This window comes from Lutra lutra, chromosome 2 (assembly GCF_902655055.1).
Source record: "Lutra lutra chromosome 2, mLutLut1.2, whole genome shotgun sequence".
NCBI lineage: Eukaryota > Metazoa > Chordata > Mammalia > Carnivora > Mustelidae > Lutra > Lutra lutra.
Window position 1 is genome coordinate 210,107,211 of NC_062279.1, and position 144,179 is coordinate 210,251,389.

At 40.9% G+C, this 144,179-nt stretch overlaps 4 protein-coding genes and 1 pseudogene across 16 annotated transcripts in view; 2 read left to right on the top strand and 3 right to left on the bottom strand.

Moving 5' to 3' along the window:
• Nucleotides 1-6,830: 6,830 nt before the first annotated feature.
• LIN54 (lin-54 DREAM MuvB core complex component) lies at nt 6,831-75,478 on the bottom strand. Of its 10 annotated transcripts, none has more exons than XM_047719715.1 (13): nt 75,307-75,478; nt 60,797-61,512; nt 56,002-56,125; nt 48,208-48,350; nt 24,241-24,457; nt 19,426-19,499; nt 19,062-19,259; nt 17,821-17,912; nt 16,887-16,958; nt 15,965-16,067; nt 15,675-15,812; nt 11,735-11,937; nt 6,831-8,862 (listed from the first exon to the last, which is right to left on the bottom strand). In XM_047719715.1, the coding sequence occupies exons 2-13, from the start codon at nt 61,478-61,480 to the stop codon at nt 8,661-8,663; spliced, it is 2,250 nt and encodes a 749-aa protein (XP_047575671.1). In that variant the 5' UTR covers nt 61,481-61,512; nt 75,307-75,478; the 3' UTR covers nt 6,831-8,660. The 10 variants fall into 10 exon arrangements, with proteins under 10 accessions (XP_047575671.1, XP_047575678.1, XP_047575679.1 ...); XM_047719722.1 differs by having other exon boundaries at nt 61,460-61,512; nt 75,307-75,477; XM_047719723.1 differs by lacking the exon at nt 75,307-75,478 and adding an exon at nt 74,740-74,893 and having other exon boundaries at nt 61,460-61,512.
• Nucleotides 72,720-75,299, top strand: LOC125094211 (basic proline-rich protein-like). Its single transcript, XM_047719879.1, has 4 exons — nt 72,720-73,253; nt 73,347-73,536; nt 73,828-74,070; nt 74,191-75,299. The coding sequence occupies exons 1-4, from the start codon at nt 72,720-72,722 to the stop codon at nt 75,297-75,299; spliced, it is 2,076 nt and encodes a 691-aa protein (XP_047575835.1).
• A 15,510-nt stretch (nt 75,479-90,988) lies between the features above and the next one.
• Nucleotides 90,989-128,325, top strand: COPS4 (COP9 signalosome subunit 4). 4 transcript variants are annotated; one of them, XM_047719725.1, is made up of 10 exons: nt 90,989-91,126; nt 107,069-107,148; nt 109,279-109,430; nt 109,987-110,090; nt 112,655-112,808; nt 112,961-113,111; nt 114,153-114,362; nt 121,090-121,205; nt 123,515-123,599; nt 127,816-128,325. In XM_047719725.1, exons 1-10 carry the CDS (start codon nt 91,053-91,055, stop codon nt 127,947-127,949), a joined length of 1,260 nt encoding a protein of 419 aa, XP_047575681.1. In that variant the 5' UTR covers nt 90,989-91,052; the 3' UTR covers nt 127,950-128,325. The 4 variants fall into 4 exon arrangements, with proteins under 4 accessions (XP_047575681.1, XP_047575682.1, XP_047575684.1 ...); XM_047719726.1 differs by having other exon boundaries at nt 114,153-114,323; XM_047719728.1 differs by lacking the exon at nt 123,515-123,599 and having other exon boundaries at nt 114,153-114,323.
• Nucleotides 98,645-99,491, bottom strand: LOC125093890 (60S acidic ribosomal protein P1-like; annotated as a pseudogene).
• A 5,798-nt stretch (nt 128,326-134,123) lies between the features above and the next one.
• PLAC8 (placenta associated 8) overlaps nt 134,124-144,179 on the bottom strand; it is a 24,627-nt gene continuing 14,571 nt past the window's right edge. The window contains exons 3-5 of the mRNA XM_047719730.1: nt 142,563-142,687; nt 137,959-138,072; nt 134,124-134,393 (exon numbers count right to left, since the gene is read on the bottom strand). Coding sequence (XP_047575686.1) covers nt 137,968-138,072; nt 142,563-142,687 — 230 coding nt within the window. The 3' untranslated portion in view covers nt 134,124-134,393; nt 137,959-137,967. The remainder of the gene's footprint in view (nt 134,394-137,958; nt 138,073-142,562; nt 142,688-144,179) is intronic.

Below are 144,179 nucleotides of genomic sequence, written 5' to 3' on the forward strand. Positions count from 1 at the left end.
TGCCTGAGACTTACAGTAAAATTAATCGTGTGCTGATCGAAGCCAAGACTATCTTTGTGACGTTATCTGATGCTAGCAACAGTCAAATAATTAAAGGTAAGCGAAAACTAGGCTTCCTGGGATTTTTACTTAATGCTGAGAGCTTAAAGTGGCTCTACCAGAATTATGTTTTCCCTAAGGTCATGCCTTTTCCCTATCTTCTGACTTACAAATTCAGTCAAGACCATCTGGAATTATTTTTGAAGATGCTTAGGCAGGTATTAGTAACCAGTTCTGCCCCTACCTGTATGGCATTCCAGGCGGCTTACCATAGTTTGGAGACCAGATACAGATTACAGGACGAAGTTTTTCTAAGTGAAGTAAGCATCCTTGACATTTCACTTGCTCGAAGGACAGACTTGGCCCTGTGGACAGTTCAGCGTCAGTATGGTGTCAGCGTTGTAAAGAGTCTTTTTCACAAAGAGGATATTTGCCAAGAGTGGTCTGATTGTTCTCTAAGTGAGGCATTACTCGATCTGTCTGATCACAGGCGAAAACTCACCTGTTGTGCCGGTTATATTGCAAACAAGTTATCGGCTCTTTTAACTTGTGAGGACTGCATCAGTGCCCTGTATGCTTCCGATCTCAAAGTTGCGAAAATTGGGTCACTGTTGTGTGTTAAAAAGAAGAATGGTTTGCATTTCCCTTCAGAAAGTCTGTGTCAAGTCATAAATACTTGCGAGCGGATTGTGAGAACCCACTCAAGGATGGCAGTCTGTGAACTGCTTCCTAAACAGAGAGACTTGTTTCTGCAGCAGAAAATTTTATGTGAGCTTTCCGGGCATCTTTATCTTTTTGTAGATTTAGATGAGCATCTCTTCGATGGAGAAGTGTGCGCCGTCAATCACTTTGTAAAGTTACTAAAGGATATCATAGTCTGTTTCTTAAAGATCAGAGCTAACGATGCAGCGCAGTACCCTTGGAAACACCATTCAGAAAGACCCGAAATGAAAACTTTCTCAAGGAAACGCTGGTCATCTTTACAGGATTACAGATGTTCGGGTTTCGCTAATACCAATAAATTCAGGCATTTGTTGAGTAATGACGGATATCCGTTCAAATGAGGGACCTAAGATATGTCCAGGTTTTTGTGAAGAATAATTGGTCAGCATTTTGTGTAGTTGAACTTACTGTATTTTATAAATTGACCATTCTGCACAGTTGACAAGTTTGTAATTCTGACTGACTAGAATTTCGAATTTTGCGTATTATAAAATCTCGTACTTTGGTTGGCAGCATTTCAGTTACTTGGAACGTAGAAAGCTGTAGGTCAGCGGGACGGACTAGCTGACAGACGCTGCCTTTGAATACACTACTTCGACTGGGCAATGGGACCGGACATACTTTTAACCTGTTCCGTCTATTTTAAAGCGAGAGAATAACAACAACTGAGAGTCATTAAAACATTGACTCTTACAAATAGGCTACCTTCCCTAAAAGCGCTTTGGTTTACAGCTGCTAAGAGTGTTAACAGAAAAATTTTAAAAAAAGAAGGAATGTTGACAGAATACCTATAAAACCTTGGATATAATTTTTCCCTTACATATGAAAATTAGGATGTGGTTTGAAAATTAGGTTAACTTTAAATCTCAAATACCACAAAGTCCCTTTGCCAAGGTACCCTAAGAGAGAAAGGGGCTGCAACAAAGCTGAGGAATGTAGTCCAAGAAGCAGGTGAGGCCATTTTCACAGTCCATTGTCCTTGGACTTCAAAATACTACTTTTGAGTAATAGAGTGGGTACTTATGACCACCGGAAGACCCCGATGCCCATCAGAGGATGAGAAGAAGCTTATTTTGGCTTCTCCTTCTGACGTCTCCTCGCCTTTGCCGGGAGGCTGAAGTAAACTTACTTTCAGTGTCGAGTCAGTAATGAGATGTATGTCGTGCGACTAATAAACTAGAAAAAGATGGTCATTTGGTTATGAAAATATTTGTCTTAATTATATAATAAGTTTTTTTCAGAAATTTAGAGGAGCTTAAGTCATCTCAAGATGAAAATCTACAAAGAACAAATTTTCTCCATTCTCTCACACCTAAACTTGAAAAGATGAATAGAAAAACATTTAGGTACGTGTACTTTCACATACGGGGAGCGTTTTAAATAAAAGAAACAAGCACAATTCATCTCTGTGTGTAAAACATTTACTCTTGTCATTGACTGAATATTCACAAAGTATAGTTAATATGAAACTTGCAGAAGATTAATGACCAGGTAAAGTTGAGTTTTATTAACTGAAATTCTCCTTAAATTGTATATTTTGATATATTTGTTTGTTCTACCTCAAAGGCTTAAATTTTGAGTTGTAACCAGAATTGTACTACATTTTATACAGGAGCTGTTGCCGAGAAGTCTAGATGTTACGGTTTTTGTTTGTGATGGAATGAGTTTAGATGCACCGGATAATCTTATTTAAAAGAAGCCTATTTGTAAATCACCACCTTTTAATTTATTGTTTATATAAATCCAGGTTTTGTCCTGAACTTTACTTAAAACTAGGTTCATGTCTGTAGGTGTCTGTTCTTTGCTGTTGCATTTTATAACTTTACTAATACATATTGTACTTTAAGAAATTAGTGTTTTGCATTATTTCTTTAAGTGCTGGATAAATTGGACAAACATGGAAGACAAAAAAAAATATTTCCTTCACTGCCTTTAACTGTTACTTGCTCTCGTCTCGTCTTAGTGAAAGGGTTTCAAGTCTGATACCAGGTTTACTTCACATGATACGCTTTACAGCGAATTTTTAAAATTATTCATATTTGATTAGGGTAATTTAGTTTATATTTTCCACTTAGCACCTTTGTCCTTTTTTCTTCAGAGAAAACAAACATTCTCTTCAGAAATTTATCCTTTCTACTTTTCAACAAATAGTGGTGGAACAACTGGATGTCCACATGCAGAAGTATTAATTCCGCGTGGGTCAAAGACCTATATGTAAAGGGTAAAACTATAAAACTCCACGAAGAAAATCAAGTAGATCCTTGGTACTTTGATTAGGCAATAGTTTCTTAAATATGACACCAAAAACATAACAAAAAGTAAATTGGACTTCACCAAAAATAAAAACTTGTGTTTCAAAGGACACCATCAAGAAAGAGACAACCCACAGAATGGGAGAAAATTTTTACTAATATATCTGATAAAGGACTTGTATCCAGGGCGCCTGGGTGGCTCAGTGGGTTAAGCCGCTGCCTTCGGCTCAGGTCATGATCTCAGGGTCCTGGGATCGAGTCCCACATCGGGCTCTCTGCTCAGCAGGGAAGCCTGCTTCCCTCTCTCTCTTTCTCTCTGCCTGCCTCTCCATCTGCTTGTGATCTCTCTCTGTCAAATAAATAAATAAAATCTTTAAAAAAAAAATAAAAATAAAAAAAAATTTTAAAAAAGGACTTGTATCCAGAATATACCAAGAACTCTTATAACTCAATAATGAAAGACCAATAACCCAGTTTGAAAAATGGGTGAAGAATATCAATAGACATTCTTCGAAGGAGATCTACACATGGCCTGTAAACACATGAAAATATACCCAACACCATAAACTAGCCGGGAAATGCAAATGAAAACCACAATGAGGTAACACTTCACACCCACCGGGGTAGCTGTAAGACAGGTAATAAGTGTTGACAAGGGGAGAAATTGAAACCCTCACACTGACCATATCTCCCAGCAGTCTCCTGACAGGCACATACCCAAGAGAAATGAAGACATGTCCATGTACAAACTTGTACACACATTTCATAGCATTATTATAGCTAAAAAGTGAAAAAGCCTAGATGTCCAGTTGATGAATGGTTGAATAGAAACGTGCTGTATCCACGCCGTGGGTGATGTGGGGCGGGTTTGTAGCACTGCCAGAACCTTTATGGAACGACTGTACCACATACCTGCACTCCAGTCAGGAATGTACAAAATTTCAATTGCTCTCCTTTCTCCCCAGTATCTGGTAGTGCTCGGTTTTTGCTTGGAATTACCCAGTTTAATAGGCGCGCAGCGACACTTCACTGTGGCATTCATTTCCATTTTCCTCAGCGTCTTTTCATAGGGTTATTTGCCAGCCACATAATCTTAGGTGAAATGTCTGTTCAAGTCCTTTGCCCATATTTTGGAAGGTTGATTTTTGTTAATTATATATTCTGGATGTAAGTACACTATCTGCTGTATTTTGCAAATTTTCTGACAGTCTGTGGCTTATTAGTGTGTTTTGAAGAGCAGACACTAATTTTGCGAAGTCCAATTGAACTTTTTTTTTTCCTTTGAGGGATCATAGTTTCATATCTAAGAAATCTTTCCTAACCCAAGGCTACAGAGATTTTTCTTCTTAGGTTTTCTTCTAGATATTTTGTAGCTTTAGGTTTTACATTTAGGTTATGATCCATTTTCAGTTAATTTTGGTCTGTGGTATAAGTTAAGTTTCATATTTTTATATGTGGATATCCCAGCACTGTTAAAAAAGATTATTCTTTCTTCCTGAATGACCTTTGCAACCTTGTAAAAAATTGACCACATATACATGGGTCTGCTTCTGGGTTCTCTGTTCTGTTCCATTGATCCACAGGTCTAACGCTTCACCTGTACCACAGTGTCCTGATTAGCCTTCTAGGAGTCTTGAAGCTAGGTGGGAGTCCTGAAGCTCTATTCTTTATTCAGAAATGTTTGGCTATTCTAATTGTACTTTTCTATATAAACTTTATAACAAAGTTTATAAAACTTGATTTTTTACAAAACTTCCTGCTGGGATTTTGAGTGTTTTGTGGAAACTAAAGATCAGTTTGGGAAGAAATGAGATGTTAATATTGAATGTTTCACTTCACGAACATGGTATATCTTTCTTAAAGTCTTCTCTAAGTTTATTAATGTTTCTACATTTCACCTACAGATCTTGTATATATTTGTTACATTTCATGTTTTGTGGTGCTATTGTAAATAACTAAAAATTTTCTAAATGTTCATTGCTACTATGTAAAAATATAATTTTGTATATTGACTGCTTGAACTCACTTATTAGTTCTAGTAGCCTTTTTTTTTAAAAAGATTGCTATGACTTTCCTATATAGGCAGTCATGTTATCCACCAGTAGATACTGTCTTACTCATTTCCAGTCTGTGCCTTCTCCCCCCACCCCGCTACCCCCACCCTCAACCTTATTGTACAGTGACCTGCAACACAGTGTTGACTAAGAGTGCCTTGTTCCCAGTCTTTGAGGGGGAAACCTTCAGCCTTTCATCACTCATATGATGTTAGCTGTAGACTTCTTGGTAGATGGTCTTTTCAGGTTGATAATCCCTTCTCTTCCTGGTTTGCCGAAGAGTGTGTGTATGTGTGTTTAAATCATAAATGGGTCTTGAATTTTGTCAATTTTTCTGCACCTTTTAATTTTTTTTTTGAAAAACAGTTGACTATAATTCAGATACTGTAATATTTGCCTTTTAAAGCATATAATTCAGTTTTTAGTATATTTAAAAGGTTTCCTGCAACTTCTGAGATGATCATATAGTTTTACTTCTTTTGTATGTTGATACAGTGAATTACATTGATTATTTTTTAATGTTGAGTCAACCTTTTATTACTGGGATAAAACCCAACTGGGTCATGATGCATTCTTTTTATCTACCGCCAGATTTCATTTGATAATATAATCACAGAGTTGAAGTCTGTGGCATTATAGTAAATATTACTCTGAACATATTTATTTTCTTACTGCTTTTGAGTAAAAACTAAGCATGCCTTAAATGCTTTCATAAAACCTACAGGCCTTTATACATTTCATTTTATAAAATCACTTGGATCATAAAGAGCTCACATGTGGTCTATAATGACAACATCTGCATTAAAGAAACCCTCACATACACACACACCAAGTCCTAAGTAACTGACATAAGAGAAAATAATTCCAATAGTGAAGGCTTTCTAGCCTTCCTCTCCTTTGGATTGCTGCTGTGGAATTTCTACATAAAATGCTGAAAAAGGATGCAACATGATGCTGGAGGTCCTGGTTTGAATCTGCATTTACATAACAAGTATTTTCTTAGCTACTTGTGTTACAGACCAATAAAAGTGGAAAACTTTTCTAAAGTTATTTTTATTCACATTTTACATAAGACTAAGAAAATGTCAGTTGTCCCTATGAAGGAATAGGGAAGCTAAGGCAGTGGTCTCCCCCTACAGTTGCTGCTCCGCTGGTTTGATTGCCTGCAGCTTTTAAAGTTCTGTTTCCAGAGAAGCCAGAGATAAGACCTACAGATTAGATTGCTTTTAGTTTCTTGAGAGAAAAGGAAACTAAGAAGGTGCTCACCATAAAAACTTCAGACATTAAAAGAAAGGAAAAAGTAGACCAAGTTTCTGCCCTTTTGCAGCAGGAGGAAAAGAGAAGCCATACTCTCATTTCAAAGCAATTTAGCTTAATCATAATTGGGCAAAATGACAGACTTATTTTTTAGTTGTGTGCTTTCAGAAGTCAAACTTACTTAAAATCAGATTTTAAAAGTTTCTTGTAACATGGTTAAAAGTGTTTTTAAAGAAAACAAAACCCTTTTTTTTACAGAATAGTATAAATGTTTATTTTCTGTATGATTTACTTTGCTGTCCTGTTTTTACAATATAGAAAAGTGTATTCTTTGAATAGCTCTAGTAAATATAAATTTAATCTTTCTACTTTGGGATGTAAATAGAGCTAAAAAAATTATATACCCAGCCCTCCCCAAATAGTCTTTTAAAATTGTTGAATTACTGTGGATATTAATCTTGTTCAGCAATTTGATGCAAATGCCTAAATACAAAAAGTTGCTTAGTAAGCACGACACAGGAAGGAAAAGTCTTAATACTTTAGATAGCTTCTTGAAAATCAGAAAAACTAGTAGCATTTGATTGCACCTTCAAGTTTTTACAAGCAAAACATTCTCAAGCAATGCCGTCATACATAATCTACAATTGTAATCCAAATTTCACAAACATTTTCTGCACACTGTATATAAATACACATCACAAAGGTGCAATTAGAATTAAACACAGAATATGTACAAAATGAACAAAGTTTAGGTTTAGACCAAAAAGGTATTGTAATCTTTGAAAAATAACTTGATATTTTATCCTCTTATACTGATTTACATTTATACAAATTTTAATTAAACATACTAGCTTGAGGTGCTAAGAACGTTTGCACTATCTACATTTAAAGTTTCTACTGAACTATAATTTTATAAATCCAGATTTCAAAAGGAAGATACTTCAATGAATAACGGAATCTTTTTTTGGATTACTTAATTTCTATTGCCTATATCTTGCGTGTTCATATGAACATATATACACACTTAATACATACAACTATAGATTCCTTGTAGGAAATGTAATAATCATATACTAATAATTACTGAGGATTAAGGTACCTAACAAAATGCCTGAATTCCAACATGGTTTTTTTCTTGTCATTAAAATCCGAGTCCTATTACTGGCTCTAAAATTCATAAAGCTTTCGAATTTTGAATTAGCGAAAATGATTTAGGTTATTTTAATAATAAGAAAACACTCATACCTTCGGCTTATCAAATCACTGGCTAAAAAGAATGCCATATTAAGCTTCCCTTATAAAAAGAAATCCCACTATGATTTTGAAAGTTTTGTTAGGAGGCCCTTTCAGTAAATCAAGTAAAAGACTCATACATTGGACTGAGACCTCTTAGTTCAAAAGTCTATAAAGAGAATTGTATAGATGAAAAATCCTTCCCTAAATTCATCTATTGGAGTTTCAATGTTCTTCATTTCTCCATCCAAGCCAAATTTTATACCTGATAATTATGTAAGGTTCTATTATCATCACTACATAATAATATTAAGTTCTATTCATATGCACCTCTCACTTTTAATAGTACCCAGTAATCACTCTGACAATTTATCATTTCAAATGCACACCACCTCCTTCAAAGAAAATGGAAACACCCTAGAGCACTTCTTAGTCACTCCTCAGAGAAATACATTGCCTATTAAGAACTATTTACTGTCCCTTAACACTTTGGGTTTTTTTTTTTAACTTTTTTATTTTAAAAGTGTGCCTATGGATTACTTCCCCCTTCTGACATTTCCAAAGTGACAGGATATTATTCCAGAATCTGTGCTAAAAAGCTGTTTTTTCTTAAAAAGAGAGCTTTTCTAAACGCAAAATGTCATTTGAATACGTTTCATAAGAATTTGTTTGTGTGGACATTCTATCTGCTTGGGTCTAGTGCCAAAGAATGACTGGATAATACCAATGGTGGTTTGGCTTTTTCTACTGGAACAAAGTCATACAACACCAAACGTTATAAATTATAGTAATTTATAAATGTCCTTTGTCAATAGAATCAGAAGGACAAAACATCTAATTCTTAAGAAACTCATGCAAATTAAAAATCCATGTAATACAATAAAGAAAAACTGAATTTAGAAGGGACATAAACAGATTTAGCTAAGATTTAAAATGTACTAATTTCCTCATTTAAAATTTCTTCTCTTTCAATATTATAATTTCAGGTCTCACAAGGACTGAATTAACAATACAGTAATTGTTAAACTATCTTCAGAAAATCAAGTGTCCCTGCACCTTCAATTTTCTGTACAGTTCCACTTATCAGTCTTTTGTGCAAGAGTTAGCAATTCATGGCACAAGGGTCACTTTTTGCTTTCCCTGCAGAGTTGATGACACTCATCAAACACCGTCCGAATTCCTCAAGTATCATCCGTTCGGCTGCTGCCTTTGATTTTCCCTTCTTGTCTGCCTGCTCCGCCTGGGCAAGAAGGCAGTTACACGTGGCTTCGGCTACTTCCTTAGTTACAAACGTGAACGGCAACCTGGAACGACGTGTGAGAGAGAGAGACATGATGGTGTTGGATCACAACTGAAGTGAATGACATTATATCGAGTGAGAATCTGTTGGCACCTTCATGATTCACCGGCACACTGAGCACTATAATTTTTGCACAGAGCACAAGCACGTCCTGGAGAGCTTTAAAAAGTTAGACCTGGTTTTATTATTGAGATTATTTTTTAAAGACTGTTCAGAAAGCATAATTTTAGCAAAATATACATAGACAATGTTATCTGGGTAACTAAAAGATGTTAATTCTACATGTTGACCAGAGAATTCTTTTTTTTTAAAAACTGTTTTTAAAAGATTTTATTTATTTGTCAGAGAGAGGGAGAAGGAGTGAGTGAGCACAAGCGGGGAGAGCAGCGGACAGAGGGAGAAGCAGGCTCCCTGCTGAGCTGGGAGCCCGATGTAGGACGATGTGGGACTTGATCCCAGGACCCTGGGATCATGACCTGAGCCAAAAGCAGACCCTTAGTGACCGAGCCACCCAGGTGTCCCCCAGATAATTCTATAAAAACGTACTCCTAATTCATGAATGTTAGTTTCTAGAGTGCAATCTTTGTTTTATTGAGTACGATTTCTTCATGGGCTACAACACTGCCTGACACATAGAGGCACTCCATGAATATTTGCTGAATGAAGAAAAGTGGGAATTGAAAGTACTATCTCCTGGGACGCCTGGGTGGCTCAGTCGGTTGAGCATCTGCCTTCAGCTCAGGTCGGCTCAGGTCATGATCCCAGGGTCCTGGGATGGAGCCCCGCACTGGGATCCCTGCTCGGCAGGGAGCCTAGTTCTCCTTCTCCCATTCCCCCTGCTTGTGTTCCCTCGCTGTGTCTCTGTCAAATAAGTAAATAAAATCTTAAATAAAAATAAAAATAAAGCACTGTCCATAGTCCCATATGTATTGTTCATTAGAAATAAGAAAGCACACCAAAATTTTACATTGTTCCATCACAACAAACAAAACACGGGAAAACCAAACGCTGTTCTATACATGGAGTTTCTTTCATAAAGTATTAAACTATCAGGTATTAAGAGCAATCCATCTTGAGGCTTGCTGTACGTAGCTAATTCTTGAAGCCCTCAGAGACAAAATCAGGCAGCCGGATGTAACCACTAACACTGAAGGAAACGACAAAACGAATGAAGTCTGAAATTAGGGTCTGCTACGACAAGAGGAAGTTACCAAGGCTTTGGGCTGCGATACAGCTGTAGAGAAAACTGTAAAATACAAAACACTTTATATTACAAAATACTATGTTAATATTGTATAATTCATAGCACTATAATAGTAGTGCTCATTATATAATATTTGGAAACCACAGAAAAGCGAGAGGAAGGAAAAAAATTCAAATTTTTGCCACTCAGCAGTGTATTAACATGACAGTAAAAAATTTTTAATTTTTAGTTTTGATTATAGTGTATAATTTTGTGCTTTTACACTCTATAATATTTTTCCCAGGTTGAAAGTCAGTTGTAAATATTTTAGTGTAGCAGTATCTTTAATCTCCACACGGAGATTTAGACTTAATAATCTAAAGGGTTACTGAAAGCAGATGACCAGAAAGGATCCCTTGTTATAACCCTTACTGAGGTGTCTGCCTGTTTCCAATCTATTCAGTTACTAACCATTTGCTGATTATATTCCAGTTACAAGAATTCTTCAGAATTACCACCTGCAATATTCTGAACAAAAAGAAGCATTTCTAGGGGCTCCTGGGTGGCTCAGTTGGCTAAGCATCTGACTCTTGGTGTCAGCTCAGGTGATCTCATGGTTGTGAGATCAAGCCCTGAGTCGGGCTCTGCGCTCAGCCAAGTCTGCCTGGAATTCTCTTTCCCTCTCCCTCTGCCCTTCCCACTCATGCCCTCTCTCTCTCTCTCTAAAACAAATAACATTTTTTTAAAAGAAGCATCTCTCTTTTTTTCCTTTTAAGATTTTATTTGTTTGAGAGAGAGAGACAGGGGAAGGGGCAGAGGGAGAGGGGGAAGCAGACTCTCCGCTGAGTTGGGAGCCTGACGTGGGCTCAATTCCGGGACCCCAAGATCATGACCCAAGCCGAAGGCAGATGCTCAACCACCTAAGCCACCCAGGTGCCCCTAAAGCAGCATTTCTATAAGCATTAAAGACAACTTCAACTTATGCATTTTAAATACTATATCCCATTGGCAAGGCTCAGTGCATTTAATAATTCCTCAAATTTTAACTGCTACCAAACTCTACTCCAAATCCGTATGAGCAAGTTCGGCTGCATAAGGCCCTGCCAAGCGCTGGGCTAGAGATGCTTTGTTCTTCGTAGCCACCTGGTAAGGACGATGGGAAGGATTAAGAACGCCGAGACTCAGAGGGAGTACCTGTCGAACTCTCAAACTACGACAGGCGCAGACGGTATTTAAACTCAACTCGGCCACACTTTATAGCTGGGGTCTTCCTACTCCAGAGTTCAGTGGTCTAGTGAAGTGCGGGGTGGGAAAGGTGCTCCAAAAAGACAGGGAAGGTGCTACAAGGGCTGGGAAAAGCAAGAGAAGGTAAAAATGTGCCAAATTATGAGTGATAATACTACCAGGAACAGCTATAAAATTTGGTTTTCTTAGGGGTTTGTCAAATTACATAATTACATAATGACCTCATCTTAGTGGGGACAAATTCAATTACGTACAGTGAATTAATGCGTTACTGTGCACTATATCTGACACAGTTCTCCTGTTACCTCCAAATTCCTTTACAAGTAACTGAAGTAGAAAGTGCGAAGAGATGCGCAGCGATCAAAATACGAACTTCATTTCGCCCAAAAAGAAGGAGCTGTACCAAAGTAATCATTTATACTATGAAGACATGAAAATGCGGACTCACTTTCCTCCCCCACTATTCAAAGCGGGCGTGGGCCTAGTAAGCAAGTCCGAAATCTGAGACGATAACTTCGTCTTCGCGGCTGTTTGCTGCTGCACCCTGACTTCGGCCGCGTCCGCCAAGTGCATCAGGGTCTTTCTTTCTGGGCTTTCTTCAAAATTCTTGCAGCCAACACATTTGCATATTGAGGAACACATTATTTTTGCCTAAAAGATTTACAAAAGAAAAGTTTCCAAATGGAACCCAAAAAGCATTAAGTAGACTCTGTGATCAGATCAGTCGGAACACAGTTAACTAGCCGACTGACGCCACCCGCGAGGGAAACCTCTCTTCCGGCCAAACCCTAAGTGGCCTAAGTGGCTGACCACACGTATGGGCAGGTCGGACGTTCAGACCGAGAGCGGCTCTGCACAGTGTATGTCTCTGAGCCCTTCCGTGTCAGTTTTTCCCCCGATATGAATAACTTACGTTCTTTATAAAGAATATGAGTGATACAATATTTAAAAAGAGCAGTTAGCCAGAATCCAACCACCTCAATCAATCAAATCACCATTAACATGTTGGTGACTTCCCACTTAGGTAAAACCACAATTATCACATTAAAGGAATTTTATAGATGCTATTTTCGTTATGGATCATCATCTCCATCATCTCCCTCCCCGAATCCCCTTCTCCAGATTCCCCAAACCCTTCAACAGCCCATATTAAACTAGTGTGTCCTTGCATGTAAAACTATGGAAAGCACGTATTTCTAGGAAAAATGCAGCCCTCAAGTGCAAGGAGCTATCTTAACTAACAAATACATCAGTCTTCCTTTTTTTATGGTTGGTTTACAAAATTACACGCTCCCTTTCTGCAGCTTCCTCTGTTCACACCACACTTCGTGGGATCATCTGCCCTGCCCCACCCCCGTCAGCCAGCATGGACTGAATTCATTCCACTTGGTGGCTGGGCTGCAGCCCCTGGTACGGGGGCGGCACCACTGATGTGCGCATTCACTTGCCTGTCGCTGGGTATTATTCGTTTCCAGCTCTTGAGTACCGCAAATAATGCGGAAAAAGATTTTTTTATATATTATTATGCTTTTATTTCTATGAGCTAGATTTCTAGAATTGGGCTCACTGGTACATGTATTTTAATAGATGTGGCCAGACTTTTTTCAAAAGGTTCTAACCCCTCACATCTCATGAGCAATGTATAACAGCCTTTCCTCTATCCCCACAGTGTACACTGTTTTTAACGTTTAGCAATCTGATGGGGGGGGGGGGGGCAGATAAAGTGAGATCACATTGTTCTTTCATTTACATTTCCCACACCTCGTAAATTTGAATCTCTTTTGTTGGCTTCATTTTCTTCAGTGAACCCACATCAATTTAAAGAAACATACCTACTGCCCTTTCTACAGCACCTGGCAAGATCAACAAATCATATTCTGATGAACATATTTACCCTGCTCCTTTCTTACAATACACAAATAAATTCTCTTTACCAAGGGAAAAGAATGAATATACACTTTGAGTTCATTGGTTTACTATGAGCCGGTCAGAGAACCTCAATAAAGTAGTACTTCATACGTATCTAATGATGAAGAGAGAAAATCTCTGATGTCAAGGAGGAAAATGACACGCCACTAATGGTAATTTGGATTAAGTATGAAGAACTCTAGGAAAGGCACTGATAATCTAACAGGAACTCGGGAAGGAGAAATTAAAATGACAGGGTAGTCACTTAGCTTTGTTAATTTAACTTTCTTTATGGTCAAAAAAAAAAGGGGGAGGAAGCAAGGTTACAAGGCAGAGCCATTGAAATAATGTGGACGGTCACTCATCAACTCAACAAGCCCTGAAAAGTGCGTGAAAGGAACAGGAATGTGTCATCCAGATGCAGACCAACTGGGTCAAAAAAGCCAGTTCAATGAAAAGACCAACAAGTGTACACGAACTGTCAGACGGCACAGCCAGTCCGCGGCGGGCGGTCAGCTACCGCTAGTCACCGTTTAGTGTACTCCAAGTTTTCCCATTTCTTGGTCTTTCAGAATGACAATGAGTTATTAGACACCATGTGTCTGGAATGTCAATGATTTTATTATAACAGGGCAGCTTTTTCTCTTCTAACGGATCTCAACCAGCACTGCCTTTTCTACTTCTATTAATGCTCAGATTCAATTAAATTACTGGCTCTTGTGTGTTGGCACTTCAAATGCCTCGCATGTACTGACTGTCCAGTGCCGTATGCACGGAAGGGCTGCTTTGCCCTTCTGACCCAGCTTTCCATCAATTTCCATTTTCTCCCTTTTTGCAGATTTAGTTTTATAACTTACATTTTTTACATACTCAGGACAAATTCTGTACAATACAGTTCATGAGCAGAAACCACCTATTTCGTCAGGAGCTCAAACAAAAATGTCCACCTTTTACAACACAGAATAAAAAACTGATTATTGGGGGCGCCTGGGTGGCTCAGCGGGTTAAGCCTCTGCCTTCGGCTCAGGTCATGATCTCAGGGTCATGGGATCAAGCCCCGCATCGGGCTCTCTGCTCAGCGGGGAGCCTGCTTCCCCACCTCTCTCTGCCTGCCTCTCTGCCTACTTGTGATATGTCAAATAAATAAATAAAAAATTAAAAAAAAAAAAAAACAACAAAAACTGATTACTGGACTGTAGACATTATTTAAGAGACTTTCAAAGTATTCTTGATTATATGCAATTTTCATTCATAGTGACTTTAGGACTAACAAGAGGTTACCTTCCTACCCTTCTTAAGAGAGGTATCTGACTTCTAAAGTACGTGAATTCAGAACGCATGATGCAGAACATGCCGTGCACGAAATCCTCACTGGGACACGTGTGTACGGAAAGGGGCACTGAATGGCAGGAGCGAACCCGAAGCAGAGCACACCCTGCGAGGCACGAACACCAGGAGCACTTGGTGTCACTTTACCAGAAGCGCCAGGCTATGGCTTCTGCCCAAACTAAAAATAAGTTACCCTCTGAACAGGAAGTTTGAAAGCCTGAAAATATAATCGTGAGAAGGGCCAACTCAGTGTAGGAAGGACCCAACTCAAAAGGCTGTCAGGAAAGCGTTTCAGAAACACTGAGAAAGCAGTACAGTAGCGTCGGATTAATCTCGGGCATCAACAGACTACGTTTAAGCTCTGAAAGCAGAAATAATAAACCAGATAGTACTTTGTCTACAGCAAGAAGGGGATGGTTTGAACAGCACCTAAACATGAACAGTGTCTGTCCAGGCGGAGCTCTGACCACCTGCCCCGGAAAGACGCCTGAGCAGCGAGCGAAACCGCCGGTGGAGCCGTCTGGTAATGGCGCAGATGGGTGCGGTCACTTCAGATGACCGGTGACCTCAGCCAGCGACATTCCATGTGTCTCCCTTCCTATTCTTAGACTCAGAGAGCAAACTTGTTAACATGATTCAGTTCTTCAAGGAGCAGTGCTCTTTAGGAGGACAACAGGCACTTGGGGCAAGAGGAATCTTTACCTTCAGGACTGTGCCCTGGAGTGCAGGGGACCGCGTATCCGCACGCATTTTCAGAAAGCCCGTGGAGGCCAGTGGTCATACTCCCCCCTCAGTGGAGGCCCATTGCTGGAGTTTCCAATCCACTTTGAGGTTATTTTTACTAAAAATGAATAAACTGGGGCTCTGAACGTGCGTACTTCCCGGTACTATGATTAAGAAGTATGAACGGATCGATCAGGTGATGAGACCCCGAGCATTATATAATGACGAAACCAAGGTATCGTTCCTGGGAGGCCCTGCTTGGGAGGCCAGAAGGTCTTCCTCAGACGAGGCCCCTTGCCCCAACTGTGCTTATTTTCACACTGCAAGCGCAGAGTACCTCCCCAATTTTCAGGCAGATTTTTACAATACACCCTCGCGAAGTTATCTGCAAAGAATGGTTAGATCATGTTCCCCAACCAGCATCTCACCTCATAGCATTCACAGTAGTTTTTAAGACATCCTGATCGTTTGCAATTACACCCTTTGCTGTGACGTCGATCTGATTCTCCCTCCTTTCCTTTCCCTATCTTCGGCTTGAAAGCTTCTGGATTTCTGTCAAGGCAAGCCTATCAAAACAGACCAAACATCAAGTGAAGTTCAATCACACTACACTAAAAACTGCAAAAGGAATTAATTTTCATTGTAAGACAACTGAGTTCTACAAAAATCAGGTAAAACTGGAAATTCTGGTCAGTTAAATAAAATAAAAAGTAATCACCTTTATTGCTTTTTGCCTTTCATTTTCATGTTCCAAATTATTATAACAATTAGTACAATTGCAGTTGTTGCAAAATTCACCATTTGCAAAGCAATCACAGTATCTGGAATATAAAAATCAGTGCAGGTCACATAAAAAAGTCATTGTTCAAATAAACAAAACTAGAAGTCATCTGATTGAAAGCAGTTAGAATGTACTCGGAGCCACCCAGTCAGAGAGTTAAGCTGACAGTCAACCACGTGATCAGGCTCAAAGGTCAAGTCACACAGGCTCCTAGAATTTTGGTTCAGAAACTTAGTTCCAAGATTACCTGTTGTCAACACAAAAGCTACATGATTTTATATGCCTCCAAAGTAAGTTATCTCAAAATCCAAAAAAAGGTAAAACATGGGCTAGCTACCTTCCAGTAGTGGAATCGGCTCCCGTGAACTCCAGTCATGCTTCTTGGGACTCTAAATCCCTTATATGACCAATGCTTTTCACTTAATTATTTCAGGCCAAATCTCTTGGTTCAGAACTAATAAGCAAATTAATCATCCAACAATTTTAAAAGCTACTCAAAGTATCACCTCATTTAGGAGGCCAAATATGAAGGTCATAAATAAAGTCAAATTTATGATTATTGAAGATGGAGGCTATGTCTGTCTCACGCTGCTGTGTCCCGAAACACCCTCCACCAGTGTCTCGTCTATGGTAAAGACTATGGTAAAGTCACCAGTGCCTCGTCTATGGTAAAGACATTCCTTCTGAATGAATGAGAGAGAACTTTTACACCGTCACACGTGATCAGACATTCACATGCATGTTTATTTAAATTACTTAGACTTATGAAATTGGTCTGTTAAGACTTTTAGTTAACTCTATTTGCTTTTAAAAGAATTTTCAGCTATATTAAATATGAAACAGGAGCAAAAAGACTTACAATTTCAAACACAGCGATTTTGTACAATTACAGGGTTTTCTGGGCCTACTGGCAGACTCTGATGGGATTATGCTACACGGATACAAAAAGAGATACACATTTTGATCAATTAAAGATAGCTATTAAAAACTAGAAAAGTCTCTGTAAATTCCTCCTAAAATAAAGCTTTAACACATGTAACCATCTCCAATAAAACTTTGCTATATCGTTCCCTTCGCGTCAAGTTCAAAAGCGAGCTGTAACATGGAGAGAGGCAGAGCCAAGATAGGGTTTGGGCGCAGGGAGCGGTGGGGGGGGGGGGGGGGCAGTTAAAAAGGAAGTCATCGATAGCTTCTAAAGAACACGCCACAAAAAATATTCTTCTTTCTGAGAGAACTAAAGCTGAAATCCGCTCAAAACGTGTGGGATTCAGTTACAAAGAGCGGCGAGGAGAAAGCAGTGTGTGTGGCTGGAACTGGTGCCAGGCAGACGGGCCCCACGCAGTTAACTCAGCACCGTGTCACAGACAATACCGCAAAGGAACAGAGTCCCAGATGAAAAAACAGAGTAACGACAACAAAAAAAGGCAAGGACCTAACACAGTAATTTAAAAACTAGTTAATATCAATTTTAAAACATATTCAGGATGAGGGAGAGAGAGAGAGAAATAGACAAGAACATGTGGCAAAATTGATTAATCGAAGTGAAAGATATTTGGGGCTTCTTTGACAGCTCCCTTAACTTCTTCTCAAAGTAAAAAGTCCTACAGAGGCATGCTCATATGGCTTTAAGGAAAAAATATAAATGTAAAAAAATATATACCCATTTAGTAAAAAAAAAAATTTATATATATATGTTTATATACATAAATACAAATGTATTTTGAAATATATTTAGTTAATGCTGCACTGAACCTGATCCAACAAGTGAACTTACATGTTTTCTGAACACTCACCCGTTGAATGGAAGCCTTGCCTGGGTCTGGATACCAGGTGTCCCAGTGAAGCTCGAGTTGCTCGCTATGGACACATACGAGGACTGCTGCAGCTACAATGAAGAAAGGCAACTGTAGACCATACACACAAACATTCACAATACTTTCAGACATCACGATCAGGAAGAAACAAATCCATCTACTAAAATGGGAAAAACAATATGGAGAGTTTCCTACAGACACAGGACTTCATGGAGCTCTTCGAAAGGCCCAAACTAACACTAGAGGGTGAAGACAAAGTGAACATTTTAGAGAGCCACACGGTACAAATACAAGAAGGTATTCACAGAGCTGCAGGCCCATCAGGATCAGGAAGCTCGGGATTATGCTCTGACAGTACAGGTAGTAAATTGTGCTGCTGCGAACAATGCGGCGCGTCTACTTCTATGCGGTCGCTCATCCCATCACGAGCGAGGTACAGAGAGTGAGAATTACATGGGCAACCATTTCTATTTTACACTGATTTCCACACAAGAAAAGAGATGCTGATGACAAAAACACTCAACACTCATTTTCTAATCAACACATTAATCTAATTAATCTAATCTAATTAGTCTAATCACATTAAACATACTCCAAAGTACACTTTGTTAGAGAAACCAGGTTTCTGCTTCTCTCTCGTAAAACCTGAGGAGATCAATTCAACGGTTTAGAACACGGTGCTAATTTGCTGGATTCTCACATGAAAAACAAAACTTCTATCTGCTTCCGGGAAGCAGCACTCCTAATCCTCGCCAGCCAGTGGATGATATGCGACTTTGACTCTAAAGACAACCAGATGAGAGCGTCTGGGCAGGTCAGGACAGGTCACTACAGGTGCGTGGTGACGGTCAGCTCTCCGGGAGCAAGTCCACGGCACCCTCATCATCGTGAGAAGAGCTGGATGACAGCCACAGCGCTCTCTACACGCACTTGGACTCTGCCGACGTCAGCTTCAACGCCCCCTCTTCTATCTACACAGTCTTGTCCTCTTGCCAAACTGCTCTCAGTTCCCAAGTGTCTGATTGTGTATACGACTTGTGCAAATGCTAGAGGTACCTCAAAACAGATTCAGAAGTTTTTGTTAGCATCTTAAGATTCTGGAAACAGCCATTTTAATGCTGAGTACAAGGTTTTTCAGTAGTTTGAGACTTTGATGGGGCTGTACATCTTTGACCAAATTATCCCTTTTGAAATGCAGTGACTCCATTTCCTCCTCTTACCTGGGTCACGTACTGAGCTGGAAGCACCGCGTAGCCCACGTTGCCTGTTCCTGGCGCCGGGGCCAGCACAGTGCCTGGTGGCAGGTTGGTGAGATTGGGCTGGATCTGCGGCAGTGGGGCGGCGGGCATGATGAGCCGCTGCTGGGGCTGGCTGCTGGCGACCATCTGCGGAGTGGGATTGATGGGTTTGGGAACAACCTTAAAAAGCAAAACAAAACAAAACAAACACGCATATCCACGATTACAGAAATACCCTTTACAGCTTTCCCATTCAGGATGAATCTCTTGCATGTGAATCTCAACTTTCAATTTGAAAAGTGAACTGCTTGGGAGAGGCTGAGGAAAGAAGTCCTGGGACACTCACCTGTTTGACAGTCTGCGCCGAGACGAGAGGAACTGACATCCGCACGGGAGTGGTGTTAACAACCACTGGCTTTGCTTTTTAAAAAAGGGGAGGAAAGGACAATTTATTTACAGGAAACAGTGCTTGAAACATTGAAGATGCTTAGTTCTCTCAAGCTATCCTCATAAAAGAGCTTAAAGAATTCTACTGGTTTCCTGTTTGGAGCAATCTGTAATCAGGATAGTTACCTTTTAAAATTCCGTGACCATCTACCAGGAAACTTGGAGCTAAGGGAGCAGCTACAGTCTATCTGCCTGACAAGGGGACGTTTGTCATTTAAGACAGCCTACTGAAAATACTTCCGTCTGTATCTGGATGATTTAAACACTCCCTACTAAATCCAGTCAGTTGAAATGTTCCTTAAATAAAAAGACTGCTGTTCAGGAGCTTGAGTAACAATGCTGTTCTATACTCTTTCTAATTGCCACGTTTGTGTGAAAACCAGAGAAAACATCATTCTTGTATAAGTCATTTTTTACAGAGCACCTACTAAAAGGCAGCACAGATAGCATGAAGGTTAGGAATATGGTCTCTAAGTCATAACATCCTGGAGACTCCAATCCTAATTCTGCTGCTTTCTAGCTCTCTTTGCCTATATCCCCATCTATGACGTGGGGATAGCACCTCCCTCACAGGGTGTAAGGATTAAATATGTTAATCCATGAAAATTTATTGGAACAGTGTCCAAAAAACAGTGTCTCAATAAATGTTAGCTGTCATTAATGTCATTGTCACTATTATAACCATTAGTACTACATAAATGGCATTATGGACTGTGTTCCAGGGAAATTAAACTACAAGACACTTGCTCAAAGAGATTACACTCAAGTAGAGCAGATTAGACACGTACCAAATAAAATACACACAGTTAAAAAGAAAAAGTGCCGCAGACTCCAAGGGAGACTGGCAGAGGACGAGAATACAAAGAACGCGGGAGGGCTTAGTGTCAGAGATGGGTCCTGATCAACGGTCGGGCTGTGAAGGAGGCACACAGACTGGGGCGGGCCATTCCATGCAGAGGCAGGAGCATGAGAAGTGGAGGCCTGATGCTGGAAAGCAGCAAAACGTTTCCCAAAATGTTGGTGAACAGACCAGTCTGGTTGGAAGCTAGGGTTAAAGGAGGTAAGCCCAAGTCTTGAATGTCAGGGTTGAAATCTATATATTTAATCTGCATTTTTTAATTCGGTAGGCAATGAGAAGTTCCTGAGGATTTCAAAGTACAGAAGTACGACGAGAACAGCTTAAAAGGAAACTATTTGGTAGCAGCGTGCAAAACAGAACAGAGCTGCACGGAACAAGCGAAGTTAGAAGACTGTGCACACTGAGGGTCTACTTGGGCTGACAGAACTGGGGATGGACAGGAGAGCAGCTGCAAGAGACAGGGTAGAGTTGAAAGGAACATGAACTATCACCCAAGTGGATGGCAGAAGCTGCACGTATAAGGGAAGAAAACTAAGTCATCGTGAAGCCTTCAAACGACCCAGAAAATGACAGCTACCAGAACAAAAACCTCCAGGCTGAGCTGAGCTGAAGGGAAGATGAACCCTGACGTGGAGAAAAGCTATGATGAAAGTCAGAAGAGAGGCTGGCATGAGACCAAAAGAAGTACCGTTTTTAATAGGGCCTACTACAACTTCCACAGTCTAAAAAAAGGGACTTAAAAAGATAGGAAGGAGAGCCCTTCCAGTTTTATTTATGCAAAAAGACCTGGAGCCTGGTCTGAAAGAGAGAGGCTGAGATAATGGGATCTAACTGCTCTGAACAAAGAACAGACTTTCTTAGACAAAAAAGCTTGGGAGGGTTAGGAGAGTCCTGGAAGAACGTCAGACAGGATTCCGACCTACAAGGGAGTGGGTCCCTGCAGCACGCGGACAGAGTGGAAAGGGGGAAATAGGGAAACCTCCAGAAAGTGGTTTAGTGGTGACGACTGCATCTCGCTCGATACACTAAAAAACCACTAAACTGTATGCTCAACAAGGGTAAATTTTATAGTAGACACAAAGTATATCTCAATAAAGCTGTTATACAAAAAGGAGTGTAGGACCATAATTACAGCAGCAGAGACATCTGATACGGGATTTAAAAGTATTTCCTGTTCTGATTCTCTTCAGTTGCTTTAGCTTTAATTTATAATAACCACCGTAAACTGGTCTCAGCAATACTAAAAAGAATTTATAGGTGAATTGAAAGGAATTAAAAGCCTGAATTTCTGCTTGGAATCTGAAGAACAGACCCCCTACACCATTTGCTCCTTGGACAGGAGGCGCTGGTCATGGTCCACGAGCACACTAAGCAGCGCTTCTAAAGTGGCTCGGACAACCAGAGAAGGTGAGAACTTCTGGTGGTCTCTGCAACAGGAAGGAGTGTGTGGCCTGCCCTTAGTCACATGAAATGACAAATGCAGATGGTTTTTATTTGGATAATAAAGAAAGGGTGACTGTCTCTGTGCACGTGGGCACACATGTGTGCGCGCACAGGCACACAGCGTGAAAGTTTGGGAACTCCAGGTTTACATTAGCTGTATGCTGAGTTCTCACGAAAACCTGGGAAATAAAGGAAATATAAAATGAAGTGGCCCAATTACCTACGGAAAGGGGGACATATTGGTGTTACGTAACTACATCAACGGTCTGTATTTCTCCTCCTCCTCAACTTTTGAGCGTAGTTCCACATGACTACTACTGCTATTTTCACAGAAGCTGGAATACTCTTCTTTTTTAGTCCTGAACAGAAATTCTGAACAATCCTTTTAGAACCGCCTTCCAAATTTTAGAAACCATACATCCAAGTGTTTAAGGCTTTCTAACTTCTTAAATTGACTTCCTTATCAAGATGGTAGGAGATTATATTCTAAAGAGATTAACCATGAACTCTTCTGGATCTTCTACTATGCTGCCTGCTATCCAGCCAGCAGTGAACATAGTGGAGCCTTTGAATACCGGTTTTGTAGGGCTTTGGTGGGAAATGTATAAGATGAGCCCAACTCCCTTTGGCATAAGGAAATCCCTTATTGGAAATTAAGCCCCTCGAAAGAGATACTAGTACATTCGATGAACTACAGCAACTATTTTTGTAAATCTCTACTAAAAATTATAAATTCATTACTCCTGTGAAATAATATATATTATGTATACCTAGGTCTCTTACAGGGTAGGAGAGCAAACAGAGAAAACTACGGGTGGACGTAGGGCAATCACATAGGTGGCTGTGTACAGAACAGGCGGGAAGAGGGCAGACACAGAGGAACTGAAGAGCTGGAGAGACAGAGGGGAGGACAGAGAAGGAAAGCTAGAGGTGGAAAGCAGAAAACAAAGAAGCAGGAAAAAGAAGGACGTGTGTATGTGAGGGAATTCCAGGAAGGAAAGAGCATATAGAGGTAAGAGAGAAGCAGGAAGACAGATACAAACTCGGAGAAGAAGGTACCGATAAATACGCTAGAATTAGGAACCGTCCAACCTATTCCTCCACTCCTCCTGGGTCTTCAGCAACTTTTCTACCTCCACCAAAGGCTCATTATCGACAAGCAACTGCGCGTTAACATTACACTGGAAACGGGTCTCAGCACATGGTCCACATATAAACGTACGCACAGAAGACATAACCTGTTGCACCAACAGCTGCTTTACATCACCAGGACCTCCAGAGTCAACCACACCTGCAGCACCTTTTTTAAAGGTCTGCTAAGTTTAAGCACCGAGAGAAGAGAAAACGGGGCTCCCTTAGTTGGCAATGCGCAAGTTTCATTCTCCTTTCATTAAGAACAACGTAATAAAAGATTTTCTCCCAAAATCAGTTTAAAGAGGGATTAGAAAATATAATTACTTAATAGGTCTAATTTCAATACAATACATACTACAATACTGTTTCCCTCACGTATCCTCCAGGTTCTCTCACTGGTAATTTAAAAAATAATACGTTTTCTCTTCCACAGTTTCCCTCAGGTGAACTAGCTCTCAGCAGCAGACAGCTCCAGCCATCTGATCCCTTAATAAAAATGATAAAGCAAACAAGTGGTCTTTAATTCTTCTATTTACATCCAGTAAATAATAAGTCATTTACTTGCCACCAACTGCTTTTTGACGTCGATGAGATATGCAGCAGTCTTCTGAGACAAAAAAATTGAGCCCTAAACTATAAGCTGTTCTGATCCTTTCACACCATTCAACTTCTAACAAGTGGATAAACACGGAGAGTGCTCGTATGTGTGCCTGTGTCTATGCATCAGGTGACAGGAAGGGTTCGACACAGACAGAAAATGGAAGGATTACAAATAGGAATTCCTCCACGAAAAGGAGAACTAAGCAAAATAACAGAATATTTTAATTGCTTTTTATTAGCAATTACAGATTCAAAATAAGTAAAGGATGAAAGTAGTATCAAGTTCTTGTACCTTGCCTATTAGTCATTTCAACTGATCCAAACCCTACTAAGCAGCTTCACAGTTTAGAATAGAACATAAAAAATTGGGTTCATCTAAATTTGTCCCATTAGCATAAATGACAGGCTTATAAAACAGCAACATAATGGCTACCCCAAACTGAGGAATAATTCTGATGGGCCGATGGTCCAGCGGGTACAGTGTGCACCGGCTTCCAGCAGAGCGAAACACCATGTTTATACAGAAGACGGTTCCATTTTGCTGTCCTCTGCAATAGTGGCTCGTTCACACTCCCAGCTGAAATGCCATACTTAATCAGGACTTCAGCAAGAAAAGGACCAAAGTTCTTTCATAATGTTCAAAGAAGTCATTACTGTGTTTAAGAAATGGTTACTAACCTTGCTGGAGAGGTTGAGTGTTTGTACTGGGATTCTGACTAACTGGCTGGCTCGAGCTACTGGCTGTTGTGGCAGTAACAAGGCGGACATAATGAAACTTGCTTCCAGGCACTTGAATCTGCTGGACATTGGGAGCAGTTGCCAGAGGAATAATTGTCTTAAACTGTGATGTGCTCACGCCTCCAACAGTGATGGTCTGCACAGCTGATTTCACTGCCTAGTAAACAATACAACACGGCTATCGTTAATCTGGGATTTAACTTCCCTACCCTTTTAACTTATGACAATCGCTCAAGTAAAAAAGTATGTTCCTGTATTTCATCAAAAGCTGTTGCAAGGAACAACCTGTTCAAAGAGAAATGAAAAGAATAGTAATGAATATAGGAGTGAAACCAAAATTAACGAGTTCTACCTTCTATCTCTAGTAGTTACTTCCTTGAGAATCCAGGTCAGATGACTTGCTATGAAGAAATTATTACTTAAGTTATAAGAACTTATTCGGTTTTGTTATTATTTATGAGACAAGAATTACTTTAAAACTCCCAGAATTAAGCCTCATATTCAACACAGAGAAGATGCAGACACTTGGCTTTACTGCTACCCACCCAATTACCTAGGACAAATTTCATTTTTACATCTTCTAAAAAAGAAAGAAATCCAAAAGAAAGGCGCATCTTACACCCTCATTAAGTCAAGTCAATCCAACTGTATCCACAGATACAAATGCACCCACTAACATATGGGTCTTTAAGGGGCCAAATTCGGCCCAAAATTACCCCAATTTTGGTTGTGCAGGATAACTAATTTTGGGAGATTCAAGTTGAGTCAATATAATCATTTTAATAATTTTTAATCCTTTCCTTTATTCTGATAAACAGCAATGTGACTTCCCAAAAAGCTAAATGAAACATCAGGGGCAGAACTGAAGTCTTTCAAGACGTTTTCAGTTGACGTTTAACCAATATGCGACAGATTCTTCTCCAAAGCAAAGGTCCAGACCAGATCTCAGGGGGTTCTATGGTATCATTTCATAAAGAATTACATCCCCTCCTAGTCTTCAAAGAGCCCTCATGCTAACGACACCTGACATGATGGAGGAAATCTATATTATGTGCAAAATAATTTATGAAAGAATAATTCTTAAGAATTTGAACATTTTCATAAAAGCTCAGGAAAAAAAGAGAAAAGAATATCATTTGTATGGAAGCTCTATAGGCAACAGTCAAAGGAGGTTACTTCAGCATAAAATGATTCACATATTATCCCCGGGCAGAGGCACCACAAAGCAGTTCTAAAACGAAGATAAGAGACAAGAGCCACAACAGTCATGGGTTAAATGGAAACATAAAGTTTAAGAAAAGGGATAAAATGTTTACATATGGAAGCTATTGACAAATCAAGCAAGCATGAGACAAATACATGCAGTGGAGCAGGAGGCACAGCCCTTCCTATCTCAGCTCCTGGAAGAAACTACTGCCCTCAACAAGGTGCCTCCAGCATTAGTCAATTTCTCAGGAACTTCCTATGTCTGAGGGATACGCGTCCAAAGCGAAGAAAGGTGATGGGATTTAGACCCAGCAGCCACATCGTGAGCGAGGTCCAGCACGGCACGAGTACAGTGGCCGCTTCAGTTAAGTCTGCACAGCACACCTTTTTTCCTCTACTTTCAACTTTTCTGCATCCTAAGCTTCAAACTACAACGCTTACAAGATATATATAATCGGGCCTTTGAAATAAAAATAAGATCTGACTGCATTTTAAGTCAGTGTATGTCTAACATAGCTATTTAAAGATCTGGATTTCAGTCCACCACTGTACTGTTTCCTATTTGAACCACCTGTCCTCTTCCATTCCTTTTTTCTCTCCTTTCTTACGTTCTTTTGGGTTAAATATTTTATCATTTCATTCTCCCTCCCAGTATTAGCTTTTTCTTTATGCATTATGTTACTAATCTTTTACTGGTCACCCTAGAGATGATGATGTATAATGTAGGAACTGAATTAGTACTTTACATGTCACCCAAGAAACGAAAGACCATAGAACACTAACACCATTTATTCTCACCCCATCTTTGTGCTATCGCTAAGTATTCTAATTCTACATATGATTTTACCTCCACAAAAAATTATCTACATACACCCACAAATTTACCCTTCCTGTCCTTCCTGTATCTTCCTGCTTCAAAGCACCAATGATTTAGGATTTTTCTTCTGCCTAAAGAACTCACTTGAGGATTTCCTTAAATGTGGGTTTACTGACAAGGAATTCTGTTTTATGTCTCCAAAAATGCCCACTCTTTTATCTGTATCTACTTTGTTGATAAACTCATCTATTAAATTCTTAATCACTGTTTTAGGTTTCCAGTTTGAAAATATGCACCTGATTTTTTTTTTCTCAATTGAAGCATACTTGATCCACGATGTTATATTAGTTCCCTGTTCACTGGATTCCTTCTTTAAGTCTCTAACTCTCTGCTGAAATCCTCCATTTTGTTAAATAAATTCCTGGATATACTAATCTTAGTTACTTTAAAAGACTAAATCTGATAACTCTATTGCCTGTATTTCTTGGTTTTGAAAAATTTGGCTTGGTTACCTCATGCACCTGATGATTTCTGATTAAATGCCAGGCATTATTTATGAAAAACTGAGCATAATTTCAGGTTCTGAATGATGTTATATTCCTCCAGAGAAAATTCACTTTCGTTCCTGGCAGGTAGTTCAAAGTAGGGACAGATTCTTCTAAACCAATCACAAATTGAGCTGCTTTGAAGCAGAGCTGGACTCTCCCAGTGGTCTTGTCTATTTCCATCTCACTCTTCTCCTATATAGTGGCCCCAACTAGGAACTCAGTGTTTATAGGCTTCCTTTGAACTTGAATCCAAACTTTTGTTCATGAGATGTGTAAGACTGACAGATCCACTCAACTCCTTAACTCTTCTGTAACTACTTTCTGCCCATCATCTCGGTCTTTCAACCACAATTTACAAATCAGCAAATGCCCTAGAAAGTGTCACAGTGAACATGAGGCTGACTTCTCTAGGCTTCCCTTTACTTCATGAATGTGGCCTCTGGTGTTCTGGTTCCCTTACTAGGTTTCTGATGACTTCAAATAGATTTTTAAAACATTTTCTTCTGCTTTTTAGTTGTTTTTGCTGAGACAGTTGGTCCACAACGCACTAATTCTGTATAGTCAAAAACAGAAAATACCGGGGCGCCTGGGTGGCTCAGTGGGTTGGGCCTCTGCCTTCGGCTCAGGTCATGATCCCAGGGTCCTGGGATCGAGCCCCACATCGGGCTCTCTGCTCAGCAGGGAGCCTGCTTCCCCCTCTCTCTCTGCCTGCCTCTCTGTCTACTTGTGATCTCTGTCTGTCAAATAAATAAATAAAATCTTTAAAAACAAAACAAAACAAAAACAGAAAATACCAACTGCCAGGGTTTTAATCTAGGCTACAGCATTCCTTGTTGTATGACCTTGGGCAAATAAGTAAACTTCTCTGTGCCTAAGTTTTCTCAATGTGAGAATGTGAAAATGTGAGAATGTGAGAATGTGAAAATAATATCCTTCTTATAGGATTATTATAAGGATTAAATGACCTAAATTATATGAAGTATAAATAATAACTTACCACACATTATAATGTTCAATAAAGGTGAACTGCTGTATGTATCATCATTATGCCCGTTATGGACGGGAGAAACTGAAGCTCAGAAAGAATAAGAAACCTTCTCAAGGTCACAAAGCTAAAAAATAGCAGAGCCAGGATTTGAACCAGACCCAACTCCAAAGCCCATTCTTTTAAGTAGGACATTATAATGCTTCCAGCTGTAGATGCTTGATGAATAGTTATTAAATGACTAAATAAAAGGAAATAGTATCCAGTCCTCAAGAACTGTTAAGAACTAAAGATGCGCATTTGCCTCTAAGAAACATTGAAAGCATTTTTTTTTAAGATTTTATTTATTTATTTGACAGAGAGAGATCACAAGTAGACGGAGAGGCAGGCAGAGAGAGAGAGGGGGAAGCAGGCTCCCCGCTGAGCAGAGAGCCCGATGTGGGACTCGATCCCAGGACCCTGAGATCATGACCTGAGCTGAAGGCAGTGGCCTAACCCACCGAGCCACCCAGGCGCCCGACATTGAAAGCATTTTGTAATCAGTATGCTGAATAGAAATATAAACACATTATTTAAATGTTTTTTTTTTTTTTAGAAAAAATTTTTTTAAAGATTTATTTATTTATTTATTTGACAGAGACAGAGAGAGAGAGAGAGACAAAGATCACAAGTAGGCAGAGAGGCAGACAGAGAGAGAGGGGGAAGCAGGCTCACCACTGAGCAGAGAGCCCGATGCGGGACTTGATCCCAGGACCACGAGATCATGACCTGAGCTGAAGGCAGAGGCTTAACCCACTGAGCCACCAAGGCGCCCCTAAATGTTTTAATTTTAAAACAATTTTAGACTCACAAGAAGTTACAGAACTAATACAGAGTTCCCATGTACACTCTCCTCAAAGGAAGAACATCTTACATAACCATAAAACATTATTAAGACCAGGAACTGGTACAATACTGTTAACTACAAACAGAACGTACTCAGACGTCCTGGTTTTATATGCAATTTGGGGGGATGTTTACTAAAGATCATATAGATTCATGTAATCAAATTACCATCAAGATACAAAACTGTCCCATCCCCCACAAAGGAACTCTCTTGCACTACCCTTTATAGTCACAGCTTCCCCCACCAACCCTAACTCTTGACAATCACTGACTAAACCGCATTTCCCCAACACCTGAAATGCTAGGTAACATAAAACAGTTCATGTTTTTGCAAAAGACAGAGGCATTAGAATACCCTTAATTTCCTGGAGAATTCACAAGTTGGTCCCTTCCTTGAAGTACAGTCGTCTGAGAAACTCCGTATGAATGCCTCTCAGACTATACCACATCACCAGAAAAGCAGCCAATATGCATTCAATAAAAATCTTTAGGTCATCTCTTGGGGCACCTGGCTGGCTCTTTGGTTACATGCCTGACTCTTGATTTCAGCTCAGATCATGATCTCAGGGTTGTGGGATCATCTGGGGCTCCGTGCTGGGCGTGGAACCTGCTTGAGATTCTCTCTCCCTTTCCCTCTGCCCTGACACCCGCCCCTGACACAACACATACTCTCTCAAAATAACAACAACAATAATAATACTTTTTAATTAAAAAAATCTTCAGGTATCTCTATTTCCTGATTAACATCCTTGACAGCTGGTTAAAAACCAACTATCTTAATTGAAATTCAAAATAGCAACATTTAACATGCATAAGGACTCCCCTCAAATACATGGATTTGAAAGATTCTATTTGTACTATTTCCTAAGCTATTACTTTTTTTTTTTTAAGATTTTATTTATTTGAGAGTAGGAAAGAGCATGAGATGGGGGAGGGTCAGAGGGAGAAGCCAACTCCCCGCTGAGTGGGGAGCCTGATGTGTGACATGTCCCAGTACTCCAGGAGCATGACCTAAGCTAAAGGCAGACTTAAAAAACTGACTGAGCCACCCAGGAGGCCCTTTCCTAAGCTATTTCTATTTACAGGTTAATATCATAATTATATTTTAAAAATAAATTTCTTTGAACATTATTTTCCAATTACCAAATGGCAAAGTCCTTGCTTAAGTGAAGTTTACCTAAAAGGAAAGAAATAAACCACCTCTGCACATGAGGATTCTTATTCTACTTGGTGAAGCTGGAGAGAGGGAGTGAAGGAGGAAGGGGGAGAGAGAGGGAGGGAGAGGGAGAGGGAGAAGGGGTGAGGAGAGAAAGAGAGAGAAAAAACTCAACCAATATCAAAAACAATGAGTTTGTAAGGTCTATATTTGGTTCTGTCTGTAAATACTGATTAGAAATCATTGTTTGGACCATACAGGCTTTTGGTTCCAGTTAGTCTCAATCATGTGTGTATTCAAGCAACCCAATGCTTCTCTATATCTTTTTTTTTTAAGATTTTATTTATTTATTTGACAGAGAGAGACACAGCGAGAGGGAACACAAGCAGGCTGAGTGGGAGAGGGAGAAGCAGGCTCTCCACTGAGCAGAGTCCGATGCGGGACTCGATCCCAGGACCCTGGGATCATGACCTGAGCTGAAAGCAGACGCTTAACAACTGAGCCGCCCAGGTGCCCCTGCTTCTTTATATCTTTGTTTCTCTGTTGTACGAGGGAGAACATTACCACTAAATGAAATCTACATAGCACTCTGAGACCCCTGCATAAATGGTGCTGTTTCAAACAAAAATTAAGATGGCCTCTATTTAATCTACTGCAGAATCAGAACAGTATTTTCCTTAATGCTAACTGGGCAGTGTTTACTGAAGTGTGTTTTTTCATTGAACATTAGCTCTTTAGGATTAGATAGGACATGAAACAGCCTACACTGTCAAATTAATGTAAGAAACCGCTAAGGTCGGATTGCATGGAGCACTGGGTGTGGTGCAAAAATAATGAATACTGTTATGCTGAAAAAAATAAAAAAAATAAAAAAAAAGAAACCGCTAAGGTAAACAAAGCCAAACAAAACCCTTCGCTGAGCCCTTACTGTATGCTGATGGCCACTATGCATTTCCTAGATGGATGTGGTGCAAAGTGTTTCTCAAACTTACTTAACAGTAGCATTTGAGGGGGTGGGAATTCTTCTACAAAAATATATCACTGCCAAGAGAAAGGCAGACAGCATCATGTAAAGACAACCTACGGGAAAGAGCTTTTCACAAGAAGTTGTAATAAAGAGTGATAGAGCAGCTGCACCATAAACATTTGTGAAATCTCTTAAAATAGCAATTCATATGTATTTCTACATAGAACATGACTTAAGACTCATTCTGAATCTAGGTAAATGGCAGCTAATTTTGGCATAATTTTAAGAGGAAAGAGCTTGTGTTTTTCTTTTTTATTGAAATATAACTGACATATTACATTAGTTTTTAGGTCTATAGAATCATTTCACATATACGTGTGTGTGTGTGTGTGTGTGTGTGTGTGTATATATATATGAAAAAGTATATATATATTTTAAAGATTTTATTTGACAGAGAGAGAGCACAAGCAGAGAGAGCAGCAGGATGAGGAAGAAGCAGGCTCCCCTCTAAGCAGGAAACCGGATGCAGGACTCAAACCTGAGCTATAGGCAGACACTTAACTGAAAGAGCCACCCAGGTGCTCCCATATATGTATATATTGTAAACTGGTTACCACAGAAGTTAGCATCCACTACCAGACATAACGAAGTGTTTCTTGTGATGAGAACTTTTGAGATCTATTCTCTTAGCAGCTTTCAAATGCACACTATAATACTGTTAACTGAAGTCATCGTGCTGTACCTTACATTTCCAGAACTTATAACTGACTGGAACTCTGTCCATTTTTATCACCTTCACCCACTTCACCCACCACCAACCCCACCCCACAGCAAACACCAATCTGTTCTCTGTTATCTAGGAGTTCATTTTTTTTCTTTCTTAAGATTCCACTTGTAAGTGGGGGCACACAGTATTTGTCTTTCTGTGTCTGACTTACTTCACTTAGCGTAATGCCTGCAAGGTTCTTCCATGTTGTGGCAAATGGCAGGATTTTATTCTTTTTTTTTTAATGGCCAAATACTATTCTATTTTGTGTGTGTGTGTGTCACATCTTTTTAATCCATTCATCTGTCAATGGATACTTAGGTTATTTTCATGTCTTGGCTCTCATACATAATGCTGAAAAAAACATGAGCAGACATGTTTTCAAGATGGTGATCTTATTTCCCTCAGATAAATACCCACAAGTGGAACTGCTGGATTTTATGGTGGAGTTCTATTTTTAATTTTGGGGGGACCCTCTATATTGTTTTCCATAGTGGCTACGCCGATTCATAGAACCATCAACACCGCACTAGTGCTGTCTTTGACATCCTCACCAACAATTCCTTGTCTTTGCTAACAGCCACACAAACACGTGTGAGGTGACATCTCGTTGTGGTTTTAATCTGCATGTCCCAGGTGATTAGTTATGCTGAGGTCCTTCTCATGTGCCTGTCGGCCATTCGTATGACTTCTCTGGAAAAACGTCTATTTAGTTTCTCTGCCTATTTTTTTTTCACTGCCTATTTTTTATTAATTGGATTGTTTGGTTTTTCTCAATTGAGCTGAGTTCTTTGTATGTTTTCAGTATTACCCTTTTTCAGCTATATGATTTGCAAATCTTTTCTTCCATTCCATAGGTCACTTTTCCACTTGATGGTTTTTATTGTGCTTTTTAGTTTGATGTAATTCCACTTACTTATTTTTGTTGCCTTTGCTTTTGGTGTCGGATCCAAAAAAATCATTGCCAAAACTGATGTCAAAGACCCCTATTATTTTCTTTTAGGAGTTCTGTGGTTTCAGGATTTATGTTCAAAGTTTTAACCAATCTGAGTTTATTTTTGTGTATGATGCAAAATAATAGTAGTTTCATTCTTTTGTATGTGGCTCTCCAGTTTTCCTAACACCATTTACTAAATAAAGTATCCTTTCCCCATTCTATATTCCCTCTGTCATAAATTAATTGACCAGGGGCAGCTGGGTGGCTCAGTGGGTTAAAGCCTCTGCCTTCAGCTCAGGTCATGATCGCAGGGTCCTGGGATCGAGCCCCACATTGGGCTCTCTGCTCAGCAGGGAGCCTGTTTCCCCCTCTCTTTCTCCCTGCCTGCCTACCTACTTGTGATCTCTGTCAAATAAATAAATATTTTTAAAGAATAAATGAAACAAGATGGGATTGGGAGGGAGACAAACCATAAGCGGCTCTTAATCTCACAAAACAAACTGAGGGTTGCTGGGGGAGGGGGGGTTGGGAGAAGGGGGGTGGGGTTATGGACATTGGGGAGGGTATGTGCTATGGTGAGTGCTGTGAAGTGTGTAAACCTGGCGATTCACAGACCTGTACCCCTGGGGATAAAAATATGTTCATTAAAAAATTAATTAATTAATTAATTAACCATACATGTGTGGGTTTATTTCTAAGCTCTCTATTCTGTGCCACTGATCTGTGTATCTGTGTTTATGCCAATACTATACTGTTTTGATTACTATGGTTTTGCAATATAGCTTGAAGTCAGGAATTTGTAGGGTTCCATATTAATATGGTTTTTTGTAAAGATTTATTTATTTATTTTAGAGAGAGATGGAGAAAGAAAGAGCTCATGCACACATGAGTTGGGGGAGGGGCAGAAGGAGAGAATCTTCAAGCAAACTCCCTGCTGAGCGCAGAGCCCAATATGGGGCTCAATCCCACAACCCATGAGATGGTCATCTGAGATGAAACCAAGAGTCAGATCTTCAAGTGACTGAGCCACCCAGGCACCCCCATAGTAATATGGTCTGTAAAAAAAAAATTTTTTTTTTAAGATTTTATTTACTTATTTGACAGAGAGAGACACAGTAAGAGAGGGAACACAAGCAAAGAGAGAGGGAGAAGCAGGCTTCCTGCCAAGTAGACAGCCTGACGTGGGGCTCCATCCCAGGACCCTGGGATCATGACCTGAGTTTAAGGCAGATGCTTAACGACTGAGCCACCCAGGTGCTCAAAAATTTGTGACAGAATGTTTATTGAGCCTATCATCAAGGAAAAACTATGTTTACATTATCCTAATTACCAAACTTCAGGTTATTAAAATAAACCTATCAAGAAACAAATTTGCAAGCTTTAAAATGATTCTAACTAAGAGACAAATGAGAAAATAAGAAGAGATAAATATTATATATATTTTATGACTAATGAGAGTCAAACCTTGAGATGAATACCAGAATTTTCAGCACTGTTTTACTGACTGTTGAAATATCATGAAATAGCTATAAGGCATTCTTTTGCTATTTTTTCATGGATATTAACCCAACTTATGTTTTATTTATAGTTATGAATTACAGTGACAAGGATGAGTAACTGAAATATATTAGTATCCATGGAAGCATTCAAAGAAAGGGTCAAGTGACTATCACAGGCAAAATGAGACAACCTGCTTTAAAAGCATCAGCCTTAAAGAAACCAGAAACCAGAAACCAGCCCTACTGAAGATTAAGCATTATCAACATAGGATAAATAAAATAGTATGGGGCTGGCCTAGGAGCAGAGTACTAACGATCAAGAGATTAGAAAGGTTCTATAACAAACTAATGAACAAAGGAAAAAGAGCAAAAACCACTCTTAAATACAGAGAACAAATTGGTGGTTGCCAGAGGGAGGTGGGTGGGAAGACACGTGAAAACAAGAGGATTAAGAACATCAACGGTGATGAGCTGCTGAATAGCACGTACAATTGTTGTGTCATTATAGTACACCCCTTAACTAATAGCACACTGGTTGTTAATTATACGTCAATAACAAAAAGGGGGGGGAAGGAAAAAATTGCAGACCAATGAAAATTAACTACAGCTATAGATTAAGACACAGGTGAATCTTAGACATTATGTTATAAAGCAAATTTCAAATTATTAAATTTGCTATTATAACAAAAATAATTTTGAAATAAACTTTTAGGAGAATTAAAGAAGAACCTATATTAGAATAATTCATGATAGGGGAGCCTGGGTGGCTCAGTAGTTAAGCGTCTTCCTTCGACTCAGGTCATGATCCCAGAGTCCCACTTACTTATTTTTGTTGCCTTTGCAACAAAGGCTCCCTGCTCGGTGGGAAGCCTGTTTCTCCCTCTTCCACTTCCCCTACTTGTATTCCCTCTCTCACTGCCCCTCTCTGTCAAATAAATAAATAAATAAATCTTAAAAAAAAAAAAAAAAAAAAAATAGTTCATGATAAAAGTTGGCATCCCAAATCAACAGAGAATGGTGAGCTATTCAACAAATGAATTAGCCCTTTGGTCTGAAGAAAAAAAAGCTGGATCCCTATAACTCATTCTGTGTAATAAATTTCAAATAGATCAAAGATTTAATCTAAAAACAAAACAAAACAAAAACCCAAAAACCCCAAAACCAAAAACCAATACTGGCATAAAGCCAGACACACAGACCAATGAAACAACAATGGAGTCCACAAAGAAACCTGCACATATATGGTCAAATGATTTTTAACCACGGTCCCAAGACCGTTCAATGCAGAGAAGACACATGATGCCAGGAAAACTGGATATCCACCATGCAAGAAAGAAGTTGAATCCGTTCCCAATGTCAGATACAAAAATTAACTCAAAAGGGATCCGTGATCTAAATATAAGGTCAATACTAAAAAACTCTTACAAGAAAACACAGGGCATCAGAGTTCACAGAAGAGGAGTGCAGAAGACACAAAGAAACGAATAATTTTTAAAAATACAAATCTATGTGAGATCTTTAATCAATTAGATTGGTGAAGACTAAAAACGGGTGATTAAACGGGAAAGCACAGAAATAGACTCACATAAATATGATCAACTGATCTATAACAAAGGAGCAAAAATAGTTCAACTGATAGTTTTTTCAGTCAACGGTGCTAGAATAGGACATACACATACAAAACAGTGTCTCTCAACACAGCTTTCATATGGACTCAGCCCTAAAACCATTTAACTATGAAACAAACAGTACAACTCCCGGAAGACAACACAGGAGAAATTTTAGTTTACCTTGGGTTTGGTGATGACTTTTTAGATATAATACCAAAAGAACATTCCGTGAAAGAAAAAACTATAAGTCAACCTTCATTAATATTACAAATTTCTGCTCCACAAAAGGTACTGCTAGGAGTATAAAAGATAAGCCACACACTGGGAGAAAGTACCTGTAAAACACATGTAAAGTCTAAAGATACAGAGCCATCTGGGTTCCATTCCAGAAATTACTGAAACTAAACAGCACCGCAGGAATACAACCAGTCTATGAAAAACTATAGGATATAACAACCCAATTTTTTTTAAAGGGCAAGCGAAAAAAAGGAAGATAAAAAAAAAACTGAGAGAAATATCAATCATTCATAAACTTATCTGATCCCAAATTCAAATATTGTGTAAAATAAATATGATGATTAGGGACATGCAAATTAACTAGGTATTTAATGGCATTAAAGGAACACGGGTAAGTTAAAAAGAAGTGTCCCTATCTTTTACAGACATAAAGAAGTATCCGGGAAATGACATGATTTACTTAAAAAACAAGTTGGAAGAGGTTACAGATGAAAACAAGGTAAAGCTGATAATTCTAAAGTTGGATAATGGAGGTTAATTATACTTTTTGTACATGGAGGTTAATTATACTATCCTAATTTTTTAATATTTTTAGACTTTTAGTATTTACTTTTAGGGGCGCTGGGTGGCACAGTCAGCTAAGTGTCTGACTCTTGTTTTAGCTCAGCTTCTTAGGGTCCTGAGATCAAGCCCTGTGTGGGCTTCCCATGCTTAGCAGAGTTGGCTTAAGATTCTCTCTCCCTCTGGCCCTCCCCCCTAGCTCACTCATGCTCTCTCTCTCTCTCTAAAGTAAATAAATAAATTTCTTTAAATTTATTTGACACAGAGAGAGAGATCACAAGAAGGCAGAGAGGCAGGCAGAGAGAGAAGGGGAAGCAGGCTCCCCACTGAGCAGAGAGCCTGATGCAGGGCTCAATCCCAGGACCCTGGGATCATGACCTGAGACAAAGGCAGAGGCTTAACCCACTGAGCCACCCAGGCGCCCCATAAATAAATTTTTTTTTAATTAATTTTAAGTTTCTATAGTAAAAGGTGTTAATAATATGGCCATAGGACCCCATAAGTATTCAATCACCATAATTATAAAAGCATAAAACAAAACCAATATAACAGAAAAGAGAATAAATTCTTAGTCATTTATTCCTTCTGCCCCTATCCCTGGCTAATGGGTACTGGTATGAGGAGCTATAAATAAAATAAAGCTTTAGGCAACAGAATCCCAATGGAGCCTATAATCTGTAATCATCTCAACTCCAACTCTTATTAATCGTACAGCAATCTATGTCAAAGTTTATCATGAAAAGACACCCTTCACTTCACATTGTACTCATTACCACCATCATCATCTCCAACTCAAATATGTGAGAGCTTCACAGCAAAAGTAAAAGCTATCAACCTCTGAAATCTCTGTCCCCAAATGGTTCTAACTCAACTTTTGATATTGTCATTGCTCATATCACTTCCTGCCTGGATATTTGCAAAACAAATTCAATCATCTTTTTGACCAGCCTCCACCTGCCACGAGAGACATTGCTGATTTTTTTTGCAAACTTCACATTAATTCTTTAGCTCTTGCTGCCTTAGAAACATTCCATGAATCTCCATTTAAGGACAAAATTAAGCCTAAATTGCTTTGTTTTGAAAATTATCCATAATCTGGGGGTGCCCGGGTAGCTCAGTCATTAAGCGTCTGCCTGCAGCTCCGGACATGATCCCAGGGCTCCCTGCTCTGCGGGAGGCCTGCTTCTCCCTCTCCCACCGGCCCTGTTTGTGTTCCCTCTCTCGCGGTCTCTGTCAAATAAATAAAATCTAAAAAAAAAAAAAAAAAAAAAAGAAAAGAAAATTATCCATAAACTAATCTTATCTTATCTTTTTATGCTCTCCATTCCCTCCAAAGCATTACTAATTCTGATCAGAGTCGCTGTCTCAGTGCCCCACACGCACACTCTAATTTCAGCTGTAGCCCTACACTCTTGGGGCTGACACCCACTCTAATTCATACCCATACGAAACCTTAGCTCCGGGATGCCTCTGTAATCATCCTAATTGTGGGTCACCCTCCTCACAGAGGATCTCATGCCATCAGGAGTCTGTTCATGGTTTTGCAATTTTGTATGTTTGTATAATTATTTGGTTCATTTCTGTCATATTTCCTCCCACATCCTGCACAGGCTTTAGGGTCCACGCTTCTATTTTTGCTCTCTTCTGTTCCCTAGCACAGCCCCTAACCCACAGTAGGCAAGATTAAGTATTTGTCTAAGTGGTGAATGAAGGACTACCAGGACTTACTCTCTTCAGTTTTGAACCATCTTGTCTATACCACACAACTAAGCACCTATTTCATTATTCATTATTGTTTAATGCGCATTCAGTTTTGTCTGCCCAACCATCACCATAAGCTCTTCTGTAGTTCCCACAGTCTCAGCACAGGGGACACACTGACCTCAATGAATACCGATTGCCACTGACAAACACAGAACAGAAGAGTCTCTAACAGAAACCTTCATTATTGTTCAGGTTCCCAGTGTCCTGGCTAATGTCAATTCCCTATGTCAGTGTAGCACTCTTGTGCTACATGTGGATGATTATGCTAGAGACTGCCTTCTTCCTAAGCATACAGCCGATTATATTTCCTAGCCTCCCTTGTTAAGGTGAGGCCATGCGCCTCAGTTTTATTTTAGCTAGTGAAGTGAACGGACGCATATTTCCAGGTCTAGCCCATAAAAGCCTCCCATGTGTGCTTTTCCATGTCTTTTCCCTTCCAGCAGGCTAGAAGGGAGATAACCTATGGAGGGACTAATAACATCATTCAGTTCATTGTAATTTCAAGCCTATTATAAATATTAGTAAAATTAAAATAAACCTGTCACATGACTTTTTATAATGTATTCCAGGGAATCAAGTCAACACAATTATTTGATACTCACTAGCATCTATTACATTTTTTAAAATACAAATAAACCATTCTTCAGCAGTCAGAAATTTACATTATTCTCTTTACTCTGTGAACTGTATTTAATTTCATAAATAAACCCTAAAAATTTTATTCTAGTATAACATTTTTATGCTTGGGATTCTTTTATAATCCTCCGAAACTAAAAGATAGTATATAAATTGAAAATTTAGGGGCCCCTGGGTGGCTCAGTCATTAAGCCTCTACCTTTGGCTCAGGTCACGATCCCAGGGTCTTGGGACTGAGCCCCACATCAGGGTTCATTATTTATTATTTCCAAAAAATAAATAAATAAGTAAATAATAAAAACATTTCCCATTACCCTAACATAAAGTTCTAAGTATTACATAAGTTTGTCTGGATTGAGTTAATTACTATATAGACTTAATCAAAGCAATATAAAATATTACAAATTGTCATTATTACAAATAAAAGAAGATTTTATGGGAATGCATCTCTTAATTAGACGGATGATGGTACTCATTTTTAAAGATTATTTCCCATACTCACAGCTGAGTATTACATATTGCAAGAGTGAAAGTTCAGTACCAATTCTATTCTTACTTTTCTTATAAATACTAAAAACATTTGCACAAGTAAACAGAATATTTATTGTAATAATATACATTAATATTCTGAACAATTCCTGAGTTTTATACCCAAACTTACATTGTATTCTACCACTAAAAATTATTTCTAATGATCTAAAAATTCACTTAGTTCCTCCTTTAATTTAATGGAGAGAAAAAAACCTGGAACCTATCTGAACTACAAGCAAGAAGTTTTAATAATCTGCAGTTAGTTGTTTCTCAATTTCTAGGACATGTCAAAAATGTTTTTTTACCTAAACCTGTCCAATGATAGGTGCCCTCTTTATCCAGATACATTCAAAAATAATTAGGAATTTTTTTTTTCCCCAAAGATTTTATTTATTTATTTGACAGAGTGAGATCACAAGTAGGCAGAGAGGCAGGCGGGCGGGGGGGAGCAGCCTCCCTGCTGAGCAGAGAGCCGACGCGGGGCTCTGAGACCATGACCTGAGCCGAAGGCAGAGGCTTAACCCACTGAGCCACCCAGATGCCCCAGGAGAAACGTTTTTTAGCTTTCTACAGTGATAACAATGTTTTTATCGTAACAGAGGTTTGGGTTACATAGATATATGTATTGTATCTAAACTCATCTAACGGTACCTTTAAAATCTGCGTATTTCAGCATACATAAATTTCACCTCAAATGAAAAGCCTCTAAACAAATAGTGAATTCTAGTTAATGGTTGCTTAATGAAGTATTTGGGGCAAAGTATACTGGACATGTACAACTTACTCTGAAATGAATTTTTAAAACAAGGTGATTAATGGATACAGGGACAGAAAGATAAATGACAAAGCAACTATAGGAAACTGTTGAATCTAGAATTTAATTATAAAAGCTTCATAGAATTCTTCCAAGCTAGAAGAGCCAGAAATAGGAAGAATTCAAGAAGTTATACTGGTCACAGAAATCAGAGAAGAAACTTTACTTTTTTTGTTTTAAGATTTTCTTAAACCGTCCATGCGTAGCTGGTGCTCTGAAATCCCTCACATGGCAGTCTGCGTTCTGAATGGCTAAGTGATGGTTCAGTTACTTACCACAGGATGGGCAAACAGGGCCGATTTATTTACCAAATAAAAGCAAAAAATGAGAAAAGCACTCCCCTGGGTTGAAGAGCAAAACTGACAAGACGTATATGTAAGGTGTATTCAAAGATATCAAGGAAAATTTGCATAAACTCTCAAAAGAAGAGTAAGATATTTTGAAGATGCATTCATGTTCATCATATAGACGTTAAGGGGAAAAAAGACAATCATTAACATTACATAAAGTATCATGAGGCCTTAGATTTTAGGAATATTTACTTAAGACTTAATTGGTGGGAAAGAAAGGGTTTCAAAGTTTCTAACCTCGTTTCTTTGATCCAATTTTCTTCCTTTTTTTTTTTTAAGATTTATTTATTTGTGAGAGAAGAGTGTGTGAGAGAGCACAAGTATGGGGAGCAGCAGAGGGAGAGGGAGAAGCAGGCAGAGGAGCAGGGAGCCTGATGCGGGGCTCAATTCCAGGACTCCCAGATCATTACCTGAGCAAAGGGCAGATGCTTAACTGGCGGAACCACCCAGGAGCCCCTCTTGGACTCAAGTTTCCAGAACACAAGGTCTGGAAACCTTTACCTTTCTTGAGTTCATTTATCTAAAAGTTCACTGTCCTGAAATCTCTCTGATCACATTTGAAATGAATCAACAGCCCGGCTTCACTGTGTTCTAAGTCACCTGCTTTTAACAGAATATGGTTTCCCTACCCTAGATGTTTACGTTTTAAATACAATTTTTTTTAAATGGTCCAGACAGCCATTCCAGCGATGAAAGGAAGACTAAGATGACCGTCAGATAAGAACTTTAAAATAAATATGGTTAATGTATTAGTCGACTCAGCAGGAAGGTAAGACTGTACGCAATGAACCGCGGGGTAACAGCAGCAGAGAGATGGAAACTGGAAGAAAGAGTCAAAAGGAAATGTTAGAAATTTTAAAAATACAGCTATCAGTGATGAAGAAGTCCTTCAATGGACCCAGTCAGTAAACTCCACACAAATGAGGAAGGAATCAAATCATTTGAAAACGTCAACAGAAATACCCTAACCAAAAGAAAAAGAAAACGAAGTAGGAGAGGAAAAACAGAAGACAGTATCTAAAACACTGGAATTAAATCAGTCTAACGTTTTTGAAAATAGAGTTCTAGAATGAGAAGAGAGAAAGAACAAGGTAGAAGAAATATTTGAGAGATAATAGTCAAAAGTTTAAAAAAAAAGACAATAAATTATATACCCAAGACAGTTTAAAATCAAGATAAATATATATTTTAAAAAGAAAATAATAACACAGCACAGAGCTGGATACATTAACAGTCAAAACACAGAACTCCAGATATAAAGAGGAAATCTTGAAAGCAGTCAGGGGAAGAAAAGATACATTACATATATAAAAGAAGAAAAGACAAAAATTACAGCATTATTTCTTGCCAAAAATTATGCAAACTAGAAGTCAATGGGGTGACTTTTTGAAAGCTCTGGGGAAAACTGACAACCCAGGATTTTTTACCCAATGAAAATACCTTTCAAAAGTAATGCTGGGGAGGGGGGGTTGGGGAGGGTGGGGTTATGGACATTGGGGAGGGTATGTGCTACCGTGAGTGCTGTGAAATGTGTAAACCTGGCGATTCACATACCTATACCCCTGGGGATAAAAATATATTATATGTTTATAAAAAAAAAAAAAAGTAATGCTGAAAAGTAAGACTTTTTCATGCAATACAAAAGCTGACAGAATCTTGCCAGCAGAATTTTCCCTAAAAGAAAGTTTAATTTTAAAGAAAGGGCTTTTTATTTATTTTTTTATTTTTTTATTTTTTTTTAAGAAAGGGCTTTTTAAAAAGATTTATTTATTTGAGAGAGAGAGAATGCAAGTGGGGGAGGAGCAGAGGGAGAGGGACAAGCAGATTCCCACTGAGTGCAGAGCCCCAGGTAGGGCGTGATGTCAAGACCCAAGCCGAAACCAAGAGGTGGATGCTCAATGGACTGAGCCACCCAGGCACCCCTCCCCTAAGGAAAGTTCTTTAGGGAGGAGTTTTATACTAAACTAAGATTGGGGCCTATAGAAAGAAAGGAAGTGTGTAAGATAAAGCTAAAATGAAAATAAAGGACTTACTTTTCTTATTTTTAATTATTTTAAAAGGTAATTTTGTGTAAAGCAAAAACAAAAAATGTACTATGAAGTTCATAACATATAAAAGTAAAATATATAAAAATGACAGCATAAAGGATAGGAGAAAAGAACTGGAAATACTCAGTTGTAAGGTTCTTCCACAACATGAAGTGATATAAATATAAAGGTAGACTAAAATAAGTTAAAAATGTATTATTTGACTCTAGAACAACCAATAAATTTTTTAAAAGTTTAAACTATAATAAGCCAATAGTGGAGATATAACAGAATCACAAAAACTATTCAATTCACCCAAAAGAAGGCAGAAAAAGTTAAAAAAAAAAAAAAAAGGAAGAGATGAGACAAAGAAAAAATAACTAGTAAGATGCAAGATTTAAATCCAATCATATGAACCATTATATTAAATATAAATGGTTTGGAAATACTTTTTACATTGTCTATGTACCTCATCATCTTATTAATATACTTCTAATAGTTCAAGAGCAGATTCTTAAATTTTACATGTATGTGATAATATAATATGTAATTTGTGACTTTTTTTACTTTCTTCTGAAACTCTGTGCCATCTGTTTCTTTTTCTTGCAATACTGCATTAAATGCAGACCTTCAGTAGAACTGAGCAAGTGTGGAAAGTGGATATGCTTGTTCAACAGTGCACCATAACATGAAGTTAGATGCATTTTCTCCCCTTCCTAATTATGAAATTATCCTTTTATTTTTATTATTTGAAGTTTTTTTAACCAAAATGGAGGCTGGCTACCATCAGGATTTTTCTACATGTATTAAGATGTACTATATATATTCGTAAAATTATTCTTTTTCCTATTAATGTTGTGAATTCGATGGATAGGTTTCTGCATGTTAAATCACACTGCATTTCTGAAATAAATCGAAATATGCCATGAAAAAAAAAAAACCAGTACTTAAAGGTAAGAATAAGATTATAAGACAAAAGACATTAGGGACGCCTGGGTGGCTCAGTTGGTTGGACGACTGCCTTTGGCTCAGGTCATGATCCTGGAGTCCCGGGATCGAGTCCCGCATCGGGCTCCCGGCTCCGCGGGGAGTCCGCTTCTCTCTCTGACCTTCTCCTCGCTCATGCTCTCTCTCACTGTCTCTCTCTCACATAAATAAATAAAATCTTTAAAAAAAAAAAAAAAAAGACAAAAGACATTAAATGTCAGAAAGTAGAGAACAGCACTGCTAAAATCCAAAGCAAGAAGAAAGTAAACCAAGTAGAATCATATCTTCATTGGCTTACTGCTCATTTACATACCTAATAAACACTTTAGAGAACTGAGTATTACTTTAGAAAATAAACAGAACGGAAGAAATACATCCTATAATATGAGATAACTATAGTATCAAGTAAATTGAGAAAACATTGGACATGCCTGACTTCCAAAATAAGCCTGATAACATCAGTTTCAAAGATGGAGAAGAAAGTGAGAATGGTCTGCAGAATGTTATGAGAAGAAGCACGGAAGACACGCGGTCCCACCCCCTCCATTGCAGGCTCAATGGCCTAAGGACTAAAGGAGAAAAAAAAATGGGCATCATTTAAGAGATCTGCTGGAAAAGCAAGTATCTTAGGGGAGAGTTGGGTATCTGTTAAAACAAGAACGTAAAAGAAACACTCAGTAAAGAGGTTGAAGATTAAGGTATTATTGTGATTATGAACTCCAGGAAGGGCACAGTGGAGGGAGTTCAAGAGGATGGGATAGGTCAGAACAGGGATAGAAGACACTAACAGCCTTAAGGAGATTAGATGTGAGAGAGAAAAGGTGATGTAGGAATCTGGGCATCTGGATGGTACCCTATATAAACAGGGAGAAATAATGGGAGAATTCCTGTTTATTCAAGGCAGATGGTCAGAGTGTGAGTGTTGGCAGGCAGGAAAAGGTGGGTACTTGGAGTTTCCTTTTGACCACTTTTGATCAATGAGCCAAATCCTTACTTTTCAGTCTTTTTTTTAACTGACTTTCCTGATATTTGAGATTGTAGCCCAATATAATTCTTGAAGTCATCTCCCCTTCCATTTTTTTTAGTTTCTCTTACAACATCTCTTAACATTCCTTCCTTTCCACTGATTCCTTCTCTTCAACTACGCTTAATATTTCTGTGGTTTGGTCCTGCTTTCTTCTCTCTACACACAACCTCATGCCCCCTGGTTGATTTCATCTATATGCATAGTTTTAGTCACTGCCTATATTCAGCTTTCTAATGGACATCTTCCTTTAGATAATCAGTGGGTAGGTACTTCAATGACCAACATCTCAAGAACTAAATAGTATCTTTTTGCTCAAATCAGCTATTCTATATTCCCTCTCTAAACGATTACGTGATTTTTTTTCTACTATCTCAAATTTAGCTGAAATGAGGCCTCCAAGGCTGAGAACTACAAATGATAAAGCCCCACACTCTAAAAAGAAGACATGACATCCACGGAAGACTTACTGAAAGAGAACATCCCTATCATCCACTTCCTGCCTATTGAAAATGAAACAAAACAGATTAGAATTAGAAATTAATTCATAAACAGAAAATGTTAAGGCTTTATACCTCAGTAAGAACAAAGGCAGGGGCTCTCCAAGAAAATCTCTGGGACAGACCGGGTGATAACTATAAGAAAGGAAAATGGACATCTTAATTTTTGGCTGGCAACAGACTCTGATAAAAAAAAAGTGTGTGTGTGTGTTAGTGTTAGTGTTAAACTCTTAAGCCTATCTTGGTCTACCCACACCAGAAATGAACAGTGAGAGAGTTCGTGGGAGAACCTGACACATACCCCCAGTTTACGACATAGGTGATCACAGAAACTGGTCCCAACCTGGAGAACTGTGACAGTAAGAAGTTGGATGAAGCTATCAAAATGGCAGAGCAAGAACATGGAGGAAAGCAGTTAGTCAAGGGGCACTTCTATCACTGGGTTCCACAGGCTTCCTATTAGCCAAACTGATGCTGCAGAAGGGCTACAGCGTCCTGAGGGGCCAAAGACATATGCCTCTGCTGTAAGGATGTTCTGAAGTAAAAGGCTGTAGGGTAGACTACAGGAGGCAAGACACAGGAGAAAACCGCCCAAGATTGCCTGGGTGTGTACCACACTCTTGACAGAGAACTGGGCAATGTGGACATATCCACAGGGGTCTCCAAAAACTTTCCTAAATACACCTCTGTAAAAGTCCACACTTGGGACACCTGCCACACTGGCCACTAGATTACAATAGTTCCAGCACATAAAACTTTGTCCTTTCTCTTCTAATCATCCTTCCAATCAGTAGCCAAAAGCAGAAAGGGGGGAGGGTAGAAGAGGGGAAGAAACAGATTACACTCCTCTTCACTACATGGTCCCTGAGCCATGATTAGGCCTGAGTTGAGAGAGAAGCTTTCAACCAGATTTAAGGTTTTGACTAGACTTTTCATACTTGTGAATTTAGTCACCAAAATAAGGCTTGTTCTTATACTGAAAAATAGCCTCTTGTTGAGAGGTAGGGAAGGAAGATCCAAGATCTCATGGCTAAAGTCAAGGATGAGAGAAAAACAAAGCTGGTTCCTATCTGTATGCCATCAAGGATAGGCCATGGACCAGTCATACTGGTCGGTGGTGCCCCCACCTACTCTGTTGTTCAAGTCAGGAATCTAGGAGTCATCCTAGAGTCTTCCCTTCCCTAGGACCCTGACATCCAGCCTTATGTCTTAAAAGTTCTTTTAATACATCTCTTCTTCCCAAGCCCCTTAGCTACCAGTCTAGCTCAAACATAACGTACTATAATAATCTAACTTGGTGATTTCCCACCCTGGCCCACACTTTAGAGTTATAAAATATTAAAATACCTAGACCCCAGCCTTAGAGACTCTCATTTAAATGGAGTCAGGGTAGGACCCAGCCATTAGTGTTTTCAAGGGGTTCCAGGGGGCTTCAAAAGTTCACCCAAGGTTGGGAATCAGTAACCTAACTAGTCTCTCAGATACTGTCACAAGAACCCTCTTTTTCAAAGTGCAAATCTCATATTATGCTAGAGTAGTGGTTTCCAATTTAGGGTACCCATTAAAATCACTTAGCTTTTAAAAATCCCGATACCAGGCCAAACTCCAGATCAATTAAAACCATCTCTGGGGGTAGAAACCAGGCATTCCCCAGGTGATCCCCATATGCAGATAAGGACACCGCTGTGCTAGAATCAACGGAAAGCCACAGAAAGTCTTCAAGAACAATACAGTGCAAACTCCCCTAAAGATAATAAAACCTTCCATTTAACCTTAGCACCCTCAGCTCTCACACTACCAAAGCAAAGTAGTTCCCTCAGGGGCCACACACTTTTCCACTTCTGTGTAAAGTATTACTTCAATCCAGAAAGCCTCCTCTGCTTACCCACAGCTAAGACCCAAACACCTTTAAGGTTAAGAGCTTTCAAGAACGCCTTTGTATAAAGCTTCCCTGATACACGGCTGAGCTCATCAACCCACTTGTAACCGCCATGATTCTGTAGAGCAATACTTAATGTTTAGGTCTAACTTCCTTGTTGAAATGAAAAACTTGTCTTATTCGTGCTTTTATCCCCAGGGCCTATCACTATGCATAGCACATAGTAAGCACTCAAATATCTGTTGAATTCACCTCATTTAAGTAAATTACTATTTTCTTTTATTATGTAGGTAGAATCCCATTTTAATGAACTATAAGAGACATACTTATACATTATATTCAAGTCTCACTAAGACAGAAACCAACAGTTATACTTTTTAAAAAATGTAAAACAAATGTTTAACATTTGTTCTATTAATGAATAATAGTAAGTTAAGGAAAAAGGTGATATAAAGGGTAGTAAGTTTCCAGAATCACAAAGGCAGCATTTTACGGAAAAATGATGCTTAGCTTTCCACCTGAATATGTCCTTTAAAACATACCTTTTCAAAATGTTATGCTGGTATAATCACTCTGTATGTTTTAGGAAAGTGAGCAAAGACTACTTACTTGACCTAAGAGTAAAATGATAGCTACCTTAAGATGAAAACAAATTATGAAAAGCTTTTGAATGCTCTGAATGATCTATACTTAAGTCTAAAGACTCTGAGAATCTGGTTACCAGCATTCGATGACAATTTCTAGTACTCTAGGTACTCTGTTTCCCAGCAAAAGCTCAGATCTCCATGAAAACAGGACAGTTTAAACAGAAAACAGAGTATTTTATCAAAATAATAATAATATAATAAAGTTACATTTAATGTTTTAAATTCATATAGTCACTACATATGTGACTTCCCAAAGACAATAATTTTGCACAAATATTAACTGAAGAACTAAACACATCATGTACCTCATTCAAGGAGCTTTGTTGTACCCACATTCATATGGGCCATGGAAATTATCTTCGCATGCCACATGTTACTAGGTTTCTATGTGTTTAGAGTAAGTTTTGTTTTTTTTCTGCCATATAACCTTGATTACTAAATTAATCTAGTATTTGATGAACCCTTATTGCTTGTTCGGGAATATATTAAAACTGAAGTATCTAAAGTGACTAGTAAGAACATAAAAGCATTAACCACAACACTTGGCATTTGTGGCTAATTTTTTTTTTTTTACCTTATTTGGCGATTTCAAAGGTGAGATGGCTATTTTATTTGGTGTCTGTGTTGTAGAATTTAAAGTTGATCCAATAACACCACTTTCAGATATTGTTATGGTCTTTGATGGAGTCCCGGGAGTAGACTGTGAAAGAACCCTACCTGCAAATGAGAGGCAGCACATCAGTTCGACTTTTTTCAATAATAATATAAAAATGTATGTGTTGATGATCTACACCCACAAGGACTGTAGTACCTATGTTCACTGTTTCATTGTATCCAGGCATGAACTTAAAGTACTCAAGTGAGTCCTGAGCGAACTAAGTTGAAACTAGTCAGAAGGAAACAAAACGATGCTTCTTAGTAACACTTAGTATCTTAATACCACTTAAGGTAAAGCCCATGAAAACACATGTGTGCTCACATTCTCATCAATCCTACTAAATTCCATCTATCGGAATTAGAAAATAGGCTCAGGACAACAACCAACAGGCCCTGTATCACGCAGCTCCTGAAAGTCAGGCCCTGAATCAATCTCAAAACTTAATCTCTGTACTATACTGCAGGTGTCTTACTCTGAACTTAAACCATTCAGAACACAATTTAAAGCCACCTCAATGAAAGTTATCAGACCAACTTGAACACTGGTTTAATACTACCTGATTTCAGACTGCTGAAAGGAAAAGAAAAACTTCCAACAGGAATTCAGGAATACTGTATTCCCTTCTGGACAACACCCATCAGGAAAAACACGGGAAAACTGTAGGGTGTCTGGATGGCTTAAGAAATTGGGAATCATATCACAATGAGTTGAAATATTGGGAATTTTTAACCTAGTCAAGAGAGGAGTACAAAGACATGAAACATCTCCAAATTCTTAAAAGAGAGGCATGTGTGACGGCAGTTCACCAAGTACTCTGGTTCTCTCCCATTCTGGGCTCGAGAAGAGAACCGCCCTTCTGACCCGCCCCACACCCTGGGATTAGGTTAGGGACACGTGACAAGTTCTACCTGGTTAACTGAGAGTAGAGGTGATATGTGTCACTCTGGGCCAGAGCATTTACTGCCTATGCAAGACCTTTCAAAGCTCTCTTTCGCTCCGCCACATCTGAGATGACCGTCCCTCTGTCAGCCTGAGTCCTTGAGAGATCATGATAAGAAGAGCCCCCTTTCTAATCCACAGTGGACATGTAGATAATCTAATCAAGTACGAACAAAAAGTACAATTTTTTTAAACTTCTGAGACTCAGATTGTTGATTAGGGCAGGAAAGCCAAGATGACCCTGAGTGACGCAGGCTGTCAAGTGGAAGGATTAGAGCCACTCTGTAACACATCAGATGCACCACACGCACAGAAACAGAAGTTTCAGCTCAGCTCTAGGAAAGAACTTCTAACAAAAACTTCCAACTGAAATGACTATTTCTCACAAGTGAGTTTTCAGTCACTGAAGGTGTTCCAAGCAGATGCTGTATAATCAAATCCACTGGCTAAAGAGGGAATTCAAGCACCCAAGAAAGAGAAAAGGTAGATAACTACATTACCTCTAAAATCCCCTCTTAGATGCTATGATTTAATTCATAGATATATCCAGAGATGAAAGAGAGAGGGAGAGGGGAAAGCAAGAGAAAAGAAAAAAAAGAAAGGACTTTCTCTTTAGACAAAAATCAATAACTAGCACTTAAGAGCTTCTGGATTATTTTTCTGATAACAGTGCCACAGTACACTGTTTCTTTTTAAAATCAGGTTATCTGAACTTTAAGAATTTTAAAAATATTTTAACTACTATTTTTTCAATTTCTTTGTAGTACATGGTTACATTTAATTTCATTGATAATACTCATTAATGAATTTCAGTTGAGATTTTTTTTTTTAAACCTGAATTACATCGCAACTAAGTAAGTCAATTCTACATAAACTAAATGAAATTTACATCAAATATTTTTAGGCCATCCTAAAGTGTTGAACCTGTCTGAAGTAAAACATTTGCCTGTTCTAGTTTCTAAAACTAATACCTGTGGGATAAACCTGAAGCCCCAAGAACCATTACATTTTTAAGAAAATTATCAATAAAGACAAAGTTCCATAAAATGCTCATTTATGGTTATTACTATAATTTCTTATTTATTTGCCATTACACAGATTCAGAAAAAAGTTTATGAACAAGTTAATACAGAAAATTCTCAATTCCTGAAAATAATTGATCCAGATAAAGGCCACTTAAAAATGAATTCATTTAAAACAGGGACAAAAATTTAAAATAACAAAGAAAACTAAAAGTAAAACTTTCACTTTTGGGGGGAGCTTATACTTAACAAAAATCCAATCTATAATTAAAACTACACTAACTCTTAGAACGAACTGGTAAGTGTGGGGGAAAGGATTTTTCTGAAAATGTGTATGTCAGCAAAATGACAGATTCTGTTTGATGGGCATAACATGATCATATATAAGGTCATCTCTGCCAATATATTTCAGGGTTTCATCAATTTTCCCAAGAACCCTCTATACCTCTTTAAAATTCAAGTTATTCTTTTTTTTAGGGGCTGGCTTATTTTTCATCCAGGTAGCATCGCTCCTGATTATCTACTCTCCAAATCTCTATTTATCCTTAGCTCTGCAGACAGATTCAAGCAAGTATACAAGTTACCCAATTTCCCCTTGAAGTCAATTTCCAAGGTATTTACACTCTATTGTTGGTTGTTCTCCAAGAATCAAGAGACTTACTCCAAAAGACGGGGATTGGAGGGGCAGGTAGGGAGTTTGCTTATCTAAGGGAGGACTAATTCTGTAAGAGATTAATTTATCAGTGAATATTTTCACATTGATGAAGCTTGCTCCACTGTAGCAACCCTGTACTTTGGGAGCTCCAAGAATGTGGAACTCTGTATCTCATTTAACCATCTCCAAAGCTTTCTGAAGTGTTGGGTATCAACATCTTATAGAAATAAGATGAATCGGGGGTGCCTGGGTGGCTCAGTGGGTTAAAGCCTCTGCCTTCGGCTCAGGTCACGGTCTCAGGGTCCTGGAATTGAGCCCCATATCAGGCTCCCTGCTCAGTGGAGAGCCTGCTTCCCCCTCTCTCTGCCTGCCTCTCTGCCTACTTGTGATCTCTGTCAAATAAATAAATAAAATCTTAAGAAAAAAAAAAAAGAAAGAAGATGAATCGATATTTACCCAAGATCACAGACAAAACCAATAGAAGAGCCGTGACTAAAACCCAAGTTTCACAGTAGCTCTTCCCACACACCACACCACTTCCACAACACACACATTCATTCAAAAATACACATTCAACGAACCACATCTATGTGCCAGAAACTGTGCCAAGTCCAGAAGGATAAACAAGATAAAAGAGCTACCATTAATGTGGTACATATATACAATGGAGTATTATTCACCTAAAAAAGGAATTCTTACATGCTACAACATAGATGAACTATGAGGACATTATGCTGAGTGAAATAAGCCAATTACAAAAGAACATATACTGTATAATTCCATTTATATGAGATACGTAGACTAATCAAATTGACAGAGACAAAAAGTCTCTGTTAGGAGTTGGGGGGGTGGGAGGAAGGAAAGGGGAGTTATCGTCTAATAAGGATAAGGGTTCTCTTTTGCAAGATGAGAAAAGTTCTGGAGATGGATGGTGGTGATGGTGTTACAACAGTGTGAACATATTTAATGCCACTGAACAGTCCACTTGAAAATTATTAAAATGATATATATATTATACCACAATTTATGTACATATATCTTATCATAATTTTTAAAATATAAATAATTTTTCTTTTTTTTTTTTTAAGATTTTATTCATTTTATTTGACAGACAGAGATTACAAGTAGGCAGAGAGGCAGGCAGAGAGAGAGAGGAGGAAGCAGACTCCCTGCTGAACAGAGTCCGATGCGGGGCTCGATCCCAGGACCCTGGGATCATGACCTGAGCCGAAGGCAGAGGCTTTAACCCACTGAGCCACCCAGGTGCCCCAAATTTTTCTTAATTAGATGATAGAACAAAGCAAAAAAATTGTCACTACAAAAAATTATAAATACAGTAGGGGAGACAGACAAGAAAACCAAGAATTATAATACAGTGACTAACGGAAATATTAAAAACCAATATGAAATTAAGTTTTTATTGTTAATTAGGGATGAAAATACTTTATTTCCACCAGTATGAAATGTAAAGAAGTCTGGTTAAGAATTTTTTTTTTAAATATTAATTTATCCACCCTAGAAAACACTGTGGTATTCCTCAGAAAGTTGAAAATAGAGCTGCCCTACCTTCCAGCAATCACACTACTGGGTATTTACCCTAAAGATACAAATGTATCTTTATTGCTTATTTTTCATGCAGGTAGCATCCCTCCTGATTATCTACTCTCCAAATCCCTATTTATCCTTAGCTCTGCAGACAGATTCAAGCAAGTATACAAGTTATACAATTTCCCCTTGAAGTCAATTTCCAAGGTATTTACACTCCATTGTTGGTTGTTCTCCAAGAATCAAGAGACTTACTCCAAAAGATGGGGGTTGGGGGGGCAGGCAATGATCCGAAGGGGCATGTACACCTGAATGTTTATAGCAGCTATTGTGGAATAGTCAAACTATGGAAAGAGCTTAGATGTCCATCAACAGATGAATGGATAAAGATGTGGTATATATATACATACATATATACACAATGGAATTCTGTGCAGCCATCAAAAAACCCTGAAATCTTGCCATTTGCAACGACGTGGATGGAACTAGAGGGTATTATGCTGAGTGAAATAAGTCAATCAGAGAAAGAAAATTATCATATGATCTCTCTGATAAGAGGAATTTGAGAGGCAGGGTGGCGGGTCATGGTGGGTAGGAAGGGAAAAAATGAAACAAGATGGGACTGGGGAGGGAGACAAACCATAAGAGACTCTTAATCTCAGGAAACAAACTGTGGGTTGCTGGGGGGTGGCGGGGAGGGATAGGGTGGCTGGGTGATGGACACTGGGGAGGGTATGTGCTGCGGTGAGAGGTGTGAAGTGTGTAAGACTGATGACTCACAGACCTTTACCTTGGGGCAAATAATACATTGTATGTTAATTTTTAAAAGATTTATTTATTTATTTGACAGAGAGAGAGACAGTGAGAGAGGGAACACAAGCAGGGGGAGTGAGAGAGGGAGAAGCAGGCAGCCAGATGCGGAAACTGATCCCAGGACCCAGGATCATGACCTGACCTGACCTGAAGGCCGACGCTTAACGAACGACTGAGCCACCCAGGCACCCCTAAAATTAAGAATTTGGCAGGTATAGTTAAGTTCTATGGGAACACATGAGACAATCAGGGGAAGAGTAGAGCAAAGAAAGGCATTTTAAGTAAAAGGAACAATGCTAAGTCCTAAGAGAACATGGTCCATTTGGTAATCTCTTAAAATAAGTTAAATCAGTAAGTATGGAACTAATAAGAGGTAAAAATGAAAAAAGTATGTATTAAATCAGCAATGCCTTTAATGTTAAGAAAGCACTGCAACTTGAATTCAAATCTGACAGAATGAAGCCAAGAAAGAGATGAGAAATGGATACAGCCTAGGAAAACTTTAGCAAGGGTGTGTCAAGATCAGATTTGCATTTTAGAAAAATCACATATATAAACGTAAGTTTATCTTGACTACAAGACAGAAAAAGATATCTATCTTCAATGAGAAGCCCAAAAGTCATTTAAAAACAATCTAAATGTACTTTGAAAAATCAATAGCACAATATAAAGATAAAACCTTCTTGTGATAAAGAGAATTCAATAGGAAAGCTACTTCAGTGGTTTAACATTTGTCTCAAATGAATTAAAAAGGCTATATAAGGTATCAGTTGACAGTAGAAATTCTCTCTCCTGCTGAACTTAATGCTAACAATTCTAATAAAGTTTAACAGAGGCCTACCTACGCCTTTTGGTAGAGCCAATAAGTCTGCCTATAATTAAAAGATGAAGTTATGATTAGTGTGTAAACACATTATATAAATGATCCAAAGACCCAGCAATGACATCATTATAGTCAAATGTAAAAGAGGTGAAATCTTGGCATTTACCAAATACTCATTCAGACACTTCTGTAAATACCACAATTACTTAGTATATAATTTTCCCACCTAATTAAAAAAATTAAGGAACTCTCTCAAACTCAAAACGAGTTAAAAACAAAACAAAAAACACTGCACTGAGACATTCCTCTTGGTTAACCCTCTCCACCAAAACCTCCCAAAACCTCCCTGAGGACTGGTTGGGGCCCCTTTTTCATCAACATATCCAAAGCCTTCCTTACTTTCAGCCAACTGAAGCCCACTTCCTGAACCAGCTCCAAATTCAAACCCGTTCCAGTCTTTCTTCAGGCGCCATACCTGCCCCCCATGACAGTCCTCAAGACACCAGCCTCCTTTAACATCACACATCTCTGCTGAGGGCCAGAAGAGAAAATTCATTCACCAACACTACCCTCAAATTACAATCTCTCCATGCCTCCTCTCACTGAACTAAAATGAGAAGCTTCCCTAGATACGATTCAAAGCCTCAGGAAAATGACAAATCACTGCCACTGACTTCACAGTTGTCTAGTGGGTGGTTTTAGTATATATCCCCTCCCACTTTACCCTCCCCCATGGTTAGTTAATTTACCCTCATCAAGAAGAATACACTTTCTAGTAATGGGTAATTAGCATTTGAAAGTCTCTAGTCAAATCTGCCACCCAGAGGTACTTCCATAAACCCTTAACCACAATGGAAATTAGAAATAAGCTCCTAACTGGTAAAAAGAGTCATGTTAGTATACCTCTGAATTAAAGACCAGTCACCATAGCTGTGTTTCTAGAAGTACTGAGCAGCTGACCAGGCAAGAAGAAGAGAGCTGGATATATAGGAGAAAGAGAAAAGAGTACCAGTGGTGTTTGCTTGGGAGTGATAACCATGGGTCATGGGCTCCATGTTGACTAAGGAAGACTCTGAGGATAGCAAGTGGGTGATTACTAACGAGAAAACAAAAGGGTTAATGGATTAGAGATCTCAAAGAACTGCTAGATTGGGAATCCAAAGGCAGAAAAACTATGAAGAAAATGAAATACTTGAGGTCAAGATTTGAGGTGTTACAGTTACTGGCGAGGACAAATTTTAAAGTATGTAATAAAAGAGAACTGGGCCACACTAAGGAACTTGCTGGAAAATATAGTTAAAATTCTGTTACCACTTAAGTAATTACTATCATTGTGATAATCTTCTGTTCATAGAAAACTGCATATAAAGCATATTAACACACTGAAACCAAAAATTCAAACAGAAACCACGAAATACTACTCTCTCGTGGGTATTAATTTAAATCTATTAAATTAACTACATGTCCTCTAGAGACAAACTGCCTGGGTTCAAATCCCAATTCAACCATTTACGAGCTGAGTGCCTCCATTTCCACACAGGCGAAATGGGGCTGTTATTAATACCTACCTCACAGGATTCCCCAAGGACTATTTAAGTCACTATGTAAAGAGCTAAGAATAGTGCGAGGCACATAGAAAACACTAGACAAATGTTAGCTAGTATCACTGGAGTTTAAGACTTCACTACTTTCATGATAAAAAAAAAACTAAGGAGACTAAAGTAATGGACTGATTTTGAGATAAGGCATTTTGCTCGAAGCATACATTTAGTAAGTGTCACACTTCTTATTAGTTTGGTTTATAATAATAACCCTACTTGTTGCACTAAAACATTTCAAGATGGCAGAACAGCCCTTTTTAAACCTAAAAAGGAGGTAAATAAATAGCTTAATAAACTATAAAGAAATATAACCTGCAATGACTGGTGGTGATACTTGAGTTGTCTGTCCTGTAACTGCTTTACTATTAATTGGTTTTGCAAAGATCAGCTTCGTGATTACTGGACCAGAGGTTGGTGTTCGAGGCTTCTTAGCAATCTGAAATATATAAATAACTATGAAGATGATCTGTTTTTGTAAAACACCTATTCAATCAAAATTACACAGAAGATTGATATACAGAAGTACACATGAAACCAGCTCAATTGACAGAGTTTATCTAAGTAATCGTGTTAAAAACACCTAAAATGCAGCCATTCATCAAAATACTGTGATCCCATCCTTAAGCCAACATATAGCAATACCTTTGCATTTTTATTGTAAACTCTTATCTTAGTCTGTAGGATAGTATGCATATGATGAAAAACAATGAGTATTTTGACATGTTTAATAATAGTGCTTATTAATGATAATACTAAAACACTACAACACAGCAATATTCGTTCTCAAAATAACAAATTATTCAATAATAGAAAGACAGAGTCAATTAAGAAAACATAATGTAAATGATGAAGCCACCTGTAAATGCAATTACACTGGCCCCTGGAAGCAAAATATAATTACACAATAAAGACAGGCTTATGACTAGATCTTCAGCTTTAGATATATATTTTTAGATATATATACTTATATATATAGACCAGGGGTAGATATACAAAGAACTGAACAAGTCAATGCCCTAGGATACAAAGAGCAAGTTTGGAAAACAAAGACTACTCTAAAGACAAGGGGCTAGAAACGTTATTTGCTAAAATACTGTTTACTAGACTATCAATTCTTTGAAGGTTGGGTTTATACTCATCCTTGATCTTATTATATCAGCACATGGTTGAACTGAACTAAAATTCTCCACAAGTCAAGGAGGGTAGAGTTATCAATATTTTAATACTGAAATTATCAATGTATGCTAACATATAGATAGCTTCTTCTAAAAGTTAGACGCAGAAATTTAGCTATGATAGGGAAGACATTAAATATTAATTTTATTTTTGGTCAGATATGAAAATTGAGGACCTAAAAGTACTAATATTGGAAATAATGACTTAAAATGAATTAACATGACCAATTTGAATGACAGAAATATACCAGAAGCTGCAATGGATCTCAGAACTACATAAATATCAGTTTTGTGCTCAAATTATAAATTAAACTAAATAACACATTACTTTATACCTAGAATATTTTATTTTCTTATACTCAGAACATGTGACTGACAAAACAAAATATAAATGAAACACAAATTGCTTTAAAAAAAAAAAAAAAAAAGGCAAGGAGACCCATTACCATACTAAGAAAAAAAAATATCCAGCTTGCAAAACTGGTATGTCTAAATAAATGCATGACTATACTTAAAGACACTGATGCAGTTTGGGAGACATAAAGGGAATATATTTCCCAACTGTGTTTATAGGCCTAAAATTCTAAGATATCAGAATATATCATCTATTGACTTAGTACTAATAATCTGAAAAGGAAAAGGTATTGATGTTCTTAGAAACCCATGTCTTGTAATAAATATTCTTTTTGGGGGGGAATATTCTTAACTATAAAGATTAGGAGCTTAGAGTATTTCCCTATTTTTAATTGATTTTCACAATCATATGACTATATGAATACTTACCAATCAGAAAAACAATCTAAACAATACGACCAAAAGCACATTATTTAAATGAATTATTTAAATGAACAATTCCAATTTGCCCTTGTTGTTATGTTTCTTTAGAGGCACACTGTTGAAAATAATGATTTATCGTTCCTTCAAAGAACCAAACTTTTGCATTATTAAATTCTAAGCTACTCTAAAACAAAATTACTTTATCAAGTAAAACAAAGCATGAAGTATCACTTTTAACAAATTTACGTAATCACCAGATAAAGACAAAGATGATTCAAACAAGTAATTTTACAAGTAAAATAGGCAAATATATGATCAAATAATATACGCAGGTAAATACTGGCACTGTAGTGTATCAGTTCAGGAGCTAATAAGGAGTTACGTTGTTCCAGACTGTTTGCAGTTAATTACTCTTATATTACAGATATATAAACACTTCCCCATGTTTCTTGTGCATAATATATAAGATTATGCACAAGAAACATGGGGAAGTGTTTATATATCTGTAATTAAGTGTAACGATACCTCTTTGTTACTGCCTCTGGACTCAACTGTCACCTCTTTCTTTGGTTTTTCAAGATAGGTCTCCTTCTTTCACCCTTACCTGCTGTATGTACCCTAACAGTTTCAATGCTCTGATTAAACCTAACACAACACTAGGGGTGCCTGGGTGGTTCAGTGGGTTAAAAGCCTCTGCCTTTGGCTCAGGTCATGATCCCAGGACCCTGGGATCGAGCCCACATCGGGCTCTCTGCTGGGTGGGGAGCCTGCTTCCCCCTCTCTCTGCCTGTCTCTCTGCCTACTTGTGATCTCTTTGTCAAATAAATAAATAAAATCTTTAAAAATAAATAAATAAATAAATAAACTTAACACAACACTGAGGATTGTCTAGGAAAAATATTTTGGTGCCTAAAGAGGAAACATAAATGTGTAGCTTCTTGTTTATTTTTTCCTGTGCTTTAGAGCTTTGTAGGTTACTTTGGAGTTTCAAAGATTTGAGCTGCCTAAAAACTGGACAAGTGGAACAATATTCTAAATGGGGTTTCTTTCATTTTTGTTTGCTTTTATATAAAAGTTCTTTTTTTGGGGTGCCTTGGTAGCTCAGTTAAGTGTCTGCCTCACTTCAAGTCATAATCCCAAGATTCTGGGATCGAGCCCCACATCGAGCTCCCTGCTCAACAGGCAGTCTGCTTCTCCATCTCCCTCTCCTGACAGGTGCTCTCTCTCTCTCACAAATAAATTTTTTTAAAAAGTTCTTTTTAATAAATAGAATCAGCTTTCATAAAAGTTAACAATAATAAAAGGAGTTATAAGAATTAGACCCCAGTCTTTGCTGTCGTTGTCAATACTTAGGGGATTATAGTAGAAAACTTGTGGATACAAGTAAACTGGTCATTAAATCGCATGTATACAATGTCCTAGTAAATGAAAAAAAAAATGCCATTCTGGTTTTCATTATCAGTTTATTGTGAACATGGTTATGATCCATATCCCCAAAGCCAGGTAAACTCTCACAAACTAATAAAAACAAGTTTTAAAACTGATTTAAAAAAATCAATCTGAGGACAAGATGCTTGATGATGACAGTGTATCTCATTCAAGAGACTCTGACCAAACGAAGTAAAAGGAACTCAGAGATAAGTGAGAGATGATAATAAACAAGAAAGAAGGGCATCTGGGTGGCTCCATTGGTTAAGCATCTGCCTTTGGCTCAGATCATAATTCTAGGGTCCCAGGATCAAGAGCCCCATGGTGGCTCCCTGCTCAACGGAAAGTCTGCTTCTCCCTCTGCCTCTGCTCCTCTCCCTTGCTCATGCTCTCTCTTTCTCTCTCTCTCTCCCCCTCTCATATAAATAACATCTTTTTTTAAAAAGTTTTTAAAAAGCATTAAATATTTAATAGTGGCAGGAGGGACATGAGCAAATTACAAGGTTTGAAAAATCAAACAAAGTGCTTAAATAAAAAGCCCATGAGGGGCCCCTGGTTGGGCTCAGATGAAGAATGTGCAACTCTTGATCTTGGGGTTGTGAGTTCAAGCCCTACATTGGGTATAGAGATCACTTAAAAACAAAAGCTTAAAGAAAAAAAGCCGATGAAAAATAAATTTCTCATTATTATGCCAACATAATAACCAAAACATCATAACTTCTAACATCAGCTGAGCATGGATAGTTTCCCATATCTTCCTTTTCCTTATAAACCTGCATCAGTTCTCTAAGTCATGTCTGTTCCTTTTTCTGAGCAGTGAATCTTTCAAGCAGGGAATATATTTGTGTTTCCTGATCCTAAGTGGATCATTTTATTTTAAGAGCAGTGATGACCTAAAAAGGCCTATGTGAGCATGAAAAACTGGGAACCGTTTAATATATGTTCTATTAAACTTTTATCTTAGGATCCTATTCATACTAATAATAGGCACCATTTTCAAGGGTCCTCAAACTTTTGAGAACCACATCAAGTACTATCTTTTATTAAGTATTTCATCATGATCAAAGAGCCATCTTCCAGCTAAATTAAAAAACTCAGAAAAGATAAGTAACCAATCCAAAGTTCCACAGGTGGCAGGGCAGCACAGAGGTGACTCAAATCCAGCTGGTCCACTTCTAAAGCCAATGTGTTACCTTCCATTACGTGACACTGTCTTTTCCACACAGCAAATACGAGTGATGGCAATGGACAGGAAACTGCAAAGAGGTGGCACACACAGGCTAGTATGCACTTTGCTGGCTCCAAGGATTGCTCAGAGCAGCAAGTTTTCCTAGACTTTGGCCATCTGTTAACTGAAAAAAATTATGCCTGTATGATATTTTGACCCCCAGCAGCAACTCTGCCATCTTTATACCAGCAGAGCGTACTTGCAATCAAACTACTACTAAGAATAAAATGCACTTAAAAAATGAGTAAAGAGCTATAAATGCACTAAGTTGGAATTGAACAAAAATTAAGTTTGCTCTAAGTTCTCTAGCAAACACTGTCAAAGCATTAGACATCAAACTTTACGAAAAAGAAATCACACAATTACTAAAAGCAACATTCAAAAGAATTCAGTAACAACTATGCATTTAATCACCCTACAAACACAACTATCAATCAATTTAATTTTTAACATGCATTTGAATTAATAAGCCCCCTTTTTTTTTTTTTTTTTTTTTTACCTGTACTGTTTTTAACTGTTGGGTCTGTAACACAGAGGGCTGAGTTGTAGTATTAATCAGTTGACTTCCTGGGGTCAATGCTGAGACACCAATGACAGGTTTCACCTCTGGCCTCCCTCCAATGGTAACTACTTTAATTTGCTGCGGTGGTAACTTAGCATCTCCTGACTGGGCCTGAGTTGTAACTTTCTGAGCCTGGGGTAGTTGGCTATGGGGTAGTGCTAAAACAATTGGTGAACCAGACTTGCCCAAAGTTGTTAAAATTAACTTCTGTCCATCTGGTTTAAGGGTCTGATTGCCAAGTTTAAGATCTGATGTCTGTGATACTTTGTTTAAAATAATCTGATTGGCTGATATAGTCACAGGAGTCTGAGCACCAAGTTTTTGAAGGCCACTTGGAAAAGCTGGTTTCACTGTGGTATTAGAATCTGCTTTAGTAACTGTGGTATTCACTGCAACTTGGTTAGTGTGGTTACTGTACACTGTGATTGGTTCCGTGGAAATGGGCGTGGCTGTAGAGTCCCCAGCAGAATTTATGTTGACAATTTCTTCCAGTTCTGTCTCCATGGGAATTGGGGACGACACAATAACGGCCTCAACACTATCATCCTCCACTAAAGTTACACCAGTGTCCATTATCTCCTCTGGAAGCAAACTATTCACCTCGGCTGGCACCACCTCCATGGTCGTTCTCCTGCCGGAAGGTGGATCAGGCGCTGTAAGAAAAGTTGAAAATAATAAATTATTAGTTTTCAAAACAGATTTAGGAATAAAATTATTCAAAAGAAATGCTAGCGACAAAATAATCATTTGTTGCTGATGTACAACTGAATGAAGGATATTCCTGATACCTATTTGGCTTACATCACTTCAACATACTCTCAACCTTCAGGGATCTGAAATACAAGTCACATGGGACACAAAACTAGAAGCAAATATTCTCATGCGCCATGTCTCAATCCAGTAGTATACTGCATTCGGGACACTCTTTTCCAATGCCCACTCATAAAACTTTTTAGTCTTTGGCATGTCTGATAACCTTATTTCTTGCCAGTTATTTTTTTTTCCTATTGACAGACCTGAAAACTGCTGACTCACATAAAGATTTAAATGTAAACAAATATTGGAAAATATCTTCAAATCTCCAGGGAGCTAGGTTCTAAGAGGAGGATAGTTTGCCATCTACAAAAATCCATTAAATATTCAAATTAACGTTAAAGGAGTTCTAGAGTAATCCATCTCGGCACGTGCAGATTAAATGACTTATTTGGCTCAAGTTTGATCAATCAGCTCCAGACCAAAAACAAAAACAAAAACAAAAAAACCTTTACTTGGGAAGAAGATTCTCAAATCCTCCTTAGCCGTTTAAACGTCAAAAAGGAAACCAATGAAAAGGGTGTAAAAGCCAGTCCCATTACAAAAAAAGTGGTAATAATAATAATAATAAAGCAAATTAGGAACAAGTCAGAACTGTGATGCTTTTAGCCAAAGTTTATGTAGAACTTCCAATGAAGATATCAGTACCATTATCTTCACATATTAAAGAGAGTACATCATGTTCCGGACTAAATAATAACGTTATTTGCCCATACAATATTAAAGATGAATACAAACCTAGTCAGCAATTCTGTTTCGTCTTCCCTCTTTTAAAAATACAAAACTGCAATACCCATTCTGAGATTAAGAGTAACACACATGGGCACCAAATTATAATTATTATCATTGACAAATACTAATAGTACCAAAATTAATCATTATTGAATGCTTGCTATATGCCAATGATGGCATAATTAATCCTCACAATTCTGTGATAGTATCATTACCACTCCCATATTACAGCTGAAGAAACTTAGATTAAATAATCTGCCCAAGGTCACATAACTAGTAACTGATAGAGCCCAGACTCAAAATCAGGATATGTTTTACACCAAAGTTCACAATTTTAATCACAAAATTACACTGCCTTAAATTTTTACCACTGGTATTTTTTTTAAGATTTTTTATTTATTTGACAGAGAGAGATCATGTAGGCAGAAAGGCAGGCGGCAGGGTGGGGGGGGGTGGCTCCCCACTGAGCCTGATGCGGGGCTCTATCCCAGGAACCTGGGAACCTGAGGTTCCTGAGCCGAAGGCAGAGGCTCAACCCACTGAGCCCCCCAGGCGCCCCACCACTGGTATTTTTAAATGAAGAAAAAACATGTCTACTCCTTTACAGTCAATCCCCTACCCTAGAAATCCCACCCTGCACAACCACTGTTCTGCTCTATCACTATAGGTTTGACTTTTTGCCCACTCTAGAACTTCACATAAATGGAATAATAAAAATGAGCTTTTTCCCTGAGTATGTTGAGATTTGCCTTTATTCCTTCACTTACTATGAGTTCTGTTCCTTTTTATTGCTGAGTAATATTCCATCATACAAATCTACCATGATTTGTTTATCCATTCACCTGTGAATGGATACTTGGAAATTGTTTCCAATTTGGGACTCCTAAATAACACTGCTATGAACATTCAAGTTTAAGTTTGTTATGGATACATACCTTCATATTTTCTGAATAAATACCAAGAAGTAGATTTGCTGTGTCATGAGGTAAATTTATCTTTAACTTTCCATGAAACTGCCAAGCTATTTCACACTGTACACACCCACCAACAATGCGCAAGAGGACCAGCTGTCCCACATCCTCAGTAACAACTGGCATTGTCAGCCATTCTAATGGGTGTGAAGTGGCATCTCATTGTAGTTTTCACTTGCAATGCCCAGATGACTAACAATGCTGAGCATTTTTTCATATATGCAGTGTATTTGTGTATCTTCTTTTGAAAAGTACCTGTTAAAGTCTTTTCCCTTTTTAAAAAAAGACTTCTTACTGAGTTGGGTAAGTTCTTTATATACACTATAAAATTACCACTCATGGAGCACCTGGGTGGCTCAGTGCCATTAAGCATCTGCCTTCAGGTCAGGTCATGATCTCAGGGTCCTGGGATGGATTCCCACATGCATCGGGCTGTCTGCTCAGCAGGGGGCCTGCTTCCTCCTCCCCCTCTGCCTGCCTCACTGCCTACTTGTGATCTCTCTCTCTCTCTGTCAAATAAGTAAATAAAATCTTTAAAAAAATAAATAAAATCACCCGTCACGGTAACTTGCAGCTCAAATGAATTACTAGCGTTTTGAGATCCCAAAGTCTTGCACTTCTCTACATGCAGCTCTTTCTGATCAGGAGAATCCTCTCTGACATTTATGGGAATTTAAAGTAGGCATGCAAAAACACCACACCAATCATACCTTCAGCAATGGAAACAGTACCAAACAACAAAGGGCCTAACCCACAATGTCACATTAGCATCCTTTCCCTACTGCATACCTTGTCCACGCCCCATCCATAGCATCTAGCGCACTCCATCCCCTGCAGAACAAGGTAGGATGATGACTCGGTTGCCAGTATCCAACACAACCACAGAAGTGACTCTGCTCTCCCTGAAGTTCTTCCAGCATATCTGGACATGTGGGTATAGCCTTTGGTACCCTCTTAAGGACAGGGAGATCTCTGCCCAACCTCTATTCATCTTCCTCCTTCAAGCACCTGAAGTCAAGGCGCAGGAGGGAGAAGTCGAGTCACAGGAGACGGTGGTCTGGCAGTGCATTTACTTTCAGTTTCAAGCACTCACCATTACAACTCAACTAAACAACCTTCTAATGCACCTGAAATTCTATAGCCTCCGACACTCTTTCTGGCCTATTTCTGACCGTTATTTCAGCTCTGGGGCCTCCTTGACTCAGCGGTTATTATAGTCACACCACCTCTCAGGTGGGGCTATGGAGCTGGCCAACAACCAAAGCACCATTTGGGCTCTCAGTGCAATCCCTAAATATCCATTAAGAGGTACAACACAGGAAGACATTGCCCCTGCCCCTGCCACCCGTCTACCACACGACTTGAGAGCATTCACCACCAGGTGCCAGAGTCTTCATATCCCCTAACCTAACCCACAAGGCTGTCACCTTCCTCTTTCAGGAAGCTAGGTCTCTATCAGCACCCCATTTGCATGGCCCAAACTGCCAAGAACTGTGAGGGATCTGAGATTTTAGACCCTCTTTGTAAGCGAACAAAGTATCCTGTTACCATTTCACAGATACAAGCAGACCACACTGTAGTCTTAGGGAGAGACACAGGACTTATTACAGCACAGCAAGGAACACCAGCATCACATGCATGTGAGTTCTTCTGGCTGCCCACAAGTTCCCCATGGTAGACACGGAGAGGCCCAGGTAGATGTTGCGCAGGCAGGGGGTTTGTATCACAACTCATAACCCTGAGCTCAGTCAATCTGGCTCATTTATAATGGGCTGAAGCACACCTGCCCTTCTGCCCACAGGAAGAGATTACCTTTATTGTACTGCGCAACAAGCCAATCTGCCCTTGGCTACAGCAGGAATCGCTGTATCTATATGCTATACAAACATCCTAGAAATAATTATTTAAAAGGACAGTCACTCCCTCACTTGCAAAGACCAATAGAAAACGTATCTCCCAACTGATATCTCTCTATTTATCTCAGCAAAGTTTTATAACTCAAGTATACGGCTCTTGCATATAAATTGATCCCTAAGCATTACATGTTTTTTGATGCATTGCAAATAGTCTTCCATTTTCCAATTGTTTGCTGCTAGTATATACAAATACAGCTGGGTTTTTTTTTTTTTTTCCATATTGTCCATGTAGCCTACAACTTAGGTAAATTCATTTATTGATTTTTAGTAGCTTTTTTTTTTAAAGATTTTTATTTATTTATTTGACAGAGAGAGAGATCACAAGTAGGCAGAGAGGCAGGCAGAGAGAGAGGAGGAAGCAGGCTTCCCGCTGAGCAGAGAGCCTGATGAAGGGCTCCATCCCAGGACCCTGGGACCATGACCTGAGCCGAAGGCAGAGGCTTAACCCACTGAGCCACCCAAGCGCCCCTTTAGTAGCTTTTTGCTGTAAGTTCCTTATGATTTTTTACAAACACAATCCACACTGTCTGAATGTAACATCTCTATTTCTTCTTTTCCAATTAGCATGCCTTTTATTTCTTTTTTCTTTCTTTACTACACTTGCTAGGACCTCCAGTAAAATGTTGAATGAAAGTGGTAAGAGCAGACAACTTTTCCTTGTTCCCAATCTTACTTGAGCTGTGGGTTTTTTGTAAATTCCCTTTAACAGGCCAAGGAAGCTTACTTATATTCTAGTTTGCAAAGTTGGGTGGGTTTTTTCCCCCAATCATAAGCGGCTATTTCTATCATATGCTTTTTCTCCAACTACTGAGATAATCACACGGCTTTTCTCTTTTAACCTTTGAATTATATTGATTTTTTATTATTAAGCCAATTTTGCATTCCTGAAACAAGCCCTACTCAGTCCTGACGTATGTACTTTGTATATATTCCTGAATTCTATTTCCTAATAGTTTGTTAAGCATTTTTGTCTACATTCATGAAGGATATTGGTGTGTAGTCCTTTTTCTTATAGTGGCTGTCTGGGGACAGTCCTAGCCTAATAAAATGTGTTAGGGCATGTTGCCTCCTCTTCAATTTTCAGGAAAAGTCAGTATAAAATTGTTACTATTTCTTCCTGAAATGTTTGTCAGAATTCACCAATGAAGCCATCTAGATATAAAGTTTTCTTGTTTTTAACTATAAATTCGATTTCTTTAATAGATGTGGAGTTGTTTGGGTTATTCAGTGACCTTTGATATTTGACAATTTGGTCCTCCAAGGAATTTGTCTATTTCCTCTAAGTTGTCAAATTTATTAGCATTAAGTTATACATATATTCTTTTATATTAATGTCTATAGAAATGTCAACTCTTCACCTTCATTTTGGTAATTTGTTTTCTCCTTTTTTCATCAGTCTGCCTGGAGATTTATCAATTTTATTGATTTTTTCAAAGAACCACTTTGGCTTCACTGATTTTCTCAATTCTTTCTCAATTTTTTAATTTAATTGACTCTTATCTTTATCTCCTTCCTTCTGCTTGCTTTAGGTTTAATTTGTTCTTCTAGAAGCTTAAGATAGAAACACAGATCAGAGTTCAGTAAACTATAGTCCACAGACCAAATCAGGCCCATAGTATGTTTACTGCTCTCCAGCTAAGAATGGTTTTTACATTTTTAAATAGCTGAGGGGGGAAAAAAAGTATATACATAAACATATACCAGATTTACATGGCCTCCAAAGCCTAAAATTATTTGCTATCTGGCTCTTCCCAGAAAAAAGTATGTCTAAAACCCTCAGATTTCTTCTTCCCTAAAATAAATACTTAACATTAAAAATTTGCCCCAAACCTCTAGCTGCATTCTACTCATGTTACTTTGTTTTCAATTTTATTATCATTCATTTCAAATGTTTTCTAATATTCCTTGCGATTTTGTCTTTTACACACAGAAAAATAAAGAAGTGTGCTATTTGGGGATTTTCTATATTACTGATTCCTAATTTACTCCTGTTATTGCCAAAGAATGTAATATTCTACAACATTTCCATCATTTGAAATTTGAGACTTGTTTCATCGTTTAGTATATGCTCTACCTTGGTGAACACTGCACGTGCACCTGAAAAGAACATGTATTCTACAGCTGCTGAGAGCAGTACTGTACACGTCAATTACAGCAGGCTGGCTGATAGTGTAGTTCGCATCTTCTATATTGTTACCTTTTCTTCTTCTATCAATTACTGAGAAAGGCTATTAAAAATTCCTAAATATGATTATGGATTTGTCTATTTCTCCCCATCTGTGCGGTTTTTTTTTTGCTTCAAATATTTTGAAGCTTGCTTTTCAGAATAACATGTCTTTTTACTTATCCTGTTAAAAAGACTAGGAAATGGGGTACATTGGTGGCTCAGTCGTTAAGCATTTGCCTTCAGCTCAGGTATTGATCCAGGAACCCTGGGATCAAGTCCCACATCGGGCTCCCTGTTCAGCGGGAAGCCTGTGTTTCTCCCTCTCCCACTCCTCCTGCTTGTGTTCCATCTCTCCCTGTCTCGCTCTCTGTCAAATAAATAAAACCTTAAAAAAAAAAAAAAAAAAGACTAGGAATTATAGAACTAGAGTCTCCCCTGAACTAGGAGTAAAGTTCAAACTTCGAAGAAGAAAAGATTTGATTGGTTTGGCCAGTCTCTATGTAGTGTCAGGCTGTGCAGAATTCTGAACCAGCACACCTCAAAGCCACTAAGCAGACTATGAAAATTGCTTTATGATTAGATATCCATATCTGTTTCAATCAGGGTCACACGCAAGGCATGGCAGCTTGTGCTAAAAGCAACTCTCAAACGGAGCTGTGGGCGTGGCGGAAAGGGTTTGGCCACGCAGCTACATGAATCATCACTCTAATTTTATCCCTTAGGAATGGGAGATATGTGCTAAGCACATGCAACCTCATCATCACTGTGTTGAGGACCACTGCAAGAAAAGAGAGAATTTTCACAAGCCAGTAGGACTGAAGAGCTTTACTTCACCTCATTTTTGCCAGGGTTACCTGGTAGGAAAGAAGACAGAACATACAATGTACTCCCCATGCCTCCAGTATTTTTTGCTCATACAACAAAATTCTAAAGGCAAAGCATGATTCTGGAAATCAATACACTGAGTTTTCCTCCTCACAGTTGAACATGGTTGAATGGTTTAAGTCTATTGAGTGTCAAAGATTAACTGATTTCAGAAAATCTAATGATTTCTGTATTTGTCTCGACTGTATGATGTTTCAAGATCTAGCTAAAGTAGCACCCCCACTCTCATCTCCACTGCCCTAAGCATTCTATCACATTACCCTGGTACTTCTATGATAGCATCTATCACAATCAGAAAATATCTTTGTTTATAGTCTCAGTCTTCCTGCCCTACTTCTTTAGAATGCAAACTCCACAAGGACTGGAACTTGTCTGTCTTTAATCACTAGATTCCCTATCTCCGATGCCTAGAACAGGGCTGCCAAATAGTAACCTCCAATACAAACTCGAAGAATGAATAATTAATTATGGGGAAGGGATATCATCTAAAATTCTAGCATTATTTAGCAATCCAAGCATTATTTACCGAGATAACTTTGGTTTGTCTATTTGAGTAAGACAGGTTTAAATAACACTCTGAGACTTCACAACACGTCAAATAAAATAAACGCACAAGGAACAAACTGAGAAACTCCTTTTCAAGTAAGTTTTCAAATACTCAAAATTAGCTTTTAACCTATACTCTGTGCAATTACATTCCATCTTAAGCTGACAAGGTTCTCTTAATTTTTAACTAATTTATGGTTTTTATCAGTCATTTAATTAACAAATATTTATTACTTCCCAACTCTGTGAAGGGCATTATGGGTAATTAACCAAAGACCTTGCCCTGACATAGCTTAGAAATCAATAGAAGAATGGCATGATCACAGTTATACTTTGGGAGGACTAACTTCATCTCAGTGTTTTATTTGACTGGAGGCAGAGAGACTGGTTAGAAGGCTATTCGGTAATTAGCTCAAAACAAAGATAAATGGAGGGTCTGAATTGGGACAGTGATTAAAATAAATCAATAAATATAAAATAAAAAATAATGTAAGATAGAAATGGCAAATGCTCTATGCTTTTAAATCTCTTAAGAGTTCCACATGGAGGGGGCGCCTGGGTGGCTCAGTGGGTTAAGCCGCTGCGTTGGGCTCAGGTCATGATCTCAGGGTCCTGGGATCGAGTCCCACATCGGGCTCTCTGCTCAGCAAGAAGCCTGCTTCCCTCTCTCTCTCTCTCTCTGCCTGCCTCTCCGTCTACTTGTGATCTCTCTCTGTCAAATAAATAAATAAAATCTTTTTTAAAAAAAAGAGTTCCACATGGAATATTATCAGTGCTAAAACACTTACTTTATTAATTACAGGTGAAGGACAACCAGGGAGAACAAAATGTTTTCATTCTTTTTTTTTTTTTTTCAAATGTTTCATTCTTGCATATAACATTATGAAGTGGTCACCTATCACCATATTACAGATGAGTAATTTGTCAGATTAGACAAAAATATCTGAGTGTTTAAGAACTATACTTTTGTACCTAGAGCTTACCACCAGACTAACTAGTTAACTACACCTTTTGGATTTTAGCTCTGATTTCTAAAATCAAACGTTGACAACTCAAAAACTTAGTACATAACTACATTTCTCAGACTAAACTGGGAGCACTGGACTATAAGCCATGAGTCCTGAGGAAGATTTGAAAAATTTATATTTTCATTTTGATAATATGTTTTAAAGTGTATTCTGGATCATCTGAACAACTACCTCGTATGCACAATCAATGGTTAGAACAAGAGTGGGTTTAAAAAAAAAAAGGCACAGAAGGGTCTTATAAGGTAAATGATATATATATTTTTTTAATTTTATTTATTTATTTGACAGAGAGAGATCTCAAGTAGGCAGAGAGGCAGGCAGAGAGAGAGGGGGAAGCAGGCTCCCTGCTGAGCAGAGAGCCGGATGTGGGGCTCGATCCCAGGACCCTGGGATCATGACCTGAGCCGAAAGCAGAGGCTTTAACCCACTGAGCCACCCAGGCGCCCCGGTAAATGATATATTTATGCCAAGTGAAAGCCAAACCATCTGTGAGTTAAGGAGGAAAGCTTTGCAGCATTCAAATGCACAACAGTGGTGTAGAAACTGGATTATCACAGGATATATAGTATATAAAAAAACTGCACCTTGCCAAAGCAGGCAATAGTGTATTTACTATGCAAAGAGTTTGTTTCAGCAAAGCATTATCCATTATCCTAAATTTAATTTGTTTTACTGGCTTTATAGTTTTGTTTATATTTCATTTACAAGTCTACTTGTGTTTTATATTTACATAAAAGCAACAGACATAAGCAATTTATACTATATACATCCAAAAATTAAATATTTCAATAAAACTATTTAGGCCAATATAAGGACCCATAATATTTTTTTCCCTTTAAAAGGGGGTACTTATATATTACTCATGCTTAAGACTACCATGGTGGACAGGGGTGCCTGGGTGGCTCCATGGGGTAAGCCATTGAACCAGGTAAGGTAAGGTAAGGTAAGCCTTAGGCATTTCATCGGGCTCTCTGCTCAGAGGGGAGCCTACTCCCCCCCCAACTTGTGATCTCTGTCAAATAAATAAATAAAATCTTAAAAAAAAAAAAAAAGACTAACATGGTGGACAAAACATGGGGATTCAAATCAGATCCATTTCTAAATGTTGGCTCTTCTAGTTGTTTAACATGGAACCCTAAACAGTAATCTCACCAAGCCACCATTTGCTTGCAAGGCTACTATGAAAAATAGTTATGTTGTACACTAGAACTCAAATGAAAATTATTTTCCTCTTTCTCCATCTAAACTGAATTAGCTTTTTATGACATTAGATAGTCTATCAAACAATAGGGCTTAAGATCTTGTCATCTTCAATGTCTCTCCATGGAACTATTAATCTGGCATATACCATGCAGATACACCTTCACAATGTCTCCTTCTCACTACAACCAAGAATGTCTGAATCTCCAAAGTCTAAAACCTGGTGTGGTACTGCTACCTCCATCTCCTCTAACCTACAACACATTCTTCATAAAAGCCACAGAATTTAACCCCCTTGAGTACATCTCTGAGGCTGTCACTCTCTTATTTTGAACATTTTCTGTAACTCTCAAGGCCTTCTGCATTAAAGCTCTATCCAACCCATCCTTCCAACTTTACCTCCCAACTCCTAAACTGAAAGTTTCCTGAGGCAATGATACTGAGGTATGTCCTATCCCTAGCACAGTACATGACACATAAGAAATACCCAACAGTAACACTTAAATAATTAAAATCTGTAATGCTCCTCTTCCCCAAAAAAAGACGTTATATTGTCTCTGCTGGCATAACTCTTCCTTCATTTCTTTCTAACAACTTCTAATTATTAACAGACAATTGTAACCATAACAATCTGAAAAATGGCCTTTAAAGATAATCACAAAGAATCACCAAAAAAGACAACAGTCCTTTGTGATTAAAAAAAAAAAAAAAAAAAGCCAAGGAAACATTTTACTCTCCTTTATGTTAATTACTTTTTAAATTTTGAGTTTTACCACTAACTTAGAAGCCACTTGGCATGTACCAAATAATTGCACCATAAAAGCTGTAAGAAAAAAAACAACCGTCTGATCTCGGAAGCTAAGCAGGGTCGGACCTGGTTAGTACTTGGATGGGAAAAAAAACAGAACCAAATCCCTACTGGATAAGACAAGAACATCAGAGAAATGTTTAACAAAATCTTCATTAACTGAAGCTTCTGAGTACCTCTGCAGTTACCTCCCCTAAAATTTTTTTGGTTCCTTATTCTCCTAACGAGTGAAATCCAAATGTCCAAGCTACACACACAGTTTCTCCTCTGAACACGCAACGCACGATACCGCACGTCACCCCGGACACCACGTCTTTGCGGGAAACGTGGAAGAGGGCAATCGTGCTCATCACAAACATTCCAGCGGGCACTTCTAAATCCTCACCTCTCCGGCCAGCCTCACGCTCAGCGTCAGCGATCGAACCTTCCGCTGCGAAGCTGGGAAAACCCGACGGCCCTGCCGCACGCGCACCTTCCCGCGGCACCGCGGGGTGAGCCAGCGGCCAGGCTGCTGCGGGATCTGCCGCACAATCTAAAACACACTCGGGTCTTCAGGGAACCCAACGACATTAAACTATGGCCATAATCTACGGTCGAAGAGTCAGTCAGTCCTACGCTTCAGCTCTTGAACAAAGAACACGACAGAGGCCACAACTCCTCTCTGCCAACCGGCGCCCTCACAACTCGCCGCACAATGACGGCGACACCTGGGAGCCCAAACCGCGGCCGGTCGTTCGGGCCCTGGAGTCTGCACACGGCAGCACGTGACACGACTCAGTCTCCAAATCCACGAAATGGGTGTGTGTGGGGATAAGACGCGACTGACAGTGCTCGGTTGTCGTCTGCTGAACGCGGGGGGCCAACGGGTCCCTCTACGGACGACGGGGCAACAGAAAAAGAAAACATTTTCGATGGTGACAACACCGGCGCACACGCTTCCAAAGGCGAGCGCCCGCACGGTCTACGGCGCGGGGCTTAAATGCGGGGAGAAGCCGGTGCCCCGCGTCTCGAAGGCAACACACGGCCCCGCGCGGCCGACACCTCCCCGCCAGCCGCCGCCGCCGTCGGGGGGGGAAACGCCAAGTCAGGAAACCGGGTCAGAGCCGGCAGCTCCTCTAGGCCTCGGCGGCCGCCTCGGGTCCACTCGAGCCCTCGGCACCCGGAGTCGCGTCGGCGTCAGGACGAGGCTACGGATCCCCCGCGCTACGGACGAGGCGCTCCCCTCCCCGCCGCCCCAGCATGAAAGGGACTCGCTGCGGAGAAGCCTCCGGACGCCCCCTTCTCCTCTACCTCCAGCGGCCGCCGCTTCCTCCTCCCTCCGCTCCGAGGTGGGGGCTCCCGGAGGTCCCGGGCGACTCTGAGCCCGGCGGGGCTGGCTCTGCCCGCGCTCCGGAGCCCCGGCCGCCCGCGTCGCTCCCCAGCTCGCCCGGGCTGGAGCGCTACGGGGGCCCGGGGCCGCGGAGGGAGCCCGGGCGGCGCCGCCGCCGCCGCCGCCACCGGTACGTCAGGGGCCGGGATTGTATTTCGAAAGATCCGCCATTTTCACCTCGTCATCACCATCACACTCAGCAGCTTCCCCGACCGCCCAGCCCGGCCGCCGCCGCCGCCGCTGCGAGCCGCCCCGCCCTCCCCGCCCCTCCACGGCATCCCCTCCCTCCGCCGCCCTCCCAGCCGCAGAGGCGCCCGCCCACAGACCCGGGGAAGCTGCCCGCCCGGCCCGCCAACCTTCAAACGCGCGGGGAGGCCCACGCGCGCTCGCCCAGACCGCCCGCCCCGCGGCGGAGGGGGTGCTTCTGCGGGCCCGCGGCGGCCGCAGGGAGGTCGAGTCCCGGGTCCGGCGCGTTTCTGAGCAGCAGAGCCACACCGAAGGACAATGAAGAACCCGAAGTCCCTCGTTCTCAGACAAGCAACTTGAGGCGAGGACGACGGAGCGCACGGCTCCCCGCGGTGCGGAGAGCGCGGCGGACCCTCGGCGCCCCGGCAGGACCCCGGCGTCCCCCCGCGGCCGCCCTGCCCCCAGACCCAGTCCGCGGTCGCGGGCCCGGGCGCTCGTGCTGACAACGCGGCCCAAACCCGCCGCGGTCCGGTTTCGAAAGCGGATTCTGAGCCATGTTGCTGTCCCTGCGTCTCAGGTCCCTCCTGTCCGTGAGCCTGCGGCTTCCCCTCTGTCGCCGCTCGGAGATGGGGACGCGCGCTGAAGAGTGAACGGCGGCTAAAGCGCGGAAAAGGCGCCTCTGCCCTAAATCACTTGCCGGGCGTCCCAAGGTCCGTCGGAGGACGGGACCGGAGCCCGCAAGACGCGTCCGCTGGGGCAGAGCGAGTGGCCCCGCACGAGGGCTCGCAGAGCGTCCCCCGGCTCCGCCCGCCGCGCTGTGGCCCCTGAAGGGCACCAGGGTGCTCATCGTCCCAGGAAGCCCCACGACGCGCGACCAGACGTGCGACAGGACCCGAGTCGGTCCTGTCTGTTGGGTGTGGGAAGCTCTGGCCACGCCGAACCCCCCGCGTTACAGCCCAGGCCCGCCAGCCCGCCCGCGACCGCCGCGCGGGGTTTCACGGCCGAGCACAGGCCTCCACGGTCCTCTGGGCCGGCCGGTGTCCGCGGGGCGAGGTGGCCGCCGGACAGGCCGCCCCACCCCCTCCCCCTCCGGAGCGACGAGCTCGTCCGGGAGCCGGCTGCCGCCCGCCGCCCCCGGCCGCTCCGACCCGCCGGGCCGCTCCCCCCGAGTCCCGCGTCCCGAGGCCCGCGGTCCCCCAGTCTCCAAACTTCACTCCGCCCCCGCCAGCCCGCCCCTCCGCACCCCGACTGCTGTTTACCGTTGCTCGGCCAAGCTCAGGCCGGCCCGCCGCCGGCCCCCGTGCACCTCGGGGACATTACGACACTGAGCCGGGGGCTTCGCGAGGAAAACGGACGCACACGAAGACGGGATCATACAAAGGGCGGAGGAAGAAGGGGCGGCGGGCAGCGAGGGAAGCAGGCGCTGGAACGAAATGACACAGCAGCAGAACCGGTTCCCAGAAACCCGGGGCGACAGTCGGCTTCGCGGGCCACGCAAGGTGCGTGTCAACAGCCGCCGGAACCCTTCCTCCCGCCGGCCGCGAGGGGCGGACGGCCGGGTCAGGGCCGGCCCTGCCGGGTGACAGCCGCCCACCCGGGCGCCGGCGGGAAGAGGCCGGGCCGGGAGGCTCCCCCCGCCCCCTGCGGCCCGAGGAGGCGGCGCGGCGGCCCCCAGCCCGCAGGTTCCCGCTCTTCCCCGCGCCCCGCCGGCCCGGGCTCCCGCAGGGGCGGTCCGGCGCCCTCCGCCCGCGCCACCACCCGCAGCGGGGGGCCGGCGTCCCCTTCCCGCCCGCCCAGAGGTCCCCACCCCCAGGGCTGACGCTCACCAAAGCCGCCGGCGGCGCCGCCGCCTGCTCCTCGCGCCGCGCTCCCTAGGCTCCCAGCAGCAGCGGCGGCGGCGGCGCCTCCGAGACACAGACCCGGGTTTGTTCAAAATCACGCGCCCAGCGCCATTCCACCGCCGCATCCCATAATACGCCGGGCCCTCCCCGCCCGCGCGCCCCTCTCCGCCCGCCCCTCTCCTCCGCCGGCCCCGCCCCCCGGCCCGCTTCCTTCGCCCCGCCCCTTCCGCGGCGCCTCGGCCCTCCCCGTGGCAACCCGAGCCTCGCGTCAGGGCGCAGGGCGCGGGAGCACGCTGCGGCCCCACGTGACGCGCGGCGGGCGCTCCGTCGGAGGCGTAGCCGGGAAGTTCCACCGGCCGAGCTGCGGGGGGAGCCGGCCGCGCCCCGCCTCTGGCCCTCCCGCCGGGACGTTCGCGCCGCGGCTGAGCTTCCCGCAGCCCCGCCGGGCGGCTGTGCTGGTGGCATCGGGCGCGCGAACGCCCTCCCTCCCTCTCTCGGTTTTGCGGGATCTCTGGGAGCCGGGAGGCCGCGCAGAGTTACACCCACTCCGGAAGGGACTTTCTGCGGTTTGCAGCTGAGACTCACGCGGTTAGCGTTATTGGCGCTTAGTCACCTTTTCCTCCTCTGGTTTTCCCCGCTGTCCCTGCTGCAGAGTAAGAGGCGACGCGGAACGCGAGTCGGAGCAGCGGGCGCCCGGGTAGCGACCGCGGTGCGGGACGGGCGACCGGACGGAGCACAGAGTGCAGAGGCCGGCGGTGTCGAAGCGCGTCGCGCGGCCTGCGGTTGCCGACGTGCGGGACTAAGCCCGGGGCCGCGGTGGACCAGGCCAGACTTCGTTATCGTGGGGGCACTTGCTTTGGGGTCAGGCAGTCCAGGTTTCAGATTCCGGCACCTCGCGCATGGGCGCAGAGCCGTTTACCAAGGTCCTTGTCCCGGCTGCGGAGTAGAAACCCCGGGATCCTGAGGGCGACAAGATTGACAGGTGTCGAGCAGCTCCACCGTTCCCACCTGCAATGTCAGTTCTGTTCTGCGAAAATCGCCGCCACGCGTGTGTCCCGTGCAAACTCGGTGGCAGGGCAAGTGGCATGGAACTCGAACAGGCCTGGAAGCCAGACGCTCTGCGGCCGGTGCAGAGAAAGGGAGGAAATGGAAAGGTGCCCAGGCTTTGTTGGGGATCAGTAGGTGAGTCCAGTTCATGAGGAGCCTTGAGAGCGTGTGGCCACTGCTGGTACCATGGACACCTCCAGGAGAAGAAGGGAGTTGAGATGGGGTGTCAAACCCTGGCTGGATTCTAGGGAAACTGTCCCAAGAGGGAGAACATTTCTTGGTTTATTCCACAAGGCTAGCATAACCCTAATATCAAAACTCAGGACAAACAATACCCAAAGAAGGAGAGGAATTCTTCTCTTATGACTTTGTTGCAAGGAAAATTAAGTTAAAATATCAAAAACAGTGGTGTGGTACTAAAAAGAATTCATACCACGACAATGTATGGTTTACTTCAGGAAGGATGGTTTAACACTAAGAAATCTCAAGTAATTTATTGAAGGACAAAAGCCAAATGATACTCTCTAGGGATGCATTGTATAGTATTCAACAGCCATTTCTGAAATTTAAAAATTCATAGTAAACTAGAAATAAAAGAATATTTCTTTTTTTTTTTTAAGATTTTTATTTATTTATTTGACAGACAGAGATCACAAGTAGGCAGAGAGGCAGGCAGAGAGAGAGGAGGAAGTAGCTCCCCGCTGAGCAGAGAGCCCAATGCGGGGCTTGATCCCAGGACCCTGGGATCATGACCTGAGCTGAAGGCAGAGGCTTTAACCCACTGAGCCACCCAGGCGCCCCAAAAGAATATTTCTTTAAACGGATCATGATTATCATCAGAAAACAACAGTAACATCATACCTTAGAGTGAAATGAGGGAAGCGCTCACATTAAAGTCATGGACCCAACAAAGATGCAGGGCTATAGCAGTGATTATTTAATATTTTCTAGGGTGTGCTAGCTAAATGTAATTAAATAAGGAAAAAGAAAACAGAGGTTTGAAGACTGGAAAGAAGAAAATAAATGGTTTTTATTAAAAATAATCATAAAGGGACAGCTGGGTGGCTCAGTTGGTTAAGCAGCTGTCTGGCTCAGATCATGATCCCAGTGTCCTGGGATGGAGCCCTACTTGGCCTCCCTCTCCCTTCTCAGCTGGGAGTCTGTGTCTCCCTCTCCCTCTGCCCATCCCTCCCACTCCTAAGCACACACACTCTCTCTCTCTCTCTCTCAAATAAATAAAATCTTTTAAAAAGTCATCAAGAGGGGTGCTTGGATGGCTCATTCGGTTAAGCATCTGACTCTTGATTTTGGCTCAGGTCTCGATCTCAGGGTTGTGAGAATGAGCCCTACCTGGCTCCCTGGTTAAGATTCTCTTTCTCCCTCTCCCCCTCCCACCCCACCCACATTTCCCTCCTTAAAAAAATAAATAAATAAATCACAAAGAGCTCAGTGTTGGGGTTAATTGCTTAGCCTCTGGAATCAGACTACCTGGGTCCAAATTCTGGCCCTGCCACTTAGTAGCTACATGATCTTGGGCAAGTTACTTTCCATCTCTGCCTCAGTTTCCTTATCTGTAAATTGAGAATAGTGTAGGTATCATAAGGTTGTTGCGAAGATTACTGAGAAAATATACATAAAACAATTTGAACAGTGCCTGGCATTTGGTAAATGCTCAATGACCAATAACCATTAATAAAGCTATAATACAGAATAAATTATAAACTAATTTTTTACCTTTTCAAGGATGTGGAGAAAGGGGAACCCTCCTACACTGTTGGTGGGAATACAAGCTGGTGCATCCACTCTGGAAGACAGCATGGAGGTTCCTCAAAAAGTTGAAAATAGAACTACCCTATGACCCAGCAATCACACTACTGAGTATTTACCCCAAAGATACAAATGTAGTGATCTGAAGGGGCACATGCACCCAAATGTTTATAGCAGCAATGTCCACAATAGCCAAACTATGGAAAGAACCTAGATGTCCATCAACATGAATGGATGAAGAAGATGTGGTATATATATATATAAGGAATACTACTCAGCCATCAAAAAATGAAATTTTGCCATTCTCAACAAAGTGGTTGGAACTAGAGGATATTACGCTAAGCAAAATAAGTCAATCAGAGAAAGGCAATTATACAATCTCACTGATAGGAGGAATTTAAGAAACAAGGCAGAGGATCATAGGGGAAGAGAGGAAAAAATAAAACAATATGAACCAGAGAGGGAAACAAACCATAAAAGACTCTTAATCTCAGGAAACAAACTGAGGGTTGCTGGGGATAGGGGAGGGAAGGGGTGGCTGGGTGATGGACACGGGGGAGGGTATGTGCTATGGAGAGCATTGTGTATTGTATAAGACTGAGGAATCACAGACCTGTATCCCTGAAACAAATAATACATTATATGTTAATAATAAAAAGATAAAGATTCTAAACTTTTAAAAAAAGGCATTTTAGCTCCTAAGAGTAAATGCTATTCAAACATTTCTAGTTCAAAAAAGAATCTTTGCTTTATATTTGCCTGAAGGCTTTTATAGATAAACTGAAAACATTAACTCAGCAAGTATTTGTTGATTATCTAGTGGATCCCAAGCACTGTGGAAGGTACTGGGAATAGCTTAGAATAGCTTAGTAGCCAAAAGATTAACCACAGGCTCATGAGTCCATTTGTCCTAAGTCCAGATGTCTCTATACAAGAAACCAATTTATGCATCTATACACATAATTACCACAGATCTATTATCCCTTATCAACAGTTTCAAAATCCAAAATTTTTGAAAACTAAAGGGTTTCATGAAGCTTATGACAAACGCAGCAGACAAACTTGGCCCAATATGACATAAGGTATCTATATTCTTTACACCATTTAGTGTGAATATCCTTATATACCAGTGCAGAAATTCGATGTGTTTGATTATGGGGCTTGATTATGGCCAAAGGGGTTGAAAGAAACTTTCTAGAGTGATGGGATACTTTTGACTTTGATTGTGGGGCATAAGGGCACGCAACTGCCTAAACTCACAGGGTATTCTTAAAGTGGATGTGTTTTGTTATATGTCAATTATACTTCATTAAAGTTGTTTTTTTTTAAAGATTTTATTTATTTATTTGGCAGAGATCACAAGTAGGCAGAGAGGCAGGCAGAGAGAGAGGGGGAAGCAGGCTCCCTGCTGAGCAGAGCCCTCCCCACCCCATGCAAGGCTCTATCCCAGGATGCTGGGATCATGACCTGAGCTGAAAGCAGAGGCTTTAACCCACTGAGCCACCCAGATGCCCCTAAAGTTGGTTTTAAAAGAAAAAGGTTTTTAAAATTATTTATCCTCAATTCCAAAATACACTGATATTCAGTGGTTTATAATAAGGGAATGTAGATCAGTGTCACTTTCAACATATCCTAAATAATGTCAAACCACCTAAAAATTAAAATCAACCACTAAAATCATCTGCTGGTGGTAGGCAGGGTTCAGTTACTTTTCCTCTGGCAACAAGATTTATTTGCCTCTATAATAGTTATTTGTTTTTGTAATTAAAAGGTTAGAAGTAGGAGCGCCTGCATGGCTCAGTCTATTAAGGATCTAACTTGATTTCAGTTCAGGTTGTGGTCTCAGGGTTGTGAGATGGAGCCTACTGTCAGGCACTGTGCTCTACAGGGAGTCTACTCGAAATTATCTCCTTCTCCCTCAGTCCCTTCCTCTGCTCGCACAAGTTCACGTGCCCACGTGCTCTCTAAAATAAATAAATCTTTAAACAAAAAAAGAAGTGGAGGGTTCTCTATAACGCTCTGATCTATAGTGTCTCTTCCCCAACCCCCCATCTGTGGTTTCATTTTCTGAGGTTTTATTATTTTTTTTAATTTAAAAAAGATTTTATTTATTTATTTGTCAGAGAGAGAGAGAGAGAGAGAGCACAAGCAGACAGAGTGGCAGGCAGAAGCAGAGGGAGCTGAGCAAGGAGCCCAATTCTGGACTCGATCCCAGGACCGTGGGATCATGACCCGAGCCAAAGACAGACGCTTAACTGACTGAGCCACCCAGATGCCCCACTTTCTGAGTTTTTAGTTACCTACAGTCAACTCTGGTCCAGAAGCAGATCCTCCCTGACATGTCATCAGAAAGTCAGCAGTAGCTTAATCCTAACACTAAATTCCAATGTCTGTGTCACTCACCTCACTTTATCACATTATGTAGGCATTTTACCATCTCTCATCATCCCAAGAAGGTGAGTGCAGTGTGATATCCTGAGTGACCACATTCATACAACTTCATATATATCATAGTACGTTGCTATAATTGTTCTATTTTATTATTAGTTATTGCTGTTGATATCTTACTGTGACTAATTTATAAATTAAACTTTATCATAGGTTTGTATGTACAACCCTATAGAATGTATAGGGTTCGGTACTATCTACAGTTTCAGCCATCCAACTAGACGGATTAGAATACATTCCCTGTGGATAAGAGGGGATTTGTCTTGCTAGGGGTGTAACCATCCCTATAGTTAGGAGAGGGCTTTACCCTTGAAGGAAGTTATTTCCAGTGTCAGCCATCCTGAAAAAGGCACATCTTCAGAGAGGATATGGGAACTTGAAAGAAGGGCTCAGAGAGGGAAGTGCTTCCCCTCTCTCGGCCTTGCTCATTTGGACCTGGGCCCAGACTTTAACGTGTTTGAAGGAATGTGCTCATCTTCCACGTAACAGAAGACTTCTGCCTCTAGAGAGACTAGGAACCAGGAAAAGCTTTGTTTTCCCTTTTAATTACAAAACACCTTCCCTGGAGAAGAGCCAGCGAGTAGAAAAAAATTCCCCTTATCGTTGTGGTTTCCATGGGGTTCCATGAGCATGCAAAGCCATACTCAATCTTCAGCAATTTATTTAAACATTCAGCAGAATTCTTTGCTGTTTGAATGGCTGCTTCATCTTCCTTCACTGCTGTGCCACAGATGACTCAGTGCTTACCTCTCACCTGTGTTTACAAGCAGCTTGTCTTTCCTTGGATTCAGGCTAGTCAGTTGTCCTGTGACCTCAGCTTTCTGATTGGCTCAATAAAAGTTGTGATTTTTGTAGCTTGTCTAGCTTATTGTTGTGATGGTGGAAACAGTGCTCTTTTCAGCCTTCAGGTATTATTTTGTTAAGAGGGTCTAGGGGTATCTATTGTTGGACCACAGTGCTCAATAGTTTTTACCCTAGACCTTCTACTTATTCTTTTTTTATATAAAGATTTTACTTATTTATTTGTCAGAGGGAGAGAAAGAGCACAAGCAGGAGGAACTGCAGAGGGCAAAGCAGACTCCCTGCTGAGCAAAGAGCCCAACACAGGACTTGATCCCAGGACTCTGGGATCATGACCTGAGCCGAAGGCAGACACTTAACCAAATCAGTCATCCAGGCATCCCTCTACTTACTCTCTTAACTCATCCCTTCATTGTCTTTCTAGGTCTCAGAGCTCTTGCTTTACAACCCAGATTTCACTGTTTGCTTCTGGTGTTCCTAGTTGGTGGCAGAGTTGGACTATCTTCTCTACCTCACTAACACTAGTTTCTACCCAACCTTTGGATTTTATGTTCCTGATTTTAGTGCCATCTCCAGAGAAGGGAAATTTAGATGGAAACATCACATTCAATGATGCTGGGATTAAGTAGGTCTACTTACTTACTCAAGTATGTTCTTTACTCAGTGTAACAAATATTTTTTTTTGATTGCTTACTAAATACAAGGCACAAAGTTTTGGGTACCAGCTCATTTATCAAAATCAATCAGACCATCACATACCTTTCACCCTTCTCTCCCGTTTCCAATTTATATGAACCAAATTGAAACATGAATGTTTTGGAATGAGCAGACAGAGTGGGCACTAGAGGACATGAATGAAGCCTCAAGTTATAGTGGGTCTAGAGATAGAAGGGGAAGATCATCAGAACATATTGGATAATGGACAGAGTATAGCCTGAGAAGAGCCATGGTCTTTCAAGTGGGAGAAGAATACTTGCCCTGGCACTGTTCTTAAGAGGACTTTCTGAGACACACAAATGGCCAACAGACACATGAAAAGATGCACATCATCACTAATCATCGGGAAAATGCAAATCAAAACCACAGTGAGATACCACCTTATACCTGTCAAGATGGCTAAAATAAAAGATAAGAAATATCAAGTGTTCGTAAGGATGTGGAGAAAAAGGAATCCTCATGCACTGTTAATGGGAATGCAACTTGGTGTAGCCACTGTGAAAAATAGTGTTGATGTTCCTCAAAAAATTAAAAAATATAATTACCATATGCTCTAGTAATTCCATTACTTGGTATTTACCCAAAGAAAACAAAAATGCTAATTCAAAAAGATAAATTTATTTCTATGTTTATTGCAGCATTACTTAAAATAGATAACATATGAAAGAAGCCCAAGTGTTCACTGATAGAGGAATAGATAAAGATGTGGAATATCTATCTATCTATGTAGAAACATATCTATCTAGTAAGATCTACCTAGTAAGATATCTATCTATCTATCTATATCTATCTATCCATCTTACTCAGCCATAAAAAAGAATGAGATCTTGCCATTTGCAACAACATGAATGGACCTAGAGGGGTAATGCTAAGTGAAAGCGGTCAGACAGAGAGAGATAAATAGCATATGACTTCATTCATATGTGAAATTTAAGAAACAAAACAAAGAAAAAAGAGACAAACTAAAGACTTAAATACAGAGGACAACCACGTGGTTGCTACAGGGCAGGTGGTCGGAGGATGGGTGAAATAGGTGATGGGGTTTAAGAGTACACTTACCATGATTAGCACTGAGTAATGTGTAGAATTGTTGAATCACTATATTGTACACCTGAACCTAATATAATGCCATATGTTAGTTATACGTCAATTAAAAATATAATGAGATAAATTGTCAAGAAAAAATTAAAAGGACTTGCTGGTCATCGAGACAGAGAGGAGCTTTAAGGAAGCAGAACAGTTACATTGAAACTTCTCTTCATTTGAAGGTGACAGGGCACCAGCTTTTGACACTGTTAGAGAAGACAGAAGGCTTATTAAACCATAAATAAATATATATATAAATACATAAATAAAAGCCCTTAAGATAACTAAATTCAATACACACACAAGACTACCAAACAAAAAGCATTTTATTCCTTTTATTTTTATTTTTTAAAAAAGATTTATTTGACAGAGATCACAAGTAGGCAGAGAGGCAGGCAGGGGTCAGGGGGAAGCAGGCTCCCTGCAGAGCAGAGAGCCTGATGTGGGGCTCGATCCCAGGACCCTGGGATCATGACCTGAGCTGAAGGCAGAGAGGCTTCACACACTGAGCCACCCAGGCGCCCCTTTATTCCCTTTTTAAATTGAGATTTTACATTCAATAAAATGCACAGATCTTAAGTATACAGTATGATGAAACTTGATAAAGAGTAGCATACCACTCTTATAACTCATACCTCTGTAAACATATAGAATATTTTCATCACCTCTTGGTACTTCCTAGTAAATTACCAACCTTCTGCATTTTCCCCTCCCTAAGTAATTTCTGATTTTCTGTCTCCATAGATTAGTTTTGTTTGACTTAGAACTTCAGGTACGTAAAATCTTATTACATGTATTTTTTTTTTAAGATTTTATTTATTTATTTGACAGAGAGAGATCACAAGCAGGCAGAGAGGCAGGCAGAGAGAGAGGAGGAAGCAGGCTCCCTGCTGAGCAGAGAGCCCGATGCGGGGCTTGATCCCAGGACCCTGAGATCATGACCTGAGCCGAAGGCAGCGGCTTAACCCACTGAGCCACCCAGGCACCCCTACATGTATTTTTTTAATGTCTAATTTCTTTCACTCAGTATAATATTTTGAGATTCATTCATATTCTTGCATATATCTGTAGTTTTTTTTTCCCTTTTTAATGCTGAGTAGTATTCCATTGAATACATATACCACAGTGTCTCCATTCCCTTTCCTTATAATGGACATTGGTTTGTATTCATTTGAAGCTATTATAAATAAAACAGGTATAAGATTTTCACACAAGTAAACAAATGGAAATCATGATTTTAAAAACACAACACTGATGAAACATTGAAAGAGAACGACTGAATCCTGCTAAGTGGCCTGAAAAGTGGAAAAGATATCTCAAAACACAGAGCAAGACAATATAAAGAGAGAAATTACAATGAAAAGGGCACATAGAGGGTGCTGGGGTGGCTCAGTTGGATGGGCAGCTGCCTCAGCTCAGGTCGTGATCCCAGGGTCCTAGGATGGAGTCCCGTGTCAGGCTCCTTGCTCAGCAGAGAGTCTGCTTCTCCCTCTCCCTCTGTGCTCTTGCTCTCTCTCAAGTAAATAAAATCTTAAAAAAGAAAGGAAGGAAGGAAGAAAGAGGCACATCATTTTGAAGATACATCCAAAAGACTTGACATGACTGTTGGGAGTTCTCCAAGGAGAGGAAGGAACATCTAAAAGAGAAGTAATAATTAAACAAATAATAGAAAATTTCCGTGACCTAAAGACAGACCTCCATCTGCAAGTCAAAGGGGTCACTGAGGTCCATGTAGTATCAATGGGAAAAGACACACCTAGGCATATGTGAGGGAAATTCCTTTAAAGAGAAGATCTTTAAGGACTTTCCCATGGAAAGAACAAGTTACTTACAAAAAGAAGAAAAACAAGAAGAACAAAGAAGACTACAGGGGTGGGAGAGGAGGAGTGAGGAGAAAGAAAAGGAGGAGGAGGAGGAGGAACAAAAAGAACAAGAGAGGGAGAAGAGGGGAAGAAGAAAGGTGCAGAAATAAAGCCAAATAAGGACAAGCAAAGGCTATTTACTTAGAGCTTTTCTATAGCAAGGGATCTGGGCCATCATCATTTTTGTCTGACAGATACTCAGAGACAGGCAGAGGAATGGAAAGCTTTATAGTGGAAAAAGGGAACTCAGGTATGCCCTGATTGGAGGTTGCTGGCACAGGGAAGCTGTCTGCGGCCACCCAGAAGTGGGGTAGCCTATGTAATTGGTTGGTGGCCCAGGGTAGGGGGAGGAAGGCGGGGGGAGGCTTTAGCATTTGGCTTTCCTGGTTGGGGCAAAAATTAGGGAAGCTGTCTGTGATTGACCAAGTGCTGGCCATTTTGGGGCTGATAACCACAGGAATCGTTAGGCTTTCTGGGATGGTTGCTGCAGATGGGGAGTGGACTAGTTGCTAAAGACTTGGGTCAGTTTTGTTTTTACATATGGTCTTGTCATTGTTTGTTTGCATATTCAGTCTCTCAAAGAGAATGAAAAGAGAGAGAATGAAGAAAAGAGGGAGGGAGGGAAGAAGGATGGAAGGTAGGAGGGAGGGTAAGAGAGTGAGAGAAATCACAGGCATTGGACTCCTCGTTTGAAATCCTGGGAGCTGAAAGACTGTGGAGTAACATTTTATAGGTCACTGAGGGGGAAAAAGACAGCAGCTCAGCGCAAACCCCATTTAACCACCAAGATGATGGGAAGATATTTGTGAATTTATGCGCAGATTCACCAACGCTCTACCTGTGCACAGCCTCTAAGGCGTCTCTTAAGAGTGAACACTACCAAATAACGAGACACTCAGAAGAAAGACCTCGTGTCAACACAGGGAACATGAAGAGAAGGGGAATTTATGATGAATTAGTTTAGTCTGAATTTATATAGCAAGTGAATAACGACAACGAAACTGGGAATTATAGCCCAAGTGTTAACTGAAGGGTTCCTAAATAGAAGAGACATACTGCAAAGGAAAAGCAAATATTGAAATGGAACAAAGTACCAACCTATCTCAGTGAGCCAAGGATGGAGGGGGCAGAGGTCAGTATATCCTCCAGGTCTCAAATCGAAGTGAAGGATGTGGAAGTGAAAATATTCTGTGAGTCTCATTTATCGAGGTATGATACAGAGGCAATGGGGGACTAAAGTGTCCAGAAGCGAGGAAAGGGCTGAAACTTGTCATCACATATTCTTAAAGGAAAAGTGATACTGAATGTCAGTAAAGGAAAGGTAATCACCAGTTAAATTGAAAAGAAGATGAGCCTTGATACACTTTTCACACTAGTTAAATTGAAAATTATACAGGACATGACAGAGAAATATAATAAGAAATAGAAACATCAAGAATGAGTGGCAGAACTCAGGTAGGAATTAGAAATAAAAACATCATTTTAGGAATGAAGACGCGACAAGAAGGAGACTAGGAGTAAATAAAAGTGTCAGATAATGCCTTAAGAGAAAATGATTGAAAATTAAATTAAAAATGTGAAAAAAATTAAAAAGATTTTGAGGGACGGTGACTAATATTAAGAAAAAGAAGATCTAACACAAAGACAATAGTAGTTACTGAGGAAAGAAACCAAAGGAATAGAGCAAGAACAAAAATGATAAAGATATTATTGAAAAAAACGGAAACTGTCTATTGAAAGAGCACGCTCTATACCTAAGAATGACCAACACCAGCATGTGGTCTAGTAAAATTTCTTGAGGTTAAAGGGAAAAAAATTGGGAGGTATCTAGGCAAAAAGACGATGTGAGCTATAAGGAAAAGAAAATTAGACTCTCACAAGATATTTTTCAGCAATGCTTTAGGTCATAAGAAAATGGAGCACCACACTTCAGGCTCTCAAGAAAAGTAAGTCAGGGATTATTATATCTAACAAAACTGATTTCCAAACATAAAAGGCACAGATGTTTCCAACACTCAAGAACATTCAAAATTATGTTTTCCAGGAGTTCTTCCTGAGAACTATTAAAGAACTAGCATTAGCCAACTAAAATGACTAAGCGGTCTCCGTATAAGAGCCGATGGTGAGCATTAAATATGTACTGCTTATGGAACAAGACCAAAGGAGGATTAGGAGGAAGAAAGTATAGTTTGTCACAGCTGAACGTGCTCACGATATAGGTAGAGAACAGAGGAAATGGGAGAGTAGTAGTAGGAAAATGTTGAATTCTTCAGCAATCACATTGGGGATGGTAGTATTTAAATTGTGTGTACAACATAGGATAAGTGAAATGAATAATTTTGGAATATTTTGCTCCCCTACTCTCCTCTATACTTGTGAACCAGGATTCTGGATGTGGAAGTAAGGAGATGCAGATGTGATACAGAAAAAGTTAAGTAAGATCACCTATATTGGAATTTTTTGAAGTATCAGAATGAACTCACGACTTATTTTATCCTTAAAATATGTATTCTTTAGCTCAGTCCTATGAAAAGGTCCCAAAATGACCAAGACAGTAGCAATGAACATCCTTAGCACTCAGATTGTTTTCTGTAAATATCATTCCTAAAAGGAACTAAAGGAACAAGGGCTTATTCTGGGTCTAGACTAGGAAACACACACAATGACCCTAGAATAATTTTGTCACACAACACTGGCAACATGTGGAATGAATGCAGGGTAAGGATTGGTGCTCAGAAAACAGAATATATGCAATCACCTAGGCCCTTTTTAATTTCCATAGCAAGGCATATTTGAGCTGGGTACATGGGACAGAGTGGACAATGCACCAGGAAAAGGACCTGGACGACTTCCTCTGCATATTTGTAGGGAAATTCTGAGGGGTTAGAGACCAGCTTTTACATCTGATTATATAAAAATGGGAATTTCCTGGCCAGAAAAATGGCTAATAGGCAAGAGTTTAGTGAGAACAACTCATCTAGTTGTGTGGACATCTAAGCTAGAGCAGTGCTACCCAAACTTTAATGTGCAAGACTTACTAGATGGATTTTGCTAATATGACAGTTTGACTCAGGAAGTAGGGGCTTGGACCTAAGATTTTACCTAGTAAAACAGAATTAGGATTTCTGAATTCAAAGAAGCCTAGCTAACTTTTTGCTGCTAAGCAACTAAAAAGAGAGAACAAGTGTCCAGTACCATGCTTGTTTGTTTTTCCACCCTTCTGTAAGTAAAACCTAAAAATATGTGGTTGGGTAGGATACCCCTGAGCAGTCTGGAAAAGGGAGGCCTTGTCATGTTAAAAAGTTTAGTCAAATTGCTGATTACAATCATCAGGAAGGTAGACAATTTCCCTACCTAACTTGTAGCCCTAGTGGAAGTTTATAGAAAGAGACAGTTAGTGTGTTTGGTTGCTTCTTTTGCTTTCAGCAAGGTATTACAAATAAAGCTCAAAGTCAGGGTGAAAAGCAAAACAGAACATCTGGTAATTCCTGGGCTTCACTAAGTTGAAAAAGCCAACTGCTTACATACCCCTAAATAGCAGAAGAGATTTGCCTTAGAGATTTCTCATAGCCCGTTAAAAGACTTTTTGGCAAACACAAATGGGCAAAAAAGCAACAGAAAACAAAGATAAACTGAAGCAAAAATCAAATTAATGGAGTTCCCTTCTCACTTAAGCCTGTTGTTTCAGATAACCTCAAGACTGTCATCATTAAAAAGATATTAAGAAAGGTGTTAGCGTGGAAAACAGGAAATAGGTCACATTTAACAACTATTTCTAGAAACAACTGTGGGGTGTAGTTATGGGAACCTGAAACTGTCTGGAAGCAGTTTACTATTCAATGAAAACAACAACAACACTGAAAAACCTGGCCTACAAAAGCTCTTGATCCAAGTCCAAAAGCTTCCTTTCAAAGAGGGAATATTCTTCAACATCCAGGTAACTTGTATTCTTAGGGCAAAACTGGGGCTCAGAGTATAAGGGGTAATTGAGATCCTCTCAAAGAGCAGAACAAGAGTCTAACCAAAAAACTTACTCCCTACAAGGGTACGGGTATTTCTCGTTCCTTCCCCCCGATTCCACCATTGCTTTGGAGAGGCTATGTGTTTCACATTCCACTTTTGTTGAGTTTGAAGTGTGCTTATCCTGCTCCTGTTCCACCCGTTCTGTACTACACTACTGTACTACACTACACTTGTAGGCATGAGGCAGATAATTTGTTTACAGTGTGTGTGACCCTGGGCCATGAAAAGACATGTTCCAGTCTGATGGAGAGGGCTGTGCATCATCAGACAGCCTGCTTTTTGAGTTGGCATAGAAACTGAATAGGGAATTGATCGCTTTTTTTTTTTTTTTTAAGATTTTACTTATTTATTTGACAGAGAAACACGGTTAGAGAGAGCGAACACAAGCAGGGGGAAAGGGAGAAGCAGGCTTCCCACGGAGCAGGGAGCCCGACGTGGGGCTCGATCCCAGGATCCTGGGATCCTGACCTGAGCGGAAGGAGACACCTAACGAGCGAGGCACCCAGGAGCCCCGATCTCTCTTCTGGAGGGGTAGGCGCGTTCCACCGTAAGAAGGGCTCACACAGATACTGAGGTGATCGGAGGGACAGACTGAGTAGATACGGACTGTCGCTTTCAACCCAACCTCTTCTTTTCCTTGGGCAAAGGGTTGCCCGCCTGGAAACCAAATCTCCAGGCTCACGGCTGCTAAGCCTGGTCATGTGACAGGTTCTTGCCAAGGGACTGGTATCAGAACTGGTACCAGAACTGACGCAGGCAATCTCCACTTTACTTTCTTCTTCTTTTTTTCATTTGACACAGAGACAGAGATCACAAGCAGGCAGAGAGGCAGGCGGGGGGGTGGGGAGAGCAGGCTCCCCGCTGAGCAGAGAGCCCAACGCGGGACTCGATCCCAGGACCCCGGGATCACGACGCGAGCCGCAGGCAGAGGCTCAGCCACCGACCCCCCGGCGCCCCCACATTACTTTCTTAAGGCATTTCCTTGTGCTCGTCTTGCGGCCGCTCCCTTCCGACAGAGGGAACCTCCATTCACCGCACACCGGGAGGGCAACTCCAAGTCTGAAAGCCGCGGCGGGCAAGGCCAGAAGACCGAGCGTCGCTGAGAGGCTGGTGCCTGCAGCACCGGCGACCGATGACCAACATGAAGCGCCCGGCTGGACGCCCGAGCGGCCCGCGGCCGTCCCGCCGCAATACTCCGCAGCGGAAGAGGGCGGCGAGGAAGCGCTGCGGCCGTGCGCGGCCCGATCTCCGCTCAGCGAACGAGAGCGAGGGGAACGGCGACACGGGGTGTCGTCTTCCGCGAGCGCCAGGAGGGGCGACAGTTTGCACGTACGTGCAGACGGCGTCCCGTGAGGACCCGTGAGGGAGCGGCGCCGTCCGCGCGCCCGCGGGACGCTCGGTGTCCCCGCCACAGCGGCCGCTTCGCGGGGGGAAGGGACTGCCGCGGACAAGCTCGCCCAGACCACGCCCGCGGAGGCCCGTCGCGACAAACCGGCTACACCGCCAGCGCAGAAACACGCGCATCCGCACCGTGTCTAGACAGCGCCGCCTCGGGGAACGCGACGCGGGAACAGCTCGTCGCGGCAACGCGCGCCGCTCCAGCGCTGCCTCACAGAGCGGGCGGCCGCCGTCCACGCCCGAGCCACACGCGGAACTGGGCGACGACGGGAGGGGGTTCCAGTCCCCGGCGCTTCCTCGAGTCGCACAAGCAACACGCCCTGGACCTCCTCCGCCAATCCCAAGTCGGGGCGCGCAGACCTGAGCCCGCGGGAGGCTCCTGGGCGGGCCTGGGACGCGCACGGAGCCTCCGTCACGCGGCTCTGCGGACGGGCCTGCGCGGGCTCATACGCCCGGCGCTCTGGCCCACACAGTCGCTACTCTATGGCATCTCGGGTTCCCTCTAGCTGCAGGCTGGAGGACTGCAACTCGTTTCTCGGCGGCGGCGCGAGGCCCGGCAGCCTCTGCTGAGCTGGAAGAAAGATGGCGGCAGCCGTGCGGCAGGACTTAGCCCAGCTCATGAATTCGAGCGGCTCTCACAAAGATCTGGCGGGCAAGTGAGTGTCTCCCGGGGACCTGGGCGGTCGGGAGGGAAGCCGTGGACCGGTTCGCGGGGTGACGGCTGCTTCGGGATGTGGTGCGGCCTGACGATTAAGGGGGCGGGCCTGAGGTCGTCTGCAGACGCCCAGACGGGAGCAGAGAGCCGGCGGGGACCTTACGCCGGGAACCCCGGGGGCGGCCGACGCGGGGCTGTCGTCAGCTTGTTCTGCTTTGGGGAGCACCCTGACCTGCTTGTGGAGACTCTGGAAGCACGGCCCGAGGGGCGACTGCCCCCATGGCCTTCTTTGCCGGCCCTGGTGCCTCTGCATCGCTGCGGGCCCTCACACCGAATCTGCTCGCTCTTCGGACTTTTTTTTTTTTTTTTTTAATTGGGGGAAATGTGTCTTCTGGGACCTCGATGTAGAGCTTCCCGGGAGATGGCTTTTCGAGCCCGCGGGGCGGAGGAGGTATGGCCGCTCCCGTCTGCGGCCAGAGCCGCCCGGACCGTCTTCTGCGAGTCCTTGTGTGTGGGCTTCTCTCCGCCGCCGACTCTGAGGAAGGGCGCCTCCGCCGAACGCCCTCGCGACGTGAGTCAGGGAGCCTCGGGTATGGGGCGTTCGCAGGAACCCGAGTTGTGTAGGAATTCTGCGGAGTTTGTGTGGAAGGCTTAGACCCGTTCCACGTTAAAACAGTGACATGTGCCTGTCACGCAGGCGGTCCCAGTCGTGTTCGCCGAGGTAGTGGGCAGGTGGGTCAGCGACGGTCCGATTCTCCTCGTACGTCATGCGGCACCGTCTGTGGTAGCGGGTGAGAGGGCGCGTCCAGTGTGACGGCGCCGACGGTGCGGGTCTGCATGAGCGGATACGCCTGCCCTCACCTCGGCCGTGTTCTGTGGAAACTCTGCTGCCTTTCCTCTGGTGGCAGATGTCTGGCTCTCGCAGGGGAAGTCTAGCTGTGTCCCGTGGGTTTAGCTGTTGTGTACTGCAGTTTCCTTCTCAGGAAAATGGGGGTAACAGGACGTACTCTCGTCTGAGGACCAACGAGTGAGTGTGTGTGTCCAGCCAGACCACACGTGTCACTTACAACAGTACCTGAGGCTCCGTGCCGCAGAATTGTCTTTGTTACTATTGTTGTTAGAAAGCGGCTAGTCGGTTCGTGTATTGACTTAGTCCATGGGTTGTAAATTAGGTGAATGTGTCTTCATGGTTTAACCCTTTATCCGTGTAATGTTTAGATTTGGATGAAAGTAAAATAATCATGTGTTTTTCCCCATGCTCAGCTTACATTTCCCCCATGCTTTGCTCTGTTTTTTGTTTTCTTGAAAAACATGAAGTACATTCTTTATCAGAAGAGATACAGGTTTTCAAGTATTCGTAGAATTCTGAAACTTAAGCTCAGAATTCACGTCCTCAGCTGTGAATTGCAGGTAAACAATAGTACTATGTTATAGGTCCTTTAGTTATGTATTCCTGTGTAACAAACCGAAAACTTAGTGGTGTGAAACAACTACTCCTTTTCAGGGTTCTTTGGGTTGACTGGACTGTTGTGCTGGCCTAAGCCAGGCCTCCTTGTGCCGGTGCAGAGTCCGCGGGCAGCTCAGTTGGGGCTGGCGAAGCTAAAACAGACTCACATATGCATCAGGCTGCTGCTGGCGGAGTCAGTCTCTCCACATGGTCTCACATTCGGTTGTTCCTTACAGGGCCGTAAACGTGTTCCAAAAGGGTGAGAGTGGAAGCCGCCCCACGTAAGGCTAGCCGTGGAAATCTCACAATCTCGGTTCTCTAAAACAGGTCATAGAAAATCACCAGACCAATCCAGATTCAAGGGGAGGAAAAATGAAGCCTACCTCTTTCTGGGAGAAGTGGCCAAGTTACATTAGAAGGGAAATTCTATAAAATAAAGGAAAGGAAATGCAGAAAGGAAAATTCTATAAAAATAGGACTTTTTTTTTTTTTTTTTTTTTGGTATTCCTACTTCTTGATAGAGAAGGTACCGAGAAGAGGATAGCAGGCCTTTGGAGTCTAAAGATTTCATTTTACAAGAAGCTGTTAGCATAGAGAAGAGAGGGTAATGGGAGACCTTTTAGCTCTCTTTGACTATTAGGCTGTTTGGCCAGGGTGCCTGGGTGGCTCAGTCAGTTAAGTATCTGCCTTGTGCTCAGGTCATGATCTCAGGGTCCTGCGATCAGATACTGCATCCGGCTCTTTGCTCACTGGGAAGCCTGCTTCTCTCTCTCCCGCTCCCTCTGCTCGTGCTCTCTTTTTCTGTCAAATAAATAAATCTTAAAAAAGAAAGCTGTTTTGTAGAAAAGAAAATAGACTCCTTTGCCTTACAGAGATAGACTTTTGATTAGAACTTTTTAATAATAGAATGGAATAGAACTGTCAAAAAACAGAAGACACTTACACACCAGGTACACACTATATAATACACACTATGGACTCTCAAGGGTTCCTTATAACACACAGTCTCTGGTTCTTTGTTATTCCCACACACAGCAGTTTTAGTGGTTCCCATCTCAAGAGTGAAGTTCCCTAACTTCGATGTGCCAAGCACATCGTTATTTACATTTTTTAATCCTTGAGTAATATTTACATTGCATGTGAGGAAACTAAAGTACGGAGGTGAAATACCTTGCTTGAGGTCACATAGCTTGTGGCAATGCTGTAATTCAACCTGTATGCTTGGCTCATAGCCCTTGACTCTAAACACATCTACCTTTTGGCCTTAAATTATCTTCCCCGAACTAGACTACATTTCAGATAGTGATTTTTTTTGAGGGGGCCTTAAAATACCTATCTGCCTCCACTCTTTTCCACTTAACACTACATTGAAATAGTTAGAATACTTAAAGATCAACCTCATTTAGGAAATTCTTTTTTTTAGCATTTTAAATTTTAATTAAAATTAAAATTTGCTGAGACATCAGTTGTTAATCTTACTGAGATTCTCTCATATTATCATTTTCTTTTAAAAATTTTTTCTTATTTAAATTCAATTTAGTTAACATGTAACGTGTTATTAGTTTCAGGGGTAGAATTCAGTCATTCATCAGTTGCCTCTAACACCCAGTGCTCATTTCATCAAGTACACTCCTTACTCCCCATCACCCAATTACTTCATCCTCCCACCCTCAGTTTGTTTCTTACAGCTAAGAGTCTCTTATCGTTTGCCTCCTCTGTTTTTATCTTATTTTTCCTTCCCTTCCCCTGGGTTTATCTGTTTTGTTTCTGAAATTCCACATATGAGTGAAATCATATGTTGTCTTTCTCTAACCAACTTACTTCGCTTAGCTAAGTACACTCCAGTTCTGTGTGGTTATAAATGGCAAGATTTCATTCTTCTTGACAACTTAGTAATATTCCTGTGTCTGTGTGTGTGTGTGTGTGTACGTACCACATCTTCTTTTTTTTTTTTTTAATTTTTTATTTATTTATTTGACAGAGATCACAAGTAGGCAGAGAGGCAGGCGGAGAGAGAGGTGGGGAAGCAGGCTCCCCGCTGAGCAGAGAGCCTGATTCGGGGCTTGATCCCAGGACCCTGAGATCATGACCTGAGCTGAAGGCAGAGGCTTAACCCACTGAGCCACCCAGGCGCTCCGTACCACATCTTCTTTATCCATTCATCTGTCGATGGCCCTCTGGGCTCTTTCCATAGTTTGGCTATGGTGGACATTGCTGCTATAAACATTGGGGTGCACATGTTCTTTCGACTCACTGTTTTTGTATCTTTGGGTAAATACTCAGTAGTGCGATTGCTGGGTCATAGGGTAGCTCTGTTTTTAACTTTTTGAGGACCCTCCATGCTGTTTTCCAGAGTGGTTGCACAGGCTTGCATTCCCACCAACAGTGTAGGAGGGTTCCCCTTTCTCTGCATCCTCGCCGACATGTATTGTTTCCTCAGTGGTTAATTTAGTTATTCTGACCCGTGTGAGGTGGTATCTCATTGTGGTTTTGGTTTATAAGGAAATTATTTATTAATTTTGTTAAAATTAATAAATTATTTATTTCTCCTAGGTATTATCGTATTTAATTTTCTGAAACTTCTTTGTGATGTGTCTGTGGATTTGTTAAATCTCTCTGTCAGTTGGGTTTTGCTGTGAGATAAACCACTCGAAAACTTAGTGGATTAAAACAACAAGCATTTACTTTGCTTATAATTTGTTGGTGGGCTGGGCCCAGCTGGGTGGTTCTCTGTCCTGCGTGGTCTGGATCCCACACGTACCTCCCACTTTCGCCTGCTGTCCGCTGCAGGTCGGGCAGGCACCGCTGCTGTGCTGTGTTGGTGGGGCAGGTGGCGGTGACTGGGCTGGGTGTTTCGTTATCCAGCAGGTTAACCTGGTCTTGTTCGTGTGGCCACAGCAGGGTCCAAGAGAAAAAGACACACACAGGACCTCTTGAGGTCTCAGTTCACAGCAGCACTTCACTTCTACCAAATTCTGTTAATAAAAACAAGGCCAGATCAAAGGGTTACAGAGTCACACTGCAGGGGCATATATGCAGAAGGAGAAAGTACTGTGGTTTTTCATTTTGTCTATTTTGTTTGTAAATCCTCTTCTGCATCGTTCTGATGGTGCTTCGCCGCATTTGTCGAATGGATGTATTCGACTCTCTCATGGTCTGGGAGGTTTCGGCCGTCTGTTTGCAAATGTAGCCTGTGCCCCATTCCGTTCCCTTCTCTAGGATTCCAGTAAAGCCCCCGTTAGGCCTCTTACTGTGACCTCCATGTCTCTAACCCTGTCTTCTGTGCTTAGCTTTGGACTGCTTTATTCTGGATAGACTTTTCTGTCCTGCCTCCTAGTTTATCAGTTTTTCAGATGTGTTTAATCTACTGTTACGAACTTCACTGAGTGAGCTTGGATATAGTATTTTTTAGTTCTATAGTTTTTGGTGGTTCTTTTTTCTTTTCTTTCTTTCTTTTTTAAATATGGTTTTTAAACTTTCTATTTTAAGTACGCTGCACGCCTGACATGGGGCTTGAACTCATGACCCTGAGATGGAAAGTCTCATGCTCTGCTGACAAGCCAGCCAGGTGCCCTGGTGGTCCTTTCTTCAGATGACACTTTTCATGATTCTCAGTTTCTTGCTGAAACCTTGAAGCCTGAGTTTATCTCTGTAAACATGATACGCGTAATTGTGCTGCAGCCTTTCCGGTGGTTGCCGGTATCTGGAGGCCCTGTTTGCTGCTGCTGTCTGTTGCCTTTGTTGACTCTAGCTCAAAGAGTTATATACCTTACAATCTTTGTTGGGCAAGTTATTTAAAAATACACTTTTCAAAACATTTGGAGGCTTTAGGATTGTAATCTTTCATGGAGGATTTTCATTTCCTTCTGCCAGTCACCCAGGGGTGATAGCAGTCTAGGCTCAAGGCTTCAGAATTTTATGGTTTACCTAGATGATCCTTAGCATAGAAATTGTAATCTTATTTCCAAAGTGGTAGTGTTTCCTCCTTTGGCAGGCATGGATCTCTGATTTCTTTTCTTTTAGCTTCTGTAGTTGGCCAAAAATGACAACTTTCCTCTCAGTGTTTCTAGTAGATTGGCAGAATGCCCCAAGGCAGAGCCCACCAGAAGTGCCACTCTGCCTCTCAGCTGTTGGTTCACAGTCAGCAAAGGCTTTCAGGCAGATGCTCTTCATACTTTTATCTTATCCTGTTTTTTTCTTTCTTGTTAGGATTTTATGCTATTAATTTTTTCTTTTTTGCATTTTTTTCAGCTTTTTATGTTTTTATTTTTGTTTTGAGGTAGAGTTGGTCCAGTCATCTAATTTGTCATTACCATAGGTGAAAGATCTACTAATACATACCTGTTCTACTTGTTTTGATTCTAAATAGTGACTGTGATACATTTTCATGTAGGTATGTATTACTTACCTTCAGATTTAAGTGCCAAGAAATCAGGAATCAGCACAGTGGACTTTAGTTCACAGACGTAACTGGATGCTCAGTAGACGTTTTTTGATGATGGTAAATGGATAGGGGAGATGCAAGCACCTTAGTTAAATTTGTTTTCCTCTCTAATTTTTATTTTTTTTTTAAGTAGGCTCCATGTCCAGTGTGGAGCCCAACACGGGGCTTGAACTCATGACCATGAGATCAAGACCTGAGCTGAAACCAAGAGCTGGATGCTTAACCGACTGAGCCACCCAGGAACCCACCTCCGTAATATTTTTTAAGGAAAATGTATTTGGTATCTGTCATGTTCTCCATATTAATCACTTCTCCGTTTTTTCTGTTGAGTGCTTAGTAAAAAGATGTTTTATCCATGGAGCCTTCTCTAGCTAATCTAACCCCTTTTGGTTTTACTCTCTTCTTTTTTTTTTTTTTTTTTTTTTTTTGGTTTTACTCTCTTCTAAATTAAAATATTACCTCTTCATTTTTCATCTCTCTCTTTTTAAATTTTGTTTTTACTTTCTGTTAAAACATAAGATATTTCTGGGTTTATATATACTTATATATTTTAAATTACATTGCAAGAGTACATTACTCTTTTTTTTTTATATAAAGATTTTATTTATTTATTTATTTGTTTGACAGACAGAGATCACAAGTAGGCAGAGAGGCAGGCAGAGAGAGAGGAGGAAGCAGGCTCCCCGCCGAGCAGAGAGCCTGATGTGGGGCTCAATCCCAGGACTCCGGGATCATGACCCAAGGCAAAGGCAGAGGCTTTAACCCACTAAGCCACCTGGGCGCCCCTGAGTACAGTACTCTTAAGAGTAGAGCCTAATACATTTTCTCAGATACATAGATATGTAACAACTATCCAGATCAAGCTGGGGAATATTTCCAGCATGCCCAGAGGATCCCTCATGCCCCTTCCCAGTCATTGCCCTCAAATATAACCACTGTTCTACTTCGTCATCATGAATTGGGTTTGCACATAATTCTTGAAATGCACATAAACGGAACCATTCAGTTTATACCCTTTTGTGTCTGTCCTTTTTCACTTAACATATCTGTGAGATACATTCATGCTTGAAGCATTCTTATGGATTTGTAGAATGCCATTTTATTATCAGGCTTCACTTTCTTATTGATGAGCATTACAATTTTTTGTAGTTTAGAGCTATTTTGAACAAAGCTACTATGGAAATTTTTGTACTTATCTTTTTGCGGACATAAACATTCGTTTTTCTTGATATATACCCAGGAGTAGAATATTTGGGTTATAGAATACACGTTTAGTTTTAGTAGATAACTGCCAGTGGTTTTCCGGAGTGTAGATCACTTTACACTCCCGTTGGGTATAGGTGAGATTAGTTCCCCTACATTCTCACCCATACTCCAATTTCTTACTGTTTTTAATATTATTCATTCTAGTGGAAGTGTAATAGTATCTACTTATGCTTATGATCCGCATTAACTTAATGAGTATTGAGGTGGTTGGGAATCTTTTAATATGCTTACTGGGCATTTGGATGTTATCTCTAGTGAAGTGCTTATTTATTTATTTTCATTTTTTTGCCAAATACATGGATTTCAAGTATCTTTTCTATCTATGGCTTTTGCATGTTTCACTTTCTTTTCTTTTAAAGCTTTTAATTGAACAGGTTATAGAAGAGGTTTGATAGACCAGAGCCCATGCCATCATCAGACTCCTCTGGTTCTTCTTTCTTTGCTTCCACCTTCTTCTCAGCTGGAGCAGCGGTGGTGGAAGGAGCAGGACCTCCTGCTGGCACAGCACCAGGTGCTGGGGCGGCTCCCCCAGCTGCTCTGTTGGCAGCTGAGGCTCCTGTGTTGACACTGCCCAGGGCCTTTGCAAACACGCCCAGTAAGAGAGGTTCAACATTCCTACCCTCTGTTCTAATGAGGGCATTGGTCTTTGCTCCGTGACCTCATCGTCCTGCAGGGTGAGGGCCAGGCAGATGCAGGCGAGTGCCGTGCGGACACTGTGGATGCGGAGCTAGTCACCGGATTCGAGGGCCTCACCCGATCATGGCATTAGCTTCCTTGAGAGGACCGAGCACCTTAAGGGCAACTGAGGAAAGCTGTCTCACTTTCTTAATGGTGACTTTGCTAGATATTCTTTTTTTTTTTTTTTTTTAAAGATTTTATTTATTTATTTGACAGAGATCACAAGTAGGCAGAGAGGCAGGCGGAGAGAGAGGTGGGGAAGCAGGCTCCCCGCTGAGCAGAGAGCCTGATTCGGGGCTTGATCCCAGGACCCTGGGATCATGACCTGGGGTGAAAGCAGAGGCTTAACCCACTGAGCCACCCAGGCGCCCCTTGGTGAGAACTTTTAAGAACTACTTTTTTAGCAACATTCAAATATGCAACACACAGTATTATTAACTGCAGTCACTGTGCTGTACATTACATCCCCATGACTTACTTATTTTATAACTTGGAGTTTTTATCTTTCACCATCTTCACCCATTTTCCCATACTCCGCTCCTTGCCTCTGGCAGACACTGGTTAGATCTGCATCTGTGTGTTGGTTTGGTTTTACTTTCGATTCCACTGTAAGAGAGATCATTTGGTACTTATCTTTCTCTGTCTGACTTATTTTACTTAGCATTAATGCCTTTAGGATCTATCTGTCTTGTTGCAAAAGGCAAGATTTTCTTCCTTTTTATGGCTGAATAATATTCCATTGTATTTACATAAGTGTTCTTTATCCATTCATTCATAGATGAACACTTTAGTTGTTTCTATATCTTGGTTATTGTAAATAATGCTGCAGTGAACATTGGAGTATTTATATATCTTTTCAAACTAATGTTTTCATTTTGTTTGGTTAAATACCCAGTAGAATCGTTGGATCACAATGTGGGTTTTTTTTTTGAGATATCTTTATACCATTTTTCATGGTGACTGCACTAATTTACATTCCTACCAACAGTACACGAAGGTTCCCTTTTTTTGTGTATCTTCCCCAACACTTGTTATTTCTTGTCTTTTTTTTTTTTTAGATTTTATTTATTTAGTGCTCACTTCGGCAGCACATATACTAGATTTTATTTATTTATTTGACAGAGACCACAAGTAGGCAGAGAGGCAGGTGGGGGGCGGGGGTGGTGGCGGGAAGCAGGCTCCCCACCGAGCTCCCCACCTGGCTCAATCCCAGGACCCTGGGATGATGTGAGCCAAAGGCAGAGGCTTAACCCACTAAGCCACCCAGGTGCCCCATTTCTTACCTTTTTTTTTTTTTTTTTTAAATTTTATTTATTTATTTGACAGAGAGATCACAAGCAGGCAGAGAGGCAGGCAGAGAGAGAGGAGGAAGCAGGCTCCCTGCTGAGCAGAGAGCCCGATGCGGGGCTCCATCCCAGGACTCCGAGATCATGACCCGAGCCGAAGGCAGCGGCTTAACCCACTGAGCCACCCAGGCGCCCCATTACCTTTTTAATAATAGTCATTCTAACAGATGTGAGGTAATATCTTATTGTGGATTTCACTTGTATTTTTCAGATTATTGGTGATGTTCAACCTGTTTTTGTGTGACTTTTGGCCATCTGTATGGGGAAATGTCTATTCAGTTCCTCTGCCCTCCTCCCCTTTTTTTTTTTTTTTTGAGAGAGAGAGAGAGAGAGAGGAAATGAACGGGAATTGGGGAGAGAGAGGTGGAGAGACTGAGAATCCTAAGTAGGCTTTGTGCCTAGTGCAGAGCTGGATGTGGGGTTCCATCTCAAAACCCTGAGGTCATGATCTGAGCCAAAATCAGAAGTCGATGCTTAACCAGCTGAGCCACCCAGGTGCCCCCCTGCCATTTTTAAATCACTCTTTTATTTATTTTTTTGCTGTTGAGTTGTATGAGTTTCTTAATGTATTTTAGATATTAACCCCTTATCAGATATATGATTTACAAGTATTTTTCTTCCTTCTGTAGGTTGCCTTTTTATTTTGTTGATGGTTTTCTTCACTTGAAGCTGTTTAGCTTGATAGATTCTCCTTTATTTTTGCTTTTGTTGTCACCGCTTCTTGAGTGAGATCTATAAAGATATTGCTTGGTCTCAGGGACCTGGGATCAAGCCCCGCATCGGGCTCTCTGCTCAGCAGGGAGCCTGCTTCCCTTCCTCTCTCTGCCTGCCTCTCTGCCTGCCTCTCTGCCTCCTTGTGATCTCTCTCTCTCTGTGTCAAATAAATAAATAAAATCTTAAAAAAAAAAAAGATATTGCTAAGACCAACGTTAAGTTTACCACTTATATTTTATTGTAGGAGTTTTATGGTTTCAGGTCTTACATTCAAGTCTTTAATTCATTTTGAGTTTATTTTTGTGTGGGGTAAGATAGTGGTCCAGGTTCATTTTTTTGCCTGTGGCCGTCTTTTTCTCAGCACCGTTTATTGAGACTCCATCCTTTCCCCATTGTATATTCTTGTCTGCTTTGTTGAAGTTAATTGACCATGTGTGTCTGGGTTTATTTCCAGGCTCTCTGTTCTGTTCCACTGATCTGTGTGGCTGTATTCATGCTAATACCATACGATTTTGATTACTCTACCTTTGTAATCATTTGAAATCAGGGAGTATGATGCCTCCAACTTTGTTGTTTTTTTCTCAAGATTGCGTGGTTATTCGAGGTCTTTTGTGGTGCGATACAAAATTTTAGGTTGTTTGTTCTATTTCTGTGAAAAATGCTGTTGGAATTTTGATAGGGATTTCATTGAATCTGTAGATTGCTTTGGGTAGTATGGGCCTTTTAACAAGACTGATACTTTCGGTCTGTGACTATGGAATGTCTTTCCTTTTATTTATGTCTTTAGTTTCTTTCATCATTGTCTTGTAGTTTTCAGTGTACAGATCTTTCACCTGGGTTAAATTCATTCTTTGTTCTTTTATTCTTTTTGATGTAATTGTAAATAGGATGTTTTCTCTTCCTGATAATTTGTTATTAGTGTGTAGAAACACAACAGATTTTTAAAAATTTAAATTCAATTTAATTAACATATGGTGTATTAATAGTCTCAGATGTAGAATTTAGAGATTCATCAGTTGCATAGAATACCCAATGCTCATCACATCATTTGTCCTCCTTAAAAAATGTCCATTACCTGGTTCCACCCACCTCCCCTCCAGCAGCCCTTAGTTTGTTTCCTACAGTTAAGAGTTTCTTATGGTGGGACACGTGGGTGGCTCAGTGTTTAAGCATCTGCCTTGAGCTCAGGTCATGATCTCAGGGTCCTGGGATTGAGTCCTGCTTCTGGCTCCTTGCTCATGAGGGAACCTGCTTTGCCCTCTGCCTGCTGCTCCCCCTGCTGTGCCCACACTCCGCACTCTCTCTCTCTCTCTCTCGGACAAATAAATAAATAAAATCTTTACTAAAAAAAAAAAGTCTCATGGTTTGTCTCCCTCTCTGTTTCCTTCTTATTTTATTTTTCCTTCCCTTCCCTTATGTTCATCAGTTTTGTTTCTTAAATTCTACCTGTGAGTGAAATCATACATACTTACATATACGTATTTGTCTTTCTCTGATGGACTTGCTTCATTTAGCATAATGTGCTCTAGTTCATCCACATGTTGCAAATGGCAAGACTTCATTCTTTTTGGTGGCTGAGCATATTCCATATGTATATGTGTGTGTGTATATATATATATATATATATATATATATATATAAATTGTGTATATATATTATATATATTTATATATATAGCATCTTTTTTATCCATTTATCTATTGATGGGCATGTGGGCTCTTTCCATATTTTGGCTCTTGGAAACACAACAGGGGCGCCTGTGTGGCTCAGTTGTTAAGTGTCTGCTTTTGGCTCAGGTCGTGATCCTGGGGTCCTGGGATTGAGCCCTGCATCAGGCTCCCTGCTCTGGGGGAAGCCTGCTTCTCCCTCTCCCACTCCCCCTGCTTGTGTTCCCTCTGTCGCTGTGTCTCTCTCTGTCAAATAAATAAATAAAATCTTAAAAAAAAAAAAAAGAAACAGAACAGATTCTTGAGCATCGATTTTGTATCCCACAACTTTACCGAATTCATTTATTAGTTCTCGCAGTCATATTTCTTATATTGTTCAGTTTTATTCATTTCAGTGTCTTTTGCTTTATTGTAATTTGTGATAATATTATTTGATATTTAAATTTTTATTTGCCTAGACTATAGCTTCAAAGACTAAGGTTATTTAAAGTCTCTTTAGTATCATACACAGAATCTTATACAACATTTTAAAAACCCTAGGTGCTCAATTCACATTTTTGGATTTTTTTTTTTTTTTAAGATTTTATTTATTTGACAGAGAGAGAAAGATCACAAGTAGGCAGAGAGGCAGGCAGAGAGAGAGAGGTGAGGAAGCAGGCTCCCTGCGGATCAGAGAGCCCGATGTGGGGCTCGATCCCAGGACCTCGGGATCATGACCTGAGCTGAAGGCAGAGGCTTTAACCCACTGAGCCACCCAGGTGCCCCTTTTTTGGATTATTTAATATGGCATATTAAATGATTGTTTTTTAAAAGATTTTATTTATTTATTTTTGAGATTTTATTTATTTATTTGACAGAAAGAGAGAGAGATCGTTAAGTAGGCAGGAAGGCAGGCAGAGGGTGAGGAGGAAGCAGGCTCCCCGCTGAGCAGAGAGCCCGACTTGGGGCTCAATTCCAGGGTCCTGAGATCATGACCTGAGCCGAAGGCAGAGGCTTAACCCACTGAGCCACCCAGGTGCCCCTAAATTTTATTTATTAGAGAGAGAGAGAGCACACAAGTGGGAGGAGCAGAGGGAAAGGGAGAAGCCGATTCCCCACTGAGCAGGAAGCCTGACTCCCAGCTCGCTCGATCCTGGGACACTGGGATTATGACCAAGCTGAAGGCAGCCGGTTAACTGACTGAGCCAGCCAGGTACCCCACTGATTATCTGAATCCCAGATTTAAATTAGGTTTATTAGTCATTCCTTATTATTATTGTAAAGAACTAATTTCTTATTCTTAGATACTGGAATACTGGAATTTACGTATTAGAGAATGAGTAAGATAGCGTCTAGCCTGAACTCTGTACCTCTCCTCTCTTTCTTAATCTGTAAAAGTTGAGAGTTTGATTAGGCAATTCGTAATGCTCTGGCAAGTTGTATGATGTGGTTAATGTAAAAGTTTTATCACTTTCTAGGTTTTTTTTTTTTTTATGGTTATTTATTTATTTATTATTATTATTTTTTAAGATTTTACTTATTTATTTGACAGACAGAGATCACAAGTAAGCAGAGAGGCAGGCAGAGAGAGAGGAGGAAGCAGGCTCCCTGCTGAGCAGAGAGCCCGATGTGGGGCTCGATCCCAGGACCCTGGGACCATGACCTGAGCCAAAGGCAGAGGCTTTAACCCACTGAGCCCCCCAGGTTCCCCTTTGGTGTGTTTTTTAATACAGATCAGTTGACAAATTATGAAACAGTGCTTCAAAACAGGGCGCCTGGGTGGCTCAGTGGGTTAAGCCTCTGCCTTTGGCTCGGGTCATGATCTCAGGGTCCTGGGATGGAGCCCCACATCGGTCTCTCTGCTCAGCAGGGAGCCTGCTTCCCCCGCCCCCCCACGCCTGCCTCTCTGCCTGCTTGTGATCTCTCTCTCTCTGTCAAATAAATAAATAAAATCTTAAAAAAAAACTGGTTAATTAGGAAATTTCTGTGCGACATTGTCGTCTTTGAGTATAATATTGTTAGTATAAAATAATCTATGGGGATGTCAGATTAAGGGGGCTTAACCATGAATATGAAAAATATGAATAATAAGCCAATCACAAATGAATAAACCATTGAATGCCCAGAGCAGTGAAGTAGATGTATAAATATAGATATGGGAAATAGTATATGTGCATGTGTGTATATATGTATATAGAGAAAGAGTGAGATAGTCCATGTTAATGAATTTTCAGATAGCTGAATATTGTCCCTCAAATTTTAAAAATAATTTTAAAAACATCAATTTTTATTTTAAAGCTTAATAATATTTCCTTGCTTTATTAGAGTAGTAGTTCTCTTCTTTTGGAGTTTGTTGCCTTTCCTGTCAGTTTATCTTTCTTACAAGTCAGTTTGACTCGTGTTTTTGAGAAATCATATAACCAAGGTTCAGAGAGTACTGTATGGGTTGAGAATCAGTAAGTATTGAATGGTAGCTTGTACAAAATACAAATCATAAATTTGAATGGGTTTGTGCCCTATTTGTATATATTTTTCTTTCTATTTGTATATTTCTGTTTCTTGACTATATTCTGGATAACATTCTGAATGATTGGCAATACTATTAGGTTTGCGAAATATATTAACTAATGCTTTTAATAAATATTACTATTAAGACAGAGGGATAAACAATAGTATAATACTTGTGTACCTACCACTCAGTTTAAGAAATAAAATACTGTTTTATTACTTACCAGTACTGTTAAATATTTGAATGCTTGTGATACGCTGCTTTAGGCATTGTGTGTATAGCAGTCAACGAAACAAACAAAAATCCTTGTCCTCCTAGAGTTTATATTTTTAGGAAGGGGTTTGCCATTGTCTAATAACTGAAATTGTTCCTGTTTTTAGCATTTCCCCCATCCTTTTTTTTAAAAAATTAAGATTCTTATTTATTTATTTGAGAGAGAGAGAGAGGATGAGTGAGTGTGTGAGTAGGGGGGAGGGGCAGAAGGAGAGGGAGAAGCAGAATCCTTGCTGAGCAGGGATTCCCCGCTGAGGGGAGGGGGCTCAATCCCAGGACCCTGAGATCGTGACATGAGCCAAAGGCAGACACTTAACCAGTGGAGCCACCCAGACACCTCTCCCCCATCCCCATCCTTCTTCTGATTTGAATCTTATGTGGTCATGAATATTAGGCAGAATAGTTACTAGAAGTGATTGCAAATAAAGAATGTATAGGCATGTCTGAGAACATCAGTGCATTTGGCTTGGTAGAGTTTATTTTGTACACACTAAGACATTCAATCCCTAGTATTTTGTTTCACTGCCTAGTCAACACTGTCCTATTGTTGGTAACCCTAGTTTCATTAGGTCCGCAAGAGGAAAGGTTCAGGGTCACCTCAAATAACATTTTTGTGTCTCTGTAATACATAATTGAAGGAAATGTAGCTTATTTTTTAAGACATTTGAAAGAAAGTTGATTTATTTAAAGAGAAGAAGGCAAATCATAAGAGACTTCTTTAAAAAAAGATTCATTTACTTAAGAGCGCGAGCTAGCATGTGCACATGCCTGTGCCCAAGTGTGGGGAGGGGCAGAAGGAGAGAGGGAATTCCAAGCAGACTTCCTGCTGAGCATAGGGCCATTGGGGGTAGGGGCTCAACCCCACAACCCCAAGATTACAACCTGAACTGAAATCAAGTCATATGCGCAACTGGCTGAGCCACCCAAACACCCCAAAAGTTGACATTTTAGTTTAAATTTAAAACTAAAACTTTTTCGGGGCACCTGGGTGGCTCAGTGGGTTAAAGCCTCTGCCTTCGGCTCAGGTCGTGGTCTCAGGGTCCTGGGATCGGGCCCAGTCGGGCTCTCTGCTCATCAGGGAGCCTGTTTCCCCTTCTCTTTCTGCCTCTCTGCCTACTTGTGATCTCTCCCTCAAAATAAATAAATAAAATTAAAAAAACCCCAAAAACCTAAAACTTTTTCAAGAAAAAGTGACACTTTAGTTCCGATAACTTAGAGTTACAGATTCACTTTCTTGTGATGGGCTTGAAAACTTTTTTTTCTTTTTTAAGTAGGCTCTATGCCTGCTGTGAGGCTTGAGCTCACAGTCCTCTAGATCAGGAGTCTCATACTCTATCAACGAAGCCAGCTATTTGCTTCCGGGGCTGAAAACTTTAAAAAATTTGTGGTATATTGTAAAGAAAACAAGAAGAAGTGATACCTTAGAATTACAGATTTAGTGTTTCTTATGATGGACTAGGAACTTACAACAACAAAAGAAATCTATGGTGTACTATAAAGAAAACCACCAACTAGAGCACTGTGAAAGAAACCAGGATAAACAGAAATGAGTAAACATCAGAGTGAGCATTAGAGTATGTAACGTCCTCTGAACTTTATTTTCATTTGGTGTTGTTTTAGGTACCGTCAGATCCTGGAGAAAGCCGTTCAGTTATCTGGGGCAGAACAACTAGAAGCTTTGAAAGCTTTTGTGGAAGCAAGTAAGTGGAATGAAAATTCCATGTTTGCCTTGTGTTACTGAGTTAGGACTTCAGAGCTTGCTCACGCTTGTTTTAGATCAAGTTACCAATATAATTTGCATTGACATTAAATTAAATCACGTGGAAATTCACTTTAGAATTTATTTACTACTTGGTTATTTTTCAATAAGTTGTCTTCAGAGTTACATTACCAATTAAGGTTTTATATAGTAATTGATACAGTAACTGATGAAAGACAATATAGCATAATGATAAAGAGAATAGTCTAGATTCAGTCTGGTCTCTTGTTATATTAGTTGTGTGTTCTTGGGTAAGTTACTTCCTTTGTGACTCCATGTCCTCATCTATAAAATGGGGATGTGATAGCTACCCTGCGGCAATGCTGGGAGAATAAAGGAGTTGATGTACCAAGTAAAGAGCTTCGAATAGTCCTTGGCATGTAGTAAGTGCTGCAGAGATGTTAAGTGTTACTAACGTGAAGAACACTCCGTTTGAATGGGAACCAGACATTTCCATTCTTCAAGACATTCTCACCTACTCCCTGACTTCAAACGTATCCAGCTATTTTGAAAATTACTCGAAAGTCAGGCTGGAGTTGATCCTGAGTTAACAGTAGTAAGGACACTTGAGAGGGCTTTACACTATACAGCATGCTTTCACACACATGCTCGTGAGAAGCGCTAGTTTGTGTAGGAATTTCTTTCAAACAGTTGTAAATGCCCAATGGCACTTGTAATGAAACTATTTTTCAACCGTATCCGGCTTTATCCAAGAATGAATTATGATTAATACATCATGAACTGATTACACGCTTGTTACAGGTTACTGTAAGTTACTGCCTCAGAACGATCGGGGCCTGCATTGGGTGTTGAACTGGCAGTGGCTTCAGAAAGACTGATAGGAATGGTTTATTGAGAACACTGCATTGTAGTAGCAAAAGAATAGTGATTTTTATTTATAAACTTTGATCTTTGTATAAACTTTGAATCCAGGGCACTAATGAAAAGCCATCTACCGAAAATCATTCACATCAGCTCAACAGTTTTGGACCATCATTTATTTTCCTGGTAACTGCTGGTTTCAGACTTAATTTATCTGAGCAGTGGTATAAGCACAAATATAATAATGGTGCTAATAATAATGAAATTTGTTGAGTGCTTTGTGCCCCATGTTGTTTAAAGTGCTCTATGTACAGGGCATTTAAGCTTCACAGCCTTAGCCACATTGTACAGATGAGAAAACAGAAACACAGAGAAGCTGAATTTCTTTCAGAGAGCATCTGATCAGGAGTGCTGGAAGCAGCGTGGCTTCAGAGCTCTCATCTGTAACCACATACAGTGATAAAAACTCATAAATGTTGGGGCGCCTGGGTGGCTCAGTGGGTTAAGCCTCTGCCTTCGGCTCAGGTCATGATCCCGGGGTTCTGGGATCGAGCCCCGTGTCGGGCTCCCTGCTCAGCGGGGAGCCTGCTTCCTCCTCTCTCTCTCTGCCTGCCTCTCTACCTACTGTGATCTCTCTCTGTCTTTCAAATAAATAAATAAAATCTTAAAAAAAAAAAATCTTAAAAAAAAAACTCATAAATGTTTATAAATAATGTCATTAAGTCTGCCTGTACATCTAATGCTGATTTCAGTTTTATTTGTCATTTTTATTGGGAAAGTACAAGTGGCGGTAACTGTCACTACTTGCTTTATTTAAATTTCATGAACATTATCTCAGTTTCTTCTTTAACTCCTTTTTGTAACCAGGTGGAATGTAAGTAGATACATAAAAATGGAGGTGTTTCTGTGCCTTCCCTTTGTAGAAAAATAAGGGAGAGAAGGAAGAATATAAAATTCTCAAATGTAAAAGAAAACTTTTCCCCAGCCATTTCTGTTTCTTAGAAAAATATAGGGGATTTTTACTGTTTTGGTATAATCATTATGTAATCAAATAATTCAGCATAAGGAAAACTAATTATGTAATATAAACTGATATGGGTGTGGAAATCCCTGAATAATGCACTGAAGGTTCATTATTAGGAATGCACTAATATATATTGTTTTTAATGTTAATTTTAGGTAAAAATTGATTGCTTAATGAAAATTTATAAATGATTCATGTTTTCTTATCTTTTTTTTCTTTGTCAAGTGGTAAATGAGAATGTCAGTCTCGTGATCTCTCGACAGTTGCTAACTGATTTCTGTACGCATCTCCCTAACCTGCCTGACAGCACAGCCAAAGATATCTATCATTTCACCTTGGAAAAGATCCAGCCTAGAGTCATTTCATTTGAGGAGCAGGTAAAAATCTCGAGCAGTGACTTTTGAACATGAGATAGCAGCAGGTATTTTAGGAGGTATTACTACATTTTTAAAGGAGATGGTCATCCAGTTTTATTTTTGACAAAACGGTGTGTCAAATAGCATGTTACAATGTAAAAATAGATACTAGGATGTTGTAACTCTAGCTGACAGTTGCTCAGATGTTACAATTTGATTTATAAACCAAATATTACTCTTTAGACAATTTTTAAGAATCAGCAAAATTGTTAATAAGGTTAAAATAATAGGAAAACTCCAACATTATGTATGCAGTTAACATAAAAGTACAATTTCATATTTAAGCTAAATTACTGCCATAATCTACATTGCAGAAATGTGTTAGTTCAGTATTTTGGTATTCTGTATATGCAGAATTCATAAAAAAAATAGGGGTGGTCTAGTGACACTTGTACTATTTACTTGTCAGCTTAATATGTTAAACGAAAGCATTATCACAATAGATTAACTTCGCATCCATTTATTTTAGTCACTAATATGAGTTGAAGTAATTTAACATGTCTGCCTGTTATTCCAGGTTGCGTCAATAAGACAGCATCTTGCATCCATATATGAGAAAGAAGAAGATTGGAGAAATGCAGCCCAAGTGTTGGTGGGAATTCCTTTGGAAACAGGACAAAAGTATAGTAAATAGTGGATATTGGATGGAGATGTATATAGGATATGTATCATTGTTCACTTGTGTTTTTTCTCACATTCTAGTGAAGGAAACATCATAAACAACTTAATAAGTACGGACATTTTGTAGAATATTAGAAGGTGATAAGTGCTTGAGAGAAAAGTAAAGGGAAAGTGGGGAACAGGTTGTATCATTAAATAGGGTGACTGGAGTGGTAGGGTGTCCAGGTACATCTTCTCAGATACTTGAAGGAAGTGAGGGAGTGGCTGTGAGCTGAGAAGACTGTCAGTAGATCTGGTGAGGAGGATGGCTAATGTAAAGGCCCTAAGACAGGAGCACGCCTGGAGTATTTTCAGAAGATCAGGGATACCAGAGTGGTTGGAGTGGAGCAAGCCAAGGAAAGGTGGGGGCTGAGATCAGAGAGTACCAAAGACTGGATTACGTAGGTTCTTCTAAGTCATTATAAGGCCTTTGGCTTTTCTCTAAGTGAAATGAGGGGGAGCCGTTGGAGGATTTTGTATGGAAGATCGACATGATCTGATTTATATTTTAGAAAATCATTCTGTGTACTGGGTTGAGACTAACTGTACCACTGCAGAGAAGATGGAGATTGTGAGAAATGTTGGATTCTGGATATGTTTTTAAGGTAGAGCTAAGGGTTTTCTGGTGGCTTAGATATGGAGTATGAGAAAAAGAGCCAAAATAAATCCTGGTTTTGGTCTGAACTCCTGGAAGGATGGAGTTGCCATCTACTGAGTAGTAAAGAATAGGTTTTGAGGGAAGATCAAGAGTTCCATTTTGGACATGTGATAACCAAGTGGAAGTACCTAGTAGGGAGTTGAATGTATTAGATACTGTTCTAATGTAATTACCGTAATTACCATTTTGATAGTGCCGTAGCATTATCTTTCTCTGTGAGGATGTCAGAGAACTGAAAATTTAGCAGTTTTCTAAACAAATTAACCTAAAAGTGATTAAAAGTAGAATCTGGATAAACAGTTGAGAACTTATTTCTTTAAAGAATTATTCATTTTGGTAGTTACAGTAATAAACTTAATAGTTGGCATAAAAATTGGAAAACTCAATAAAAGTATAGTACTCTCTCTCTTTTTTTTTTTTAACTTTTATTTTATTTGACGGACAGAGATCACAAGTAGGCAGAGAGGCAGGCAGAGAGAGGAGGAAGCAGGCTCCCCACGGAGCAGAGAGCCCGATGTGGGGCTCGATCCCAGGACCCTGAGATCATGACCTGAGCCGAAGGCAGCGGCTTAACCCACTGAGCCACCCAGGCGTCCCCAAAAGTATAGTACTCTTTATAGCAGTTCATGTATATTTGAGTTATGAATGGAAATAGTATACTACAAAATGCTAGCAATATATGACTTGGGGAAAAATTTTGAATTAGTATAAAAAAATTTCAAAAGTAAAGACTTCCAGAGTTTGGGCCGTGTCAGTTGCAAACTCCGTTCTTGCCACATGGTGGCGTCACTTTTGCTGGTAATAAAAAAGATTTTTCTGTAAGGATTAATCTTGAATTTTGTAAGTTTTGAATTACGTGAGGTGTCAGTTGTGCATTTCTTGCATAAAATGTGGCCACAGAGATAAAGAAAAAAATGAAAACCACCTGTAATCTCAACACCGAGAGATAATTGGTATTACTGTCTTCATAAGTATGTATAGAAATACATCTTAATAGTGTCTTACATGCTGTTTTATCCTGTTTTCTTCACTTAGCAAAAATACATGACTGTTTTCATATAGTAATGATAACAACTGTATATTATCCTACCATCTTAATGTACCACAATTTAGTTGATTCTTATAAATATCATAATAGATGATTCCCTGTTTTTTCCTGTTAGATATTTATGAGTAACTTTATAAATGAATATTCCTTTTATATATGTGTACACATCCCTGATTATTTTCTTGAGATTAATTTTCTGGAGGTAAAATATAGTAGGTAAGGAATATATGCATTTTCAAGGGTTCAAAGGGTGGTTGGAAAATATATTGCCAAATTGTTTTCCAGGATGGTTTACTCATTTATAGCCCCAACACCACTATATGATACACCCCTCAACTGGGCATTTTTTAAGTTCTTTGACTTGTGAGATTATCTGAGGATTGAAGGAAGCTAAAAAACAATAGAACAATCATGATAGAAAAAATAAAAATTGAGTAAAATTTATTTTGTAAATATTTTTTAGACTTTTTCTAATACAGTAAAAATTTGATTCTGTTAATTTAACAGAATATGTAATGAAAAAAATGTATTTTCTCCAACTCCTAAAAACTTTCTTTTTTTTTTAAAATAAATCCTTTTTTTCTTTTTAAGATTTTACTTATTTATTTGATAGATAGAGAGAGATCACAAGTAGACACAGAGGCAGGCAGAGAGAGGGGGGAAGCAGGCTCCCCGCATGTGGGGCTCGATCCCAGGACCCTGGGATCATGACCTGAGCCGAAGGCAGAGGCTTTTAACCCATGAGCCACCCAGGTGCCCCTCCTAAAAACTTTCTTGATTATATATTTAGTCATTCTGTTTTTTTCTGTTACATCCTAGGCAGTACAATGTAGATTATAAACTGGAGACTTACCTTAAGATCGCGAGGCTATATCTGGAAGATGACGATCCCGTCCAGGCAGAGGCTTACATAAATCGAGCATCATTGCTTCAGAATGAATCCACCAATGAGCAGTTACAGATACACTATAAGGTAACAGATGAGCTGATTTGGGATTAATTTTGTATTGGAGAATCCTACTATACTAAGATGCTCCAGAACATCATTTTATTTTTTGCTTTGATTTTGAGTTTTTGGCTTTGATTTTGAATTTTTTCCCCTAACTGAGAAATTTCCCTCTTTAGGTATGCTATGCACGTGTTCTCGATTATAGAAGAAAATTCATTGAAGCTGCACAAAGGTACAATGAGCTCTCTTACAAGACAATAGTGCACGAAAGTGAAAGACTAGAGGCCTTAAAACATGCTTTGCACTGTACCATCTTGGCATCAGCAGGTAAACTTGTAATTTGTGCTTTCATGAACAGTTACCTTTGCTTAATAATTGCAGGTTCGTTACTACTGGAGGATTTAGCAAAGAACTATTTTTTAAGGGGATGTCTTATTGCAATTATAATTATGTCTTATGCAATTATAAATTTATTTTAAACATTTAAACAGTTAAAAACAACAATAAAATAGATTGCTAACTTAAAAAATTTTTAAATATGCATGTATCAGTCTATTACCCACATGTGTTAGGAGTAATTAAGAGAGATAACATGAAATTTAGTTTGCCTAATATAGCTCTTAAAAATAAATAATGAAATTCAGTGAAAATTATATAAAGGGAAATAAAAATTAAAATCTAGAGATTGATAATAACGTACTGCTTTTGGGATTTTCTTTAACTTCAAGCCTTAGTTTTATATCTCACATTTATCCTTTTCTTTGGTAAATATGAAAAATAAACTGTTCTTTGTTCTTTTTTACTAAATTATAGCATATAAATCACTCAACTTATAGAGCAGAAAAGACAATGAGAAAAAATGCCGGTAATGCTAAGCCATGGCTTTTCTAAATAATTTTTAGAATGTTTATTGATCTGTATTTAGATGACATGTTCATACTACACATTTCCTTCCTTATGAAGCAGTGATCTTATTTATTGTATTTTTGTTGCTGAAAAGGCAATACATAGAATGGTATTGCTTCCAGTTCTTAAGAGCTTTTACTGGTTACTTGGGTTTCCTTCCTGGACAAGTGTCTGTTTGTATCCTCTTTTTTTAATAAACAGTAGCGTGATATGCATACTTTGTAACCTGCTTTTTTCCTTCCTGTATATTGGCGGTCTTTATGTGTCAATATATATCACTCATTCTTTTTGGATGAGCAGTTGAGTATTCACTAATTCTGTGTTGGCAGTAACTTTGTAGAACTTGCTGCCACAAATCAGGACACCTGACTGTATTTTAGTAGGCAAAAATGGAGTCCTAACATAGTTTCCTATTGGAGAAATAGGTTGTGAGAATATTTGATGCTCATTTGCTTCCCTTAGGACAGCAGCGTTCTCGGATGCTAGCCACTCTTTTCAAGGATGAAAGGTGCCAGCAACTTGCTGCTTATGGGATCCTAGAGAAAATGTACCTAGACAGGATCATCAGAGGAAATCAACTTCAAGAGTTTGCTGCCATGTTAATGCCTCACCAAAAAGCAACTACCGCTGATGGTAATGATCAGGTCTTAATTTGTGGAAGCAAATATTTAGGTACACACAGTGGCAAGTGTGTTAAATTTGAAGCATCTTGATATCTTTCTATAATATTTTTACATAACACTTGATGACCAAAAAGGAGTATTATATTGACTGAAAATGAGTATTATATCCAGGTAGGGTTTAAATAATAAAAATAGCCCTATTGGAAAGCAGATTGTAGAGTAATGCATCTTCACAGATTACAAATGCAGAACTATAACCTATGTTAATAGTGCCTGATTTTTATTTCTTATTTTTATTTGTTTTTAAAAATTTTATTTATTTGACAGAGAGAGACAGCAAGAAAGGGAACACAAGCAGGGGGAGTGGGAGTGGGAGAGGGAGAAGCTTCCCGCTGAGCAGGGAGCCCAGTGCAGGGCTCAGTGCAGGACCTTGGGATCATGACCTGAGCCAAAGGCAGATGCTTAATGGCTGAGCCACCCAGGCGCCCCTAGTGACTGGTTTTTGAAAAACTCAAACCCTTTGATAAGTACCTTAATTAATTTTTTTTAGAGATTTTATTTATTTATTTGACAGAGATCACAAGTAGGCAGAGAGGCAGGCAGAGAGAGAGGGGGAAGCAGGCTCCCTGTGGAGCAGAGAGCCCGATGCGGGGCTCGATCCCAGGACCCTGAGATCATGACCTGAGCTGAATGCAGAGGCTTAACCCACTGAGCCACCCAGGCGCCCCAACCTTAATTAATTTTAAGCATCAGTTTTTAACAGTGTAATTATCCAGTCCTATTTTAGATAGAGTAAAATTTGGCACAGTAGCTTGCTTAAGGTTATTCAGGGTGAAAGTGCTACCAGTAAGAATAGAACTTGGTGTCATCTTTCCTAGTCAAGGGATCTATTTGCTTGCCAGGCTACCTTTTCCAGAGAAGTTTTTAATAGTTGCTTGTTTGTAACATCAGTCACTTTATATGTTTGTCTACAGAGGTTTTAAAGTAACTGAAACAATAACACGTAATAATAAAAATATAAACAGAGCATCAGAAACATGAAAAAAGTCAAGATAAACGCAGATCTGTTAGACTTACTTCCTTGGATTCAACATCATCCTGTATCAAAGAGAATTCAGCTATAAAAAGTCATGTATGCAGGGGGTTTGCTGAAAGGTATACACTTCACCCAGTCTTACTGCCCTGAGTTAGACCAGATCACTGAAGGAATTGCAGTGACCGCCTATTGAATTTTTCATTTAATTTATACTTTAAGAAGCAAACTAGTTGATTTTCATCATTCTGCTAAAGAAGGTATTTTTTCTATAGGATATTCGTTATGCAGTCCTCAGGAAAAGTTCTTCACAGTCTTGCAGTTGTGATTCTCCTGAACAGGTTTTGTTTTGTTTTGTTTTTAAATCTTACTTAAATACACTCTGGGGGCGCCTGGGTGGCTCAGTGGGCTAGAGCCTCTGCCTTCTGCTCAGGTCATGATCCCGGGGTCCTGGGATCGAGCCCCACATCAGGCTCTCCTCTCAGCAGGGTACCTGCTTCTCCCCCCCACCCCCCGCCTGCCTCTCTGCCTGTTTGTGATCTCTGTGCAAGTAAATAAATAAAAATCTTAAAAAAAAAATACACTCTGAGTTGGTTGGTTTTTCTTATCTTGACTGCTAGAAAGCTTATTAAATTAGCCTACCTATAAATAGTGTGTATGTATGTGTTTTGATTGTTGTTACTTTTAAATTCTTTTCCATGTATTCTGAGCAGCTAACATTCTGAGATGTCTAACAAGTTGGAAAAGATAGTTAAAAAGAAAAAGTTTCCGGAAGTGATACAGTCAAACTTGACATTTGACTTTGAACTTTCTGGCTATGAAAAAAAAAAGTGAAAAGATTCTTTGTAAAAAGGATGCTTCCTAGGACCTCTGAGGATAAAAATAATCATCAAATCTCTCCCATGGGACTATAAAGAGGGGACAGATGTTTCGTTGTCTTCTCCCATTTTAGGCCTTACTGTTTTTCTTATTTATCTCTTCTGGACATTTTTGTTGATTGGCATTATAACCCTTAGCAATCTTGAGATGTAATTTTTTTTAAATTATAATTCATTTTTTGTATTCTTAAAGTTGTGTAATATTACTGCTAATCTGCTTTCTGCTCACTAGATTTGTCTGTGGTGGGCGTTTCACATAAATGGAATCACACAATATATAGCCTTTTCACTTGGCAAAGTGTTTATCCATGTTGTAGCATTTATCAATACTTTATTCCTTTTTATTGCCAAATAATATTCTATATGTGAATATACTGCATTTTATTTCCTCATCAATTGATGGACATTTAGGTTATTTTCACTTTGGGCTATTGAATATGCTTCTATGAATATTCATGTAAAATTTTTTCTATTTTAATTCAGTTAATTAACGTATAACGTATTACTGGTTTCAGAAGTACAGGTCTGTGATTCATCAGTCTTTACCCAGTGCTTATTACATCACATAACCTCCTTAATGTCCAACACCCAGTTACCCTATCCCTTCATCTCCCTTGCCTCCAGGAACCCTCAGTTTGTTTCCTATGATTAAGAGTCTCTTATGGTTTGTCTCCCTCTCTGATTTCATCTTTTATTTTTTCTTCTCTTCCCCTATGACCCTCTGCTTTGTTTCTTAAATTCCACATATGAGTGAGATCATATGATAATTACGTTTCTCTGATTGACTTATTTCACTTAGCATAATACCCTGTAGTTCTAGCCACATCATTGCAAATGGCAAGATTTCATGCTTTTGATGACTATGTAATATTCCATTGTATACATGTATATAATGGATAAAGGCTTCTTTATCCATTCATCTGTCAATGGATATCTAGGCTCTTGGCTATTATGGACATTGTTGCTATAAACATTGGGATGCAGATGCCCCTTTGGATCACTACATTTGTATCTTTGGGGTAAATACCCAGTAGTGCGATTGCTGGGTTGTAGGGTAGCTCTATTTTCAACTTTTTGAGGAACCTCCATGCTGTTTTCCAGAGTGGTTGCACCAGCTTGCATTCCCACCAACAGTGTAGGAGGGTTCCCCTTTCTCCGCATCCTCGCCAACACACATTGTTTACTGTCTTGTCAATTTTAGCCATTCTGACCCGTGTGATATGGAGTATTTTTTCATGTGTCTGTTGGCCATTTGGATGTCTCCTTTGGAGAAAGGTCTGTTCATGTCCTCTGCCCATTTCTTGATTGGATTATTTATTCTTTGGGTGTTGAGTTTGATAAGTTCTTCATAGATTTTGGACACTAGCCCTTTATCTGATATGTCATTTGCAAATATCTTCTCCAATTCTGTCAGTTGTCTTTTGGTTTTGTTGACTGTTTCCTTTGCTGTGCAAAAGCTTTTTGTCTTGATGAAGTCCTAGTTGTTCATTTTTGTCTTTGTTTCCCTTGCCTTTGGAGGTGTGTCTAGCAAGAAGCTGCTGTAGAGGGGCGTCTGGGTGGCTCAGTGGGTTGAGCCTCTGCATTCAGCTCAGGTCATGATCTCAGGGTCCTGGGATTGAGCCCTAAGTCGGGCTCTGTGCTCAGCAGGAAGCCTACTTCCCCCTCTCTCTCTACCTGCCTCTCTGCCTACTTGTAATCTCTCTCTGTCAAGTAAATAAAATCTTTAATAAAAAAAAAAAAAGCTGCTGCGGCTGAGATCAAAGTTGCTGCCTGTGTTCTCCTCTAGGATTTTGATGGATTCCTGTCTCACATTAAGGTCTTTCATCCATTTTGAGTCTATTTTCATGTGTGGTGTAAGGAAATGATCCAATTTCATTTTTCTGCATGTGGCTGTCCAATGTTCCCAACACCATTTATTGAAGAGGCTGTCTTTGTTCCACTGGACATTCTTTCCTGCTTTGTCGAAGATGACTTGACCATAGAGTTGAGGGTCCGTTTCTGGGCTCTCTATTCTGTTCCATTGATCTATGTGTCTGTTACTGTGCCAGTACCATACCGTCTTGAGGATGACAGCTTTGTAATAGAGCTTGAAGTCCGGAATTGTGAGGCCACCGTTTTGGTTTTCTCTTTCAACATTTCTTTGGCTTTGGAGCCAACTTCTAACAGTTCTGGTTTTGTGCTCCGCTGCTCTATATCGATTGTGGCCAGCTGGTGGCAGAGGCTCCCACCCCATCCCCTTCCCCACCATGGTCTGTCTGCCCATGTATTACCTTGATTCACTTCTTTGCAACATCTGCCTTGCAGAGAGCGGTCGCTTCTCTGTCTGGAGAGCAGAGCTATTCTTTGTCAGCGTCCGGTTGAGTCACAGGTGCTCAGAATGACTTGATAGCTTTCTAGCCGAAGCCTTGGGACCAGATGAAATTACGGTCTCCTATTCCTCCACCATCTTCACTGTAAAAATTTTTGTATGAACACGGGTTTTTAATTCTTCTCGGTATTCACCTAGGAGTGCAATGATGGGGACATGTGATAACTTGGTGGTTAGTCCTTTGAAAAGTTGCCAGATTGTTTTCAAAAGCAGCTGCTCCTTTCTGCATTCCTGTCAGCTGTGTGTGCGGGTTCTGATTTCTCCATATTTTCTCGCACGTTTGTTATCTGTGCTTTTGACTTGGACACCCTCGTGTGTGTGAAGTTGGTGTCACATCGTTTTGATTTGCCTTTCCCCGAACAGCTTTTCATGTACTTCTGGGCTGTTTGTATATCTTTAGAGAAAAGTTTGTTTGGATCCTTTTCAGTTTTTAAACTGGGTTATTTGTCCTTTTATTACTGAATTGTAGGAATTCTTTATATATTCTAGACCTGATCATTATCAGGTGATTTGCCAATACTTTCTCCCATTCCGTGTGTTTTCTCTTCACTTTCTGGTGGTTTCCTTTGAGACATTAGTCTTTAATTTTGGTGGAGTCCAGTGTATCTGTTTGTGCTTTTTGTTGCCTGTACTTTGTACTGAGAAGCTGTTGCCTGATCCAGGGTTGTGAAGACTTGCTCTGTTTTCGTCTGTATGTTTTATAGTTACAGCTCGTACATATAGACATTTGATTCATTTGAGTTCATTTTTGTATGTGGTGTAAGATCAAGGTCCACCTTTATTTTTTTGCATGCAGATACCCAGTTGTCCTCGTAACTGTTGAAGAGACTGTGAGTTCCCCATTAAATTATCCTGGGACCCTTGTTGATAATCAGTTGACCATAAATGTGCGAGTTTATCTCTGGAGTCTCAGTTCTATTCCATTTTGTATTCCTATCCCTATGCCAGTACCACACTGTCTAGGTTACTCTATCTTTATAGCAAGTTTTGAAATTGGGATGTGTGAGTCCTCCAACTGTTTTCCTCTCAAGATTGTTTTGCCTCGGGACGCCTGGGTGGCTCAGTTGGTTAAGCAGCTGCCTTCGGCTCAGGTCGTGATCCCAGCGTCTGGGGATCGAGTCCCACATTGGGCTCCTTGCTTGGCGGGGAGCCTGCTTCTCCCTCTGCCTCTGCCTGCCATTCTGTCTGCCTGTGCTCGCTCGCTCTCCTCTCTCTCTGACAAATAAATAAAATCTTAAAAAAAAAAATTTAGGGAAAAAAAAAAAAAGATTGTTTTGGCTCCTCTGAGTCCCAATAGAATGAACTTTAAAATCAGTTTGTTAGTGTCTGCCAAGAATCCAGCTGGAATTTCAATAGGGATTACCCTGAGTTCATAAATCAACTTGGGGATTATTGCCATCCGAAAAGGATTAAGTTTTCCTATTTTCCCTTTATTTACGTTTTTATATTTGAGAGTGGCTAAGAGAGTAGATCTTAAAAGTTCTCACCACAAACAAACAAACAAACAAAAAAGCGTGAGGTGATGGGTGTTAGTTAAATTTATTGTGGTAATCATTTTACAGTGTATACATATATCAAATCATTATGTTGTACATCTTAAACTAGTACGATATTATAGGTGATAATCTGTTAAGGGTTAATATTCAAAATATATAAAGAACTTCTAAAATTCAGCATCCAAAAAACAAATAATCCAGTTAAAAAAGGGGTGACATTTTTCCAAAGAAGACATCCAGATGGCCAACAGACACATGAGAAAGTGCTCCACATCACTCATCATCAGGGAAATACAAATCAAAACCACAGTGAGATCCCACCTCACACCTGTCAGAATGGCTAAAATTAACAAGTCAGGAAACAACAGATGTTGGTGAGGATGCGGAGAAAGGGGAACCCTCCTACACTGTTGGTGGGAATGCAAAGCCGTGCAGCTACTCTGGGAGACAGTGTTGAGGTTCCTCAAAAAGTTAAAAATAGAACTAACCTACAATATAGGAGTTGCCCTACTAGGTATTTACCTGAGGTTTACAAAAATACTGATTCAAAGAAATACGTGTACCTCGATGTTTGTAGCAGCATTGCCTGCCACAGCCAAATCATGGAAAGAGCCCAAATGTCCACTGACTGATGAATGGATGAAGAAGAGGTGTGTACACACGCGCGCACACACACGCACACGTGAGCACGCGCACACACACACAGGAATATCATTCAGCCGTGTCAAATAAATAAATAAAATCTTCTAAAAAAAATAAAAGTGTATAACAAGGGGCACTTGGGTCATATGGTTGAACGTCTGATGATGGTGACCGTGTGGTGTGATTGATCAGGGTTGAGAGACTGAGCTCTGCTCAGCGTGGGGGTTGTCGGAGATTGTCCTCCCTCTGCCCCTTCCCTCCCAGTCACTCTCTCTCTCAGACAAATAAATAAATCCTTTGTAGAAAAAAGTGTAAAACAAGTTTCAAGCTTTTAACAGTCTTATTTATATTTATTTAAGGTTCTAGCATCTTGGACCGAGCTGTTATTGAACATAATTTGTTGTCTGCAAGCAAATTATATAATAATATCACCTTTGAAGAACTTGGAGCTCTTTTAGAGATCCCTGCAGCTAAGGTATTTTCTTGTTTCCAACTTATAAAAAAAGAAGTTAGACTGAACTACAATACGTAATCGATAAATATTGGCAACTGCAATAAAAATACACATAAAAAGCCTCAGGAAAATGGAAGTAAATTATTTGAATGTTAAAGTAGTAATGTAATGGAATTGTCCTACTTTTTTGCTTTTTTTAAACTGTATTTTATGATAAAGTGACCTAGAATGAAAATCTTTAAGGGGTTCCAGGTTATGATACCTGTTTTATGAGAGTCTTTTGTTTAGTGTCTGTTTCAGTCCACTTCATGGTGTTTTCTGATTTCTGATGAACTTGAGATTTTGATACATGCCTTACTTCTTTTTCCGCTCTAGTTGACTCAAAGGTTAAATATTTTATCTGTTTGAAAGAATAACTGTGGTCATTCTCTAGGCTATTCTGTTGTAACTTTTATGCTTGATTTATCTTAATTGACTGAGTTAGTAGGAAATTAATTTCATCTTTAGTCATGATAAAGGTTTGGTTGGCTCTGTACAAAAACCAAAAAGTACCAAGAGTATTTAGGGGGTATTTCAGGTGTCATTTAAAAAACATTCTCTTAGTCAATTATCATATGGTTTCACTGATTTGTGGAGCATAACAAATAGCATGGAGGACAAGGGGAGATGGAGAGGAGAAGGGAGTTGAGGGAAATTGGAAGGGGAGGAGAACCATGAGAGACTATGGACTCTGAAAAACAATCTGAGGGTTTTGAAGGGGTGGGAGGTGGGAGGTTGTGTGAACCTGGTGTTAGGTATTAGGGAGGGCTTGTATTGCATGGAGCACTGGGTGTGGTGCAAAAATAATGAATACTGTTATGCTGAAAAAATAAAAAAATTTAAAAAAAATTTAAAAAAAACAAACAAAAAAAAACATTCTCTTAATTTTAAATAAGAGTAGAAGTAAGCAATCCACTTATTTTTACCTAACTTGCATATCTTAAGTCATGTAGTAATGGATCATGTCCCCTTTTATCTGTTGGTGAAATATTAATTTAGAATTTCCTAACACAGTTACTGTACTTGTACATATTCAGTGCATAGTACAGGAAGTGGAACCGTTTGGGAACCAAAGCTTAAGTTCCCATTAAAAAAGATACTTTCTTTTGGGGCACCTGGGTGGCTCAGTGGGTTAATCCTCTGCCTTAGGCTCAGGTCCTGATCCCAGGGTCCTGGGATCGAGCCCCACATCGGACTCTCTGCTCGGCGGGGAGCCTGCTTTCCCCTCTCTCTCTGCCTGCCTCTCTGCCTACTTGTGATCTCTGTCTGTTAAATAAATAAATAAAATCTTTAAAAAAAAAAAAGATACTTTCTTTTTAGGTTGAGACTAATTATTTAGCGATAAATGATAGTACGGTTGTTTAGGGTTGATTGTGAAGATGGTCAGAATTACTAAAATGACCAAGTCTTAAGCCAGTTTGCTTACACATAGTAAACATGAAACATGTCCTTAGGAGCTAGGTAGAGGACCTTTTGATTCCGTGTAATGTCTTTTTTTTTTTTTTTTAAGATTTTATTTATTTGAGAGAGAGAGGGAAAGCACAGAGGGAGAGTGAGAGGGAGAACCAGACTCCCTGCTGAGCAGGGAGCCTTATGTGGGACTAGATCCCAGGACCCAGAGATCATGGCCTGATACAAAGGTAGATGCTTAACCGACTCAGCCACCCAGCCCCCCCCCCAATTGTCTTTAAAATTCTTTTAATTTTTATTTATCTATCTATATATTTAATTTTTTAAAAAAGAGTTTAGTTTTTTAAGTAATCACTACACCCAGTGTGGGGCTCAAACTCACAGCCCTGAGATCAAGAGTCCCATGCCTGGCACCCCTTTTTAATTCCCTTTTAAATTTGAACATCATTCCTCCTTCAAAATATTACTTTCTTCAAAAATACTACTTTCTTAAAGAATTTTCTAGGTGATAAACACTGCAAATTTAAATGAAGTAAAAAGAAAAACTAGTTTGTGTAGGCTTTCTTGAGGTATGGATTTCTGTGAGAAGAAAAATTGTTAATTTGATTTTAGGCAGAGGAAGAAATTGGTAAGAGTATTAGGCTCTTGTCCAAAATCTCAGAAGTAAAACAGATCCCAGCTAACAAAGTAATGGGTTATATCGAAAGGACTGGGGGGTAAAATAGGCAGATTTACAAGATTAATCTTGTGATGAATGGCAGACGAACATAGAAAGTGTGTGGGTAGCTAAACCAAGAGATTTCCGTTCTCTCACATGTGAGGAACTGTTAGATATGATAAAGTTTACGAGAGTTTATTGTTTCTTTGTTTTTTCTTAACAGGCAGAAAAAATAGCATCACAAATGATAACAGAAGGACGTATGAATGGATTTATTGATCAGATTGATGGAATAGTTCATTTTGAAAGTAAGAGGTTTTGCTTATTTCTGTCATAATAAAGTGGCAGGAGACTCTTGTGTACTTAGGATTAGGCCCTGTTGAACAATTTCCTTTGACCTAGTGTATTACTACTGGAATGAACTTACTTCCCTTATTTCCTTACTTCCCTTATTCCTAGAGAAATAATTTGAAATAATTTTTATGAACTTACATTTATGAATCTACTTAATGCTGCATTTTAATGCTCTGGAAGCATTTGAAACCAGAATCCGTAAACCAGTTCACCCTCTTACTCATCACGCGGCGCACCGTGTGCCCGCACGAGGGTGCTAGCTCAGGGACTCCCTCCGGCAGCGCGTTAGACTCACGGGGCAGCTCCGTCCATTCCCTGACTCGTCTGTTACCTCCTCAGCCCAGCTTTCTACCTCCTTTCCATCATGGAACTTCTGTGCCTGGAACCATGCTAATTGTTAGGATTTGATTTTGAGATACCCCGTTCTCACCGTTTTTCCTATCTTTCTAGCAGTCCGTGTCCATTAAGTTCAACTCTTCTGACCACTTTGCAGCCTCCGGTCCATTACCGTTTTCTTTTTCCTGGTCAGGCCAGCCCTTTTTTGCGTCACTCCTCTTCCTCTCTGACTTGGCATCCACGATTCATTATATCTTTATTTCTTTTTTTAAGGTTTTATTTATTTTTATTTTAGAGGGAGTGAGAGTGCACAGGGGAGGAGCAAAGGGAGAGAGAGAGACTCTCCAGTGGGCTCCATGCTGAGCGCAGAGCCCGGGGCAGGGCTCAGATCATGACCTGAGATGAAACCAGGAGCTGGTCACTCAGTCAACTCAGCCACCAGGCGCCCTGATCACTGTTTTACTTACCGTTTCACAGGTGCCCTGGATGACTTGCCTGTTAACTTTTCGTTCCGGCTGTCCAGGAAAACTTCGCCTGGAATGAACCCATCCTCCATCTTTTTCATTCCTGTGCTCGAGTAGCTAACTGATGTTGCCAGAGAGGAGTTAGAACAGCAGACAGATTGATGACCACTGCAAATTCAAGGTCGTGGGTTCTCAACAGTACCTGGGACTCTTGACATATTTTTTTTTCCTACCCTGCAGTGGGGATTTCAGATTTCAGTTTTCATAAATCTCGGACTTTTCTCCTCCTTCACTCTCAGCAGCAAACCTTGTTTCCTGTTTTCACAGGAAAAAAAAATCTATCAGAGTAAAATTAAGTGAACTTTTTGGTCATATTTATAAAACTTCTGAATATTAAATACTATGTGATCACGTCTTTTCTTCCTTCGTGTTAAACAGGAGGCGGTTTCTGTCTCCCTTTCCAGTTCTTGTGCTTCGGGTCCCTTCTCTGACTGGCATCCGTCCCTCTCAAATCCAGCTTCTTAGGAACTTGAGCTTAGCAGTTATTTCGTTTGTTTTCATTCTTCCTTGCTCTTTTGGCTTCTTTCTGCCAACATTTAAATATCCTTGGGTCTCTCCCATTTTAACAAGGATATTTTTATCTTTCAGGCCTCATTTTGACTTTTCGGCATCTCGAGTAACTTTGATCATCTCTCCTTCCTGAACCATCCCCACCACCCACACCGCCCTTCATCTCTCACCCTGTTCTGCTTTCCCTCCTCCTTTCCCAGGTATTCGTCCAGTCATCTTTGTAGATTCTGTTGTGCCTTTAAATATGAATATTGCTAAGGGCGAACTCCAGGCCTTTCCCTCCTCACTCTGCTGTTTCCCTTGATCCAGTGGCTACCTCCATGCAGACAGTTCTCACGTTTGCCTTTCTAGTGCGTGATTCTCTTCTGAGTCCTAGACTCACTGGTGTTAACTGACTGCTAGGTCTTTTCCACCTGTTTGTTGAGCATCTCAAATGAACATACCCCAAACTGAATTCATTATCTCCCCTCCCTGCGTCCCTTCCACAGCCCGCCAGCTGGCAGATGCCTTGTTTGCTTCTCCAGCCTTCCTTATCCTTGGTCCCTCTTCTTTGCTGCCCAGAATCCTTTCAGTTTTATCTCCCAGGTGCATCTGGAACCCATTTACTTGTCTTCGCGTCTTAACTGTCACCGGCCCATTCTGAAACCTCCCCCACACCCTGGGCTTCCCCCTCACGTCTCCTCTCGGGCCTCGATGCCATAGTACAACTGGAATGGTGGTGACCTTTTGAAAAGGCGAGCAAACAAAACAAAAACCAAATTATTAAATCCTATCAGTTGTGTTTCTGAAGTGAGGCCCTGTGTACCATGAACACATTTTAAAATTCTTACGCAGACAGCTATGTCAATTTTTCATTTTATGTCTGTTTAATTTCCTATATTCATTCAAAAGGTCTCATTCACTTTGGGATAAAAGTAATACTTTTCTAAAATTTTAAAAATACTTTCATTTATATTCAGAAATATCTGTCTACAGCTTATTTTTGTGTATAATTTTAAGGTATGATCTAGTTTTTCTTTTTTTAAAGATGGATTGCTGATTTGCAAGTACTATTTATTAGGTAAGACATACTTTCTGATCTTTGGCAAATACTACGTTCTATATACGTGTTTGGATCTCTTTCTGTGATCCGTTTGGTTCCACTGATCTGTGGCAATATGGTAATAAACAAATTTATAGTAAATTTTACTGTTGGAAAAGCATCTCCTGTCCCTCCATTGCTATGTTTTTTACTGAGTTGAAATTTATATAACAGGAACCATTTTATTTATTTATCTATTAAAGATTTTATATATTTGACAGAGAGACACAGCGAGAGAGGGAGCACAAGCAGAGGGAGTGGGAGAGGGAGAAGCAGGCTTCCCGCTGAGCAGGGAGCCCGATGTAGGGATCCATCCCAGGACCCTTGGATCATGACCTGAGCCTAAGGCAGACGCTCAGTGACTGAGCCCCCCAGGCGCCCCGACGTGAACCATTAAAGTGAGCAATTCGGAGCCTTTAGTGGGTTCACGGTGCTGTGCAACCACCCGCTGTACCTCGTCCCAAATGTTTCGTCTTCCCAAGAGGAAGTCTCGTGCCTCTTGAGAATAGTTGCGTCCATCCTTCCTTCTCCCGGCCGCCACAGCCGCTGTCCGAATTTTCGCGCTGTGGACGGGTGTGTTCTGGATACTTTGTAGAGACGCGGTCGTGCGCCGTCTGACCGCTCACTCTCACTTAACACAGTGCTCTGCGGCTCCGTTCCTGTCGTTCATGTCGTTCCTGTCATTCATGTCGGCGCGTGGAGCAGCGCTTGCTCCGCGGCAGGGCCCACTGCAGCGCTGCACTGTTCTTGATGTCCCAGATCATCTCAGCTGTTTTCAGACGTCACGTCCTCCGTGTGAACGCTAATGATCCTGTCCTGTTAGAAAGAACAACAAAGAAAGCGGGGATTATCTTCATAATTTAAAAAAAAATGTATGTGTGAACAGGGAGGGCTGTTCTTTTCTTTGTGATACTGTATCTTTCTGTCTGAGGCTGTCGTTTCTTCTGCTCAGGTCATTTTATATCCTTTATTAAAAATTTTTTTATTTCAGTTTTTTTAATTCTATGTCCATTTTTGTATATTTGGGGACTGTTTTGAGTGGAATATTCCCCTTTTAACTGCATGTTGCTGGTGTGGAGAAAATCCTGGTGTTTTCTTGCTGAGTTTTGTTTTGTTTTGTTTTGTTCTAAAGATTTTATTTACTTGACAGAGGGAGAGACAGCAAGAGAGGGAACAGAAACGGGGAGAGGGAGAAGCAGGTTTCCTGCCGAGCAGGGAGCCCGATGCGGGGCTCGGTCCCAGGACTCCAGCATCATGCGCTGAGCCGAAGGCAGATGCTTAATGACTGAGCCACCCAGGCGCCCTGCTTTTTTGTTTAAACATTAAAATATTTATCCCTAAGAGTCCAGTAGACAAAGAGATGTGCTTTGTCCAGTAGGTGGCAGTATCTTATGACTCGAGAAACTGCTGGTGGGTTCAGCGAGGCTTTTACGGTGGTGGTTTGGTGGTGGTTTTGTGACTGACATGCTTTGGTTGGTTTTCTTTCGTTTTCATGAATAATAATAACATGGATCTGTGCGGATATGCTTTTGGTTTTGTACTTTGTACCAGTAATTTGGGTACTTTCCTTAATATTGCTTGATTAGCTTAATTTTATTAGCCAAGATTTTTGGAATGGATTTTTGAAAATTAGTATTACTGTGTTTATCTTTTGAGTTACACTTGCTGAGCATTCATGGAGTAATGTTAAACGGCGTGTGTTGTTCTTCTTCTGTGTAGCACGGGAAGCCCTGCCAACGTGGGACAAACAGATCCAGTCCCTTTGTTTCCAAGTGAATAACCTGCTGGAGAAGATCAGTCAGACGGCGCCAGAGTGGACAGCACAGGCCATGGAGGCGCAGATGGCCCAGTGAGCGCGCGACGGCTTTCACCGAGTTGCACGGATGAATTTCACGGTCTATCCACAGCATTTGCATCATGACCTTACGTATTTCAATCCCTTTTATGCTGGATTCCATTTAAAGAAGACATTGTTAGAACAGGAAGCGCAAGCATTTAAAAACCTGTAGTTCCCATATATTCAGGGTCTCTGTGTCCAAGCTAACTCAGAAGTTTTGAAAGCTTTTTCTTTAAACAGAGTAAGTGAAATATCCGTGCCTAAAAAGTTTGGGATTTGTGATAACTTTGTAGTCATGTAAAACTTAAAGTGCTTTGTGCCTCTCCAAATGTGGTAATTCTAATAAATGGAGACGTGAGCCAAATAAAAGTAGTACTTTGTTTTTAATTAGCGAACAGTGTTTTGTTCTTTTCCTTTCATTTCAGTGGACATTGATTTATAGCATGTGCCAGAGGCCCGGAGCCGAGCCGCAGTGCCTGTTCTCCAGCCAGGCGGCCCCAGAGCTGGTAGACGGCGTGTGGGACGCTGGTGGTTGCACCGAGCTCCAGAGCGCACAGGGAGGAGCTTTTCATTTCTTAGAGAGAGTCCAGGAAAGCTCCTCAGAGAGAGTTATTTCAGGCCAGCTTTATAGAGAAAAGGACTTTTAAAAGTGAGTTTGTAGGCAACTTCCAGTTTCAGCTCCAACATGTGAAGAGCATTGAAGTCATCACTCCATCCTCACAATCAGAAGAAGGCTGAAAAGGCTGCAAATCAGTGGCTTTTCTTATTTCCACCAGAGAATTGAGGTCACAGAGCAAACTACTGTGAAGACTGGAAGGACAGGCAGATAGAAGCATGGGTGAGAGAGCTTGTTGGGAGCACAAGCTCCTGGAGCCATAACTGATAGGAACAGCGAACTGGTAACTTCGACGAGTTCCTGGAGGCCGAGGGTAAACTAGCTTGACAGTTAAACCCCCTGAGGGCCCACTCTCTGGGGAGGCCCTACACTTTCTAGGATTTATCCCCAGGAGCCCCATCAGGTTCTCAGATTGGAGATCAGGATCCCCTGTGTCTTAGGCAAGACAGGGGAAGGGAAGGTAACTATTTTGAAATACACCCAGAGCATTTTCCATGGCAAAGGCCTGCCCTCTGAGGAGAGCTACACTACCAGAGCCTTACCCAGCCCGGGGCCGGGGCGGTCACTCCCACACTGGGGCCGGGGCGGTCACTCCCACACCGGGGCCGGGGCGGTCACTCCCACACCTCGAGCCCCAGAGCCTTCTTGTGTTGCGGAGGAGGAGGAGAAAGGGCTAAGAAACACCTCTGAAGGCCACAGCCCAGGTACTTGGGTTAAGTGGAAACAGATTTAGAATCACAAGATTACACAGTCCTTCTCAAATCCATTACATCAAACAGGGCTCCAGTGTCGTCGTCCTGGAATTGGAGAGCGATAGGACGCGCTCTTTAATACAGTATTCTTAGGGAAACAGTAAAACGGGGAAGAATAAAAACACAATCAGTGAGCTTGAAAATGTGTTGGTAAAAAATTCCCAGGCTGAAATGCAAAACAAAAAACAAACCACCAAAACACAAAAACTATCCAACAACTATGGGACAATTATATAAGCTATAACATAGGTATAATGGGGATACCAGAAGAAGAACAAGAACAGAAGAGATTTTGAAATAATAATGTCTTTTTTCCATAAATTAATGATGGAAACCAAACCATAGGTCCAAGAAGCATAGAAAAGAACAAGCATGATAAATACCAAAAACATCTATACCGAAGCGTATCATATTCAAACTGCAGAAAACAAGGACAAAAAACCTTGAAAGAAGCTAGGGGAAAAAATACCTTTTCCCTCTCCCTCTCTCTCTCTCTCTTAAGATGTATTTGTTTTTATAGTGAGAGATCAGAAGCAAGAGGGGCAGAGGGAGAGGAGAGAGTCCCAAGCAGACTCTGCTGAGTGCAGAGCCTGAAGCAAGGCTCGATCTCATGACTCAGATCAACACTTGAGCCAAAATCAAAAGTTGGTCATCAACCGATTGTGCCACCTGAGTGCCCCCAAAAAACACCTTTTTTTTTTTTTAAAGATTTTATTTATTTATTTGACAGAGATCGCAAGTAGGCAGAGAGGCAGGCAGAGAGAGAGGAGGAAGCAGGGAGCCCGATGTGGGGCTCGATCCCAGAACCCTGGGGTCATGAACCGAGCCGAAGGCAGAGGCTTTAACTCACTGAGCCACCCAGGCACCCCAAAAGACACCTTTTCTTTTTTTTTTTTTTTTTTTTTAAAAAAGACATTTATTCAGCGTCATGATCAGACTATTACATTTAGCAATCAACAGCATGGGTGCAAAAAAAAAATCTACATTAAAACCCTTTGTTGGAATGCTTTACACTTTCCACAGAACAAACTAAAATAACCTGTTATACAATTAGTCACAAATACAGTCCTCGAGTTTTTTTGCCCATACACATGAGTATTGTCTAAAACATGTCTTCTTTGTAGCAGCTAGGCCCTGCCACCACTGTGCTTGGCTGAGTTCACAAATCTGTTGTAACCTGTAGCTTCCCTGTCACTTCTCTGGCTCTCCTCTCCTGCTAAGCTTTGTTTCCTGGCAGTAATTAAAATCTTCTGCCACTGCCGTAGCTGCTGCTGCTGCTGGAACCACCATAGCCACCTTGGTTTCGTGGTTTGGCGAAGTATTGGCCTCCACCACCATAAGGGCCAGAGCTTCTGCCTCCAAAATTGCCTCCTTTCATGGGTCCAAAATTTGAGGATTGATTGTTGTAATTGCCAAAATCATTATAGCTTCCGCCACCTCCAAAGTTGCTTCCACTACCACCGCCATAGCCGCCTCCGCCTCCTCCGTTGTTATAGCTGTCATAGCTGCCACTCCCGCCATAGCCACTGCCCTGGTTTCCATAACCCTGTCCACCACTTCCATAGCCTCTGCTTCCTCCAGAGTAACCAGGGCCGCCTCCTCCATAACCACCATCATTACCAAATCCGTTATAGCCATCCCCACTGCCACCATATCCACCACCACCTCGACTGCCACCAAAGCCACCTCGACCACTGAAGTTTCCTCCGCGACCAAAGTTGTCATTCCCACCAAAACCACCTCCACGACCACCACCAAAGTTTCCAGAACCACTTCGACCTCTTTGGCTGGATGAAGCACTAGCCATCTCTTGCTTAGAGAGCGCTTTCCTTACTTCACAGTTGTGGCCATTCACAGTATGGTATTTTTGAATGACAATCTTGTCTACAGAATCATGGTCATCAAATGTTACAAAAGCAAAACCCCTCTTTTTGCCACTGCCTCGGTCAGTCATGATCTCAATCACTTCGATTTTCCCATACTGTTCGAAATAATCTCTTAGATGATGTTCTTCAGTGTCTTCTTTAATGCCACCAACAAAAATCTTTTTCACAGTTAAGTGGGCACCAGGTCTTTGAGAATCTTCTCTTGAGACAGCCCTCTTTGGTTCCACAACTCTTCCATCCACCTTGTGTGGCCTTGCATTCATGGCTGCATCCACCTCCTCCACAGTGGCATATGTGACAAACCCAAAGCCTCTGGAGCGCTTGGTGTTTGGGTCTCTCATTACCACACAGTCCGTAAGTGTTCCCCATTGCTCAAAATGGCTCCTCAGACTCTCATCGGTAGTTTCAAAGCTCAGACCTCCGATGAAGAGCTTCCGCAGCTGTTCAGGCTCTTTGGGAGACTCTGACTTAGACATGACGGCGGTGGGAGGGGAGACTTTAACGATGCTTACTCGGCGGCATCCACGGGCAGAAAGGAGTAATCTAACGAACGTATCTCAAAAGACACCTTTTCTATAAAGGAACGTGAGTAAGAATTATATTGGATTTCTCACCAGAAACAATGTAAGGGAGAACTGAGTATAGATATTTAAGATGTTGAAAGAAAAAAACCTCAACAACAGAAGATACTATCCAGCAAAATTATCTTTTAAAAGTGAAGGAAGAGTCTCAGCAAAACTGAAGACTTTATTTGTTGTCAGGAGACCTGTGTTAGAAGTGCTAAAAGTTCTTCGGAGTGAAGGAAATGGTATGGGTTAGAACCCTGATGAAGGAAGAGCATGGAGTTAAAATTTTTAAAAATTTTAATTGGTCTAATAGATGACTTTGTTCAAAATAATAGCAACAATTTTTTAATGTTTGTAGTGTATGGATAAGTAAAATGAATGACAGCAATGATGGGAGGCAGAAATTGTGAATATTCTCTTATAAGATTGCTATACTACCCATGAAAGAGCAGTGTTCAAATAATGGACTTATATTAGTTGTAAATGTACATTGCTAACTGGAAGGTAGAAGAAATTGAGAATATATACACAATTGATTTGCTAAGAGAGAAAGGAGAAAATGGAATCATAACGTGCTCAGTTAAAACCAGAGCAACAACAGAGCATTAAACTGCAGGAGGCAAACGCTGATGGAACAGTGAGGATAGAGGGACAGATGCACCGTTAGAGACCAGCACCCCCTCATCAGCAGCTGACAGATGCGACAGGCAGAAAGTCGGTGAGAATGTAGTTGAACTCAGCGCCATCAGTCAACCGGGTCTAACTGACGTCTGTAGACTACTTCCAACAACAGTAGAGTATTTTTCTTAATCTCACATGGAACATTCATGAAGATAGACCACATTTTGGGTCATAAAACATCCTTTTTTACATCCTTTTTTTTTTTTGCTTTATTACCCCAATGAACAGTTGGAATTTGAAATTTTAAAAAAAGTCTGTGTGCTGAAGGCCATGGAAGTAGGGAATTTTAAGAGTGAAGATGTGAAAGGAGAATAGGCTAAAGAAGTAAACTGAGGCTCTATTATGAGGGGCCAGGGAAATTTTGGGGTCTTTTTAAAAAAAAATGATCACAATTAAACTTGGGGCAGGAAGTTTTTAAGATGGATTGGAAAGAAGGTAACGGAACTGCAGTTACTAGAGGCGAGCGGACTAGCTCAGGAGCTTGTGCCTAACTGTTCGAAGACATCATGAAGGTTTGGACCACATCCATGGCAGTGAAGACAAGGAGAAGAGGACAGGTTGAGCCGTTCAGTGAATGATTTGAGTAGGTATCTAGCAGGTGTCAGGCATTGTTCTGGGCCCTGGGGATACAGCAGCAAGCAAAATAGGTCATCCATTGGGGCTATCAAGTGGAATTTAAGTGACAGAAGCCAGTGGCTGATTAGATGTGAGGAGAAGGGCAAAGGGTGTGATTAGTCAGTTCAGGACTCACTGATATTCATTGGTACTTAGAGTTTGTATCTTGAACAGCTAAGTAAGTGGTGATAGCATTTGACATGTGGGGTAGAGAAGGTCTAAGGGACATCCAGTTGGACTCGGTTAGTAGGCAGCTGAAGAGTCATTCAGAACGTCATCAGTAAGGGGGAGACTGGAAATAATAGTCCTCCCTGACATCTAGGAGACGGTTTGAAGCCGTAGGAGTAGATGACACTGAGAACATGAGGTGTGAAAAGAGCGGATCCCAGATGCAACCTTGCAAAGCACCCAACTCCATGAGGGGAGGAGAAGAAGGGGTAGAACACTCTGGTTTGCCGAGTGCCCAGTAAGGTGCCTCCACATTTGCTCTCTCAGGAATGGCACAATAAACCTCTCCAGTAGTTTTGCCTCCCCTTCCCCATCCCAAAAACGACATGGATTCAAGGGTGGGGAGAGAACCAAAGGAAACCAGGGAGTGAGGTTTTCATCAGGGCAAAATGATGTGTATAGAACACATAGAATAATGAATGTGAAAAAAATGTTGCTTTATGCATTTATGAATATTTAATCAAAACTGGGTCATGCTGAATTTGATCACTGAACATTTATTACTTGTCCTGAATCTTCATATTGAGAAGAGAAAGGAGATCAACACCACAAACCTGTCAGGTGTGCAGCTAGGAAGCAGGGCATAGTGTGCTGTTACTTGGTCGGCATTAATAATACTTACAGATAATACGATAAAGAGCAAAAAGATTAGCCAAATGTGTTATAAGTGTCTTATAATAGTCATTATAGTCTTTTTTTTCTGTCTCAAAGTTCTTAGATGAAAGAGAACTGAGTTGCCATGGACCAAACTCTCCTGCGAAGAAACCAAATTACCGGAACAAAACTATGAGACTGACCCTTAAAATTAATGACACAAAGACACTGAGAGCAAAGAAGCATAAAGAACTTGTTAGTAAAATCTTTTATTTTGTTTTACGTGCCAAACATAACACAAAATTCATAAGCCAGAAAGTTTAATAATATGAAAGCAAAGAGAAACTGAGCTGGACCAATTTGGAAAACTAAGGGAAAACATTCATTTAAAATAAATCAAAATTCCGTTTTTTTTTTTTGGTAATCACACAGATCTTTCATATCTCAGTTGCAAAAGGCAAAGGAAGACTCAAGCTGAAGAGATATCTGCTGATGTCAGCGGCTTTAGTGAGAGATTTTCACCTACAAGGGACACACAAAGAATAGGTTTGAATTTTCTTAATCTATGCTTTTATTTTCAATAAACTTTAAATTTTAGAATCATTGTAGGTTTACAGAAAAATTGCAAAGATAGTACAGAGATTTCCCATATACCCTGCACCAATTTCCCTACCGGTTACCATCTTACTAAGGTAGGTCTGTTACAACTAATGAGCCAAGGTTGATACATAATATTATTTAGCAAAGCATATACTTCTTTCGATTTCTCAGTTGTTTACCTAATGTCTTCTTTCTGTTCCAGGATCTCACCCAGGATAGCCCATCGCATTTAGTCATCATGTTTCCTAGGTTCCTCTCCATTGTGACTGTTTCTCAGACTTCCTGTTTGTGATGACCTTGACAATTTTGACGAGTACCAGTTGGGTGTTTTGCAGAATGCCTATCACCGATGAGGTTCCCTTTGGTCACCTGGCTGAACTTGTCAGGTTTCTCCACTATAAGGTCACTTTTTTTCCCCCCTTTTCATACTATACTCTCAGAAAGGACGTCACTGTACAAACCCCCTGGAAAGGGGTGGGCAATTACGCACCATTCCCTTGAGGGAGGAATACACATGTAGGTTGTTTGCAATTCTGTGCTTCTGGAAGATTTGTCTCTTCTCCCCCATTTATTTATTTGTTTGTTTGTTTAATCATGTATCTACATAGACACATATATATCTAAGTATGGACTCACAGATATTTTACTTTGGTTATAATCTTTTCTAAAAATTTCATTTATAATCTAATACTACTTTACTGTGTTGCTGCAAGTATTCCAAGATTCACAATTTGGAGCTTTTTCTGTTGGTTCCTTTGTCCCTTTCAACCTATTTATTTTTTAAAATTTATTTATTTGAGAGAGAGAGAGAGCATGGGGGGGGGCGGGGAGGGGCCGAGGGAAAGAGACAAGCCGACGCCCCACTGAGCGAGGGGAAGTCCCACACGGGGGCTCAATCCCAGGACCCTGAGATCACGACCTGAGCTGAAGTCAGATGCTTAACTGACAGCCACCCAGGTGCCCCTCAACCCATTTTTAAGAGAAATCATGTTATTCTTTGATCTTTGTCTCTTGCTTTTCCTACTTTAAGTATTTGCATATCTAAAGTTTCAGTGTTGATGAGTAATGTCGAGTTCAAGGTGATGCTCCAGAGTCAGGAACACCAAGGCATTTTACTTCAAACCAATTCAAAGATCCAGTAAGATAATCTCTCTGAGGTTAAAAAAAAAATGTTCAGTTGTCAGGATTCATTATGTATGTGTGGGTTTATATTTTGTCCAACCCGTCTCATGTATTTATTTAAATAAACAGGGTCGAAGCGGTCTAACTCTTCATCTTCGCTTCTGACCTCGTCCTGTCCAGTCTGTGCTGCACACCACGGTCAGTAACTCTTCTGAAGGGGTCGCTCTACTGACGTTATTCCTTACATAAAGCCTACAGTAACCCCCCACTGCTTACCAAATAAAAGGCCAAATCACCAGCCTAATTTCATTCTATTGCATGTCATGGCCCCAACTCACTTTTAAAATCTTCCTTTTCTAGTAATTTTCCCACTTACATGTTCTTGCCAAGTTGGATGGACCTAAGCTCGTAAGGATGTTTTCCCTCTTTCTGCTTCTATAGCTTCACTAACGTTGTTGCTGATTAGAAGCAACATCTGTTTCTGTAAAGTCACAACTCATGTGTGAGATCTAGTGTCTGCCCCATCAGATCTGCTTCCCTGATTGTCTGCCCTACTGTGTGCCCGGGAGGCTGACTTTAGACCATGGCACCACTTTCCTGCCCGAAGCAGTGGAGAGCCTAGAGGGACACGGGAACGAGAGAGCAGGGCGCTTCTCTGGCCTGCTTCCCGTGAGGTTGCCGCAGGTTGCTCCTACCCTCTAGTGTGAGAGGTTATGGGTCCTCTGAGGGCAGCCTTCTCAGAGCTCACTCCTTTGGGATTCTGGTAACTGCTCCCTAGTCCCCTCCTTGAGGCCCAGGGGTGGGGACACCGGACGGCTGCTGGCCCACGCGACTCCAGGACGCGCCCTTGGCATTGCCCTAGACCTCCCAGCCACGCCCGTGTTGTAAGTGTCTTCACTAAATCCGCGTGGTTATGATCTGAGTGCCATGCATTTCCTCTTGTGCCCTCGATACTCACTTCCTCTTTAGAGCAAAACCCCACTGCTTTCAAGAGCCTTTCATTTCCACATCTCACAGAATATGATCTGTTCTTCCTCCGCACATAAAATAGCACTTGGCCTAAAGGCATTAGTCAAGCCCGTCGTTTTGTCTAGAGGCTGTCCGACCTTCTCCTTCAGAGTATACAGTCTATAAAGACAAGAGGGCCAGCTTCTTTATTTCTGTCCCCACAACACTTAGCACTATCCTGCATAGGACTAGCTACTTGATACATTATTTGCTAAATAAATGACATTTTAAAATATATCCTCCATATTTGTTAACCTATACAGAGTTCTCGTCCACTGGAAAAATGAACCGGCGTATTACAAAGAATGGAAAAATGGATGCTTTCTTCCCGCACTCAGGGTAAATGCTACAGCAAACTGAGAAAAATCATGTTTATTTCTACTTAGTAGCTCGTTCTGAGAATACTAGAAAAATTAGTTGGAAATGATTTGGCTAATTTTCAGAAGTTCAGATTCTATATAACATTTCCAAATACTCTATATTCTATATGACCACTTGCAGAGTTCGCTTTTTCCAATACGATTTTCCTGTTTAGTCTCTCTCCCCTTATTCTTGATAGACACTTTATGCTGCAGTCAATTCAAATATTACATAATATGCAGTTTTCATTTGCTCTACTACTTTAGAGTTATTTGCCAATTTCTTTGGTCAGTTTGATTGTCTTGGTAGGGGGCGTGTTTTCTGCGTCTTTTGTATCTCACTGTACTCTGGCATTTTACAAGTGGTAAGTGCCTCATTAACGGAGAAAAAGGAATTCTGAGAAAAGTCACCATCCCTTTATTTACTAAAATGTTCTTTAAAACATAAAGCTATTGTTGCAAGCTGAATGTCTATGCCCCCTGCAAAACTCACCTGTTAAAACCCAATCCCCACTGTGAGGGCATAAGGAGGTAGGGCCTTTGGGAGATAATTAGTTCTGAAATAAGGTCAGGAAGTTGAGCCCCCAACAATGGGATTACTGTCTTCATGATGAGAGAGATCAGCGCTTACTCTCTCTCCACTGTTTGAGGACACAGTGAAAAGGCAGCCGTCTGTAATCTGGAAAGAGAGCCCTCACAGGAACTGATTTGGCCACACCTTGATCTTGGCCTTCCCAGCCTTCAGAACTGCGAGAAATAAATTCTTACTGTGTAAGCCACCGAGGCTGCGGCAAATTGTTACGGCGGCCCAAGCAAGGTAATGCAGCTGTCTTCCTCATAAGAAGAAACCAGTAAATCCTCACAATAACTCAATCTTTATATTAAGATAACCTTTGAGAGACTTAGGGAATTATTTTTATTGAATTATTACTCAAAATAATGGATAATTTACAAAGCCCTTATTATATTTCAAACAAAACGCAGATTCTGGGACTTACCATTAGTTTTTAGAAAGTGCGCATGGCGCGTCTTCTGTTGATGTCTCTCTTGATTTGGCAGAGAGAACACTGAGGACAGAAAAGCGTCACCAGATAGTCATCACAAATGGACCCCTGTTCGGAAATATGAAAAGAAACAGCAATTTAAAACCCACCTCCTTGGAAATTAGGACTTGTGGATTTTTAGGGCACTTTGAAGAGAAGCAGAAAGAGCTGATCCTTTGAATTCAGAGTTTGGACGGATACATTTAAGAAAATGTTAACAGATTTTTCCATATAACTCCTCCTTTAATGCCAGCAAAAGTTTTCCTGTATTTTGCAATATTAAATATAGAAGATATCAATGAAACCAACCAATAGTATGAGGGAAAAACAGAGTTTCAGAAAGTGAAACCTCAAAATTTCCCCACACCTCCTCCCTGTCTCAGGAAGCTACTAGAGGATGTCTTCACCCCAACAAGGGACGAATCCAAAAAGGAGGGAGATGTGGGATGTAAGAAACAGGAGCCTAAGCCGTGGGAGAGGCTAATGGAATCTTGAAGGTGAAGGTGGAGGAGATCCCAGGGCCAGGAGTTCAGCACCACAAACGCAGAGCGACTAGTCCCAGGGGCGGTTGTAGGTCAGGCCCCTATTCCGCTGAGAAGATAAAAATGGTAGACCGTCTGATGTGTTGAATAGGTTGGAAAGAGACTGAGAAAACTGAGGCAGTTAGGGGGTTAAAGTAAGTGGAAAACAACTCGTAAGTAAGTGGGAAATTACTAATGAAAACACCAAGAATTATTAAGACCAGGAAAAACAAAGTTTAGTGGAAAAAGCAATCATAGTTCACTACATGACTCAGCTCTGGAGTGCAAACTCGGTCTCAAATGTAAGTACCAAACACGGATTTAGTCCGAATTACACGTCCCCCGTATGTGAGGGAGTGGGCTGGGGAAAGGGTGCATGTTTGTGGCGGGGATGGTGAAGAAGGAGGAGAAGAAAACAGAACTAAATTCTCATCTTTTATAGTGGGAGGGCTATAGACAATGCTCCAAACAGACAACGCAAAAAGTGGCCAAACAAGGCTTTGATTGGAAGGAAAATCCCCACAGAGCTCTGGGAAGGAGGTGGCGGGAGAGAGAAGTTTGTGGACGACCACTTTTCTTGACAATACTTAGATAATCTAAAATCAAGCCATGTGCTTACAGAGCTCTGGCAAATTAAGTAAAGCCCGACTGGAAAACGGGGACGGGGTTATTCAGTGGCCAGAAATTCTGAGCAGTGTTTTGGAAACCGAGAGCACACGGGCTTATACGGGCGGGGAAAGGCAAACAGAGCTGGGGAAGCTGAAACCTGACAGAGTCACGGGCAGGGCTCGGCCTAGACCCCCCACCCCCCAACTCAGCCGGAATCGGAGCTCAGGAAGGAGGAGGAACAGGCTGGGGAATGGAGGGCGGGAGGTTCACTGAAGCCTGACGGCTGGGCGGCCAGCCCTGCGCTCACTGCAGGGCGCAGTAGGCAGTTGAACTTGACAGAGGCCCCCATGCGGGCTTTGGGGCCCTAGGAGAGGAGAGGGGTGCTGGCCGTGGGGGCGGTTCTTCACCCGTCCTCCAGGGGATCAGCCTCCCTAGGACTTAACACAGACTCACTGGAAGGAAGAACAAAGGGTAAAGGCATTTTGGCACAGCAGAGAAATCCGAATTGCTGTCACTCATGAGACAGCCAGACTGTCTCATGTTTGGTATTCACTGATTTATTTTATTTATTTTACTTTATTTTATTATTTATTTGACATAGAGAGATGGAGAAAGAGAGCACAAGCAGGGGAAGGGGCAGAGGGAGAGGGGGAAGCAGGCTCTCTGCTGAGCAGGGAGCCCCGAGCGGGGCTGGATCCCAGGACCCCTGGACCATGAGCTGAGTGGAAGGCGGCTGCTGAACCTACAGCCACACAGACGTGCTCCCCCACCCCCACTATTTTTTTTTTTTTTTTTTTTTTTTTGCTTCTTTTCTTCCTCTTGCTGCATAGGTCTTTCCTGATTGCTTTTAGTCCCTAGAGATGACCCACAACACATTTTTACCAATTAGTGATGACCCTTCATTCTTTTACCCACAACTTAAAACTTGATTCATCTTGAGATTCGTGCAGGTTTTTGTATCAATAACTCATCCCTTTTGTTACTGAAGACTACTCCATTATAGGAATGTATCACAGTTCATTCACCCGCTGGGGGGCATTTGGATTGTTTTCAGCTGGGGGCTGTTACAGGCAAAACTGCTCTGAACATCTGAGGCAAGTCTTGGTATGGACATATATTTTGGGGGGTAAATATCTAGGAGTAGGGGCACCTGGGTGGCTCAGTGGGTTAAAGCCTCTGCCTTCAGCTCAGGTCATGATCTCAGGGTCCTGGGATCGAGCCCTGCATTGGGCTCTCTGCTCCACGGGGAGCCTCTTTCTCCTCTCTCTGCCTGCCTCTCTGCCTGCTTGTGATCTCTGTCTGTCAAATAAATAAATAAAATCTTTGAAAAAAAGAGAAAAAATATATATATCTAGGAGTAGAATGGCTCGGTGTGTTTAACTTTTAAGAAACTGCATTTAACACTCCTACCAGCATTGCATTAGAGTTTCGGTTCCTCCATATCTGGCTGTATGTGGTGTGGTTCAGTCTGATTAATTTTAGCCATTCCCATAGTTGAATAGTGGTATCTTATTGTGGTTTCCATTTGCATTTCTCTAATGATGTTGAACATCTTTTTTTTAAAGACTTTATTTATTTATTTGACAGAGATCACAAGTAGGCAGAGAGGCAGGCAGAGAGAAAGGGGGAAGCAGGCTCCTGGCTGAGCAGGGAGCCCCATGCGGGGCTCCATCCCAGGACCCTGAGATCATGACCTGAGCCTAAGGCAGAGGCTTAACCACTGAGCCGCCCAGGTGACCCAATGTTGAATATCTTTTTATATGCTTATTTGTCATCCAAATATTTTCTTTTTTCCCTAATTTAATTTGTTGTGTTAAAAACACTTAAGAACGTGGGTGGATCTCAAAATAAGTACGCTAACTAAAAGAAGCTGGGCAGAGGAGTACAGACTGACACTTGTATTACATAAAACTGTAGACAATGCAAACTGTAAGGACAGAAAACATTGACTGGGACATGTGGAGTGGAAAGAGCGAAGAATTCTTCAGAGAAGCAAATGATATTTGATTGTTGTTTTAATCTCTGATCTGAACATAAAAAATATTACCCAATATGGGGCACACATCTAATGTTACTGGATTATAAGTTGATACAATCCTTTCAGAGGGGTATTTGATGGTATCTTTCAAATTTTGAACGTGCCTACCCTGGGATCTATCAATCTAATCTCAGGCACTGGACTACAGAAGTACCAGTGCACGTACAGAATTACATGTCCTAACAACTATTTAATCTGCAGCTCTACTTGACCGTCCATCAGTAAGGAAGCGACTGAGTACATTATGTATGCAGGGGAGACTGTGAACACATTAACAAGGGTCTGCATTGCCGACATAACATGCTGATTGTGTGTAAAGGGGTTAGATTTTCACTTTTTACTTTCCATAATTCTGTGTTTGAATTTGTCATAAAATTAGGTCTATAGCATGTATTATTTTTGTAATCAAAGAACTAAGAAACATTTTTAAATGAAAAAATAAAATAATTTCAATGGAATTAAATACTTTCCTAATATATTTTGCCACGTCATTTGTTCCCCGTGATACTTAATTTTATGTATCAACTTGGCTAGACCATGGTACCCATATATTCTAGATGTTTCTATGAAGACTTTTTAGACGAGAGTAACATTTAAATCAGTGGATCCTAAGTGACGTGGATTATACCCTGTGACGTGGGCAGGCTTGATCCAAGCCACTGAAGGTCGTAGTAGAGAAAGATCGACCTCCCCAGAGCAGGAGAGAAATCCTGCCAGCCGGCTGCCTCAGACCCGGGCTGCAGCTCCTCCCAGCCTGCCAGGCTGCTGTGGTGTTTGGACTTGCCAGCCCTCACGGTTACATGAACCTCTTCCTTACAGTCGCTCTCGTTATATGGATCTGTATGTATCCAGGTCTGCATCATCTGTGTCTCTTTTTGACTGTGTTTCCCTGAAGAGTCCTACTACATAAAGGGCAGCTTGTGGCATCATGGAATGTGCCTTCATGCAAAGGCAGGGTTGAATATCGACAACTTCTACTCCTAGTGCATGTCTTTTGGCGAGTTACTCCACCTCTGAAAACTTCAAAGTCCTCATCTGTAAAATATGGACCCCCTCACTTTACAGGGATGGCTGGTGTAAGGTTTCAGTGAGGTGTCTTGTCCTCTGTCATGAACTTGGGGCATGCTGGGTCCTGAATAGTCCCCATCCATTGTCTGATACACATGCAAATACGAGAGTTGCTTATGCTCTAAGGTCTTTAACGGAAACCTAGAAGGTCACCTAACCAAGGAGACCTCTTGCTATGGCAACTGGATAGAAGGTTGCACATGCTAGGAAATGCCAACCAAGCAAGTTCGGGAGAGAGACTCCATCAAATGGCTTGCAGGTTCACAATGATGATTTTCAATGTGGGAGCATGTTTGAATGTTACAGTGTTGTAAGAGACTCACAGGGATGCCATATCGGGTCCGGTAGAGGGTCCTCATTGCGACGGATGTCCCACACAGACAGCATTCATTCATGTCAGCTGCAACTTGACATGCAAGGCACGTGAAACAAAATGTGCCACAGAGACCTGGACACAGGAAGCCAGAGGCACGAGTTACTCCACTCTATTCCAGCCACCTGTGGAAGCTAGTTTGCTTTCATGAACGACAGTCCCAGTCATGGGGTCTTGGCCAAGGCTATCCACCATGTTTTTGCCCAGTATTTCATCGGCTTCTCCCTTCTCCCTACCCAGTCGTTTCAGTCTTCCACACACCTTGGCAAGTATGTGTCCTTTCCGTCATCCTGCCTTCACTCATCTGTTGAATGACTCACAGAAACCTAGCCTTGTTCCAGAGATTGTCCTCGAAACTGACTGCCTCTTTCTGGAGTCTAGGAGAGCAGTCAGATAATAACATGAAAAATTCCCCAACGGAAACCCACTCAAGATGTCAAGGGGTCAACCACAGAAATGGGGCCTCAAACGGCTCTGAGAGGATGTGGGGCTCGATCAGAACATTGACAGCCGAGTAGAATTTGGCAGGTAGACAAAAGGGAGAGGAGCGTCTCTGACGTCACTTGGCATGTCTTGGCAACAGCTGGTGTTCATTCAGTATGGCTGGTGGGACGGGGATAAAGCTGGAAGTCAAGGCAGGTTGGGGACTGGATGATGGCGTGAGTGCATGGAGTTGGTCATGAAGGTCATAAGGAACCACCGAAATATTTTAAGAAGGGAGAATGATTTGGTCAGGGCTGTAATTAAGGAGTCTTGCCATGGGGGCCTGGGTGGCTCAGTTGGTTGAACGTCTGCCTTTGGCTCAGGTCACGATCCCAGAGTCCTGGGATCAAGCCCCGTATCTGGCTCCCTGCTCAGTGGGGAGTCTGCTTCTCCCTCTGACCTTCCCCTTCTCATGTTCTTTCTCTCTCTCTCTCTCAAAAAAAAAAAAAAAAAAAAGTCCTGCCATGAAGCAATTAAGCTTTTATTAGACCTTGTAATTCACTTATTTGAGTGACGATACAAGGGGCAGGAGGAAAAAGCTATTCATCTTTACAGGGTTTTAGTAATGTAGTCACTTAGTATTACTATGATTTGCAGATGTTGAACTAATAATGTCTTGAGAAATGTCTTGAGAAGTGTAAGTCATCACCCCAGGTCATCCAGTAAGAAATGAGAGCCAATGAGCAAACCCATTGTTCCATTTTTTGGGTAAATTTTTTCTCTCTGTGCTTTCTAATGTGGACAATGTGGGGGTTTGGGAGTGCTGGCCCTCTGCGCAGTCAAAAAATCTGCATGTAACTTTTGACTACCCCCAAACCGAAGTACTCATAACTTACTATTGATGGAAGCCTTACCAATGCCCTCAACACTTTACTAACGCACATTTTCTATGTTGTCCGTGTCACATACTGTACTCTTACAATAAAGTAAGCCAGAGAAAAGGAAATGCTGAGAAAATCACAAGGAAGAGAAGATACTTTTATAGTGCTGGACTGTAAACAAAAAGTCTGCATCTACACGGACCAGCGCAGTTCAAACCCATGTTGCTCAGGGGTCAACTTGATCCGAATTTCACTGTCACTGG

What these genes read in the sequence shown, in the direction of transcription:
- COPS4 (XM_047719725.1), top strand. Translation starts at nt 91,053, where the DNA reads ATGGCGGCAGCCGTGCGGCAGGACTTAGCCCAGCTCATGAATTCGAGC. An exon ending in TCATTTCATTTGAGGAGCAG is followed by an intron (nt 109,431 to 109,986) that starts GTAAAAATCTCG and finishes CTGTTATTCCAG; the next exon opens with GTTGCGTCAATAAGACAGCA. An exon ending in TAGAGATCCCTGCAGCTAAG is followed by an intron (nt 121,206 to 123,514) that starts GTATTTTCTTGT and finishes TTTTCTTAACAG; the next exon opens with GCAGAAAAAATAGCATCACA.
- LIN54 (XM_047719714.1), bottom strand. Translation starts at nt 64,189, where the DNA reads ATGCTATGGATGGGGCGTGGACAAG. An exon ending in CTTTGAAATCGCCAAATAAG is followed by an intron (nt 24,458 to 48,207) that starts GTAAAAAAAAAA and finishes ATTGTTTACTAG; the next exon opens with GCAGTGAAATCAGCTGTGCA. An exon ending in CAGCTCAGTACGTGACCCAG is followed by an intron (nt 17,913 to 19,061) that starts GTAAGAGGAGGA and finishes TCTTCATTGTAG; the next exon opens with CTGCAGCAGTCCTCGTATGT.
- LOC125094211 (XM_047719879.1), top strand. Translation starts at nt 72,720, where the DNA reads ATGGGTGTGTGTGGGGATAAGACGCGACTGACAGTGCTCGGTTGTCGT. An exon ending in CCTCCTCCCTCCGCTCCGAG is followed by an intron (nt 73,254 to 73,346) that starts GTGGGGGCTCCC and finishes GTCGCTCCCCAG; the next exon opens with CTCGCCCGGGCTGGAGCGCT. An exon ending in CGGCCGCCGCCGCCGCCGCT is followed by an intron (nt 73,537 to 73,827) that starts GCGAGCCGCCCC and finishes CCTCGTTCTCAG; the next exon opens with ACAAGCAACTTGAGGCGAGG.